Here is a 142721-nt window from a genome sequence, read left to right as displayed (position 1 = left end):
AATGTTTCTTAAATGGCATGAACAGGAACAAGAAGTAGATTAAACATGCGAGTCAATATCTCATACGCCGAACCTGACTGCTAAACAAAAGACTCTCTGGTCTGGCTTACAATGTGATTCGGGAAAAGCTACGAGCAGGAAACTGCAACATTCAATATCTGGAGGATCTTAAAAGAGAAATATAACTGAGATTAGTCATGTAGATGTGAAGAATTATAAAAATTTAGAGTAATCCCAGTAAATAGAAGTAAGTAAAAACAAAATATCAATGTACCCAACACTGACCCTTGAGGAACGCCACAAAACTAATGTGTCCTCATGAAGGATATCCTATTAAGACAGATAAGAATAAAAAAAAATCTATGCAGAGACAGAGATGACAAGAAAAACTTTCAGCTGATTTAGTAAAATGTTTCAGAATAACATAATTTGTTTGGATTCAGAACATTTTCCTATTGGAGTAACTAACGACTATTTCTATTTAACAAGAGGCTGACTTTAATGAGAGATTGCACAGCAATAAAAAACAAGATGCTCAACTGTTTTTTTAATTGACTCAAGATGTAGAGAAATTTCTTGTTAGTTTAAAAGTGTAAACACTACATGAAGTCGGCGAGGTGAGGCCACTCGTATCTATGCATCAACACTAAGTTCATTAACATCCCAACCCCCACTGTTCTTACACACCAATGCATACTGGCTGCTCCTACAGCAATGCTGCAGTCCCTCAGGAGCAGCAGCCTCTCTTCCTGCTTTCTGCCGAGCTACAAACTGTGTTTCTCCACGTCTCTCTCCACACCACCCACACGCCGAACAGCCTGGCTCGCCCTCTGTCTTCCCTGCTTAAATGTAGCAAGTACTTCCATATCCATACCATCGCCTCCGAGGGGGGTGGAAGCAGCTCTGCAATGGCAGCCCATATGTCTCCGCTCTGTGGAAGTACTTTTGGTTGCGAGGTTTGGTAAAACTCCTCCTCCACTTTTTCTATTCTTACACTTGACCCCGCGAAAGCTGAGTTTGACTCCCAGCATTTGCCTCATTAGAGGTGTTGGCGAGAGTTCCTCTTGTACTCCGAAATAAGACGGGATTTTACTTTGGTGTGCAGTAACTGGGGTCAGAGATGGGACAGATAGGCTCCGGACTTTGGCTACCTGACGCTGACAGAACCACGCCCCTCATCACAGTCCGTTACCAGCACTTTCCCTCTCAGTCTGTCCAAACCCGAAGCCGAACCTTCAGGTTATTTTTCTGTCGTCTGGCTTCTTTTACTTGGCGTGCGGATGCAGTTTGGGCCCCTCCCCAAAACGAGCCCGAGCTTTCATTAGGAGTGGCACAGTGGGTCCGGGTATTGAACTACTACAGCGAGCTGGCGTCTCGGCACATGGCCAATGATTGATGTGTGAGAAATACCCATCCCCCCCCTCCCACCCCATTGCCAAAGCTCTGTCTGTACATCTGTCTCTCCTTGCTCCCTCCCCACTTCCCCCAGTCTCTGTGCCACTGTGATGTTATCTCCGAGTCTGTGTGTCTGTAGGCAGGAGGTGACGCAGTGTCTGACTGAATCCAGACAAAGAGACAAACTCATCAGTCAACAGACACACAGAAGAGAGAGAGAAAGGGGAGTGGGTGGTGGTGGCGGCGGCAGTGGTGGGGGGGTCAGGGTGGTGGAGGGCTAGCGTGCTAAACAAAACAGACAAAAGACAGAATGCCAAAACTCTACTCAAACACCAAGCAATGGGGGTCTTTTTTTTTTTAAACTCAAAAAGCCCCTCCTTCAGCTTTCCAGCCGCCGTCCCCTCGAAAACACACACATGAAGTCACACAAGCCAGTGTCTGAATATGCAGGAAGTGTTGGGGCCCTGTCTTCCATCCACACACAGACAGAAGGGGAACAAGGATGCTGGGCCAGACATCTGATCAGTTCTCATCTGCTGACCCAATATCACACAAAAGATGAAGTGATAAAACCCTTCTAATGAAGAGGACCGCTGTCTGGCTACTTAGGCGCATGAAGCTAAGGTGAAATGTTGCTCATTAGCATAACAAAAAACAAGCACATACAAGGAATTAAGTATTAATAATTAAAGGTTAAAGACTGCATTCCCATACAGACTTGCAGAAGTTTTTTGTTTTTTTTTTTGCACCTGTTATAGGGAAGTTTTTCTGTTTGCATTCAGCATTTTTGTCTTGCACAAAATTTTTTAATTTTACTACATTGTGGTTGCATATTTCAGGATTTTACAATCTGTCACTTCTTATTTTTACCTTATTATTGTTTCTAATGTGTTTATCCATGACTATTACTCTACTGTTGTTACACTGAAATGTTCCTACTAAAAAGGGAAATATAGGGCTAATCTTATCTAGTGAAAAACAAGTTCAAATACTTCACAGAACTTTAGAATATTAAAAAATGATCAGAGTTGAAATAATGTATCATGTTAAGCATTAAACAACAACATATTCATATTTAACAGTAAACAAACTAAAAGTTAATTCAGTTAATTTCACTGCAGTTTTTCTGGATTGTAATGATCATCAGATTAAAGAACAAAGACATCTGCACACAACATACTCTTGAATCATACCGTGGAACTCCCTTTGTGTGTGTGTGTGTGTGCGCACAAGCATATACATAAAAATGTGTTTGTGTGTGTGTCTGGCTCCCTGTCTCCTTGCTGTCTAGTCTGTCAGTCAGTCTGACTGCGTTAACCTCTCAGCTCTGGGCAGCTCTCTGCAGGCCATTTAGACTTCACAGGAAAAGACAGGTGAAGCAGCCAAACCACAGGAGGGCTGAACTACAAAACTCACCGCATCTGAAGTCTGTCGATGACGAAGGAGACTGTAGTTAAATGCACTCAAACAGAACATAGAAAGTTCCCTCTTCGACTTGTTTTAGGTCATTCTTTTGGCTTCTCGCTCCGATTCTGGCGTTCAGTAACAATATATTGATTGTTGAGCTTTTCAGGGATTACTGTAGGTGCAAAAGTCAGATGCATTTCTACAGTTTAACTAAACTATATTTAGAAAGGTGAGCTGCGCAGGTCCTGACTTCAGTAGATTACACAGGGCAATCTTCTTCTTCTTTGGTGGGAGCAACTTCTTTAAGATATCTGCAGGCGGACCAACCAGGAGATCCTGGCTGGAGGACAGAAGTAATGGATATACAAGGACACCAACTGGATGTCAACACAAACCAACTTTCACCAATTCTTGATATCTTACTCATTAATTGACGTTTTCTTTTTAAAAATCCCATCACTACGCTTTAAAGTTTAAAACAGACCCAAAACCTACTCCAAGTCATATGTCTGTACAGACTGTAGCTTCTGTCTTATTAATACTCCTAAATTAAAAAGGGAAAATACAAAGATTTCCGTTTATGTGGAACAGATTAGTAAAAACACTGCTCCAAATGAATATTTTGATAAACATAAGTACTCTTGACTCCTCTCTTTTCTTAAATCTCACAATATCACCAGGAATCTTCCCAAGATTTAAGATCTCGATCAATAGGATCTATATTAGGTGGACGTCCCTACAGGAGGCTGAATATATTACTGGCAAGCAGTTACAATGCATGTTCCTGAAATCTTATAGCCTATAAAATATTGCACTGAAGCAGTCGTTTGAATTTGCTATACTGACACAAACACTGCGATGAGGACTGTGATTGAATACATCGTGCAACTTCAGCGTCTAACAGAGACTGTGTGCAAAGAGAGTGACATTTTGTAAAAATGTAATAAACACAAACAGCTGAGGCTTTGCTTGGCACCCTGCGTGATCTGTGTTGCTTTCCAGTAATTTTTATTCTAATTTGAATGGTTTAGATGAAAACAAAAAATGCATACGCACTGGCAGGGTAAAAGCTCAAACAGGGGTTCCATATGTTCTCATTTTTATAATGTGTCGGCTTTTAAAAGCAGTGCTCCTGTTAAAGTATAAAATAATCCTGCTACACTAACAAAAAATAAATAAATAAAAAAAGAACTGAAGGGGGAAGCCACCTGCGGGAAAGCATGCTCAGCTCAAGTTTCCTTTATGTTATGGCTCTGATTGCTCCTGGGTATTAAAGTCATTACATTATGACTAACAAAAACAGTTGCACATGTTAAACATGGAAAAGAACTGAAATAGTTTTGGTAACCTGGTGTGTTTTTAATCAATAAACGGAAATAATGATAAAAATGATAAGAAGAGATCAGAGAATATCGAAGTGTGATTACCATCATTCCTTATGTGCGTCCATTTAGGTTATGCTATTTAGGAAAAAAAACATACTTTAATCGAGGAACTTAAATACTTTCCATGTATGTTTTTGCATATTACGCATTTAATTTTGACTATTGAGTTTTCAAGTTCAATTTGGCACAACTTTAGATTTCATATATGACATTAGACTTGATTACATATTCTTTAGATCATTGCGAAGTAATGTAGAGTAGAAAGTACGCAGCCAACCCAAACATTTATAAGCTGTGCCATATTTAAATGCCAAATTGTAAAAGGACTTTTTTAATGAACTGACTGCTACAGCATAAACAAAGGCAAGTGAAACACTTCACGCAGGAATTATAGTTTAGTCAGAGAGGATCAGACGATGTGAAAAAGAAACTCTTAAAACAGTAAAATGTAAAACCTGCGATACCTACAGTCAACTTTGAAGGGGTTGGTCTGTTTTCGTCTGGACATAGTATCACCCTCTCACCGGAGAGGAGTTAAAGGTCTCCCCGAACCACTTAAGGTTCCCCCTGCAGTCCAGGTGAACTCCGAACCGAGCCGATGGACCCAATTACCGGACAAACTCTCTCCAAATCATCCGCTCCATCGGAAGAAGCGTAAGAGCTAACCGAGGTGTAAACAAGGAGAAATCCAACTGTGTGTCACATTCTTCCAGTTTTAGTTTGAAAAATGTTCCCTTCCAGGCGCTGAGAGGGGTTTAAAATGATGTCCAAGCCCCACGACAGACAGACTGACAGACGGACGGCGAGCCGACCCGAGCCGCTCCGATCCAGAGCCGCTGGCAGCTCGCAGGAGCGGAGCGCGAGCTCAGCTGATCCCGTATGTAAAATATCTGAACGCGCGCCGAACAGCATCATGGGACATGTAGTCAGGACGGGCAAAGAGCGTTAAAGCTGAGGATATAATTACGTATAAGACAGGAGGACAAACGGAGGTGTGTAGAGAAACATTAAGACAATATTTTCAAACCCTATTCAAATGATTCATATGAAATATTCAACATAAAAATAACAATATATTGTTTTCACGACTTTTTATTTTTGCGTTTTTATAATGTAAAGCACTTTGAACTGCCTTGTTTCTGAAATGTGCTGTACAAGCATTGATTGAATTACTGTAGACAGTAAATCACAAAGAAAATCAATATTATGTAATTATACAAGCATTATTACCCACGTTGTATTTATTGATTCAATTAAAATTCCTACTTTCTTTAAATACAATTTCAAAAATTGTCAAGTAATGATGGCACAATTTTCTTGAATCATGTTTAATCAGTAAACATGACCAAAGATGACATTGTCACTTGACGACAAAATAACACACGTACATTAGTTTACGGATTCATACCACTAGGCAGACATCAGATGCATTCTGTCAAAGACTTGAATAAATAAAATAAATAACTGATTCAATAATTAACATTTGAATAAGGAAACATATTTTCTGTGCTATAGAAAAAAAGTATAATTTCCGAATCTTAATACATAAATTAATTTATAATTCAAATTATAAATTAAGGTCAGTTGATATGCAGAGAAACATTATAGCGCTCCTTAGTGGACAAAATATGGAATTTACACAGCGAATCATTGCATATCTTGCTATATATATATATATATATATATATATATATATATATATATATATATATATTTTTTTTTTTTTTTTTTTACATCGACTCTTTTTACAATGCATCTTTTATTCTTTTAACCATTACTAGTAGTTTTCAGCATTACTTTAATCTATATTTAAGCCCCATCATTTTAATGGATTATTTGTAAACACTCAGAGGGATTGACCCCCCCTAATTAATGCCTGACTCCATTCAAATTATAAACCACCAGAAAGGTTGTGAGTCAACAATTATATTGTTATAGTAATAAGTGGTTATTACTATGGTTCCAAAACATTTAAAATCTGAGTTTTGGTCTTACAGAGCAAAGTTTTCTGGATTTCTTAGAGGGAAAGCTTTTACGTTGGTATGTTAAACTCTGAAAATGTGTCCTTATAGACGTGGACACGTGAAAACTCAAGTACAAAACATTAATTCATCATCCATTAATTGAAGACCTGACTGGGTAAAATAAAGAACGACCGTCATTTGCAAATATACCAAAGATTACACAAAAAAGAGCTCCCAATATTATTCTGTTTAAAAACACTGATTGTATCTTTACATTTGATCTACAATTGCTAAAATACTGAATAAACAAAGAACAATTTCCTGGATAGCTCAGTAACAACACTGGGTGGTGCTACACACCAATGTCATAGCAGCGCATGTAGTCGTCATCACTGAATGCCACGAGTAAACTGACCGCAGCACGACACTGACACGGTTAAAAATGTACTCATCCGCAAGGTTAGGCCAAAATATGCCATCTCAACAAAATAAGCACACCACACCATGAAATGCATGAATTTCCTTACAAGCAATAGCTGAAACGTCTCCACTCATAGCTTACAGTGACGTCAAATCCAAACCAAAAGCAGATCGACGACAGCCAGCTGGCTAACAAGCCGAATGTTAGCCCTTTATATCAATGCAACAACGATGGAACCTATGAAGCTCACAGAGCACAAAGTAAATGAGAAAAATATTCTAGGAATAACAACCCAGACGCATTTATCATGGCAATAAATAAAAACGGAACTATTACCCATGGCGTCCAGTGAACACTGGCATATCAGGTGAGAGTCTCGCTCAGAGGCAGATTGTGATGGGCTCCTCTGGTCCAAGCTAACGTTACTGTATGCTTTAACTTGGGATGAGCGTTCAATGTGGCAAGCCGTTATAGCACTTAATGAAAACATATTCACAGCGTCAAGGCTGTGAATAAAATGAGGAATTGCCCTCATGTTTTCTAAAATGATATTCCTAAAGTTAGAAAAGGGATTTTTAAAATAGGCTCATGGAACCATTTTCACATGTATTGCTTTGGAAATTATATTTAATGAATAAATCTTGTCAGTTGCATTTTTTATGCTTTTTTTGGAATCAAGTCAACATCATATGTAAAATAGAATAGGAAATTTATTTAATCACTTACATTATTTTTTAAAAAAGCTTAAAAATATAAGCATCTATCTATCTATCTATCTATCTATCTATCTATCTATCTATCTATCTATCTATCTATCTATCTATCTATCTATCTATCATTAATAATTTCTCCTAAAAGGACTGATTTTTGAGATTTCTCAAATTTTGACTGTAGTAAAGTTTTTCTAGATGTTCCTGGTGTTATTTTAGATTAGAAACAGTTATTTAATATCTCAAATTTATAGCAATCATCATTTCTTAAAGTCAAGTTAAGTTTTTTTGTGTAGCACATTTCAGCAACAAGGCAGTTCAAAGTGTTTTACATGATAAAAACACAATACAATCAACAAACAAAAAGGAAGTGACACTTTACAGTGACGAAATAAGGAAAACATAGTTAATCTATGTTCCGGTTATTAATGAAAAGCAGCTATAGCCCATTTTTTTTTAGCCTTGATCACTGTTTCGGTATTTTTGCAGTTTTATGGAAGTGGTCACTTTAAACTTTAGATACATACGTTGTTTTAATTGTCATTTATTCAATTCTAAATGGCAAAATGGGAATTTTGAAGAATTGCTGTTGATTATATGCCATATCCACCTGCCGTACTCACTTCTTTGACTAACCTCTGTCAGTGTAATCCTCCGCCTGCAGTAGATGTGCTGAGGCTAGAGTAGCCACCATTTTGCATGTCTAGTGTGTTCCTCCCTCCATTGCTAATAGAGACGATTCCAGTTCTTTTCTGGCATCATTACGGCTCGTAAGTACATTTAGAAAGTACCATGTTGTCACAAATATGTGGAAGTGTCTCTACTTGTACTTAAATACGAATGCTTTTGATCGTACTTGCGATGTCAACTGACAGTTAGGCGCTGCATAGGAAGTCGCAGCCCTCAGTGCACCGGGGTTGTGCCTGTCAGCAGCTAAGTTGCTGGGCTAGGTATGTGCACTGCTGTGGTGTGACTACTGACTAAGTCATACAAGTCGTAACAACTTGAAATGGTAGGATACAGTGATTATTCTCTTGATAAGTAAGAAAAACCTTTGGTCGTCTTTTAATTTCGACGGTAACTGGTGTATTTGACAGAGAAATGTCAGGGAGCTAGCTAACGCTAAGAAGGCCTAAGCTGCATCATGTTCAGATCAGTCGGTAATTAGAGGGGGGCTTATGTGACCCCGGTCCTGTTTTCCATTCGTCTGATGTTATGCTATCAATAGAAACATTAGTTTAAGGAGACTTTTTCAGTCACGGTGACGCTGTGATGTCAAACTGATACCTTGTCCTTTCAAGTTCCCTAATATATCAGGGTTAGCTCGCTTATAGCTACTTCTTCACAGGTGTGCTTTCCTTCTGTAACTTCAGACATTGTTCCGTGTGCTTGGGAAAGACTTTTAATACCTTTTGACGACGTGTACAATAATTCACCCCCAAGCAAACGTTTCATTTGGGGAAATCCAGGAAGCTGTCGGCAGCTTTCCTAATGTGCTGACGACGTGGACGTGGATTTACTAAAGTTTTAAGAGAGGCTTTCTTGGCGTTGACGTTGTATCGATTTAATAGACTATTATCATATAGGCTTTTACTTTACACACAGTGGTCTTGTTGGTGTAAATTGGTTCATAAAGTATGTTATTATTGAGGAAGTAGGCTGGAAGTAGGAAGTGAGCTAACCACAGTGACGTTCAGCAGGTGTACATGGGTTTTTCAGGAGTGCCTCACCTCTTTTACAGTCATTTTTATCTACTTCTATGCGTAATTTAGCTACTTGCTTGTATTTTGGTTTGGGATTTTGGTTTCACTGTTTTGCAGTTACCTTTTTCTAGTTTTCTATTCCAGTTTATTCATTTTGAAAAGATGAAATCTTGCAGCTAAGCATGCCATTTTGTTGCTTTCTGAAGCAGGTGGAGGTAAATCGTAGCATAAAGCAATTGTTTTATTCTACAGTTTGATCTACAGTGGAAAATGATGTTGGAATTATGTCACGCTTGTACACAGAGTCAAGTAAAACAACCAAATTCGTGTGCAAAAATAATTAGCCGGTGATTATGCTGTAATTAGGACATGAGCTAAAGAACTTCTTTCAATGGAGTATTGATTGTTTGTCTCTGATTTAAACATAAATGCAGCCCAAAAGTAGCGTTTCATTTTGCCTACTATACACATTGTCTGTGTTTTAACTCTACAAGCTCCTGCAACTTTAGTGTAACATTTTTTTCCTGTGATTTAATTGATGCTCTCATTGGTAATGTAGCTTTTGAACGATGCATAGCAGCCTAATTGGATTTAAAGTAGACAACCACGCCTCAATCCCCAAAAGACAAAGACACCAGACCCTATGGCAACATGCAAAATAGAGACGTAGCCTCCGTGAGGAGGAGGAGAGGCTGCTTCTTCCTCAGGTTGCAGCTACATCCAGCTTTTTCCAGTGCAAATATAACTCAGCATTAACATGTTCTAACATATTGTGTTTAAAAGACAGTTTGATTGTGACTTTTGTGAACAATTATGGGATTAAATCCTTTTCCCCTCGACACAAATGACTAGAGTTGTGACTGCTGTGGAAGCCTGTGTGTGTCTGTGTAGAAGTTCGCCAGCATTAACCACACTTCTATTGTAATTTGTGTTTTTATGTATGAATTTGTTTACATTGCACCATGCTGAGCTGATCACAAAGGCTTGATCTCGTTTTCTTCTTTAAAAAAAAAAAAAAAGTAAGATGAATCATCTGTGACGTTTCATTAATTTCATTTGGTGATTTCGTATAAAGCCGTATAAATGGTGCCTGATCTCTGAGTTTATATTTGATGTGAGTCAGTAAGTCAACTCCTCTGTAGAGTTTTTTTTTTTTTTTATTGTTGCTGTCTCTACTGTGCCAACAGGAAGGTGGATTTGTTTGCAACATAAATGCACATGTTGTAGGGTTTTGCATTTGGACCTTTGGATTGCTTTGTCCCTGATAAATTTGTGTTGGTGGATCTTTCGTAACATGATCCAAAATGCCGATTTGGGTTTTGTTTTTTTAAAGTTATGAATGAAAGCGTTTAAGAAAGACGAACCTGTAGGCTTTGACGTGTCTGTTTGTGATTTTCTTGTTTTAGTGCAAACTGCTAGAAGTCTTTTATTCTCCCTGACCACCACCTCATACATTTTTTCAGAATAAGTAAACACCTTTGTCTTTCACATCCATCTGATGTTGTTTTTCCCCCTGAACTCTACTCCCTGTTTCGGTTACATGGCAATTACAGAAAATGGCAGTAATGGGTCGTTTTTTCACACAAAAAAAGAAGAAAAAATAGATGTTGATTGTAGTAAATTATATTGTTGCACTGCAAAAACATGGTACTGTAATTCAATCAGCTCCCGGCAGTAGCTGGATTTACCTTTTGTGTTGATTATAAGCACAGCAAGAGATGCTTTATCATGATTCACAGAGCCCAACAGTGAGTCCATTCAGCTCAGGTAATTTAAATGGCGTTAGAACAGACTAGCTCTCTGGCTTTATTAAAGTGTGGCCTTGGCTGCCCACCCTCTCTGTTCCTGTTTGATCAAAGTGAATTCTTAGAATAGCAGCTGCAACACACCACTTTTTTTTTTTTTTCCCCCAACAAAGGACCTTCCCTTTCCCCCCTCGGTCCGGATCCTTCTTTCTCCGTCAGCCGTTACCATAACGAACTGACCAAATCACAACTTGCAATTTAAAAATGTTGTAAGGCCGTTTCTTTTTTTTACTTTGGGTTGCAAAGTTAAAAAGTTATCCAAATCTCACTGCTTAAGGAAATTGAAACTATCAACTTGATCTGGGTGTAACACAGAAATGCTCATATTTTAGGCTTTTATTGTGGATGAATTCCTTCTGGACTTTGCGCTTCACTGCACAGGGAAGTCAGTTAAATTTGAAATTGAGATTGAATGAAGTTATGTGCTGTTTAGCTGTACATTTAGATTACTTTGTGCAACTGATGTGATGATGGCTAAGTTTTATTTTTAGAGCAGTTCTTGTGTTTGCATGACTGATATTATGCAGAGACGGATGTTTTTATTGAAAAGTAATGTTGGCATGTTTTAAAACTAAATTTCAAGTAATTTTTCTGATTATATAAATGCAACAGGATATTATGATGAAGTAAAATCGACAGTGTCGCCTGTATCTGCTGTAAAACATCTAAATTACTGTTTGAGAGTGTTCAGGCTGAAGGGAGAGATGACAAATCAAAAACTGATCGTTGTTAACTAAACCATCTCACATCTTTAGTTTGGTTTTATGATTTTACGATTCGCTCCTCATGTTTCAGTGAAAGTGTTGGCAGGCTGTTTTAAAGTCCTTCCCAGAGTCGCATGCTGTTTTAATGAAACTACCGAAATGATTTTGTGTCAGAAGTTCATCTGGTAGTTTATAGTGATTTTCTAAAGGCCCTGCGTTGTTCGTGGAAAAGCGTTGTTCCTTTTTAACAAACATCCTCTCCATTTCATGAAAGCAAAGGTAAAATCCATGCGCTCTAAAGGTAATTACCATATTTTCTTTGTGTCTTTTCTTTCATTGTGTGACTGTACTCTTTATGATAAAAGGCTTCAGTGACAAACCAAGACAGAATGTGCAAGTCAGAGGGCTGCAGTAATGATCCTTTTAGGTTGATGACACACTACTGAAAATTCTGGTTGGAAATTAAACAGCAAAGAAATCTTTAAAAAAAAATTTTAATGACAGCATACAGAAGTTGGTCTTTTTAAAGATTGTTACCTCTGCTGTCCGGCTCTCTGTGTGTGGCTCTGTGCTGGACACATGCAGGCATGATTAGCATGCTGTTGATATTCAAACGTAAGGCCCCGCGGCTCCTTCTTTTAAAGTTACGTAGGGGTGCACTGAGCTCTGGACATGCTTTCTGCACTAATTGTTTCCAACTCTATCATAGCATTTTACGTTTTACTTTTTCCAGTTTAGCTCAAATTCAGCTGCTTTTACATCAACTACACCAGTTTTGTAATCAGCTGAAGCGTGAAGGAAGCCGAAAAGTTCCTATAAATTAATATTCTGCACAGCTTTCGTTGTGACGCGAGTAGTTAGACCTGCTGTAGTGAATCTACAGGTGTTGGTCTGCTTGTTAATCACATTGACCCGAGCTGAAGTCGGACTTTTTTTATATTTTAGTGTTGCAAGGATGTGAAATGTTGTGGTTTGGGTCTTATTGACATTTTGAAGAGGATTACCATTTATCTCTAGAGCTACGCTTCCAGACTTTGAACTGATTAGAAGATTTTGGATAAACAAAGTACAGATATCTGATTTTTGTATCGCAAGTGATTTATTTTGGAACAAAGTGATTGTGCAGCTTTCACACTTTTCTCTTTGCTTCGTTTTCCCTTTGTATCTTATTTTCATTCATTTTAATGTTCGGTATTTAGTGCAAAATTTCTTTTCACGACAAAGCATGTTGACTTCATAAATATTTTAAGCTTTGTGCTTGTGTGCTCCTAGAAGCTTCTCTGTGGAGGGAATTAAATTTCACTCGTTCTTCTCGCCTGTTTCTGCTCCTAATTCTGCTGAGGAGTTCAGCGTCCTGAAACCAACACACAGTTTATGCAAGCAAAAAGTGAACCAAACACAAAATTGTTCTCACTTTGAATGAACTTCAGGCCAAGAAGATTATTTCATTCCCAAAAAATGTATGAAATTTTTGACCATTTACAACTTTGTTTGGTAGTTTTAGTGAGTAATCTTAGTTTATGCAACTCCACTTTTAATATGTACTACACACTGGGTGTTTTAGGTAATTAATGGTGGCTGTTTGCCAATTCCTAGAGGACTGATTCCTGTTTTGAGCGTGATGTGGTCTCGTGTCGGTAGGTAACACCCTTTCCGATCTTCTGTGTTCTCCAGAGAATGCCAGCTCCGATCAGACTGCGGGAGCTGATCCGGACCATCCGGACGGCACGGACCCAGGCAGAGGAGCGAGAGATGATCCAGAAAGAGTGTGCTGCTATCCGCTCGTCTTTCAGAGAGGAAGACAACACATACCGTTGCAGAAATGTGGCAAAGTTACTTTATATGCACATGTTGGGCTACCCAGCCCACTTTGGGCAGGTGGGTGTGTCTGACTAAGGGGATTAAATCTCGTTTGATTTCCAGTGAACGTGACGTTTCAGAGATGATGACCTGAGTGTGTTGTGACTCTTTGTCTTGTCTCTAGCTGGAGTGTCTGAAGCTGATTGCATCCCAAAAGTTCACTGACAAACGGATAGGTTATTTGGGAGCTATGCTTCTTCTGGACGAGAGACAGGATGTTCATTTACTAATGACAAATTGCATTAAAAAGTAAGTGAAATTCAAACTGCACACAGCTGTGTGAAGTGGTGATTTAGATGTAAACTCGGATCTTGAGTTGTTTGCTCCTGAAACACGAAACAACATCATGAGCTGTTCTCTGTTGTAGAGATTTTGCTTCTTCCTCGCTAAATCATAATCTTCCTAATGTGCTCTAACCTCATGTGGCCATCGGTATTACAATATTTAGAACGTTTCCATTTTATTCTGCTGCGTTTCCACGGCTTATGTGACTCGTTTCTTCCACACCAGTGATTTGAATCACAGCACACAGTACGTCCAAGGCCTGGCTTTGTGCACTTTAGGCTGCATGGGGTCCTCAGAAATGTGTCGTGACCTGGCGGGGGAGGTAGAGAAGCTGCTTAAAACGTCCAACTCGTACTTGAGGAAAAAGGTAAGCTTCACTTTGTTTGGTTTTTGTGCTTTCATATGTGAAAATTAGAGGTTTGCAGATGAAACGTAAAGATGAAATGGAATAAGAAACAATGCTCAACCATCTCTTATTTCAATCTTTAACAGGCAGCGCTGTGTGCAGTCCATGTCATCAGGAAGGTCCCAGAGCTCATGGAAATGTTTCTTCCAGCCACAAAAAACCTGCTGAGTGAGAAGAACCACGGTAAGTGGAAACTGAGCGTCAGGGGCCAGCTGACGGCCCCCTGGGAAATGGAGTCGTCCCACAGAAATGCAGAATCCGTCCAGTTTCCTTCGACTCACAGTGCCACATCGAGTACAACTATCTTCTTGTTGCGTCCTTTGCAGAGGACATTGGAACCTATTGACCTGCCAAACGCTTAGGTTTGTGTGCAGTCCATTGTATGGAGCACAGGGCAAATAAGATAAAATAACTCAATGTCTCTGTTGGACAGCTTTCTTTTCAATGAAATGACCATAAAATAGGACAATGGTGCATTTAGTTATTGCCACAGCTGTTTTACTCCTGGCCCTTTGAAGAGCTGTTTTTAAATGGCCACAGGTTCTCTAATGAAGATTTTGTGGCATCAGTAAGTTGACAGAAGGGGAAGGTGTGCAGTAAATGCCCCGGGGTGGGGGGCTGAACTGAAGGCAGCTACGTTGAAAGATACAACGTCTGTACTGAGCCAAGCGGCGCTGCCCACAGTTTAAGAAGCCGTACCGTTTAGCGCTGATGTTTACGCAAAACATGACCTTGTGTTGGTTCTGTTCTGCGGGCTGGACGCAAAGGATTCTGACTTTCTGCTTGAATACTGAATCGGCGATGTCGTCTTCAGCTAATTTGGTCTTTTATTTGAAATTATCGTAGTGCCAAATCTCATTTTTCCAATTGGTATATTGGAACTGCATCTTCGTCTCAAACTGTGATGTAAGCAACTTGTGCAGCAGTAATATTTAAACCATCAGCAGGGAATCACAAACTTTTTATGTTTAAAAGTGGAATTACTCTTGAAACTTGACTAATTGCTTAAACTCTAATATGTACCACTTTATTTGCTTGTAACTGTCATAGAAATGTAATTTAATGGATCAAGTCTTCTGCTCACGTCCTCATAAATTACAGTAACAAAGAAAAATATATTTCAGTAACTCAGTTAAAGTGAAACCCCTGTATAGAAGGTGAAATTTATTTGCTTGTTTATTGCTGATAGTTTTGATGATTATGCCTTGCTGCCAATAAAAATTGAATGCAGTTTCTGAGAAGTTGGAGTATTACATAATACATATAGGTTCCTTGTACTGTACAGTATATTTTCACCCCGTGGCTCTGCAGGGGAGATGAGGCACACAAGTTAAAATCACAGGTTTTGACTCGTCTGCTCAGTTTAAAGTCTGTCGTCTTGAAGATCCTCCATCGGTTCTCTGTGAGGTTTGGGTCAGGAGAGTGACACAGTGGTCATAAAGGCTGGTATTAGTATTTCTGGCAGTGCTGGAGAGGGAAGCGCTGCAAGGCTAACATCTCCTGAATATTGGTTAGTGTTTTTTATTCTTTCCATTGTATGTAAATAGTAGCATTGTGGCGGCCTTCTACTGTTTGGTGGCCGTCTCCAACTCTTGCTGCCGTGGAGGAATTATTTTGCCTTGTAAATTCAGAGATGCAACGAGTGACCTTGTGAATTACAGCAATATTATGATGTTGCTCTTTGTGCTGCAGTGTAAAATGACAGAGACAGACTTTCACAGGTGCAGCCAATAAAGCTAGTTAGGACTATGAAAGTGATTACAACTGGTGCAACGCATTTACTGCGGTAAATGCATTTTAATCACAAATATTAATGAGCAATTTGTAGCTTTGCACGTAAATGAAAATCACCTGCCTCTCCTGTCCTCTCAGGTGTTCTGCATACATCTGTCGTCCTCCTCACCGAGATGTGTGAAAGAAGTCCTGATATGCTGGCCCACTTCAGAAAGGTACGGACTGTCTCGCACACAAAAAAAAAAAAGTCAAGCAACTACTGGCACATTTGTCTGAAACTCATGTCACATTTCATTCTCCTTCAGTTGCACATTTTATTTTTCAGCACTTAGATCGGTAGATATGTTAAACCAGATTATGATACGGGTCTTCTCCTAGTTTCAGATAATCTTTAATCTCCTCTCACTGTCTTTCCCCCCTGTTGTTTCTCGACTGCTGCTGTTCCTCTCCTATACGAGTGTAACAAACTAGGCCGCCGCGTCTCATGCTCATAATTCTGAACATTATCTGAAGCTCTCTGAAAGTGAATGATTTTTCCAGTTTCCCCTCCCTAACATCTACTTCATATTTTTTCTGTCATTTGTCTTTGTTACAATTCCTGCATTGTGTTAGAATGAGAAGGTAAGAGTACATTCTGATCTCATAGCTGGTGCATGCTGTTAATAGTCATCACTCCTCACGGTCACCTCACACGTACCCAGATTTGTGTTCAGTAATGTCATGTCTTGTTTTCAGTTAGAATTTTGGTTTCTTTATATTGTACGGTGATCATTACTATGTCAGTGTTTTTTAAATATTATACAAAACTGTCTTTGCTCCATTCGTCAGAAACATTTCCCACTATTTTTAATGTGCAACTCGTTTAATCACAGACTTGAGGGAAATTGGCGGTTTATGGTCGATAGCCACAAGTCGCATTATGTAGTGGTAGTTGCATTAACCCTGTATGCAGACATATAAATGGGATGTAATTTTATATCTGCCCAAATTGTAAAGTGTTCTTGTCAGATTTGTGCAACATTTTTATTTACATTCTATAAGCCCGGTCTGGTATTTGCTTGCACATTTTTATCTAAAAGGCTTATGTGTTTCTTTCTTTTTGGTTTAAGACTACAAAGACCTGAAATATCATTTTATCTGATTTGTTTTTTTATGCCAAACTGCTCCACTGCAAATGTTTTAGAAATTACCAACACCGAAAACCCCTTTTCATTTGTTTTCCAATGTTTAATAAGTAGTTTTTGCACATTTCTTAAAGTGTAAAAAAGCTAACTTTAATAGTCAAATACTTGAACCCAACATTTTTTTACTGTTGGAGCCTAAATTTGATATTTTGCTCCTTTGACAATTTGTATCCATTCCTTGCCATTTTTCTTCCAACCTAGTTCCATTTTGTATCCTTATTAAATATTAGCAGATTTTTCTATTTAGTTGGGCATTTTTTATTAAATCCTGGAGTTAAATAATCATTGAAAGTGCAAATCTCACTTGTAATTAAATCAGATGCATTTTATATTATGAAAACTTTCATTTCCCCTCATTGATTATGGTTCTTATGACGGTATGGATCCGTTTTCCGTTATGTGATCAAACTAAAATGACGATATCCTGCTGCTAGATATTAATGTCTAGATTCTCAACATTACATTTCCTTCAAGAACACTGAGAGTTTAGATAATTATTTTACATATTTTGGTTTTCCAAGAGGCTGCTCCCTTTGAAACGACCAGTTCCCTTTAATTTCACATCCCTACACTTTAGATTTTTGCACAAATGTTTTAATACATTTTCTTCACCATAGTTAACGGAAACTCCAACACTGTTTCACTCCCCACATTTGAATATTTGTCACTTTATTTTTAATAAGTTAGTTTATAAACATTGTTCAGGTGTAAGTCTGGGATCTGTGCATAATATTGTGACCTCTCCTCTTTTTATTTCTTCTGTTGTTGGTATTTGTTTTGTTTTGTTTTTATAGCTGGTTCCACAGTTGGTGAGAATCCTCAAGAACCTAATAATGTCTGGATATTCTCCTGAACATGATGTGTCGGGCATAAGCGACCCTTTCCTGCAGGCAAGTCTTCATTGTTAAAACCGCAGTTTGACTCAACTTTTATCTTGGTTTGAACATGTAAATAGAAATGAGTTTTCAGCACTTCTGTATTTAATTTATACACACAGAAAACACCTTTTGTTGTAATTGAATAAGCCACTAAGATCTGAACCGGTTCTGACATGTAGTTATCGAGCTCAGAGAAGTGAGTTACTGTTATTACAGGATGTGTTTTTTTTTCCTTAGGTGCGGATATTGAGACTACTGAGAATTTTAGGCAAGAGTGATGACGACTCCAGTGAAGCAATGAATGACATTCTCGCACAGGTTAGAATGCAAAGTATTAAATGCATTGATATATTTAGTCATTTTAAAGGAGCATTGCTTAAAGTGTGGCTCACCAACGGTTGTTTTGCAGGTTGCGACAAACACAGAGACAAGTAAAAATGTAGGTAATGCAATCCTGTATGAGACTGTACTGACCATAATGGACATCAAGTCTGAAAGTGGACTGAGGGTGAGGGACTTTTAAAAAATTTTGTTTTTTGCTTTAAGGCAAACCTCTAGAATTTCTTTTTGATTTCATTCTTCTAAATACTTGTTTTTTTTCTTCCTTTCAGGTTTTGGCCATTAACATACTAGGTCGCTTCCTTCTTAACAATGACAAAAATATAAGGTAATTACTTCATTTACCAATCTTGATCTTTGATGAATGGATTAAATAAAGATGGAGTTAAATCCCAGTTATTCCATTTCATTGAAAACTCCCTTGTTCCAGATATGTGGCGTTGACATCTCTACTAAAGACGGTACAAACGGATCACAATGCGGTGCAGAGGCATCGGAGCACCATTGTGGATTGTTTAAAAGATCTGGACGTCTCCATTAAGAGGTCACATCTCGCTTTTCTTCGACTTCTTTTCCGCTCGCCGCCTTGTTTTTGACACGATCCTCTGTTTCGGTGCAGACGTGCGATGGAGCTGAGTTTTGCCCTCGTGAACGGCAACAACATCAGAGGCATGATGAAGGAGCTGCTCTACTTCCTGGACTCCTGTGACCCAGAATTCAAGGCAGACTGTGCATCAGGAGTGTTTCTAGCTGCTGAGAAGTAAGGCCAAACATTCTCCATGCACTCGGATACTTTAGAATGATTTTAATGTCTCATTCCCTCCTGGGCTGGGTCATTTCAGGCATTTTTTTTTTTTTTGAAGCATTACAGAATGAAGTCACTATATGTTACCCCATCTGTAAAATTTCCACATCCTAGAAATATGGAATGCTGTATGATGATAAAATGAGTGATCCATCGTCTGACAGATTTTGCTGATACCGTTTGTTTTCTGACAGCATTTGTTTTCTTGCGTCCACAGTGTTGGATAACTTTTTTTCCATTTATTTGACAAATCTTTTCATTCTTTTGCTTCACAGATATGCTCCTTCGAAAAGATGGCACATAGACACCATTATGAGAGTACTGACAACGGTGTGTGTATGCTACAGAAACTTTCCAATCCTTAAAGTCATGGCTGCAAGCAGTCTGGTTTGAGTTTGTCTTTGCGTCACCGTTTTGTAGGCAGGGAGCTACGTGCGAGACGACTCCGTTCCCAACCTGATCCAGCTCATCACAAACTCCGTGGAGATGCACGCGTATACGGTTCAGAGACTTTACAAAGCATTGCTGGACGACATTTCACAGGTCAGAGACACTCCGGTTTGATCTACGATTAAGCGTACGCCGTGAACGTAATTGATATTTTACATTTTCAGACCATGTTAAGTATCCAGAATAAACTTTGTGGCGTTTTCCGTCTGTCTTCCAGCAACCTCTTGTGCAGGTTGCGTCGTGGTGCATAGGAGAATACGGAGACCTCCTGGTGTCAGGGCAGTGTGAGGAAGAGGAGCCCATCCAGGTATTTTTGGAGAAATCCTGACTAGACATGAAACAAGTCCTGTTTGAATCACTACACTGGTGAACCTTGTGGTTTCCTCAGGTGACTGAGGACGAAGTTCTGGATGTATTGGAAGGTCTTCTGGTGTCCAATCTGTCCACGCCCGTGACCCGCGGCTATTCCCTCACCGCCATCATGAAGCTGTCGACTCGTTTCAGCAGCGTGAAGTGAGTGAATGTTTCCCTCCTTTGTTGTTCTGCATTTATTTTCCTGACAGTATCAGTTTTTCTGAAACAGTTTTATGATATTTTATTACAGTCGGCTTCCATATTGTAATTTTATACATTATCTAAAAATATTTACTATTGGCTTTGCTGGATGGAGTCAACCATGACTCACAGGGACAGATGACTTTGTCTCACATGATTTATTTTGTCAAACAGATGTTTGAGATTAGCTGTAATATTGAAGCCATATCCACTGCAACTTTTAAGGAGCTTTTTTGATCATCTTGATTTTAGATCATTGTAAAAACAACAACAACAAAAAAACAAAACGAATAACACATGAACAAAGTTGTGGCCAGATTGCTGTAGGTCAAGAGTAGTTACTTAAACAAAATAAATTTTCCATATTAAATTTCTAAATTGGAGCTTTCTGCTTATTCATGTTGCAGTAACCAAAAACACAGCAGAATAATTTATCTTTCATAAAGATATGAACATTGTATTCATGAGAAGATGTGAAATTTTATTGGGGGAAAATGTGCAGTCTGCTAGAAATGATTTCAGTTAAAATTAAAGTCAGAATTCTTTTCTTTTTTTTTTCTTTTTTTTTGCCCTAATCTTCTTCTGTAGTTTAGACCACAAACGCTTACAGGATCATTTTTTGTTTTGCCCATATCACTTTGGAGTCATGGCTAATTAATGATTAAGTAGCACTTTAAGCTTTGGCTGCAATTTGGCTTTAATTATTACGCTTTTTTTTTTCTTTTCTTTTTTTTTTGCTTCCTTCTGTGTGACATTTTAATAATAATAAAAAAAAAACTTCTGTTTGTGTTTTTAGCCGAATCAAAAAGGTGGTTTCAATATACGGGAGTAGCATTGATGTGGAGCTTCAGCAGAGAGCCGTGGAGTACAACGCACTTTTCAAGAAATACGACCACATGAGGTGAAGCTTCCTAATGTCTAACAAAATGAAAATGTAGAACATCCATATTCAGGGTTTCTGAAGATTTGGAGTTCTGTATTTGTTCATTTCAATTTAAGGCTGTAAAATTTTACATGCTTATATATTTTTTTTATACTAGGTAGGTATTAAATTATGTTGTGTCTGAGATTTGCAGCATCATTCGTTTGCTTTGTGATTTATAGCTTTTGTTTTAAAATTGTATGTTCAGGAAAATAAAATCTAAATATATTTTTTACATCATGTCCATTACCTTTGCACTGAAAAGTATACATTTTAAAATGTTTGCCTTGAAAAGGAATGTTGTAACAAAAGTCTTATATACATGTTATTGATAATTATGAAGCTTATGAAATACTGCAGGAAAGTTTTGAAATCTGATGTAAAAACATTACAGTCAGGTGAAAATCACAAATTAAAGACGGCAAAGGTAGATTGAGCAGATATATATATTCCTTTATAGACCAGCTCTTCTTGAACGTATGCCCATCATGGAGAAGACGGCCTCTAACGGTCCCACAGAAATCGTACAGACAAACGGAGAGACTGAGCCATCTACGGTGGAGGCAAAACATCCACCGCCTGTTACCCAACCAACAAACCAAGTGAGAAAAATTTCAAAGAATATTTATTGTTAATATGCAAGTTAAACACCTAAATCATTGCTGACAGCCTTTGACTTTATAAGTTTTTTGTTTTTTTTTTACTAAAGTTTTCAACTGAAACTGTTTTAATTTGTCTCATAGTGTTATTATTTAATCTACTAAATGATTACATGTATTGAGCAAGTCTCCATGTTGTCTTTACTCTGTAGGCTAATGATTTGTTAGACCTGCTGGGTGGAAATGATGTGGTGCCGGTAATCCAGACTACGATTCCCACAAAGCCTGCCTCAGCTGGAGGAGAGCTGCTTGACCTCCTGGGTGACCTCTCCCTAAGTGGTACGACGCTCACCTTAAAGCGCTCTCTTAACCTGTTTAAAGGAAAAATCAACGACTTGGTGTAAATTTTTGGTTTAGTTATCAGTGTTAACTTGATCTTAAGATTCTTCTGGATCTGACTTAACCTCAAGCAAATTTTTTTACTCTGTATAATAAATCTCTCTGCTGTAGTGGACATTTGTAAAGATTCAACTTGGACATTGGTTAAAAAAAAAAAAGACTCATCTATGAAAGAATATTTTCTAAAACATCTAGAAAAGCATATTTGATTTTGTTACTTCCTCAGGCGGTCCGGCGCCTGCACCCGCTCCCTCAGTGCCCACTTCCCAGCCGCCTTTCCTGCTGGACGGCCTCACTTCACAACCCCTGTTCAATGACATTGCAGCTGCAGGTAGGAGTGTGTTCCTCCTCTAAGCTACACATAAGCTGTAGTTTTTCAAAGAAATCTGCTTATTATGAGGCTTTAGTTGGCATTTTCGGTGAGATTTTTACTGCATTGACAACTCTGATCTTATTGTGAAATGATTTCCACGAATCTCCTGCTTAGGTATTCCTTCCATGACTGCATACAACAAGAATGGTCTAAAAATAGACTTCACATTTGAGAGAGCTAACCCTAACCCAAACATCGCAGTCATCACCATCCACGCCACCAACTCAACAGAGGCTGAAATGACCGACTTTGTTTTTCAGGCTGCAGTACCAAAGGTAATCAAACAACAATCCTCTACATGACAGACGTCTCACTCGTTTACGGTGTTCTTTTTTTTTAATGTTTAATTTGTTCCCAAAGATAACAAGCTATTTTACACAAGTTTATGTTTTGAAATCCTAAATTTGACTGAAAATGAAGATTTATGACAAATTCTAATTGTTCGGCTGCTACATCTATGACATACAAAATAATAAAAAGTCTTATAAACAGCTTAGCAAAACTAAAAAACTATTTTTTTTTAAATTTTTTGGTGTGTTTAAAAGCATTGCCTGAATATTCTGCATGCAAATCGGGTTGGACAAAGCTGACCAATGAGTGGACATGAGCATAGTTTGCATTTGCAAAACTGTCTCAGATACACACACACACACACACACACACATCCAGTCAACAGTGAAGGAAAGCAGTTGTGACTGCTGAAAAGGTTAAAAAATAAATAAATAAAAATTATGTTTTAACTAAAATAAATGGATGTTAATTAATTATTAGTGTTAGCATTACAAGTATTGGACTTTTACCCTGGGTCTTATATCACAAGCTTTTTTTTTATGTTTTTGCAGCATTTTAATAAAACTTATATTTATATTTGTTCTTAAAATGATGAGGAAATTGTTGGGGTTCTGTGGAACATACAGTAAATGTTCCTAAATTTGCCTGCATTTTTAAAACGTAAGTCATTTGACCTCGACACCCATCTATTAGAAATGAATTAAACTTGTCATTTTAAAGCGTTTTTTTTCCCCCATGTGCGTTATTGTTTCATCTGAAATTGTTGTTTTCGTCAGACATTCCAGCTGCAGCTCCTTTCCCCCAGCAGTAACCTCGTCCCAGCTCTCAACCAGGGAACCGTCACACAGGTCATCAGAGTTCTCAACCCACAGAAGGTGAGATTCTTTTCAAATATTCTCTTTATCCTTTAGCTTCATAGCAGTACATCCATATTTACAACTTCCATGATTTTTCTTTTTTTTTGTTTTGTTTTTTTACTGTTTTTACAATCAAAACCTTAAAATTTCAGCAACAACTACGAATGAGGATCAAACTAACCTACACCCACAAAGGCTCGGCCGTGCAGGACCTGGCAGAGGTTAATAACTTCCCCCCGCAGTCGTGGCAGTGATGACCGGCTCCTGCTGCCCCCAAAAAGCCCCACCAAGGGAACTATGAAAACCTTTTTTTTTTTTTCTTTTCCCCTCCTCCCACACGTTCTTCACCTCCCACCCTTTCTTCCAACGGACCGCCCTGTGACATCACTGCAGACCGCTGCTCTCGAGTTGCGTGGGAAGCAGCAGAGCATCAGGAGGATAGAGGAGATGTTACGAAGACCCTGTTGGCATTGCAAGAGTAATTGGGGAAAAAAAAAAACATATCAATCGTTGAACTTTCTCTTTCCACTCTTAATTGATCTCTTAGTATGCTGATGTATTTTTCTCACACCCCTCCATCACCACACCCAGAAGGATTCATGCGCACCGTCCACTGTGGCACACTTTACCTCTGAAAAAGTGTTGCCCCCTTTGGGCTCTTTCTTTCTTTTTTCTTTTTTTTTCTTTTTTTTTTAATAATCCTAAAATGCAGTTTGAGGCATTTGCTCCCTTGATCGGTAGGATTGGCTTTGCTTTCATGAACCGTCATTCCTATGATGGCAGCAGGAAAAACTTTGAAAACTTTTTCTTTCTCCACACTCTCAACAATATAACTTCAGAGTTGTATTCATTCTGAATTACATTAATTTGCTAAATGCATGTGTGCTGGGGTCACAATCACATCTGGACTTTAAGCTCCGAGGTGGCGGGCGGGGGGATTTTCTGATTCTGTTTGTAAACCGCTTTGTCCAACTCTGTGGCTGGTTTCAGAACATTTCACCTCACCCAACACCTCATCCGTAGGGAATCGACAGCTTGTAGATCTGTACAGAACAGTAAGTTTGATGTACTGCAGTGAATACGTTGTCGCTCTGAAGCTTACCCGAAAACGAGCTGCGTTTGTGTTAGAGAGAGATCTGCATTTTAAACTTTTCCTGCATCTGCATCATCAGTCGGGACTGCATTTTGACTTCTGTTTCTGATTTGTTTAACCTGATTGAACTTGGTCACCATGCTCACACATGTAAATGAAGCTTGTCATGAATGTAGTAACTTGCACTGAATGCTTTTTTTTACCCCCCTCTCTTAATTCTTCTTTCCAAGTCTTTTTTTTTTTTTTTGGTCGGGGATGCTCATCTTTTCGGCACTGATTTTGTGAGAGTTTGTTTTGTTTCTGCAGTAATTATGCCTGTTATCAAAGTGATGTGCCTTTCTGACTTTAGCTGGGTAAAAAGAAAAAGAAAGTGAGCATCGTCTGTCGCTCGTGATGGATTTGAACTAAAATACCACTAAGCTGAGCAACAATTTTTGGTCCAGGAATTTGTAAGTTACATTAAAATATTTCAAATTATATCTTGGTTTTCTCAGATTTCTAATTAAAACGAGAGTCGATAATATTTAAATCCTATAATTAAAGCAAAGTTAATGGCAGCTAATGTGTGCAAACGTTGACAAGCTGGCATCGGCTATTTTCCATATCCTCCCCAAAATCCATCAAGCAACAGAGACTGAATTATTAGTCGGAGCAAAGGAAACTTTTTTCTTTTTTTTGGAAGCCATCTTCACTCGCGTCAGAAGCATGCCATCATCGGGGATAGGAACCTTAATACCTCACTCTGTTTTCTTTCTGTTAACGTTAGTGGCAGGACGTCGGCAGCTTTTGTTTAGTCGCCAAATGCAACGGAGGGTTGGGGAGCGTCTGCATGAAGAAAACTAACAGCAGTCTGTGCATCTCATTACTGAACTCACAGCCTCACTATGACCCGCCGATATAACTCCTCTCACTATGCTTCACTCATCTTTTAACTTCTGTGACCAAATCAGAGATATACTACTAGCTTTGGAAATATTTTTGAGCTCATGATATGTGTATATGGAGAAATCTTTTTTTTTTTTTTTCTGCTGAACATTTTTCTTCTGTTTGTTGATGAATGCTATATTGGCTTTTTTTCTGTACATACTGAGGGCTTTTACAGATGTTTGTCTATTGTACTATCTTTCATCCTTTTTTTAGATATCATTTTCTAAACAAAATTCCAGCTACTCACAATGTACATTGTCTAAATAGATTTAGTCGGTCTATAACGAGACAAGTATGTATCATCACTCATTCATTGTAAAAGATTTATGATCTGCCTGTACATTGTATATAGTTGTAAAACAAAAAAAAACCACTGATCAGATTAAATAAAATCCACATAAAAGATTAGTTGGAAAGTATAATTGTATGCATATATGTACAAAAGTAATCTTAAGAGGATGCAATGGAGCTTCATTTGGTTTCATGTTGAGTCCTGATTGGACGTCACCCCCTGGCGTTGTTGGGTCTCTGAAAGGTGTGATTCTAACGTGGCTTTAACACACACGCGCACACACACACACACACACACACACACACACTCTGAATGATGCACTGTACTACTGAGGAGCAGCGACTTGAGTTTTGCTCCCCGCCCCGCGAACACCTCTCGCATCCACGGCCTCTTGCAGAGCAGCTCCGTTGCCAAGACGCATCTTTCGTTTGGCCTTACGTGCTCTCTTGATCTTCTCTTCAACCTGCTGTTTGTTTTTGTGAAGCCCGTTTTTGTTTTGGTTTGTTAACTCGCTCGCTCTCTCTCTCTCTCCATCCAAAAGCAAGGACACTATGACTGCCATGCCTGCATTGTTTTTCTCCCCCTTTTTTTTTTTTTTTTAAAGTTCCCTTTATGGTAAACTGGTTTGCTTTTAACCTGCATGGTTTGACTGTCATTTACAATCCAAAATGATGCTGTAAAATCCATGTGGAAGCTCAACATTTTTATAATGTAAATCAGTACAATGTTCTATTTCTTTTAGAGCTTTTTTTTTATAGTTTTATTTAATCTGCTTCTGTTTAATGGAGGCAAACCAGATGAAGCATGTGCTGCAAGGTAGTGAACACAAGGGGGAGCTGTGCAGAATGGAAGGCTGGCAGAGTGAGAGGACGTTTCATACACCTATTCCTGTGTGTGTGTGTGTGTGTGTGTGTGTGTGTGTGTGGTCTTATTCAAGCTGTATGTTAATCACGCCTGATTAGTTCTTTCTATGAAGCTGTTGACATTTTACAAATGGAAGTGAGCCCAACATTAAAGCTATGGATACTATAACTGAGGAGGAAGGAAATGAGCACCTGTGGGTGGCGTGGTCAGATCTGTGTGTGTGAAGAAAATCATCTTTGAGAGAGCGCGACGGTGTGCTATCTGTCTTTTATCCGCATAGGACGTAATTCTTTTGGCTGCAATTTCAACTCGGCTTCTGAGCTGCATGTGAAGAACTGTAAATAAGGTCGTTTCTACTCTTGACGTGAAACCTCTTTTGCAAATGCAAGAAAAGTTTAAATGTTCAAATCTGTCACGCTCCCGTTGAGGGGCAGCACGACTGTGCAATTAGAAATCGTTCATCATGAGCTTACAACCTGGATACTGTTTTATTTTTTTGTTGTTGCTTTGTTTCATTTTAGGGGCAAAGAAAATGCAAATCCATCATCTGGATCTCTTGTGTTTTCCTTTATTTTTCCTTCCTTTGCTGGGATGAAGTCGTTTTGTAAAGGGCTTGAAAGGGCATGTAAATGCACATCCTGGTCCTTTTCTATTTGTTTTTAAAAAGAGGGGGAAAAAAACTGATTTCACTTTGCTCTGAAAACATGACCTGTGACTCCCTTCCCTCATCTCAGCGACCCGACCAGCCCGAAAACGTCTAAAAGCGAATCAGATTTAAATTAATTTTGTGTGTTTTTTGTTGGTGGGGAGGGGAGCGGCGTGAGATTCCCCGTTTTCCAGTTCCATGGCTTCGAGGAGAGTGTGAATGTCGGACTGAAAATATGAAATAATCTTTAAAGATGAGAAGTTGTAAACTATTAAATGGATTATTTTCAATTTATGCTGTGTATTCTTGTCTTTGGGTTGGAGATGATGATCAAGCGAATAAAAAAAGTGAAATAAAAATCAAGTTGAAGTATGGAAATCTGTGCCGTGTGTCTGCTCTGCCAAACAAAAGTTGAGTTTTTAACCTAAAGGGAAAAAAGTTTGTACCACTTGTGGATTTTCTTTTCCTGAGTGAAGTGCATTAATCAGTTGCTTTTGTTTCTACTCATTCAAGTCAATTTGCCAGAACAGGAAGTTTAAATTTGAATCACTGATTTTTACATGTACAAAATGCAACATGTATTAATCACCCCTGTTTAAAGGTTGATAATAAGCCTTGAAGTAAATGCATAAAATCTTTACCATTAAATGTATTGAGAACCACTGTTCTCTGCTCGCCCCTCAGGTTTTTCTGTGAGATCTACATCCAGAGATATAGATGAACATAGAAAAAGGTTGATTGTGTTTCAATCTTGTTAATTTGGCTGCCATTTAAGATTATCCAGTTTTGGGGCGTGGGAGGCGAGGAAGTCAGTTGATTTTTTTTCTTTTAAAGTGAGTTTGTGATGCAACTGGACTTGCAAAAAAAAGTAATAATAAAAAAAATACCACAAACGGTGTACACAAACTACTCGGATACGTTGGGTTTCAGTCCAAAGCCGTATCTGAAAAAAACAGTACCGTTAGACATTGAAATGCGTCTTACCGAGGGGATCCCGACTGTAAATAACTTTGTTGATGCATGTATGTAATTGATTTTTTGTTTGTTTTGTTGTTTGATGTTTTGATTTAAAGAGGGTTTTGGAGGGGTTAAGGTTGCTAGGCGATATACCCGGGCTTCTAGCGGTAACTGTCTGTTGGCTGTTTTGGAGATAGTGCAGAGAGCGAGCATACGAGTCACAGTTGAGTGGAGATAACTAAGAAATAGTTCAACTAGGGTCCAGGCAATCAATTAACTAGCGCTTGGTTGATGAGGGAACAAGGTGGGTGTTTTGACGAGAGTATTGTATTTGTTGAACGTGATGTTTGTTTCAATATGAAATGGTGTTACTATTTGATTAACTGTCGAACAGTTGAAACAGTTAGAATACATTTTAGTTAATTTGTAATATATAAATGTTAGTTAATTAAATACATGTATTGTAAATGGAATGTTATTACATAAAGTAAATCTTCTAGGTTAAGGAAAAAAGTTAGAACCACTAAGAATTACTAATGGTGTTTTATTTGTATGTTTATAGCTCTTACGGTGTGTTCATGTGTAAAGGCTGTTAAAATAAAGAAACGTGAACCATCAGTTATAGAGACCATCTTTTCGACCGGGACGCTACACCGACTGCAACAGCGGAGCGGAGGACTCCAGCAGAACCAGGCTGAGGACGGGCCGCCATCTGTCTTCACCAAATGGAAGGAGTTTGTTTTAGTGAAAATAGCATATGCGGTCATGAGGAGGAGACGTGAGCGCGGCTCGGTGATGGGAGGGATGTCCTCCAGCAAACCACGACTGCAGCAGGAATCTGTCATCCAAGACAGCCAGGCCACAACACAGGATCCAGGAACACGTTTAGTTTTTCAGGCAGATGACAAATGAATGCACATTTTTCTCTACTATTATCATTGATCAGTAAAATGAGTAACTTTTTCTCAGAGGTAGAATCTGAAATTGGTCGTTTTTTTATTTTTTTTTTTATTGATTTGAAGATCCAGAATAAATCAATAATTAGGTATTGACCTCTAATGCACTTGTACATTCATTTGTTCCACCTTTCCGATCATTTTACAGGTTGTGACATATTGTTACGACTAAATATAAATGAAATAACTTACTTTTTTAGTCATTTAGTAAACTTCTAAAAGTGGAATCTGAGTGGTCTCTCAATAATGCGTAAAAGAAGATATAACACACCAAAGTCTAATGACAAATGCTTGCCATTCAGTCTGAGCTTGTGCAAATTTTCTGAAAAAACAATGGCCAAAGACTTGCTGCTAATGATTTGCAAAGTTAGCTCTGCAAAAATGTTCATTAGGCAGGGCTGAGGACAAATGCACTCCACAATTTTCACATTTCTATTCATTAAAAAAATGGAAAACTGCATATTTTTGTAAACTTCTCAGTGATTGCATATCACATGAATCATTTTACAAAGCACTGCCGCAAATCTAAGTTACCACTTCCCCAGTACAGCATGTTTGTTTCACTTGATTTGTTTTTGTTTGCTGTCGAGTTTTGTGGTCGACATGTCATCTGTAACCATGTTTTTTATTTTTACCCCGAGGAATGTGGGCTATGAAAATAAAACTACTACAGCAGGACAGCATGAGAACACGAAGACACGCAAGCATCAGATGAGCAAAAAATAACTTAGATGTAACCTGAGTCCCAAAGAAGTTCACTATTGGTTTTTACACATAATAGGAAGTTGGCGTCCTCTGCTTTACAATAATGTTTTACATTTAAGTTAATTGTTGCCTAAATACAGTCAGAACTTAAACTGTACCTCCACTTGAACCTTTCTTTTTTTTTTTTGAGTGATAAAACTCATTATTATTCACTTGAAGCCTCTCCCCTCTGACAGGACCAGTGAGAGTTAAAGGAAAGCCTGAACCCGCCCCTGTAATGTTTATTGATCAGCTCCCCGGCAGGCGGGCAGGCCTGTGTGACAGCGGTCAGATTAGTCGGGATATGGCGTCGCAGCGCCGACACAGGATGAATTTTCCTCTCCCTGTGGGAATTTACCAGCCGTGTTCCGGGGACGCTCCTGCCTTTTGAGGCTGCTAACAGGGGGGCGGGGGACATACATGGCGATGGAGGAGGAGGATAACAGCACAGCGGTCCCTGCGATCAACATCCGAGCCGACATCAAGAAGGGAGGCGATGCCGGAGACAACGGGGCTTGTATTGACAGGCAGCCGGACACGGTGGTCCATCAGGCGGGGCTGAGCCGGACTGCGGGTCGCGGCAGCCGCAGCGGTCCCGGAGCTCACTCTGCAACCGGGATCCGAGTGCTGAAGGCAGGTCATGGTGGGAGGGTTTGTGCCCCCCCGGGTGAATCAGGCAGGACAGAGCGCTGGCGACGGGGAAAGATTTGCCTCGTAGCCCGCTGCAGCGGATCACCGAGCAGGGCAAAGTGCATGATTTCAAACGCATCCTTGCAATGTTATGTAACGCCTGTTATGATGGTTGTCATTCAGGGAGGAGCGCACCAAAACCCAATTAATACCAACAGACCTACCAAACACACTGGGGTGTTTAGATGTGTTACAGGAAGGCCTAGTCCTGCCCAGGTTTCTGATGATTTTAAAAATGATGTTTGGCAAGCATCTACAGGGAGTTAGTCCTCCTTGGTGTGTTTTTTTTTTTAATTAAATGTAGGTACCAGTTAAAATGTTCAGTAAAACGAGCCCAAATGTTAGCTGTCTTCAGTGAAAGGGTGATATCTCTTGTCAGATGTCAGACATGTCTGTTCAGTTCTAAGACTGTGTAGTAATTATGTCAAATTTAGCCATGTTTGAAAATAAATTATAGTTTAAGCAAAATGGAGACATTCAGAATTTCTAGTCTGTATCTTCATTCACCTCAAGATAGGGTTGGTATTTAGGATTACTACTCTCCATGTTGCTTTTAATTTTGACTTTCACCACATAGTTGGCTAGCAAAATAAGAATGAACAAAATGAGACTCTTTTATAAGTGGCGTTCTTTATATTTATATGTTGAATATGTTTCAAAACTCAAAGCTGTTCAGAACAATCTTTCATAATATACAGGTTTGACCTGGTTGAGCATTTCAGATTTTGAACTGGAACTAGACTTCAGATTCCTTGAAAAACAGTGAAATGGCCCTTTAGTTATACAAACTTTAACTATTAACCATCTGAAGTGCATAGTCATATTTTCCTGCAGTGTCATTACGGTGCCCAACCGCTGCTGACTGGGCATCCATTAGTCTTAGAAGATGTGATCAGGGTAATCTTTTCTATTTTTATGTTTTTGGTGCTTTTGTTTCCCATTGGTGAAAGGGCACTCTGGACAAGATGCGTATGTATAATTAGCTAATTACTTGGTCAAGACAAAAGAAGATTGCTATTCTTAAACAGCTGCAATCTCAAAAATATATATATAATAATGATTTACTCAAAGACTGTTTTTGAACTTTTAAACTTCTGTCACATTTGAATTTAAAGGTTATTGACAAAAACTGTGGTTATTTACAATGAAGTTCAAATGGGAAAGTTGTGATAATGGAGCACACAGCAACATGAAGACCTCCAAATGAACATTTAATGGAGTGGTAGCTCAGTTCCTGTCCTGCATCTTTAAGACGTTTCCTTGTTCTGATTTAAACGGTTTCATTATCTCCTCTTCCTGTTGTTAGGTCTTGAGTTCTGCTTCTCACTCATTCGGTTGGATCCCTTGTGTTGAATCAGAGAAACTTCACAACTGTGTTGGACTCCTGGCTACAGAGCTAGAAATCAATGTTCTAATGTAAATGCGACTGCATTAAAATAGCATTTGTTTGAACTGCTGGGACAATTTTGGGAGTGGAGTTGCTTTAATTTGGCAAAAAAAAAATCTGCTTCTGAGGTTTTTTTCTTTTTTTATCTGGAACTTATCTCAATTGTAAGAGAGTTATTCAATGCATTATTAAGTACGTTATTGACTAAATTAGCTCAGTTTGTGTTCTCACCCGTACAACATCATCAACATGTTTTCCTTTTGTAAGTTGTGAAAAATTAATTTTATCCTTGACAAAAGCATGGATTGTATGTTTGTTGGAAGTTTGTATTAAGAAAAGTCTAGAATATCTTGAGCTTAATCTCAGTGACACAAACATGCCTGATGGTAAGAGTATGTTAGAAACCATGACAAAGTGATTTAGTGTCTCTTGTCACGTGCAGCTGGAATTATTGGAGTTTAATTAGCTGAGCATCATATTGCTTAGCATCACATTACTGGTTTGTAGCTTAGCTTTTTTTTTGTAATGAAACTCACCTAACAAGTGTTAAGCAAAACACAACAATCAAATACACACATACATATAATGTTCTGGAGTTTTTGGTAATTTTGCTAACTAAAGATTTGAAGCGAGTCCTAACTTGTGGAGAGTGCTGCTTCAGAAAAAGCAGGGGAAGTGTTTTTACACCGACTCTCACAGCTGGTTGATGTTTTTTGCTTTTCTTTACAGCAAACACAGTTAGCAATGAAAACTGCAAAACTGTAAAAGTTTGCATCTTTATTCAGCAGAGGTGTCTTAAGTCTTGAAATAAATGTTTCTTTATGTTAGAAGCTTCATCAGAGAACTCCAGCTTTTTTTAAGTACGTTTATAAAATGGGGAGAAAAAACATGTTGGGAAATGTTTCGTTTTAACCAAATAAAACATGAATGTATGAAATGTTTGAATAGTTGATGCCCACAGATGAGGTGCTTTTCCACATTTTTATATATTTTCAAGCATAATCTCACTTAACAAAAACTCATGATTCACGTATAGCTAAAAAAGTAAAGTTTTACTGTTTGTGATGGTAGGACAGAAAAAGGTTTGCCTCCTAAACGATCAATTAGCCTATCAGCCATGTGACTCAGTGACACCACATTGACGCTCTTGTTACTGTTTTACAGTGATATTGAGAGGGGAAAAAATAACTTCAGTTTTCAATATTTCTTTGCTACAGCAATGACAGATTAATATATGTACTTTTCTTTTTCATTCGCTGCCTCTTTAATTCCATTCAAAAAGCTGTAAAACTATATTTATGAAAGTGAATCAAACAAACCGTCCAGTTGGTGAGCGGTAACTCGTGTTTCTTGTCGTTGCTGGGTTTTGAACCTCCTTCAAACTCTTTAGCAACATGTTCTGAAGAGACCTCCCTGTTTCCGCAGCGCAACATGAAGAGGAACGGGAGCCGGAGCTGCGCGACAAGGAGAACCAGATTCGGGTCACGAGAGCGTGACTGGCTGAAGGGGGACACCCAGCGAGGCTGTGTGTGTCTCTACGGCGGCGCCGTGGACCCCCAGCCGCCTGCTTCCGGCCCACAGGCCTCCTCCACCCCTCAGACAGACCTGCAGTTGGTGCTCTGCTCCACCAGCACCAGCGTGGAGGAGCTCTGTGCTCAGAGAAACGGACAGGGACTCTACGTTCAGCTGCATGGAGACCTTGTCAGGTAAATGCTCTGTGCAGTACATGAAGTTGCATGAAGAAGCCAAGCTGATGATGTAGAGTGGGGCTTTTTCTTGGAAACGTCTTGCAAACTCTGAATTAAACAATAGCAATTACTTTGCTGACATCAAGATCGAGCAGCTGCAGTCAGTCCTGCAGAAACGTCTTCTGTGGATCCGCTCCAAACCAGAATCCTCACGCGCTCCAAAAGAACCAAAACCGCTGCCTAATGTGAAATCATGTAGAAGAGAAAGAAAAACATTTCTGGAAGATCAGAAACGCCTCGCGTCTCAGCTGCGCAGCAGAACTGGAAGTGAAACGTGAGACGCTATAGCCTGTGAAGGAAGCGCGTCTCTTCCATTAGAGACACAGCTGCCATAAGTGTATTGACTTGCATTAGGATGTAGGAAATGCAGAAGAATTATTAGCTAAACAGACATAATTTTTATAGTTTAAGCAGAATGTCACGGTGAACTAGCCTGAGTGAATGCAAAACATACCGTTTGATCCCAAACTCCCACAGCACCTCACCGATTTTACCCTCAAGGTGCGTTCACCCCCTTCAGGTCCTCAGCAGGCCCTCTGCAAAACAGCAAATGACCCTCCGACTGTCTGGCTCACTGATCCGTGACCAGGAAGGAATTTGTTCTTTTGCTCTTTCTTGGAAAAACCAAAGTGGGGAATATGATATTGTAGAAAATAAGCGCTCGGCTTCAGCGCCTTATCTTGTGTGAGTGTGACGGTTCACTCAGTTTGCTCATGGACTGTGAGTGAAAGTTTTGGCTGTCATTGTGTGGTACCAACAAAACTATTTTTATGCAGTGTTCTCTGCAGTTATTAGCATACCTGCTGAATATGTGCAGAATGGATTTTAATAAAATGAAGGGATTTCACACTTTAAAAAAAAAAAAAAAAATACAAAACAACAACCCACTAATTTCTGTACATTTAGCTTGTAGAGAAAATGAACGATGTTAAAGATTGGGGTGTTTTTTTTTAGATCATTGGTGCTAAAACTAATGAGGCTTCAACTGTACTTTATAAAGCCCCATTTTGACTTTTCCTAGGTTGATTCATATAAAGAGAGAAAGAGATTTATGACCATTTGTTGTTTAGTAGGGTAGTTAGTCACAGTTTGCAGTTTTGCAATCTATAAGACAATACCAGAAGTGGATGTCTTTATAGCAGGGTGACAACTAAAGAATATTTTGCTGAGGAGCCAAAAAATGTTAGTCAAATACGAATTTGATCACTAAAGGAATATATTGGTCTTTTAAACCTGTAAGATATTTGACTTTCAACCCAAAAGTTTTGAAACAATTTGTAGATTATTTTTCTTTGAAAGAGAAGCTTTTCTTCCGTGCCTTTAGCAGTGTGTGGTGATAATGTGCAGCTTTCAGGCAATCTTTGATCCTTTATAATGACATTTTCTGTTGGCAATTCTGCTTTTACACCAGAACCTAATAAGATAACAGGTTGAGTCATGTCGATCCGTGCTTTCCATTTTTGGACCGTCTATCCCTGTCCTGGTGGGTATCCCGTTCCAAGAGGGTTACCGAGCCGGTCCAAGGCTCTGTTTTCCCAGCAGCTCGCTCCTCCTCAGGGATTCATTAGTTGCTTTTTCTGGACAGACTGGGCATGTAATCCCTCCTACACAATGCGGGTATTCCTGGAGTTTCCCCCCAGCTACAGTCATCCTTTGGAAATGTCCTGAAAGAGACTCCCAAGCCCTAACATTGGTGTTAAATGTTTTTTTTTTCCCTGGAGGAGAATGCAGTTCGATATCAGGGGCCTTTTAAATCACTTTACCTTTCAATGTAAATATAAACTTAGATGGCTCTTGAAGCTCATCCAGTCAGATATTGAAAAACAAAAAAAAACATTGCAGAGTTATGATTTTATGAGCTCACCACTGATAAGGTGAGCAGTTAGAGGAAAAGTGCCAACATACCTTTCTGTTATGCAGACATAACAGGAACCCTAACCGTCGTAAAACAGTGTGCCAAGCACTGTTCAATTCATCATCTGGAAATGGGAAGCGTATAGCGACGATATGGCCGTCTACCTAACAGGAAGAGAAAAGAGAGCATTAATCACTGAACAAGCCAAAAGGCCCATTGAAACTCTGCTATCAGTATCTATAAAGCTGATGTGCACAATGCAAATCTCTCTATGTATGAATGGAGAGAAGCAGGAAGTTCTGTTTGTAGTTTGGAGACACAGCAAACATTTGGAAGTAGGAGCTCTGATCGAATGTCATTTTCCTCAAGTCAAGCTCTGTGCGTGGCTCAAACCTAAAAGCGACATCACACTGATGTCCCGCGGTCATAGCGATGCTTTGTTTTTAGCACAAATAGGGAAGCTGGTCAGAGTACTTGGAGCTAAATACAGGAACGTTCAGCTGTTTTGCATAACCATTTTTTTCACACCATGTATATTTTCCTTCCACGTCACCGTAATGCCACATTTTGAGTTTTGTCTGTCACTGCAAGTCTGGACTGACTGCACTAAAGTTTGTGCTCTGAGTGTGGCAAAATGTCCTAGAGATGTGAATACTGTGAATCGCTGAAGAATAACAAGGAATAAATATATTTATACCAAATAGAAAGGGGTCATTCCAAAAAGATTAAACATTTATAAATCATCATGTAATAATGAAAGATGAAAAATGAATTTCTACTTTTGAAACCAATAAATTAAACAATGTTCTTATTTATTTTTTTCTTTTTAGTTTTCTTCAACTCTGGTTGCGTTGCTCTTCCAGGCAACTCAACTATCAGCAGGGCAAAAGATTTCTCTGAACATTTGTTGGTGGCTCCACAGCCCTGAAAGATCATTGCGTTTTATGAGTTTTTATTCAAATCTGTGGTCAGGTCCTCCTCTAGACATATATTTCACTCCAAAGCTGGTTGTCCTTGTTGTCACACCAAACCTGGATGCTGTCGATCCTGCAGGAGGCTGGACCCCAGCGAGCGTCCCCTCCAGATGGTTTACGACTACCTGACGTCGATGGGTTACGCAGACCCGGTGCGAGTCCAGGACGAAGCGGCCAACTCTGATCTCAGCTGCATGATCCGTTTCTACAGCGGTGAGTTCTCCGGCAGAAAGACAACTTTTCGTTCATTTCCTACTGCCTGCTTTAAGATGTGATATTTTTTTATTTTTTTTGTAAAACTGGTTTGAAACATGCTAAAAACATTCTGGAGCGGGTAAAACATTCAAAATGTGAATATGTGTGTGCCACACTGAAGTAAACTTTTAATACTGTCTTTAATGCTGGAAATATTGAAGCGTGAAACAGACCAACGCATGGCATGAGGCCATCAATCATTCCAATATTGCTATTGTTGCTTGCTTGAACTTTACTTGACTTTACTACTATAAATCAGTCACAGCTCCAGTAGGTGGTTAATCATTGTTTGTGCTTCTGCAGAGTTTTTCTGGCTTATACATACAATTAATGGGCTATTTTGATGCATATTAAATCAACTAAATAAGCTTATTTTCAGCCCTCAAGTACATTTCTAATTTGTTAGTTCTTTAACTGTGTTTTAATTTAAGTAAATTATGAAATTAGATCAAATAATTGAAAATCACCAACTTTTACTGCAGAGAATGCATAGGATTTTTCACAAGATTATCTAAAAATTCAACATTTTTGTATTCCTATTTGGGTCTCAACTGCTTTTAAAAACAGCCTATAAGTACTTTAAAAACCACCTAGCTTTTTTTTTTTGGCAATAAATTAATGTTATTCGATTGTTAAGTCACAACAGTTGACTTAACAATCAACTGTTGTTGTCTCATCATTGAGCCTCAGTGCTCAGTGATGGGCTCTGAGGCGTTACCTAGCAACCCCAACCGAAGCCAGCCTCCTTACCTAGCAACCCGAGCCGAGCCCTGGTTATCACCTAGCAACCCAAGTGGAGCTCCAGCACGTTTGGTCAGCTGGTTTTACCGCTGTATTCACTGTACAATGGCTGCTGGAAAAGATAAGTGTTTTGTTGTTGACTTACTATTCAGAAACCACTTGCTGGATTCTTGTTGGTTGTGCAGGAGGCTCTACCTCTGCTTTTGGGTCTGATTCAGGGTCAAAGATGTACGCTTGTATAACTGCGCATCTGTTTGGGGCCATTTTCAGGTGCGAGTGTAAATGTAGAGTTAGCAGCAGCTTATTTGAGTTTAAAGTGACATTAAGCACTAAAACAGCTGATTCTGAAAGGAGCTCAAAATAGGCAGAAATCTCATTATCTTAGAATGATTTTGTGCAAAAACAATGTAGTGAATATGTTTTGTTTAGCCCATAGATCTACCCTAAACTGTCCAAGGAACCATACTGGATCCCCCTTAGTAAATAGAGAATAAAAGTTTCTATGAAATCAATCCCAAAGATGATTTTTTTTCAGCATTTTCTCTTGAACTGATTTAGTTCACTGTGCCAGTCCGTCTTGGCACCCATCTGTCCAGCAGCTTCCTGTTTTTTCCCCCCCTCTTGCCAACATGAGAACTAGCCTAATTTGGCTACTATCGAACCACATTGGTCCAAGTTAAGCCAGGGCCCCTCGGAGACTTCCTGTCTTTATTTGTTATCTCATGGGAAAACGCTTCAAGGTCCAGGCATGGGATGCAATTCAGACCCTTAATGCCCAGCTGAGGCAGAGAGAAAAACTTCCTTCTGGTGTCTGTGAACGGATTAAGGAATACTTCAGTAGAGTTTGTAGTTTGTAGTTTACTGTCCTCTCATACACCTCACTCTCATTCATAGCTGTACACAGTGTACAGGATTTGTTTCAGAAAATAATAGTTCTTTCATCTGACTAACTTCACAGCATCAGCAGATCCTGTGTAAGATGAACAAGTTCTGTTCACCTAGTGATAAAGAAGACTTTCGTCCGTCTCCAAGGACATCTGTCAGAAAACAATCTAATTTGGGATACTAATATATTCATACTCATTCTGCAATTTAAAGTGTCTAATTCTAGACGTTTATTATGCTGTGTTGGATATTTATTTATTCACGTTTTCCCCCTGGGAGTCCATCTGCAGAAGTGAAACATCAGGTTTATTTAGGATACGGTCCGATTATGAATTTTGTGCAAAGATGCAAGGATAATTTTCTCTGAGATGATGTTTGTATTTGTGCAGATGTGACTTTTCAGTGGAACAGGTTTTGATTTGAGGTAAAAGTTTAGATCGTCTTCCAGATCTCAGCTTGTTTTGTCCATTTAAATTGGGGAACAGTTACCTGAAAACATGTTTGCTTTGTGGAGGTTAGTTACAGTGCCCTGTAAAAGTATTCACCCACCTAGATTTAGTTGGCCTTACATTGATTTTATATGATACAACAACACAAAGTGATGCATAATCAGTGATGTAGCAGAGCTACAGCTTAAAATAATGATAATTTTCTGTGAAAATTGGGGGAATCGTGTCTGTAAGCGGTGCTTTTAGGTTTTTCCACACATTCTCTTTTGGATTTAGTTCTGTATTTTTGGGGAACAGTTTTCCTGGGCTTAGTAAGGCTTTGTAAGTTTTTAAAGTTCACAGCTAAAAGTTGTAAACCATGTATCACTTCCCTTCTGTCTCAGAGTTAGGCGTTTTGTTGGCGTAGCAACAAAATCTCTGTATAACACATTGAAGTTCGCTGCTGCAATGTGATGGAATGGGAGGATTTCAACAGGTCTGAACACTTTTGCATGGCAACTTAAGAGGAGATGATGTCACTCATTGTTCAAACGGGGTTTTGGATTTGGATTACTGGACCATGCATTTGTCTTTCAAGAACTCTGTAAAGCAAAGATCATGTTTGTTGAGCTCTTCTTCTAAAAATCGATGCTTTTTGGAGACCAGATCATCCTCTTTTCACCAGACAACTTACATCCATCTGCTTTCTGGCCGTAACACGCGTCGGTGCACACATGTCTTCTGTTTAATTTCCGAGCACATTATTTTTCTGCCTTATTTTCTCCAGCTGTTGTGCTTCAAAGTTCAGAGCAGCAGGTGACCTGCGGAGTTTCACCGTTATATCCTATTTATCCAGGAAGGCCCTCTGACACACACACACCCACACACACGCCCTTACGCTGTGGCGCACAGATGAAATTAAAACAAACAAATGCAGGAGTAAACATTTCAGGGCTCTGACTTAATGAGGACACTCCTATAGTGAAAACAGCCAGAGTTCCGGTGGTCCTGTTTGTCAGCGCGTGCAGCTGCGGATCAGATGAAGCCGGTTGTAGGTTCTGGCGCTGGCTCCCCCCCACTCCCCCACCCCGGGCCCATATTCCACCTCTGGCTTGGTGATGTCTCAGATCTTTGAGGTCATAGACGAAGAGCGGCTGTGTGGAGATCATGAGGTCTTCTGTCAGGGTTGGATCGGAGGGAACCGCATCATCAGAAAACAGAGTGAGATCACTTTATGCTTTATGAAACTGAGAGGTGTTGATTTGTTAAGCTTTTTGAAGTCCTGCGCCGCAGTGAAAAGTTTATGCTTGTGACTCTCGTTCCAACTGTTGGATCACAATATCCAGAAATCATGTCCTCAGAGTGACTAATAACTCCCATGTTTCTTCTTCTTCTTCTTCATGTTAATATTTAAAGGAGTAAGTTTCAGTGGCAAAAAACACAAGAGGGGATTGTAAGAGTTGAGGTAAAAATTAAATTCTGTTTGGATCCGATCTCCCGCAGGATTGCCCTGGGCAACAGAGCTGTGCAGAGAGCAGGCTCTCTGTGGTTTCCTGCCTGTTCCTCGTAATGTTCTGTCTCTGCGATCAAGTTCGCTTCTCCCAAGGATTTCCTCCTACCCTCTTTTTAGACCTGCTGTCGGTTTTTCATTCGGTACCGATGCCCAGCTTTCAGGTGGCACGTTTTATTGCTGCTGCTGCTAAGAAGCCGCCATACAAATGGCCTGTTTTCATGTCATCTGTATTCAAACGCAGTAAGCAACTGTGCCTCATGAGATCGGCATGCCAGGAGTTTGATTTTTTATTTTTTATTTTTTACACAGAAATTGTCTATTTGTTTATCTTTTAAATATAGGTGTTTGAAACCCGCCAACAAGAGGCATCTGTGCTGTGGGTAGAATCAGGGTTTGCTGTGGAAAAGAGCTTTCTGTTCTGAGACAAATCAGACTGTGTTTCCGCCTCCACCGACCCCCTACTGCATGCTAATGCAATCTTGAGTAAGACAAAAAGGCTCTGGGAAACAGAGAGTATTGTATTCATCTAAGTGCTTGAGAAATGGCTTGAAGTAATCCAATATAGGAATAAAAAATGAGTTTAGAAACTATGGAAGCCCTTCTTACCAAGTGAAACTGCTCCATAAAAGAGAAGAAGGCATTCCTGTTCTGCCACTTGATTCTAAAGGAGAAAACGAACATACCAGTTTCATATTTTTGGCTCTTATTTATGTTTCTTTGTGTTCATTGTGAGGGTGTTTAACAGTGGCTCTAAAAGGCCTACACAGTCCTGCTAAGATGCCAGGTTTTTGTGATGTAACACATGTAAATAAAAGAAAAGCATTGCAGTGTTTCTCCACCTCTGTCACATGTAGCCAATTTAACTAAAAACAAAAATAACCTTCTAATGGGAAAGTGTAAGAGAAAAGAAAATATACTGTTTTTCTTACATTTTCTCATTTGCTTCTTTTACCTAAAGGTGCAAATGAGGAAATGTTGAAATGGGAGAATTTCAACAGGTCTGAACGCTTTTGTGCAGCAGCTGTAAGAGCATCTAATGGCTGCTCAGGGTTCAAACAGCGTTTGAAACTGTGAAGTTTTGAAACTTCACAGTGATCAAGGGGATCTCGTCTTTGAAAGGTATCATTCTGGAGAAGGCTGTAAAACAATTCCACAACATTATGTGTGCAGCGTCCACAGTGTGACGGTCTTCACTGATCTAAGGTGATATTTCTCTAACACCAGTCCAGACAAGATGGAGACTGTGCAGGGAAGCTGCCAAAGTAACTGCAGGAATTTCTGGCTCATATTTTATGGCTGAAAGAGAAAATGATTTTCATCCAAAGAAAATGTTAACACCTTACTAAAAATCTCCACAAATCTGGTTGGAGAATTTATTACTGTCAAATGAAACAAAATTGATCTTTATGGACTCATTTCCAGAAGGTTTTTTTTTTTTTTTTGCACAAAAATAACAGTCACCAAAAACACCATGTACTCAGTGAAACATGATGGTGGATATGTGATGCTATGGATAGTTTTTAGACATCATCAACAAAAAAGTATGGCCATATTTAATATTTTATTGTGTAACCCAAGCCAGAGTTCAAAAGTAAATCTGACAGAACGTCTGTGAGGTAACATGAAAAATATGTATGTCTACAATCTGAGATTTGGACAATATAGAGAGAACAAATATGCTGATAGACTCCTACCAAAGAAGACTAAATGCTGAAAATGAATTAACATAGTATTAGTTTGCTGCAACCAGATTTGTTTGCTTTCCATTTGAGTTGTACAGGATATATGTACATGTCACATTAAAGGTGGATGATTATGTTATTGTTATGGTGACATTTTTTAATTGCGACAGACTGACATTTTAACAGTTATGCACTTTTTATGTACACTGTATATGTTTATTAATGTTTTTTTTTTTTAAGATTTAAAGGTCCAACAAAAGAATTTTAGAATAGTTTTTGTTTTGTTGGGTTTAAAGGCCCATCAAAACCATAACTTTAGTTTTACTGCTTTTATTGTGGCATAATAAAAGTTTTATTCAACCTTTACAGTTTCAACAATGATTAGTGGCAGGATATTTTAAAGCAGTGATCCAGTTGTAGCCTAAAATCAAAATATTTTAACAGTGACGATCAAAATGTCTCTTCTCCCCCCCCCAAGTTGTTTTAACAGAAAGAGGCAGAGAAAATGCAAGCTGACATTAAAAAAGTATTTTTGTTTTGGTTTGCAAAATCCCAGCTGTGGGAAGTAGTTGTAGGTAAAAACTTTGCAAGATTAAAAAAGCAAACTCAGAGACGGCGACATTTGTCTCTGCTCTCCAAATCATCCACACTGTTATTTAGCAGTTCTTCTAAAAATGCACAAAAAAATAGTTTATTATCTCATATCGATGCATCCTGCAGTTTGCTAGTAATGCTATATTTTCATTACTGGAACCATCTTGCTTTGTTCCGAAACAGGAATCTACTTGAAACGTAAGTTATACAACATTAAAGCACATAAAAAGAATTAGTTTTAGGGATCAGTTGCGGATTCAGGTTCTCAAATCTCAGTTTACTTTTTCACATCACTCTCAGGTCTTTCTTTCCTCACCTACTTCCTCTCTCTTTGCGTCTGTTTTCCCGTTTTTTTGTTTGTTTTTTTTCTCTCTGGTTATCAGAATTCACCCCTCTGCGGCCTTGTGTCTCGTCTGCCGTGTCACGTGAAGCGAGATGTCCCAGAAATGTCCCGGTGAAGGCCACAGACACACTTGAGTGAAGAGATAAGAAGTCGCACATTCGACTGATCGGTTTCTCGCCTCCCCCGTCCCTGGGTTTTTAACAGCCTCCACTTAAACGACGTCTGACCCCAGTTGATCATTAGCTTAGTGGAAGCAGCACGGCATCTTGGGGAAACTGTGTTACACAACACGCTCTGACCGTGTCACCAAGCCCCCGTGGAGCTGCTGGGAACGGTCAACACGATTTGTCATCAGCTGGACGTAATGGATTTGGCTGACTCTCTGCAGAACTGCGAGAGGCTGCAGGAGACAGTATGGAGATTTACCAACTCAGATTGGACTTTGATTTTGTGAGCAACATGTTTCCCTGGCAACTAATAACCCTGCCGACAGTGAGGGATCGCATGTGTGTTTGCTTTAAAAGTTGGCTCCTGAAGGCTGAGGCTTTTGCGTTGGTGTTGCGTAAATGGGACTCTGGTTTTCACACAGGTAGTTGTAGTGCACAGATGCTTTATTTACTTGCAAAAGTATTTTTTACTGTAATGTTTTCAGATCCAATCACAGTTGGAATGATGGTAAATTAACAGGAAGTTATATATGCACTCATCCCCCCCCCCAAATAAAAATGTCAAAAGTATGGATTGCATTTGTATTGAACCTTTTTAAGTTGATACTCTGTAGCACCGCCTTTCAATGCTCCCGTATAGCTGCAATCGATTTGGTTCCAGCTTTCCAGAGACATAAAGTTTTGCTGATTCTTGCTTATAAAACGGCTCAAGCTCATTCAGAACGGACGGAAAGTAACTGTGAACATTATTTTTTAACCATTTGCATTTAGGTCTGAGCTTTCATTTTAGGTGATTCTTTCCATGACAAGCTTCCCCATCCCTGCTGGACAAAAGGATTCCCACAGCATAATGCAGCCACCACCGTGTTTCGTTGAGGAGAGGCTCAACGAAACACGCCTTTATTTAGAAGTTAAAGTGGCTAGATGCTAATGCACCAATTTTTTTTTTACTTTTTATTTGTAAAAAAAAAAAAAAAAATCATAAAGACAGTATGTAATTTTCTTTCCACCCCACATTTGTGCACTTCCTTATTGTTTATTGTTTGTTTTACTTTATGTTCTTTGCATAGAAAATATGTGCAAAGTTAAAAGATGTAATATCTACAAGAAGAAATTATTTACACCCACAGAAGACTCCTGTGGATCCTTCAGTTGTCCTCATCACCATTAAATATGACTGGATAATGTCTGCAATAGGTATTATCCTATTGCAGGCTAATAGTCTGCAATACGAAATGTATCATAGTTTGATACATTTCAGAAAACATGTGGATGAGGAAATATTTCCCTCTATTGTTTTCTCACTAGTCAAAGCAAACTGTACCTTTTAAGAAAGAAACAGAAAAAAAGTCCATTTTCCAGATATGAATATCACAAGCAACCCCAGGCTATTTGTTTTTAATCCATAGATTCACCATAATATTGTTATTTCAAACAGGGACAAAATCAGATAAGGCTAGTATTGCTAATAATTCAAAGATTTCTTGTTAGTTTCAGGACTGTTCAATAGTGTGATTCTTATTTATCCTGTTAGCATTCCTCTGACTAGACTCTTTAATTTTTACACTTTCCCCATTACAGTTAATTTTTGTTTTGAGTTAAATTGGCTATATGTCACAGAGGTGGAGAAATAATACAATGCATTTCTTTTATTTACATCAGAACACCATGTTGAAGAGACACCCTGGTTTAGTTAGTAAGAACACCCATTTAGCCTGGGTGAAGTTATTTAATATATTTTTTAAATATCTAACAACAAGGAAGCTATAGTTGCTCTCTTTTATTTAACTCCATTTCACTAAAATAACATATCGTGTCTCTAATTTTCAAAGAAAAAAAAACGCCCAAAAATTGCAGCCAAGCAGTTTGTTGTCAGGCACGCTTAACTTGTTCATGATCGGCTGTCTGCTGAGGAATAGCAGCAGGAACACTTCTTTGTGTTAGAATGCCCTTGCAAAGTGAAAGGGACACGGAGAAAAAGAATGAGCTGGACAAAATGTGCTGGAGTAAGCAGATTCCCTTAGAAGAGCATCTGAGTGGGAGGAAGCGTGAGTTGGTTTGAGGGGAATTTAAAAACAGAGGACAGGAGTCTGAGGTGGGCTCTTTCTCCTTTGAGCTTAATTGGCTTGTCTCTTAACTGAGTGTTCTTGAAAGCTGGCAGAGACGGCAGCTCTGCAGTCGGACGTTTCCTGCAACGGTGGCCACTGGGTTACCCGCTGTGCAAGCTGGCAGAAATAAACTGGACAGAATGACTTTAAATGTGACAAAAGCCGATTCGTTTATCCATACGTCTAGCACTCGGTGGTAGCAAACCCCCTGCCCCCACATTTTTCATATTTTTTTACTGTCCAAAATCATGTTTCATTGATGTATGCTAAGGTAAAGATCCTAAGTAGTGATGTAACACCATTTCCTGGAACAGTGCGGCGTCTAATAAACAGGTGATATCAGACTGATCATGACTGATCCACGACTTTCTATATGACTTCATTTTCTGGAAGCATCCGATCTCTGTAGAGCCTGAAGACGTGCCAGTAATTAGCTGTTTCTGTTTCTCTGAAACTGGATTGATTCTAAGAATTAGGGGGTCTTGTGTGTTAGATTAAATGCCTGTAGGCCCATATTAACCTCTGTGTGGGCTTCTTTCCTTCCAGAGAGGCCAGTGAATGCAGACCAGCAGGAGCGGACCTTGTTGAAGGGTGTGTTCAGCGTCCGGAAAGGCAAGACGCAGCTGCACAAGTGGGCAGAGCGGCAGGTTATTCTGTGCGGCACGTGTTTAATAGTGGCCTCTGTGAAAGACAGTCTGGCGGGGAAGATGCACATTCTGCCCCTGGTGGGCGGAAAGGTGAGAGTTCATGATCTGAATTTGCATTGACATCTTACTCTCCACAGGCTAGAGGCTGCAACCCAAGCTACACTTGCATGTTTGGACCAAGTAAAAACCTTAACATGCAGCTGTAAATCAAATGCTTTGGTATGATAAATACAGACTCATCTCAGTCCAAGGATTGTAAACGGAACGAGCAGGAGCTTCTTAAAGAGACAGGGACCCAATTTCAAGGCATCAGACTTCCTTTGAGTCATGTTTGACAGCATTTTTAGAACAGAAAATGGTAACATAGCTACATGACTGGGCTTTAAAATGTGCCTTGAAAATACACAATGCCACAACTTTGAAGATCATGTGTTATTAAAACAGGATTGGAGGCCATTGACTGCTAACTTATCCAGTGCTCCAACTCACATCAGAAAGAAAACTCTTGATTATTTGACCATGCATCTCTGTCACCGTGTCCTTCCTGTTAGCATTTTCAGGATCCACAAAACTACGTAGACTGGATAACGAAGCCACGACTGGTTCAGCAACTCCAGAAGGGTAAAGGTCAGGCCCATTGTTCCATGGCCAGGACAGAAGCTACATGATTCCTCTTGGATCCTTTTCAACAACCTGAAATAAACTTCCCCAAGGAAGTTGAGAAATATGATCCCTCATAGCGTGAAAACGGTTTTCATTTCATTTTCTTAAAAACTGGGACCACCATGACAGTCTTGAGTTTCTCCAGCTCCGCCTCTTCCACGGAGGAGGAAGATGCTGAGTTGATTCAAAAGATCCTCAAAGCTCTTCTTCTACTTCCTGACAGTATCCTCAGTGTGGGTCTGCAGTTTCCCCTCCTATATATATATATACATATATATTTCAGCTTTTCATTATTAAAGACGAACATTGAGCCTTTGCCTTGGTATAAATGACGTTTCTCTCCACTGATCATTTGATTTGCCATCTGGTTGCACAAACAACGCTTCATTGATCTAATTGAATTTTACTCATGATAGATGTAGATAAACAAACGGTCTAACTTATGACATGCCAAGAGTTAATTTATTTATTTATTTTTATGATTTGCTCTCGCATTTTCCCTCAGCAGATTGTGTGTAACCAAAGACGAGTTGGATCATTAAACTTCTGCTGTATGACTTCAGTCAGCATTGACTTGAAACCCTCACAATATATAAAACTGAAAACAAATCTTAGCATGTCAGGAAAGTAGGCAGTGGGAATGGCTTAAAATCGGTCGGACTGACGGCTTTATTGGTTGTTTTAACTGTTCATTGTGTGTGAAGCGCTAGAATAAGCAATATTAAAGAACCACTCGATATTTCCTGTGATCCAGCTAATATTGGTAACATCTGAACTCAGCATCTCTGTTCTGTAGGAGCAGTAATCATGTATAAAGTCTGAGATCTGTAACATAAACCTGATCATAATTTTTGCTAACTGAATGGAAATGAAGTGTCTTAACGTGTGACTTTCTCTCTTATTTCCACTGTGTCGAGGTTGAGGAGGTGAAGCGGAGGCAGCACTGTCTGATGTTCAGCTCCGCCGGATCGCAGGCGCAAACTTACTTTGTCAATTTCGACACGCTCGCCGACTACCAGCGATGGCACCGGCAGGCGTCAAAAGTAAGCAAGGAACACAGAGCGTGTGGCGGTACGGCTCCATTCTGGCTGATGTGGCTCCCAGACATCTCACTGGCTTCAGAAATGAGATGTTTATTAATTCAAGCCCACATGTCTACTTAGAATGTACTTACCTCAGTTTGTGGACACATCTGTTTTTTGTTTTTCTCCAGCGTCTCTCAGCAGGAGAGCATTTTATCTTGTGAGTCACTGTGGATTAGCAAATGCTACTTTAGCATCAATATATTTCTGTATTTGTGTCTTACCCTGTTTTTCAGAGAATGATGTCAACTGCTTGCAGCTGTTTCTCTTCTTGAAGTTCTGCTCTGCTCGGTTTGCTTTGCTTTGCGCATAATATAATAATTACTGGGTGATGTTGTTACAGCTCCTTTCTGGAGCTGAATGATGCGAGAATCTGAGCTGAGCCAGAGCCAGGAAACAGTTTGCAAAAGAAGGAGACCAGGGATAGGAAGTCATAAAAAATACGCAATTAACTACAGATTCATGGTAAATCCACAACTTCTCTCTGCCTCCTGTGGTATGGAGTATTTGCTTAGAAAAGGCCTTTTACTGCACTGTAGTTAGGCAGACATGTAGACCAAAGGGTTTTTGTAGCTACAGATCATGACTGATGAAGCTTTGTGGACAGTTTTTATGCAACACTGCATAAATCGCCTAAACCATTAAGTCAGTGTATATGTGCATGAGAGAGCGAGAAAGTCAGTGTGTGCATTTGTATCTTCACAATGATCTCCCAGGAGGAACACTGAGAATGCAAAGATGAGTAAAAAGCAGGAAACAAAGTTCCCATTAAAATGTCGAGGTTAGAGTATTAAAAATGTAGAATTAGACATAGGTTTAAATTTCCAGCTGGCTTGTCACTTTTTCACTCTTCCCTAAGTCACATGCAGCTCTGGAAAATACAAAGAGACAACTTAAAATGATCAGCTTCTCTGATTTTAGTCTCTTATATTTTAGTAAAATGAACATTGCTCTTTTATTCTATGAACTACTGACAACATGTCTCAGAAATTACAAGCAAAACTTTAGTATTTATTTGCAGAAAATGAGAAATGGTCAAAATAACAAAACGATGCAGCGCTTTCAGACCTCAAATAATGCACAGAAAACAAGTTCATATTCATTCATTAACAACAATATTAGTGTTTTAACTGAGGAAGAGTTCAGAAATCAATATTTGGTGGAAAACCCAGAAGGTTTTCAATGAGGCTCAGTGCAGTAGACTCTTAATTTTTTTCATATATATAAATATATAAATAATGATATTGTTTTATTCTGGGCATCATGTATCAGGTTCATTTTCATCAACTATTTTAAATTCATTTTGAGTTTGTGGTTTTAAATCTGTAAACTAAAGTTATTGGTACTTTCTTATGGTTTTTCCTTCTTTAAGGAAATTATTTAAGTACTGTATGTATTTACTTTTTAATTTCTAAAGTGACTTGACAATGGCCATGCAGCCCAGCCTTTGCACAGACAGCCTTCTCATCCACAAGCATTACAGAAAGGAACAAACTACCAGAAAGTCTTAAATTTTCCCCCAACCTAATAGACTTTTCTTGTAATGTCAGGAAACGGCTGGTTGAAAATCAGTAGTTTCTGCATTGGCTGCATGACTTTGTACAATGATTGCATATTGGGTATATGGAGACTTTCAATGTATGCTTTATATTAGACTGTTTTATTAAAAATGAAAACTAGCTTAAGATAAATCTGGTTCAAAGCATATTTTATTCATATCTTGCACACATTGTCCCTGTTTTGAATAAAGTGACAAAAAAACTAAGAAAAATGCTAGGAAAAAGAAGAAGAAGAAGAAACAAAGCAAGGTCAGAGATGATGCCTTTCAGAAAGCCAGGGGTATAAAAACAGGGGAGGTGATGTAAGTGACAGGGACCAGGGGAATCTGATGTGGGGAGTCTGAGCTGAGGCGCTGAGTGGAAATGGTTTGTGGAAATGAATAAGCAAAGAAAGTACAACAAACAACTGAGCAGGATGAAGATGTTAAAATGATCACCAAAATCTGCTACACAAAATAAACCCAGTATGGCACAGAACCCTAAAACCAAAGAGAAATAATTATCATAGTCTTTAGCGCCATGACAGTCAATATTTCACACAAGGCAAAAAAAATCACTTATCTTTCACCCTTTAGATTAGTTTGTGATTTATCATGGCTTGATGTAAAACGACACTCACGAGGTAGCACTAGCTGTGTAACAGATTATTCAGTGACTAACATTTATCATGTTGTCCTTGCTCCAGATTAAGGACATCCTTCTCTTAGCCTGGGAAACAGAGAATGTGTGAGAGTTTTAGTTTTATTTGTGTAGACCGGATGTGTTTCGCTTCTCTCTCGTTCAAACAAAACTCAGACCAATCACACATATGATGGCTATCCTGATTTGATACTCCTTTATTTCCCTAAATCAGGGTTTCTGCGACATGAGCAACATCCGGCTCTTTGACCTCTTTACAAAGACTCTTAAAAGAATTTGCTTATTTACAATGGAAACCAAATTTATATGTAAAGACCCTAAAAAGGAATCGCTCTAGGGGTCTTCCATTTGAAATTTTTAATTCAATTTAGATTATTTTTGAAGTGATGAATCCTCTGCTGCTTTATATCCTCATTGCAATTTTTGATGTTTTGAAATAATGTTTTTTTTTTCAGAAGTAAAAAAATAAACAGTCATAATTACTGTATCAACAAAACCTGATGAGTTTTCCAACCGTCAAGGGTTTTTGTGGCTCCAGAAAAGTCTTATTTTTTATAGGTTAGCATTGATGTGTATGTGTCACTTGGTTGTTTCTACATTTGAGTCTAGATTTAGTTTCTGCAAAAAGACTTTATGTTATAACTGAACATATGAAAAGTGAAGTACAAAATAAAGTTGGATTGACTGATTTGCATCCACTTAAGAGATCAAAAAGGTCCAAAGAAGTTTGAGACTAATTATCACTATAGCAAGTAACAAATATATCATATATTTGCTGCAATTTTCTGCTATGTGGAGAAGAATAAAGCGTAAAGAACCATGCAACTTGACCTTTGTCTAATACAGTAGCAGAGCATTAGTACATGTTGCTGGAACACAAGACACGTCAGACATTAGCTTAAGTATTTCACGTATTCCCGTCTCTCTTGTTGTGTGTGTGTTTGCGTGAGCAGGTGGTTTCTCAGACGGTGAGTGTGGTGGACCTGTCCTGCTACAGCCTGGAGACGGTGCCTGAATATCTGTTTTACTGTCAGGACCTCACCCACCTCAACCTGCGGCACAACTTCATGAGGCTGCAGGGGCCTGGAAGCCTGCTTAACCTCCCCAGGTACCTGGAGATTCACACGTTTTCTCAGGATTAGACATTAACACCTGTCAGCTGGAGAACCCAGCATAGCTGCAGCAATGAATGAAAAAAGAAAGAAAAAAAGTTATAACTAGCCTAGCCACCTGGCTAGCCTAGGTGACTAGGCTAGCACCTAGCTAGCACCTAGCTAGCCTAGGTGGCTAGGCTAGCACCTAGCTAGCCTAGGTGACTAGGCTAGCACCTAGCTAGCACCTAGCTAGCCTAGCACCTAGATCGATTGGTTGAAGAAGGTACTGTATCTAAGCTCTCTAATTTTACTTTTTAAATTTGAAAAATTAACAATGAGAGTTGCAGATTCTTCTCAACCCTGATTTTAAAATCTGATACGGCTGCCTTGCATATAACTTAGCAATACTCGTAGCAAAAAGCGGTTTATTTGCCTGTTGGATGATTTTTTTTTCATGGTCTACTGTACAATCTCATTTAGTGGCAGGGTTTTTTTTTTAAACACTTCTTCGCTGCACTGATGAAGCAAACATCATCACGAACAACTCACCTTTTTGGCTTTTAGTGCTCAGTTGCTTCACGTCACAGTCAGAAATTTTATTGACCTTGAAAATGATTGTTTTAACACACCATTAACCAGCTATTATTATCATCATTAAAAAAAAAAACAGTTTGGTTGGTTAAAATTATAGAAGTTTTAATTTGTTCTATCACAAAAATAATCTTTAATTTTACTGCGTGTAAAAATACACACAGTGTAAAACGACAAGTTGTTTCAATATGTCGTTTATTTTTTACACACTCAGCTCATATGGCATTACTCTATATAACATTTGTATGTGAACCAATATAGAGTATAAAACTACAACAGAAATGTGAAAAGATTTTTATCTGATTGCCATCCATTACCAAGGACAGGAATTCAGCTGCTGTTCATTTCTGCTCTGGTTGTTCTTAAGTGATGTGTCATTAGAGCGGCTGTAGTTAATGACTAGTATCCGTTTTAGATCCCCTTGTCTGCCTACAGCATCACTCGGCAGCCCTTTGTTTGTAGATATTACCATTGATGAGAACTTGATGAGATACTTGCTGAAAGCAACACTTGAACATTTAGATTTTACTGTTAAAAAAAAGTATTTTTTGCAAAAGAGCTCATAGTACATATAGAGAATGAAGCAATAACAAAGATGTCCTAAAGGCTAAACAAGCATTTTTTTTCCTTTCTCTTTAGGTTTTCCCAGCTGAAGAGTCTGAACATATCTCACAACCGTCTGGGTGTGTTCCCTGAGTGTGTCGGTGAGATCCTCTCTCTGACCGAGCTGAACCTCTCCTGCAACAATCTGCACACCATCCCTGTTCAGATCGGCAACCTGCAGAGGTCAGAGACACATCTGCAGCACACGTGACATACACAGAGCCTATATGCAAAACATAGCATGTGATTAGCATGGTTAGTTGTAGCACAAAAATACTGTACAGCAAATAGGATAAACTGTTCTATCCAGTTTTAAGAGCAACATGCTGCACAGCCTGCGAGAAAACACAAATATATATATATATATATATATATATATTTTCTGGAGCTGCTCTTTAGCCCCCACTTTAGGGAACGGGGCAAAATCAAACATTTTCTGGGGTAGAAATTTTACCCCAGAAACTGTCCTGATAAAGAGGGAGGCATTTTTGTTATACCTTGTAACAAAGGTGGAGTTTTGTAAAAAATTAAGTTCTCATATTCTCAATAATTTGAAATGGTTATGATTACAGATATTTGTATGTGCTTTGCCTGTTGCATGCATTGATGCTCCTACCCAGGGCACCTCTCTTTTCACCTGGACAAATAAACTATAAATATATATGTACATATATCAACTGGAGATAAATATACCTGTATTTGTCGGTTACCATGCAGTCATATTGAATACTTCTGTTCAATTACAATAATAAAAAAGTCTCCTAACCTCAAAGGAACTATTAATGAAACTCTCATAATATAATTTTTTTGGGAATTTAACCAGTAATGATTCACAGGGTTTATGTTCTGGCATCCAAATTACAATCACAACTCTCTGTATTTCCCTGTATTAGCATGTGTTCAATATTAAAGTTACATAAAAGCTGCTTCCTATGAGTGCTTGCGCTAATCTGGGACAAGCTTTCATTTTTCAAAATCTATAAATGTTGTAAATTTCTGGCCTTGGAATGACATAAATCTTGTTTCAAAGTGTGATCGCTGCTCCGTAATCAAGAGTTATGGCTCTTGAACACTGATTTGTTATCAACTCCCTCTCTCTTCTGTTCCACTCCTCTGCTTTTAAAGTGATTAAATATAGAACTATGTTCTGGTAAAATTAGTCTAAAGTTTGTTATTATTGCTTATATCCTTTTGTGAAGTATAACCACCCTGACAGGAGGATATTTTTATAATGGCTCTTATTGCCAAAAATGTACATAAATAAACTGAGTTGAATTGAATGACACATTTGGTTAAATTATGTATTATATTATTATATTACCACTATATCTGCTGAATGTTGGAAGTTGCTTAGTAACCATTTACCCCAAAGGCTGATAAACAGACAAACAATCCTTTTTTCCCCCACTCCTTAGCCTGCAGACTCTGTGTTTAGATGGGAACCACCTAAGCTCACTACCTGAAGAGCTTGGTGATCTGTCTCAGCTCAACAGCCTGGGCCTCTCCTTCAACAACTTCTCTCACGTCCCGACGGTCCTGGAGAAACTGTGTGCAGTGGACAAGCTGGCCATGGCCGGAAACCGAGTGGAGAGCTTGGAGCTGTCCACTCTGGCTCGAATGATCCACCTGAGGAACATCGATCTGCGGTGGGTTGTTTTCTACCTTCCTCCTTTCTCTTGTCAACAGAGGGAATCTCTGTGTGTTCTTCAGATAGTTGTAGTTTTTGCTTCTTTTTAACTTTCTTTTCAAATTGTGGATAGAAAAGGGAACATTCTGTCACAAACTCCAGCCAGCTGAACTTCAGCTGCTCCTGTGTTCTTCACAACTCCTCCAAGCCTCTTTTTTTAAACTAATATTTATTTATAGATGCCAGATGTGCTGTGAACAAATGCCTTTTACTGCATTGCCCTATTTCACGCCTACATTCACACCTGGGAGCTGCCAACCACAGTCATGTTTTTTTTTTTTTTTTTTGCTGCTATTCAGCATCCTGCTGTTCTGCACATAAACAGTGGGACACTAAGCACTTTGCTCACCAGGACCTCTGAGGCAGGTAATAAAGGAGATGAAAGCTGTTCTCAATGAATATCCTGCAGCTCTGGAGATTAAGCCAGCAACCTGCACTCCAGCGGCTGCCAGATAATGACCTGACCTTGGGGCTTGAGGTGTGGCTCAACCTCAGCAGGCTGCATTTATAAGGACTAAGGTGCATCTGTGGTGGATTAGTTGGCTTGCAGCTCTTATAAAAGACAGGTTATTGTTTGTGAATATGAATTATGTGATCTACCTGGAGCAGGGGGTGTCGAACTCATTTTCATTTTGGCCCGTATCAAAAATCTGAATGTTCTTAAAGGCCTGGTGTTGCCAGAATGTTTTGATAAAACCCATTAAGCTGTTAAAATGTCAGTAAATAGCTGTTTGTATCAGTTTTCAACAAGCATTTCTTAAAATTTGATAATGTTGATCAGCTTTTCACACTGATCAGTCCATCCAGGATTTTATGTTTTTTAGTTTTGTTTTTCTTTGCAATCAAAATCACACATTTTGTGGCGCTAATTTAGAAATGTCTGTAAGGAATTTTTATGATATTTTCACTAATGTATGAGGCTAAATGTAACTTTTTATTACTCGCCGTATCGACCACGGACTATAGATTAACATCAAGTAAGGAAGAGGCAGCAGTCACTTCAATGTTTTCGGCCAATTTTAAGAAACATTTGCAGGATCTGTTGATTTTGTATGAATTTTGCAGATTTGTGGAAAAGCTGGAAGGACTAGTAGTTGATGTAACTTGGAGTTGAAAGGGCCACATAAAAAGCTACAGTGGTCCAGATTTGGCCACCGAGCCTCGAGTTTGACACATGTGACCTAGAGCCCTGATCAGACCACAGGGCATCACCTGGCAGTCATGTACCCTGAAATTCTCCTACCTGTTTATCTGGACTGATAAAGTCATAACACCAAAACAGCTTTGCAGAAGTCACAGTTATGTGGTTCAGTTGCTTCTATTATTCAGCTCTGTTTTGCAAAGTTGTTGTGTTATTTTACAACAACTGCTGTGTTCCTGCAGACATGTTAAGGCTTCCCTTTGTTTTCATCATTCAGTTTGCTCTGTTATTTGCAGGTTGAACGGACTCAGGTGTGTTAAATGTGAGACTCCAGAGCCAGTGAGCCACGTGACGCAGCTGGACTTGCGCGATAATTGCTTGGACTCGCTCGACCTGAGCACCGTCTGCAACCTGGAGACTCTGCACTGCCAGCGGAACCAGCTGGGGAGTCTCACACTCAGCGGTTTCTCACTGCGCATGCTTCATGCCGGCAGCAATCGTGAGTGAAACGGAGCGTCAACTGGCTGCTATTATTACCCCCGCCCCCCTGTGTGGCCCTTTTGCTGTGATGATGCATTCAATTTACCAACCCACAAGAGACAGAAACGATGCAGATGTTTCACTGATGATGATCGGTGCCTTTGTCTTCCTGCAGGCCTCACAACAGTCAACGTCTATCCAGTCCCGAACCAGCTCACACACATGGACCTTTCACAGTGAGTTCTGCACAGGAATAAGAAGTGGATGTGGAGCCACAGAGATTTTCTTATATTCCATAAAAATAAAGTATTTTCTTATGCTTTTTGTTAATGGTGTGACCCACAGCATGTGTGGGTAAAATTATGTTGCAGACAATATTCAGTGAATATTTTTGAATTTATAGTTTCACTCCAAAAAATCAGACTGTTGAAATATTACTCAGGCTTCTTTGCTTTTTCTATTTGTTTTATTGACTGATTCTGTTTCACATGCTTTTTCTATGTTCATAAACTTTAATAATGTGTTTTGAAATCTGGGTCTATTAGAACAAGACCAGACGTAAAAGTAATTGATACCGACACAATGTTTCATCATGACTGGATGTTAGCAGTTCATAGGATCTTTAATATGAAACTATGCAACTGTTGCTCATTTTTCAAATTTCACAGTAATTTATTCTGCTAAGTACATGCAGCCCATTGGCATGAACAGCATATTATGCTTATATAGCAACGTTACAAGCATAATAAATGGTTATTCCTCTTTGGAATGACCACGGTGTGTGTTTTGTTTCAAGCAGGTTAATATTTTCAACATTTTTGTGCACTCAAAATTGATACATAGAGCAAATATCATAAATATGCACCCCAAATTATCATTATTCTTAGACTTGATGTATAATATATTATTTGTAAACTATTATTTATGGAGAACATTTCTGTTCCAGTTATTATAGAGCCATACATACTTACAGGTTTAAGTATATATGGCTAAAGGTGCCAAGTAAATAGGATTCACAAAGAAAAAAGTATTAAAAATAAAAGTGACATGTCTGAAAGCCCATTTTTGTCTCTTGAAAGAAAAAAAAATGAAGCAAGACCTCATTCTTATGAGACATAAAGTTATATATTTAATTTACTGAATGTGTGGAAGAATTAAATTTTTTGAAAGTCACATTGTTCACTTAGTGTGTCATCATTCTGACTTTCTTTACCTTCATTTCTCATGCCAGTGTAATGTACTCCTTTTGTGTTTTCAACATGTAAAGCACTTTAAATATCTTGTTTCTACAAATAAACTTAACTTGCCTTAACACAAAGCTACTAACTTTAAAGCTCATAACTATGAAAAGTGTAAATTAGATCTTTGAAACTCCTTATTATGACATATCGCGCTTCATTTGTTTTCTTTTAAATGATAGAAATGCGCTTCCAGTTTATTTCCAACTTAAGTATTTAATTAAGACAAATAAGGCAAAAAAAAATGTATCTGTAGCTTCACTTTCAACTTTGACTTTAATTTGATTCATTGAGTTAAAATGATTAATTGTATCTACATTGCTTTGTAAGATGTTGAATTATTTGTATCTGTTTTTTCCACCTCATCAATTAAGGCGGGATTTGAGATTAATTGTTTTTCTGCCGTTAAAGAATTATTGCGGTATCAGAAACGCAGTAATGCTGAATAATTGCCAGAGAGAGGAGGCTTAAGCTGTATTGGGAGAAGGGACAGTCAGATAATCCCCCAAAAAATCCAGGTGGAATAAATCAGAACACCAGCTTTGCTCAGTCTGAGTGTTTGTCTTTCTGTTTTATGTGTGTTGAGACAGGAACCTGTTGGAATACCTTCCAGCCTGGGTGTGTGACTGTCGGAAAATCGAGATACTGGACCTTCAGCACAACCTGTTGTTTGAACTGCCTTCCAGGTTTGATTTTTTTTTTTTCAAATCAGGAATCATTAACTTTTACTCCTCATATCATTTCATAAGTTTATTCATTTAGTTTTTGTACGTAATTTAACACGCAACTGGAATTTATATGCACATCAGGCGTTGCGTTGCATACATTCCTCTTTTTTTCCCCTTGTATATTTAACTTGGATAAATTTAGTGTGTTAATGTGTAACACAGTATCTTGCATAAGTATTCATCCCCTGAGACTTTGTTCACATTTTCTTCATGTTACATTCACAGACATCTGCATATGTGAAAGACCAGCATAAAGTAGTGCATAATGGTAAAGTGGATGGACATGGATACGTTAGTTTTTTAGGGTTTTTTAATCATATAAAATTCTCAAACATGTGGCATTTTAGCTTATTTTAAACTGATAACTCTTTGCAAAATAAAACCCAGTGCCTCCAGAGGTCACCTAGTTAATAAAGTCCACCTCTGTGCTGCTGAACATCAGTATAAATGCAGATGTTGTGTGAAAGCCTCAAATTTTTTTGTCAGGGAACATTAGAGAACAAACAGCATCATGAAGACACAGAAGACAGGTCATAAACTAAGATGTGACAAAGCGTTATAAATTTTGCAAGGCACTGTATTTGCTTCAATGTTCTTCATGGAGCGCCGCAATTGCAATTGTTGACCTTTGTAGCTTAGAAAAAGCCGAATCATGCCCGGCTGTGAATTCAGTGATGAACGTTCGGTGTCTGCAGCTGGATATGTATTTGTCCTGATTTCTCTCTGTAACGTCTCCAACAGGTTGCTGAACAGCTTAAGTTTGAGGAAGCTGCTGACGGGGAACAACCGTTTGCAGAGAGTGCCTGACCTACTTGACCATATTCCTCTGGAAGCCCTTGACCTGCAGCATAACAAGCTCAGCGAACTTCCAGAGGGTCTCTTTTACAAGGCCTTAAAGTTAGTCTTCTAACCTTTTAAAGAGGGTGTTTGCCCTGAACTCTTTATATGATGGCATTATGACCCTTCGCCCACAGGTTCCTCTGCTTTACTACTTCTTACTGGCAGTCTGTGTTTCTGTGAACGGTTACCGTAAAGCAGCACCGTATAGATTTGTTGGAGCAAATGTGGTCAAGATCAATGCAGCTTTCCCAACCATAACTGGAGCATCTTTTGCTTCCTTATTTCCGATGTGGTAAACCACTTAACACCCATTAGCTGTTGAGTTGCCCTGATGCTCTTTACTGTTATGGCAGTGACTTCTGAAAAGAAATTGATCTCCTGACATGCTGTCGAGAGCTGCAGAACACGCAGTGAACTGCAGCTGCAATCAGGACTGACGGCGGCATGAAATGCAACAGAAACCGAAAAGGTTATCGCCGTTTGTTTTACCTGCCTTCCTTTGTGTAGTAAAAAGCCACACAGATAGCGAGATCTTAACAGGCTTTTAGTGTTTATGAGCTTCTCCTCAGCAAAGACCGTTTAAAAAAACATGACAAGGTTCACATTTTACTGCATCAAGTTTTATTGCTGCTCTGTGTGTGATACACCACCAGTAATGACTTAATTACGCCTGTTACATAAGATCTACTGCAGTTCAAATTACTGCCGCCCTTCACTGTGCAGCTTAATGAATATTCAAATCAGTCCTCCACTTGCTAGGATGTTTACCTCTGTGATTAACTATATCTTCTGCAGCGCATTTAGGGAAATAAAAAGGAAATGATCAAACCTGGCGGCCATTTATACATCTGTCACTTTTATTTTGCTGGATTTTGTACTTGGTCATAACTTTTATTAGTTGTTAAACGATTTAATATACTGTATCGAATAAAAATATTAAAGCATATACTTCATGATATAAATCCAAAGTTGAGTCCTTATTTATTCAGAGCCATAGGAGATTTTGATTTAGAAAGATTTAATTTAACCAAGTTAGTTTCTGATATGAAATTAGAAAAAGAAATGCATAAATCAAAAGACAGTAAAACATAATAAAAAGAATATACATTTTTCAAAATTCTATAATTTTTTATGCAAAGTTTATTTTAAACATTGGTATGTCACAAAATTATGAATACCTAATAGCAAATTTTTGCTATTAGGTATTCACGTCTCACAATTGCTGATCGGTTTTTTGTTTGTTTCCCCTTGTTAATCTTTGGTAATGAACTCTGAGTCTTTCAGGTTAGAAGGCCTCCTGACCATCGCCCTAATGTTTAGCTCCATCCACAGATTCTGCATCAGACTCGAGTTTTGACTCCTGCTGAGTCACTCCAAAAATATTAATATCGCCTCCAGTCAGAAGAAAGATGGTGTGAAAACAAAAATACTGTAAATCTTTGTGAGTCAATGAAACAAATAGACACACGTACCAAAGTATTAAATTACTCTTTAGTGTAGCATCTGAATAAATGATGTTATGTTTGCAGAGCTTTTGGATTGCAGTGAAATATCAGTGGAAGAAGTAGCAGATCAGACCCAGATTAGGTTTTTCTGTTTTTCTTACTTTTGTTTTTTTTTTTTTTGTCTTCCTAGCCTGAAATACTTAAATGTGTCAGCCAACGCCTTGGAAAGCATTCCCCCCAGCAGCCAATCAGAGGAGAGCCTCAGCACCCTCCAGGAGCTCTACCTGACCGGGAACAATCTGAACGAGAACTGCGGCGCTCTGTTGGTCGGACACCAGAACCTGCGGATCCTTCACATCGCCTACAACCAGCTGCTCTCCTTCCCAGCCAGGTGTGTTTGCCGCCTATCACAGCTAACTGAGGTCACAAACGGCTGCCATTTTTGTTACTAGTACTTAAAAGTCTTCACCATTAATTGTGATCAACCAATGGTTTATATTTGATTGTGTATTTCTCCTGTTTCCAGTAAGCTGAGTAAACTGGAACTGCTGGAGGAGCTAAATTTAAGTGGGAACAAGCTGAAGACGATCCCCTCCACGGTGTCCAGCTGTAAGCGGCTGCACACTCTCATCGCACACTCGAATCAAATAACCGTCTTCCCAGAAATCCTCAACCTGCCTGAGATCAAGGTCAGACCCGTTTCCTCTGTTGCTTTTACCATTTCAGATTTCAGATGGTCGTCCTCAGTGTGCTCCAGCTCACATGTGCTTTTGAATGTTTTTTTACGCGCAGCTTGTAGATCTAAGCTGCAATGAGCTGACTGAGATCCAGCTACCCGACTCTCTGCCTGCCACACTGCAAGAGCTGGACTTGACGGGCAACAGCAGCCTGACGCTGGAACACAAAACCCTCAATCTGTTCAGGTGAGTCACGGCATCCGGAGCGGCCAGCGGCATTTTCCCCGTTTTAAAAGCCTGAAATTAAACACTTTGGATTCTGCAGCCTTGAGGCGCAAAAACGTAAAACCAAAATGGGTAACGGTTCTGGAAAATGAAAAAATGAGGAAGGGACATTTCTCAGAAATCACACATTTGAAGAGTAAAACAAAAAAGCAACACAAAGAAATAAAGCGAAACTCCAAACAAATTTTTTTATGCATTCATTACACACCTTGTTCTGCAGCGTTTCCTGTTATTTTCTCCTTTTCTCCCCCTGCAGCCACATTACCACGCTGAAATTAGACCAGAAATCTGCCGCGATGCCCGGAGACTCCCTGGGCTCCTCGACTCTCTGGAAGCACGGTTACTCCGAGATGAGAGGCCAAAGAAATAAGTGTGTTCTTCTTTTGCTTTTCCAAGATTTGTTTTATTTGCAGGGAAGGACAGGCAATTACTTTTTGTAGACTTCATTTATCATAACAGAAACTAAATAAATTATACAACTAAATCTGCTTTAGTGAAGGACGCGAGTGCAGATGCAAATATTGTTGCTCCTCATTAAGTCTGTATTTGTCGAGCTTTATCGTTTTTCTCTTGTGAAGTACCAAAATATAAATCGATTCCTGATTTGGTGCATTGGATATAATGTACGACACTGAACAAAATTTATAAAATAAGTTCTAATTTTCTTTTTATCAAGGAGTCACTCCTTTTTTTGTAATTTTTATCTTTATTGACTCGTATTTTTTCTTTTTTTGTCCAGTTTTAGAACAAGGAGAGTTACTGCCAAATGTCTGAAGTTTACGGAGTCACTGTGTCACTGTTTTGATGAGGTGAATCTGCTTGTGTGGAACAGGTTGTGTGTTTCCGTGCTTGCCGTGGACCGTTTTGGAGACGGTGGCGAAGGTTGTTACGGGATCTTCGATGGCGACCGCAACGAGGAAGTGCCGCGCCTCCTGCAGTGCACCATGGGAGACGTGCTTTGCGAAGAACTCCAGCACTCCTGTGTCGACACAGTGTACATGTGCAACACCTTTCTCACCTCACACAGGTAAGACAAGCAATCTGTTTATTGTGTTTGCTGTTTATCAGAACACTTTATTTCTAGTTTCTTTCCTGCTGAACAGGAAACTTGGCATGGCCGGACAGAAACTCGGTGCGTCTGCCTTGTTGTGCTACATTCACCGTGAGACGTCGGAGCCCGGGAGCGGCTTCAGCCTAACTGTGGCTAACGTCGGTACATGCCAGGCCATTCTGTGCCGTGATGGACGGCCTGTCCAGCTCTCTAAGGTTTTCAGCTTGGAGAACTCCACAGAAGAGATGGAGAGGGTTAAAGTCAATAAAGCCATTATAACAGAGGTAATGCTCACGCTAAAATGTGATAGACATAGATTCTATGTGTAAAGATGCTACGCAACGTTTCTTTGGCACCATCTCTTTTCTAGGACAACAAAGTGAGTGGAGTGACGTGCTGCTCTCGCCTATTGGGCTGTTCCTATCTGTCTCCTTGGGTGCTTCCAAAGCCCTGGGTGTGCACTGAGCCGCTCTGTGCCAAGGATGAGTTCCTGATCCTGGGGAACCGGGCCCTTTTCGAGCGCGTGTCCTATCAGGAGGCCGTGTACACCGTGCAGGCCGTGCGGGATCCACATGCCGCCGCCAAGAAACTGTGCTCCCTTGCCCAGAGCTACGGCTGCAAGGACAACATCGGAGCTGCGGTGGTGTCGCTGCGTGTCAGTGAGGACAGCTGCACTTGTGAGCCGCCGGTGTTGAACGATGAACTGCGGGGTCCGACCCCGGCCCCTGTGCCGGTGTCCGTGACTCCATGCCCCAGTGATCCAGGAAACATCTCGTCTAGCAGCGGCATTGGCACCGAGTTCAGCAGCGAGACGTCGGCCTCGGAGGTGGGCAGCGAGGCAGGGTCCACCGCTTCGGATGAGCACCCGTCCTCTGGCCCTGCGTCTCGCCCAGAGAGGCGCTGCAGCCTCCACCCGGCTCCTGCGCTCTGCGGGATCATGGTGCAGGGTCCAGCTCCGACGAGAACTCACCCCGGTGTTTTCCAGCGCCAGCCCTCCAGTGCCACTTTCTCAAGCAACCAGTCTGACAACGGCTTGGACAGCGATGACGAAGCTCCACTTGAGGGTGTCATCTCTAACGGTAGCAAGTTGGAGGTGGAGGTAGACATTCACTGCTGTGCTTTCCAGCTCCGGCCGGGGGCCCCCGAGAGCCCGAAGGAGCTGAATCTGGAAAATCGAAACGGTAAAATGCGCAGACAGAACAGCGTGGTGGTTTCTGCTACAAACGGCTGTCTGCTGGCCGTATGTGGTAGAGAGAACGGAGACCTCAAGAAGTCACCTTCCACCTCCAGCCTGTTCGGTAAGAAACTGTCCAATGGTTCTGTGGTGGCCCCGGAAGACAGTCATAATATCATTGAGGTTGCCCTGGAGGCGCCAAAGAAAAAATCAGGCTACTTCACGGCCCCGGCTCAGCAGGACCCGGAGGACCAGCTAATTGTGCCCCCCGGTCTTGAGCAGGAGGTCAGAGAGCAGCTGAAAGGCCAGAGCCTTCTTGTCTCAGGCATCTCCACACCGCCAACCCCGGTGAAAGATCCACCGTGGGATCAACCACACCCTCCTGCATTTGCCTCCACCTTAGTTCCAGGGCCGGGCCTCGCTCCCGTCCTGCAGCAGGAAGTCTACGATACCGCCCTCTAGGACGCTGAGACGGCCGTTTGGCTTCAGTTTGGATTGTGCCATTCTTGAGATGTAGGACTGTCTCCTACAGCTGGTTTAGTTGGAAGAAGTCGCCATTTGAAAAAAATGTTGAGAAGACAAGAAAAGCCTTTAGAACTCTGTTAAAAACTGATACTGTGCCATTAAAGAGAGATAAGCAGAACATGCTCTGAGTATCCGCCACAATAGGGCTGAACAAGATTTCCACACGTCCAACATGTCAACAGCATTTCCCTTTACTTGGAAAGTTAAGCAATCTGATGGATACAGAAAAGATTGTGGTCAGTCTCCCCACCAGGAACCCAAAGGTGTCTCAGGTCCTGCAGAGATCGATTCGTGCCGAAGCTTGAAAAAGTGCCTAAAACGGACGACACATCAGAGAGCTCAACGCATCCAGGTTAGGAGTTGGGATGAGAGTTTGTTTCAGTTATATTCAGACAGGACACGGTCTTTGTGAACACTCGATGTCCATGGACACCTTTCTTACGGCTACTGAAGCTTGGCCCGTTGTTGTCCTTATTTAGCGCAGACAAATATGTTGAAAACTTGAGTTTTTAATCCCATAATCCCATCAGAATTCAGCCTAAAAAAAAGTCCAGCTTTGCTCAACCCCAAACAACTTCCAACTACATTCAAACGTTTTCAAGTGGATGTCTTTTCACCATTAACTTTTCAACCACAAGTTCGTGACGTTTAAGCAGAAAACGATGCTATAGTTTCCACGTCTCTTCAGTGAAAGTTTTCTTGTGGGATAATGCTAGCAGATACGACTCTCCTCTCTTACGCAAAGGGAACTAGGGTTAATCTCTTTACCCAAAAGGTACGTTTTAAAGGTTTTTATTAGTATGGTGTTTTGTTTGATTTTTAAAGAGAGAGATCTCATTCCTGACCCAAAGGTCACATATCATACCTCTAGATCTGGAAGTCAACTTTAAAAAAAAAAAAGAAAAAAGAACCGAAAGAACTTAAGATGTCATCAACATGTAAAGACAAGAATAACTGCCTTTATGTTGTTCAAATTATTAATTTGGGTTTTATTTGTTTAGAATCTGACAAACTGGATGAATCATTGTAGAAAACACTCTTGAGGGAAAAGCTTTGAGTGCACTGCGGACCTCTTATGAGCCGTTTGACATGAAGATATTCAGCTCTGGTGGGCTGAAGTGGGAGTGACAGCAGAATAATCAGTGAAGATGAATCTCCATAAAAGCTGCATTTCAGAGAAGAAGAACAAATATTTTTGAGTTTTGGCATTTTGAACACATTCTGATTGATTTGAACAAATCAGTCAGATGGCAGTTGAGTATAAAATGATGTTTTATCTATCTTCTTATTTAAAGTCTCTTTTTATGTGTAGACAGATTATTCTTATTTATTAATATTTGAGGCTGCTGATATTAGTCATGTTATACAGCGATGCTGTGAACAAACTTGTCATCTCCTTGTCATTTTCTCACATTTACTCCATGCGTTGATTTTTTTTCCCCCTCTATTTTTCTGCTTGTTCTGTCAAATAGTGGACTTGGATGCTGCTTTGCCAAACTGTGGTGAGAGGAAATTTGTCAGGACAAGCTGAATGTAAGAAATCAATCATAGCTGAATGTGAAACTTGTAACTCAGACACTTGACTTTACCTGAACAACATTAATCAGAACAAATATCTTTGGTAAAGAAAATTCGAACAATGTTCAAAGTATTCATTCCAAGCTTTCAGAAATTTTTGAAGATTAAATCTTAGAAATAGAGGTTTGTCGAGATGTCATTTGAAATTGTTATTTTTTTTTTCTACATACATTTATGTGAGGTATTGTTTTTTTTTAATCATTGGTTAATGCGTCTTTAGATGTCAGAAAACACAACCAAAAAATACAAGCGTAAAAATATGCGGTACTTGACACCAGAAGGACCTTCTTATTAAGTTGGTCACTCAGAATATAGAATCATTTCTTCCCCCCTTCAAAGCTTTAGCATCATGTATCATGATAATATCGTGCACACAGAGCCCTCAGCAGTTATTGGCACCTAGTAAATGGTAACTGGTCCTTTATCGAGTCCAGAGGACCCCAAAGTACTGACTTCACACTACATTCAGTAGAAGCCTAACTTCAAAATATTATTACTTAAGAAGTAAAAGACTACTAGTTAAATCTAGTAACTCTGATCTACTTTAAAAAAAGAGCTACATATGGATTTAACAAGTCTCAGTTAGGTGTAAGAATTGCCGGGGTTGCCATTAAGTGTCGCCCTGGTAGTTTTGCATAAAGCAATTATTTCTTACGGTATTTGACTCCACAGGATAGATGCACTAAGCTGGAGGTTGGATTTCTCCATTTTCTGTTTGATATTTGCTAGTGGAATAAAAGATTTTTATTTATGATGATATTTACCTTCAGTGCCAGAAAATCCTGAGGTTGCTGTACCCATGGGTAACTGTATTTATGATACCTAAATTATTAGGGGAAACTCGGTATCGTACTGCCCTAGAAACCTCACTTTATCCAGCTCCGAATGCCTCCAACGTGTTCAGCTGGACTTCTGTGGTTAGATGTAGTCCAATGTTTGCTGTTGGCGGTTATTATTGTGTTAGTTTCACAATTTTCCTTCTACTTTGACCCCAATTTCAGTAGTTTTGGAATTTCACGTGTTTTCAGCTGGAACTATAATGTTTTTGCCTTAAATCTCCTCTAAGCACTCTTTAAAAGGAGAAGTCCTTTGAGTTGTCCGTCTCTATTCTGTTTTCCTAAGAATCATCTTTAAAGGCCAGCTCATACTATAAAACGAAAAATCTGAGAAATTAGTTTCTTTTGCATATGTAAGAAAAAAAGTCCTTGCCAGATGCTGTTTCAAGGACAAACTACAAGAACGTCGGTCCTGGGGTGATTTTTATTTTTTATTTTTTTCTGTTTTCCAGAGCATGTGTAGGCCTTAAGTGTGAGGAATCCTCAGTTTCCTGCTTGCCAAGTTGTTGTACCTTCAACTAAAGTAACTCTGCTATGAGCACTTTGTACAAAAAAAGAATTAAATCTGCTGTCACGTGTGTTACACTTAATGTTTAACAGTTTAACAACAGGTCCCTCAGTCACACACAACATTTCTTGTAAAGGAAACCACTGACAGTAAAGCGGAAGGTAGTCGAAAGTAATATCACCAAACGAACGGTAGTTTTTGTTGTGCTTGTCACATTTATTTACAAAGCTTGTTTGTGTCTGTTTCCTTGCAATCACACATCATTTTTATGCTGTCTTTAACTTATTTTTTATCATTTTCACAAATCAGACTGAACATATTCTGTTGCTTATATTCATGGCTAAGACTTGATCAAAAAATGTTGAGCTTGTTTGTTTTCTCTATATCAAAATCTCCCTAAAATATAATACAAAAAAAGTATAGCTTCAAATTGTATCATGCATATTATCAAAGCCCTTGAATTATTTTTCTAAAGTTATAAAAAGTACAGATTTTACCTACAGAGCACTTTGCTAAAGCTAATAATGAATTCTTGTCACTTTATCGACCTGTGTCTGAGCTGCCAAACACGTGGGTCTCTGTGGTTCCGACGTCCACGATGCATCTGGCGTCTGGCCCGAAGTCAGCGAGACGTTCGCGGACGCTGCAGACATTCTGAGACAGATTATGATTGTGCGAGTCAACAGAGGAGAGCTTGAACTTTCCCAGAGGTTTCACAAAATGGTGTGATCTTTTGAGTTCTCTTGTAAAATATGCAACATGTCAAGTGTAAATATAAATGTGATGAGACTGACACTTTGCCGCCCGAAACCACATTAAGTCCTGTCACTTAAAATGTCTTAATATCGAGTGCTGTGCGTGTGTATGATGTCGTCGGGGTTGTGTTTATATGTCTCACTGAGCATTTTTTTTGTGAGTCTGCCCCGTCCATTTGACCTGCTGTCTTTTGTGGTTTGTTGCCGGTCCAAAAATGAATATGACATTTCTCTGTAGTGTTCTCCAAACTAACTAAACCCATTTTTGACATCAGCTTCAAGTATGTCTTATTTTTGATGAGGCAGTTGTTGTGCACTGAAATCTGTCTGGAACTGGATGCACAGAAACAGGAAGAGGGAGCTGTTGAAGAATGTGCTTTGGTTCAAAACACTTGGCACAATACTCCTTAAACATTTCTAAGAAGAGTGAATTCACATTAAAGCAGACTGCATGGTTTTTTCTCGTGATTCGTTCATTTGGAGTAGTACTTCCTCTTTGCACATCTAAACAAGCTTGCAGAAGTATCTGTGTTTCTGTGTAGTGTGAAGTGCATGCATGCCTGTGTGACCAATGGTTTGACTGTAACTCTGTGTGAACTGTGAACGAAACCGATCAGAGGCGCTCCAACTGTATAACACGTGACCAAAGTAGCCACTGTCTAATGTCATGTTTCCTTTCTGCAGATTGTTTTTTTTTTAAATGCTTGATTTTTATTTTTATTTTCTCGATGCCAAGAAGCTTGATGTTTATTTTTGTACTTCATTGTATCATGCAAATTTCTATTACCCTCTTGCTACAGAATTGAAAACTATAGGGATTCCTCAGAAAACTGTCACTCGTTAGGGCACCATTGAGGGTGCTAACTGTAACTGTATTTCATACTGGAAGCATGTGCTAAACACAAAGTCAACTGAGAAACATGTATATACAAAATATGGTTTATTTGTATAAAATGAAGCATATCCAATATATTTTTTTCTAGCATGCTGATTGCTGCTAAAAATTTATGTTGAGTAATAAACAATAACATTGTTTAGGAATGGAGCTAACAAAGAGCACTTTTGCTGTTTTTCAGAGACTTATGCTCATATGAACCTTCTGTGAAATAAAAGATAATCATTTTTTTTTATTTCAGATGCTGCTATTATTATTTTCAGTTTTTAATGATTTTTTGGGGGGGGGGTTTCAATTAACTTTAAGCCAAGTAGCAATAAAACTTTTTACTGTGAATGGTTTTGTCCAGCTTCATTTTGATGACCATGTTTTATGATCATTTTTAGTTGCTCTACACGAGTCAGTCAAAAATGTCTATTTGAAGACAAATATCAAATGTCTAAAACATAAGGAATAAAAGGGCAGGATGGTTTGTATATGTGTATTCTTGTGCTTATATATCAATTTATAATTGAGTTTATCACCAAAACACACATTTTAGACAAAAAAAATATATATATATTTGCTGTACAAACAGTGGTTTAGCAGTTTAACCTCACACATCTAATGTATCTGTTAGCTTAAGTTAAAGGCTTTTGTCTCTACAAGCCACATGTAACTAGGCTTTAGATTTCTGCATGTTTTTATTGCTTAGGTTCATAAAGTACATGCCACCTACTGGAGAAGCTTAGAATTGCAACCTTCAGTCTACCAAAGATTTAAAGACTCACTGTTATAAATGTGAATCAAATCAACAAAGCTACACATAAAACTTCTTGTGTAAATATTTTCAAACCACCAGAGTAGCTCTTTGCATTGTTAAGATTTCAAGATGAGGTTAAAAAGGTTGTTTTATGTCAAAAGAGAAGCAATCCTAATATTCCTAAAAAGTATTTTATCCGTTTAGGGTTAGGGTGACTCTAAGTTGTTTTTCAATTACCTCTTTTTACATGCCAAAAAATGAAATTGTATGTACACTCATCTGGCTGTTTATTATGACATTTACAAAAAAAATAAGAAAAGAACATCAAGAATAAAAAAAGTATTCCAACTTATATCAAGAAATTTAGTACATAAAAAGACTTAATGGAAATCCCTTCCAATCTGTTAAACATTTTCTCTAATATGAGTAAGAAAAGCATGCTTAAAAATAATTGTCCTCGTTTGTTCTTTCATTCTTCTGCTCTCGCATTGATCTGAAGGCTCTGACTGCCAGCACCCCACCAAAGATGAAAACAAAAGACCCTGCCACTCCAAACAATCCTCCTGCGATGTCTGCACCATTAAAGCTGCACTCAAAGCCCTTGTGTCCTTTGCTCTTGTACATCTGCTCCCTCTCCTGACAGATGGGGTTTTGGTAGGTTTCCTGTATTTTAATAAAGTAGAAAGCCAACCCAGCAATGTAACCTAAACCAATCAGAAAATTCACAACGGCCTCCACAAGCAGCGCAATGGGCCAGCGGTAGGAGACCCTGAAGACCCCCAGGCCAAACATGACACAGGCGTATGCCATCAAAATCCCACCGCAGGCCATTGCATAGACATACGGAGGCCGCTTGAGCTGGTGGAAGAGGCGGTCCAGCTCCTTGACTCTGTCTGCATCGGCTCCAGTGAAGGCGCTGGCACCTCCAAAGTAATAAGCGTAGATTCCTCCGAGGCTGGCCAGGTCGCGGTAGCCCCCGTTGTTGCTGTACGGCACTCCGGCGCAGATTATGATAAGGAGATTCACAGAGATCTCCATGAGCTGGCAGATGCCTGAAAGACATGCAACAGAGAGCAGCGAGATCACAGTTTTGACTCCGACCTCCGTGTGGCTTCAAAAGTTAATACATTTACAGCAAAAATGTCAGATTTCCAGATCTTTTCTCTGACGAAAGATCTTTGCCTCACTGGAAAATCTGACTTTGTCTTAGAGAACTCTGAAATCCAATGAAAATCTAATCAGTTTTGATGCAGTTTAGGAGTCTGCATTTAAGAACATTCTGTAAATATTAAATGTAAACATACTGAAAAGTAACACAATAATGTGGGGCATCATTCATTACAGTTTTGTAATGAATGAATGAATTACTACACAGTAATATACAGAAATATTGAACTGTAACAAGCTTGAGCATCACAGAAGAACCTCAAAGGGAACATACTTACCTCTAGAGGTCAGCATGTACCTTAAATTGTACACGGCTTCTCTGTGCTGTTGTTGATAAACCTCATGGTGATACACTGATGTTTCTCTGGGCCTTCAAAGACAACACCATTTTATTTAGAGATGTACCATGACCTTCACTGCGATGTAAAACAAAAAAAAAAGTCAAGCCTTCATCAAGTTTTCTTACAGTGTTGAGGGCCTTTCATGAGCAATGTATGCAGCTGACCCCTTATGACCCGTTGTCACGTCTCTCTTTCTGTTCTCTTTGGTTCTTCTGTCACTGCTGAACCACTCCTCCACGCCTCCTGGGTTTTGGCTGCGTCTCTGGGTATCGTACAGAGAGTGCTGTCCCCTGTGTGAGTAATCCCTGCTCTTGTACTCTGCGGACACATCACTCCTCTGATGGTGTCTTCCCCTGTCTGGCATCTCCTTTTACCTGCTGAAGAAGATTATGGACATGAATCCTATTACAGACTCCAATAAACGGAGTGGATGGTCGGCTTGTGCACAAAGAAGAAGCTTGCAAGACACAACAAGCAGCAAAGCAGCGAGGTGGAATATCTACAGTCAAAGCCCTGCCACAGACTGGCGACCTGTCCAGGGTGTGCACCGCCTCTCGCCCGAAATATCTCGCTGGAGAGAGGCACCGCCCTCCCGACCCTACTAGGGACAAGTGTGTAAGAAGATGGATGGATGAATGAATCTACAGTTAAAACCAAATGTATAAAAACTTTAACATTTTTTCCTCACTAATTTACAATAAGTCTAAATGTTTTCTGGATCGGGTCAGGTAGGATTACCAAAAAAGATTTATTTGCCTGATGCCAGCATAATGACAAGAGATGTCCCTGGATTTTGTGAAGCATTGACTTTAAACTTTATAGTTTGGCTATATCCTTATGTGACCAAGGTTTGGTGGATTATTGACCTCTTCTTTCTTACAGAAATAAAGAAACCGAGTTAGTGTTGTAGGCCACTTTGCTCACTTCTTTTCTGGTCTAACACAGACGAGGTTTTGTGGTAGACGTCCCAAAAAAACTGATTTTGTTGACCTGAATCCACTTTGTCATGAATTTGCTGGTATGTTGGTCATTGCTTATTTGAAACACCAACTTGTGATGTAACTTTAACTACTTCTCTGATATCCAGAGATGTTGCTTTAATGTCATTTTTCTGAAGTGCATCGGTTTCTCCTGCAGCAAAATAGCCCCACAGGATGATACGGCCACCTCCGTACTTCACAAGTGAGATGGTATTGTCAGGCTTGGAACTTCTCCAAACGTGGTCATTATAATGAAACGACTAAATTTTACTTTCATCAAACCACAAAACGTGGCCCCAGGTTCAATGCATTTCTCTCTGAGTGCATTTTTAAAAATAGTAATCTGTTTTGTTTTTGTTTTATGTTGCTTAGAGTATTGGTGTCTTTCTCTTTGTCTACCCTGCGGGATGAAAATCATACTCGACAGCTTCAATCAATATGACGTTAGCAAATAGTGATACTGTTATTACAGCTCGTAACGCGCAGAAACGGAGGAACAATCAGGTCAGATTAATTAGCTTTTTGTTCTAAAACTGACATGGTTGTGGTTTTATCAAGAACCTAACACATAGTTTGTGTTTCCCCTAAATCCCGTCCTTAACTCACCTTGTTTTCGCTTAGAGCAAAGCAGCGCAATCCACCTGTAGCAACTTCCTGTTGGAGATCTTCTCCACTCACCTGTTCTGCGTCCACGCCCACTTGATGTGAGACGTCTTTGTGTTAGGTGTGTAACTTCATCTCCACTGACTGAATCATGAGTAGGACTCAGTCAGGGCCAGTGCCTCCACACGTGATGCATGAATGCATTCATTTGTTGATCAAGGCAGTATCACCAAAAACAGTTTGTTTGTTTGTTTGTTTTTTTTCCATCAGGTTGAATTTGACTAAATAAGGAAATTAGAGCAGAATGGAGTTAAATTACTTTTATTTTTCATTGTATTGTCTATACTTTGTTTGAAAACCGCAAGAAGACTTCTGTACACACTGGGATTGGTGATAAAACTAACTTCTTTTTGATTGAATTAACTTCAAAAGTCCAAAGATTTGCGATTCACGCCACAACCCGGACACAGAGCACGAGGTCAAGCGTCGTGCTAGTGAGTGTAATCACGTTATTCAAATCACTTCCGCATAGGAAAAGATCCCTTTCAATATAAATGTCACTATGACGTCATTTACTGTCTTATTCAAATGAACCAATTCTTAACAGATTTGTTTGCATATATTTACATGAATCAGCACCATAAAAACAGCTTGAGCTCTGTGTCTAACTGTGATGTCCTAAATCTGATAATGTGTTTTACAAATATAATTTGAGAGACCATCTTAATAATGATTTGTGGTCATTTCGAAGAGATTTTCTTAGTCTACCACACTGTCCTGGTGCCCCCTCATACCCATTCTCCACCATAATAAAGAAGTTTCCAAACAGTTTATAATATGGCCCATATAGGCAGTTGCCCAGGATGGAAAGGGGATGGTTGAGACTTAAAGACTTAAAAAAATTATTGCTCCTGATATGATAACATCAATGTCTTTGCAAGATCAGTTTTAAAACAAGATTTAAAAGAGAAATCCAGCTAATTTTTTACAAAAAAGGAGCCTGTGATTTGGTGCTAGATGCCTCGTGTACCTTACTAATTGCAGTTTTAAACCAGTAAAGAGAACACTAAGAGAATTAGATGCTCTCTCTCTCTCTCTCTCTNCTCTCTCTCTCTCTCTCTCTCTCTCTTTCTTCTAAAAAGTCTACAAAAGACTATTTATTATGTCTATGGTTTTGGTCACTCTGAAATTAAAAATGTTTGCAGGTCCTTTAGGCAAACATTGCAGACTGGGTTTGGGCAATAGCAATGGCATCATAGGAGTTATTTTAATGGTTGGATGTTGAAATGCCTATATCACAGGGGCATGTTTTAATTTTTTGATTTTTGTGGAATTTAATTACTTGAAACCATTTAAAAACTATTATGTGACAAATACCTAAATCAGACTTCAGCTCCACTCCTTTCTTTTGTTTTGGTGAATTTCAGTGACTGTGTTAAATCTCCATGTGCAGTCTCAAATAGTTACTTTAACACTTAAGGTACTGCTTTTTCTATGGATGAAGACAACATTTATAGATCTATGAATGATGCATCATTTATTGCAAATAGCTTATGTGAACAACAAGAACTAAAAACATTTAAGTTTGCATCTAACTATCAGTGTAAACAGTTTGTGTAAGAGTAAAAGACAAAAGGGTATCCAAACCGGTTTTGTCCAAGGGGCCTACATCTTCCTAAATCCAGGCCTGGTGAATGTAAAATACTGACTTGTCAACCTCTGGGTAGCATTTTCGCTTATATTTGGTGAATACAGTGAGTACACAAAGTAAAATCAGCTCTTATTTTGTTTTCAAAACTTCTTTATTGTGTTCTAAATCTAATTACACCAACCTGTGAGTTTTTCCAACTTTATGCTATCACTAATACTAGCCGTCAGTTATTGATGCCAGTGACAAAACATTAAAGCTTTTATTTTGAAAGTTGGAGTCAACCATCGCCGGAAGAATTTGGCGTTACTCTCAGGCTCACGCTGCCACTACAACCGACGGAAATGGCGGTGACGGCCAGGCGAGCAGCGTGAATTGCTGATGCATTACATGGATCAAAAAACCCCGACCGCTAGTATATTGTTGGACAACTGACAATGGCGTCGAAGTAGAGCACCGCTTGTAGTTGTCATTACAAACTCATAAAACCTCCCCGGGGAAGTTTTCATCTCGTCGGCGGAGGAGTGAAAATCTCACCGGGAGCATGGCTTCTTCCAGCACTCAGGTAGCTAAGCTAGTTAGCTCAATTTAGCCAGTGCAACAACAACAACTCCAGATGGATTTAGTGTTTACCGTTATATAGAGGCTTACAAATGTATTCCGTTTGTATTAGATTCGGAACAAATGCTTTAAGAGAGGATATTATTTTTTTAGTTAGTTTGGTGTTGTCGTTTAAAACATTAAAGTAGTCGTGTCATTGAAATTGTTAGTACAGAAAAGTGCTTGCTAATGCCCCCCAAACCCCCTGCAGCCTCATTGAAACACAGGCAGCATGGTAACGCTGGCTAACAGGCCCCATGTTCCTCCATTCAAAAGAGCCAGCGGTGGTCTTGGCTGCTACTGTAAAAGATATGACATCCATTTTTTAACCGAATGGGACACAAACGCATGTAATCTTAACACGGAGTTATTTTATTGTTAAATCGTCTAAGTGTCAGCAGTTATTTATTAGGAGAAAAGTGACCGAAAATTGCTGCGTGTTTGCATGGCCCACCTGCTCAGTAGTGACACGGGCCTTGTTCTGTGTTTTATTTTCTAATCATTCACACTTCATAAAATGTTATATATATATATTTATATATTTTTTACTTCAGTTAAACAGTCTTTTCGCATATTATGTTGCATGCCAGCGGTTGCTGTTTCTTTATCGTAAGCGTGATGAAACATTTTCGATCAGATTTAGCTGTTAGCTCGCTAACATATTTGCACAGGTGGTGTGCTGTCAGCTCCTTAGCTTAATGCTGTGCGACAGCGTGGGCTTCGCCTTCTCTGCTATTTATCCTAGAAAGAAATAAACTGAAACTAGATCAAACTTGTACGCATCTGTATGTTTTGCAAAGCAAACACTCTGCAAGTGATCTGTCTTAGTGACTTAGCAAGTTTGGAGACATTACTGTGGAAGCCAGCCGTCATGTGAGAAGGCCCATTTTGAGGAATGCAGCCAGTTACTTGCAGAGTCTGAAGTTTGTATTCCTATTGAGTATTTTGTTGTTCTGACAGCGATGTAAATTAAAAAGCTGAGTTTTTCTGTTGTATTTTCAACAATTGAGTAGCACATAAACTGAAGAAAAAAACTTCAGCGAAGGCTGAATTTGTGCATGCTTACACTTCTTTTCCTTCCCCCAAAACTAAGGCTTTCTATTGGATAACTGTTTAGTGAAGTGAAAGTTAAACTTAAAACTCTCCTTTCTGCTTTTGTGTATGTAGTTGCTCTGTAAAAGTATTTCCCAATCTTGCACACTCTGATACACACAGAATGCTAATTTTTTGCTTCATAGGAATGACATGGATTGCCTAACAGAAGTGTTTAAATGGTTAGTTTTAGACACCGAATATTAGCTATGTCATTCCCTCTAATTAATTGGCAACCACAAGTCTATAGTTTCATTGCTCTATTCAATTATTTGTATGCATAAATTAGGAGAAATATTTCTGACTAAGCGATTTGAAAACATCGCACATTTCTTTGTGAACAAATAAAAACAGTTAAAAGGTTACCTAAAACGAGATGCTGGAAGTTTGATAGTTTTAGCTTTGAAAGGGATTGTTGAGGATTTTATGGGTTTTGTGTGTGTGTGTGTGTGTGTGTGTTCTGTGAGGAAAAAGGTAAACACGTTCATTTTACAAGCAACCAAACAAGAGGCAGAACAAGATCTACTGCACCAGCAGCAAACAAGTCTCACACGCTTTTGGGATGAAACTTAGCAAACAGGTCATGCTGGAAAGTCTGAACAATAGATTTTACCTCCAGTTGGTTAAAGCAGATTTAGTTAAGCTTACTGCAATTTATGGATTGTCTTGCAAACAAGAGCTAGACAAAGGTTCAAAATCTTAATTATTCGTGACGGTCATTTAAGAGACGCTTTACAAGTTATGTTGAATAATATTTAGTTAAATTAGTTTTTGTTTTCTTTCTAAAATTGTCCCTAGTGGAAAAAGCCTAACATCTCATTACCTTTAAAGCTTATTGGTTTAGCTTTAGCTTGTAGACAGCTCAGCATTTACTCTCTCTGCAGCTGCGACATGTTGTGGTTTTGTGCTTCCTCACTTTAAAAACTATGGATTCCAAATAGGTGACATAGCTGTAGCTTATTTACATCAGCTAATCCACACATCGTAGCATTTGAATTAGTTTGTTTTTCTTTTAGATATTTTTTCCTTGATAACTCAGTGCATCATCAGTATGTTACCCAAAGCTAGTCACATTATGTGCAACACAAAATGAGCTTCAATTAATCATCTTCAACTCTGTCCTCAGATCTTTTTCAGAATAAGTTTTAAAGATTAGTTATGTTGTCTGAAAGGTAACCATTAGTTTTGTCTTAACAGATCAAAGTATTCACATTTTACACAATAGGTTTAAAAAATGTTGGGATCTTTTTAGTGTTTTTAATTTTAAAACCACAATTTTTTAAACACTTTTTCTCTAAATTAGTCTTTAAAGAAATAGTGGGCTTTTTTAATAGGTGCAAGCTTATTTAAAATCAAAGTTCTTCGTGTGTAGGTCACTTAGTTTAATCAGGAATATTTCACTGGCGAGATGAGACAATCGTGCGAAAAGCTCAGTCCGGTCAGTTCTGTAATAATTGTACTTGACAAACATTATCAGTGGTTGTGGATTAAATATTTGATACATTATTGTTCTGTTATCACTCAAGTATTGCAGGTATCTGGTTGTTGGAGGAAAACATTTCAGTTCTATTCGAAGCAAGAAATTTATTTCCTACCAAAACTCTTTTTACCATCCTTCTGTTTTTTTTTAATGCCTGAACTTTGAAAACAGTTTCACCAAGTGTCAATTCATAGGAGAACTCAATAAAGTTTTCTGTACGTTACATCCTCCGACAAACTCATCGTTATTTGTGCTGCTAAAATGATAGAGATTGACATGTTGCCACAGTTTATGGCTCACTCACAGAAAGAAGCAAAGCAACATTCTTTCTGTTGTGAGCGAATGAGCCGTCGCGAGGCCTTTGGATTACAGCTGCCTGTTTGTCACTTGGACTGCCATTTCAGCAATGTGGGCCCTCGCGTGGGGGGCGTGTTTGCAAAGAGTTACATGTGCTTGAGCTGCACTTTCTTTTCTCTGTGCCTCCCCTTTTCACGTTTCACCGTTTATTGCTGTGGGAGGATTAAGGGCCTGTTTAGTGAGTTCATTTCACCTGTTTCCCCATGTCCTCTTGGTCATTTGAATGACCACAGTGTGTTGTTTCCTCTTAAAGTTATGGGGATTATCTGTGAAGGGATTAACACAAGTTAATAAAATGATTTGATTAAAATGTTCATGTTACAATAATAGAAAATGGTATAGTCAAAGGACTCTGTTGGGTAGGCATTTTATTTTTCCTCTTAATCTGTAGCTTCCTAAAGCTTTATGCCTGAACTTTCAAAAGCTTTTTTAAATGTGTGTGTATATATATTTATTGTGCAATAATCTCAGTGCTTATCTCTCACCTTTAGTGGTTTGGATTCCATTTGCAGAAAACTGGTTGAATCTTGTGAATGTATTAACACAATTCTAAACTTATGCCAAAACTATTAAAATGTCAATCGTACTCTTCTGTTTCGTGTAGTTTGAAGTTGTTGGTCACAAAGTTTTCTCTGGTTGCACACACTAAAAAGTACTGCCCCTCCCCCACTTGTTGCTATGCACTTTCAGTCATCTGGAAGTATTTAAATTTAGAAAAATAGTCATAGTTTATAAATTAAGATGATTACCTTATCTCTTAATTAAGGTCACGCCTTTTTAAATCTGACGTTTACAAGCTGTAATTTTTTAATCATGCCAGTTACCCAAATAATGTCTGATGAATTAAGTAGCTAACATAAGCTAATATTGGAGCAAAACAGCAAAAAAAAAAAAAGTATATAATTTTAGAATTAAAACATACCTCTATATGTAAAACGGGTGTTCTGTTTTATTAATTTTAAGTAACAATATCAAAAATAGGTATTGTGCTTTTTAGTGTTTAATTTGGTTGCTTTTTACAGCAAATGGAATAATTGTTGCTTTTTTGTTTAAAAATAATTACCTCATATTATACCTTAATTATATAACCCAATTCAGTAACAACATGAAACTGAGATCATACAATGAAAATTTCACCTCAGCCTTTTCCTAATGTCATTGTTACTCAACTAGAAGAGTGGTTGTGTTGCAACATGTCCAGAGGTTAGTTTGTCTAAAGCATCAAATCTTCTTCGATTTGCTTGTTTGAACTGTTTTTCAAACAGGCACTTAAGTTGAAACATTATCTGCTTAAAGGTGCTTCACATTTCCCAATTTCACATGATTGAGAAATCCCTTGAAAATAGTCAGCAGTAAATCTGATTACCTACACCATCTTGTCTGTAATGTTATTGGTATTAAATACAGTGACAAAGTTGATATGAACCAGAATAATATGGTCACCTAAGCTTATTTTTGTATATTTGTTTATTGGTTGATCCATGCTGGGGTGACTGTCTGTATGTTATATCTTATAATATTTTTTTTGTGAGAATCTTTCTGTAGTTGGTAAAAGTTAGCACACGTTGCTAAGTACCATGCAGGTATTCTAGATGGCAAAAATCTATATTTAATTTACTGTAAATTTATGCTTTTATACACTGCATGTCCTAAAATACTGTTAAGATTCCTTTAAAGCTGAAGATTAAATGCTTAAACGCTATCACTTAATATCAGCTTATTCAACAGGACTTTATCTTGTGCATCCTGTAGTTGTGCCTGAATCATAACTGGGTTAAAGGTGCTTTCAGTATTAGGGTAACCAATCTCCCATGCAAATGCTGAAAACCAACACATAATTTTTGTTGTCCTTATCAATAGTGTCACAGCCAGTAGTTACTTTCAAGGTTCGTAAAGTAATTGGACTTGAATCTTGTGCGTTTCTGAGAATAGCACAAGTTTTTCATTTACAAGCAAGCAGCCCTGCCGTTATCTTAACTGACTGCTGATTCGTCTTGTAATTATTGACAGTGTGTTGCTGTTGTAAAGTATTTGGTGAGTTAGCCTTTGTTCAGTAGAACACATTTCGCGTCCGAAGAGATTTGTCTGAAAATTTTTCTGCCAGAAGTCAGTAAATTGACCAGGAGTCCCATCTTTCGCCTGTGTGAGAGACGAGTTTGTTCTGACTGCGGCTCATCTGGAGTCCGTTTGATGTGGGCTCATGGTTTATGTATGACTGTGACTCATCATTTTATGATTTGATTTAATGACTACAGGTTTTGCTGAATGATGACAGACTTTGTAACAATCTAATCACCTGATATTAAGCAATAACAATTCAAGTGATTCCTAGTGACTAGGGCTGAAATTATCAGATGGTTTGCAAATTATTAGCAGTTTTCCTTGAACTGATATTTTAAACATCCCTCCTGTTCTGTTTTAAGAATTTAAGAAACTTTTTTTTTTTTTTTAATTAGTCAATTTAGATTTTTGTTACAAATATGTTTAGATAGCGGGATATAAATCTCAACTAATAGTTCTGTTGATTTTTCTTCCATAGTATATCTTTGGGGAGTTCAGCCCTGATGAGATCAATCAGTTTTTTGTGACTCCTCGATTTTATGTTGAGGTAAGAACAAATAACCTGTTTTAAATTAATGTTTAAATTGTGCACAGTTTTAAAATGAATACTATTTAATTGCAATAATATTGTAATAATTGCTGATGTTTTTAATTAGCATTTTCTGATCTGCTACTAGTTTTTTTCTGTCATGTACAAAATATTCTTGAATTTCTTTGATTTCCTTTTAATTCACGTCTTTTTGTTTTACTTTTTACAGCTTCCTCCATTCAATGACAAAGTTCAGTGTGTCAGTCAGTCTTCAGGTATGTACTTTTCATGTAATACTTGATGTTTACATACATTTTTTCTTGGAAGTTGCAGGATCTAAATATTTACTCCGTAGTCAAAAGTTGTCTTTCTTTTAGCTGAAATGTATGTTTTTAAATTGTTTAAGATTGAAGCTCAGGCTTCATAATTTTTTTTTTTTCTTCCTGATTTTGTACATCCGATACTCATAGTCTGGAGTAGATTGTCAATAGTTCAATAATTTTTTAGCATAAACAGTTTATTTCTAGACGTTTTGGACCACCAAATTAAAAATGTTACAGCAGCCACCTTTATTTCAGCGCTGACCATTTGCACATAACATTTGCCTCATCTTGATTTGTATTGATTATTTAGGAAGTTACTGCACTCCTGCTGTGCCATTTATTATGGAGTCTATGGGACTGCAGGTTTGCGGTGAGTTAAAAGGGCTCACACTCTGTGGCTTGACTGGTTGTTGTACGTTGTCTGTAAGAACTAAAAGTCCAGGTTTCAAAAACTGGTGGCTTTCTAAACTGTGCATCTTTATCCTTTCTCTTGCCTGTCGGTAAACTCTGTAGAGCTTTGCATGCTCAAGATACCTAAAGTATCTTCTGTTGCATTTAATGCATTTTTGCACCACCGCAGGGCTCCAGATTAACTGAAATAAAATTGAACTTTGATATGATTTAACAATCAGCTTATTTACTAAGGGCATAGTGATGGTTTCTGGGGATGCTAACATTCGTCTCTAAAGGAATCCCTGAATTCTTACAGTTTTACAACTGAATGCAGTTTACTCTAATGAAGAATGATTCAACACTAACTGAATATCCTCTAATCCTTACAGAGAAGGTATCTGCTCTTTAATGCCCTCTTAACTCTTGCAGAAATATTAATTTATATTTAGTGACCTACAAGCTGATGAGTCACTTGAATGAGTTTCTGATTTGCTTTTACTAATTTTTCCTGTTTATATTCACCCTTGCACCTCTTGCTGCACAATGATTCTTATTTGCAGGAAAGTTGTTTGTGCATTATGTAGTTACTTAAAAACTGTTTTACATTGCTGCTTGAGTTTGTGTTTGAAAATGCTGTTTAGAAGTATTTAAAGACTCAATGTACTTTTTAAATGAGCTATTATTTAAAATATTTTTTTTTCTTTCTGCAGCCAACAAGATAGATATTGAAAGAATTACTCCAGCATAATTTCACTGTGTTTAAATTAAGCAAACGATAAGGTCATTTAGTACCCATAATAACTTTCGTACGCAATTTTACAAGGGTTGCCACTAATTGACATGACACCGGCTCCGCCCCCATGCTGACTTAGAGTAATCCTCCCCCAATCATTTCAGGGCACTTGTCAGCAACTGACCAATCAGCATTCTAATTGCAGTACTCCGACAATATTAACAGTATTTATCATAGAAAACACGCTGGAGTCAGAGAGATTTTGAGGAAAATAATAGATAATCATGGTCCCAGTTGTCAGTGGGTAATAAGCATTCCCGACAGCTTTTACCCAGAACGTGTAGAGGGCGGAATACAATTTATTATATTTCCAAAACCAAAAAGGAGTCTGGAGTAACGCAAGAAATGGATCATGGACTGCAGCCCACCTCATGTCCAGTTGAATGAAACTGATGGATGGAAACTACCAAGTTAGTCAGCACCACGAAGGTAACTGGTAGGAAACATCCCGGTTTTTGTCATAACGACACTTACTGATAGCTCCATGCTAACGACTCACGACTCCTTGCAAACGGCTCACAGCTGACGACTCACCGCTCCGTGCTGACGACTGATGGCTAAGCATCAAATAAACACAACACAGTTAAATTAAAACAACAATGCAATAATACAATAATCTACACTACATGCAAAGTGCGTCCCACTGTGTTCAAACTTGCATACAACCAGACTTTGTGTCCCTTATTTTTCCTCTGGGGCTTTATCGTTGATTTCGCTGTTATTTCCCACTGATAACCAGATAGACCTGACGTAGGACTAATTGGAGAATTCTCTTGACTACCGTATTTGCCTCAGTGTTGGTTTATAAGACAAAAATGACTCAAAAAATGTCTCGGGTAACACATTGAGGTCCGTTAGTCTGCCATAATAACAGTTGGCTTGTTGGAGGACAGCTCTACTTCCGCAAGGGGCCGGGGCCGGGGCGGGGCATCATGTCAATTGTGGAGGGTACTGTATGTATGAAACATATCAGGGATCCACACGTAGATGAACATGTTAGCCCTAAATAGTGTGTAAGTTTCCTATTAACTTGAAAGTTGTTGTGATATGAAACATTTTATAATTACTTCAGAAATTGTATGTCTTTATTATACTTTTCACTTCCTGAGGTTGACAGGTTTTTTTTTGTTTTGTTTTGTTTTTTTTACCTATCCAATGCATGCTGAGCCTTGGATGTATAGATGTATAGACGACTAGTCTATAAACAAAACACAAGAGTAGATAGAAATATCCATTTATTGTCCCACAGTAGGGAAATACCTGTAAACTCTAATGAGGGAGACCCTCCAAACCTCTGGATTTAGGCAAGCTGGTTTAAAGTTTTTATGTGTCGATATACAAGACATATCTGTTGAAACAAACAAAAATGTTTGGCTTGTGTTCCACCGTTTACTATGGTAGCTGGAGCCTGCATTAGCAAGAGCTAATGCAATATCAAAATAAACTGGAAGACAATAGATGGATGTTTAGAGTGACAGTGAAACATTTTAGTAGCAAGTCATTGTAGCACACCATTCTAATATATTTGAGATAGGGCTGGACAATATAGTTGAAAAACTTATTACGATATAAGTATTTCATATCAGTCTATCGATAATTATTATTATTTTTTTTGTTTTTACTATCTGAAATACTTCCAAACTGGTGCCACGACTTCTCCTGTTTTATCCACAGTTTTCACTCCATGCTGCCGTTTTATTTTTAAGCAGTTATGAGGCACAGTGGCAAAAATTTAAATTGCTGCTGTGTAAGTTACTCAACAAGTTGTTGCTAGGTAACCAAAGAGTGAGTGAGTTGCTAGGTAACCAAAGAGTGAGTGAGTTTGTTGATTCCACCAACCTGGATTAGCTGGTCGTGAGAGGTTGAGCAGCTAAAGACTTCAGTGAACATTTAAATATTGAATATTCTATCAGCTGTATTATTGATTGATATATTTTTAAATAGCAATATGGAAAGTATTTTTGACAAACTAATAATGGTGATTTGTATTCTTAATTGACATGTTTCCTGCAGCAGAAGACTATCAGCACATTGAGTTTGGGGTTGACGAGGTGATGGATTCCAAGCCGGTTAGAGCAAGCGACCCTTTATACAGGGTGTCGAGCAACCTCAACCCACAGGCCCCGGAGTTCATCCTGGGCTGCCAGGCGGCTCCGAAGGCTCAGCAGGCGGCCCCTCCGGTGGCTGACGTCCCTGACGGAAGCCACTTCAACTCGCTGGACGGGCCGGACTCTGAGGCGTCAGCCCTGGACAATCACCAGTCCTGCCAGGACATGGACGGACTCCCCGGCAGCCTGGGACAGCGAGAGAGAAAGAAAAAGAAAAAGCGGCCGCCTGGGTACTACAACTACCTGGACCCGTCAGCTGGTGAAAGCGCCAGCAGCGCTGTTGCAGCTGACGGTGCTCCGGTAACGGCGCTGGTGAATGGACACGCACTTGGGGGCTCACACCACAGTTCTGAGGATGTGAACAGTAAGGCATTGTCAGCAGATGAACTTTGCACCCCTGCACCTGCTTCCAATGCAACATCAACAGCATCTGTGTTTGCCCCCACATCCACTGCCAATCAGAGGACTTGTGATAGCCCTGAGGACTCTTCTTTAGACTTAACAGGTGGAGCTGCCTCTTTATCCGACGGTAACAATGCAACTTCCTCCTCTTCGTCCTCCTCTCAAAGCAGAGAGATGACGGAGGGATCAAGGACTGCAGATCAGCAGCTGGATCATTTGGCTCCACAAAGCCCTGAACTGTCAGACGCCCCACACAGCCCCCACTCCAAATCCCCTCTTCCTCCCTCAGCTGTTGCGGCCGCCCCCTCGGCCTTGACTTCCACTACGACTACTGAACTAGAGGGAACTCGGGCAGCAGACACCGGAGTGGCCAATGGGCTAGAAGAGCCCAGTACTCTTGTCAGTTCAGATGGACACAAAGAAGACTGTGACAGTGGGGAGCAGGGCCAGCCTCTCAGCCCAGACTCTGTGACCCAGCCTTTAGTAACAGAGCAGGCGAACTCTCCTGCAGTTGCTGCTGCGCCCACTGCCCATCTTCCCAAATCCTGGGCTAGCCTGTTCCACAACTCAAAGCCTCTGCCTGGCAGCCCTCAGGCCTTTGTAGAGGTGAAAAATATTGTGGAAGCTGCTTCCCCCTCCCCTGCAATGCCAGAGCAACCTGAGAAGGTTGGGGAGATTAAGGAAGGTCCTGTCCATGTATCGGAGGATCCAATGGCTCCAAAACTTGCAGGTATTTTGTGCAAGGGAAAAAAATAGAGGGAGGAAAAAAAAAACAGTTCTCATATTGTTCCATATTCTTTATCTTAATATTATGCATATTTGTTACAGTCCAGTTCTTCCCTAGCTCCTTTGAAACAATGTAAAATATGACTGTAGATGAGGATACTAACTGGTTTCTCTCAAAATCTGCGTTTTAATTTAAATCTGAGGTGAAATTACTATGCCACAACTAAAGAAACGAACACTAGATGGCAGCACTGTCAGCTACATGTTTTTTGGATAAGTCATGAGTTATATTTGTAACCCAGTTTGGACATTAGAAGTAGGTCAGGAGTGCCTTCTGGGCCTCACCCTGTGAGCATATAAGAGCTTCCACACTGCTTTGGCAAAGGTCGATAAATTCTCAGTGGTCTGGTAGCGTTTTGTCCTATTATCTCAAACACTTCTTTTTAAACCATTTGTCTCTGTGGCCTTTATTATAGCACTAAACTATAGATTAGTTTCAGGTTCTTTAAATGCAACTGGATGTGATTAATGGGTAATTAAAAATAATTTCTGAAACAATATCAACATTTCTTTATGGCCAGTGGCTGATATTTACCAATATTTATACTATTTGTATTTTCCTACCTTTTTAACACTTTAAAAATACAACCACAATGCTGAAATTGCTTCTTTGCTTCAGTTAAACTTTCCATAATCATGCATGGCTTCACTATCAGTCACACACAGGGCCAACCCCCTCCTGAAACATAAACGGCAGCAAGGTGGACGTAAAAACTCGATTACCAACATCGGCCCATATCAATAAAGATTTGTTAAAGAATAACTTAACATTGGTCAATACAGAAGCTGGTGCCAGTATTTTGTGGATCTCTTGTAGCAAAGTAATGTGGTCTGTAGTAAGCTTTATTGATCCAAATAGGAATGTTTGCTTTGCAGACAACAATCCAGTGCACTTAATAGAAACACATTTAATGACACTGTTCTTAAAATAGAAATAAATGAACTTTGAACATGAATACACTTTTACTTATAAAGGTATTTAAGGGAAACGTAACCTCGGGCCTTACACGGCCAGCTGAATCTTCACATTTTAAGAATGCTGAGCATTTGGATTGAGTTATAGTGACTCAACGGCGATTCTCTTCAAATTACAAGTGTTGCAAGTTGCACATGATTTGATTTCAGTTCCTTTTTAATTGCAGAGCTTATAAAATGGCAAATCTTCGATAAAAAGATTGTTCTTATTAGAACTGAAGTGTAAACTGTACAAATATTTCCAACTCTACCAATCTAAGGAAAAATATTTTGTACCGCTTTCAATGCCATGGACTTTTTTTTTTAATAAGATTTTCTCTAATGAAAGTCAATTATAAGTGATTGCAGTATGAAAATATCTACATTGTCTTAATTAATTCTAAACTAATAATGGGGAACTGAGCTGCCATCTAGTCATTTTTGGAACAGAGTTGATATTGTTGAAGTTTGTCCCTTGAATTTAGTTGAACAGGTATCTGGAGAAACTCACTCTAGCAGTGCAGACAAAGATCTGGTCAGTGCAAATATATTTTTGCAACACTTCTGTTAAATGTCTCTCTTGTTGAAGAACAACCAGAGTCTGGATGTTAGGTTGCAATAGGGTCTGATTAATCGCTGGAGCGACATAACTACAACAGAGATTTTGAGTGTCCAAGAGCTCCTACTTATAGTAACATGTTTAACATGGAAATGTTTTGTATTGCCATCTCATCTTTTTATTCATGCAGAGTGGGATTATCTTTGCTTTGCAGTCATCGGTCTACAGCAAAGCATTTTAAAACACTGGAGACATGTGTTGCATAAGGTCGATCATGAGTTCTTGTTGTTTTGTTTTTTGCAGGCATGTTGTTGCCGCTAATGGGATTATAGGCAGCTGGAACCCCTTGCATAAAGTTTGTTTTAGTGTGTTCGTTTTTATTACTTTGTCTTTTTGTGTTTTCTTTTTTTTTTTTTTACTCTGGGGGGAAAGCAAATCTGGTTGTAATTCACCAACATGTAACCACAGACCAGCTGTTTGTAGACTCGACACAGCTGGTTTAAATGTTACATAAATTCACAATTTAGTTTTCTCAGCACAGACTGCAACTTCAGGATGATTCAGCAGAAATTAGAAGACATGAATTACTCCACTTTAGGATATAATTAGATTCACTTTGCCAGTGTGTAGAGCTTAAGTTATAACAGATTAATTGTAGATATGCACAATATATTAGCACTGGTATCAATCCAATTTAACATGTCTGTATTTGTCCCAAAAGTACAACAGGGGTGAAATTATTAACTCATGTTTTATTTCCATCTTGTTGCTATGTGCGTTTTGGGAGGAGGAAGGGATTGTGGGGTGTCTTAATTGAAGCAGAGAAGCAAAGTCGACTTTGTGGTTTCTTGATTCTGTCAAAATGGGATGGAAATGCATTCGTGTAATATCAGGAAATGTTGGTTATCAGGTACAACAACATTTCTAGATGGTGAGATCTGCCCAAACTTTCATATCAGGGCATCCCTAATTAATGAAGCTACTTACATGGGTCAGTTTAAAATCGGTCATCTATCCCAAAATGTTTCTAATACTGTGCAGCCCTAAAGTAAATGCTTATAAAGCACAGTATCAAAGTTTTACAGTCTAGAACAGATGTCTGATATTTTAACAATCCAAAGAGAGCCGCAAATGTTAAACTCAGTTTTGAAAAGACAGCTTTCTTTTTTTTGATAATTATCTTACTACATGAAATTTCATGTAATTTTGAAAGATATAACTAAAAAAAAAACTTATGACAAAAAAATAGATTTAAAAAAGCATAACTGGTACTTTGTCATCTGTTGTAGATGTTCAATGCAATTCCATTGAAAAACTGGGGAAACTACTAAGATATGCATTTGTTAATATATTTATTTTGGAAAAACACAAATTATTTTTAGCCAGAATTTTAGAGATCCCGCTTGCAGACCCTGGTTTTAGAAAATAGTTAGTTTTTCCCTTTTTATATATGCTGTCTGATGTGTTTACTGCTAATTTCACCTAAACCGTTGCTGATTTTAGCTTGTACATTTGTTGTAAAATCCATCCACGTTACCATGGAGGCTGTGTTTTTTTTCAATGACAGTCCTCCTTCCTAGGCGTGGTACAGAAAACTCTTGCTCTTATTCAGATGGTCTCTGCTGATGCTGTCGCCAGAGCCGAGAATAAGAAAGGAAACATTTGTTTACAAATGAAAATATTATTCCAGTGAAGTATGATGTAATTCCAAGTTTACCCCATGGTCTGATAACATGACGTTGAATGTTTTAGGTTGGTTGTAGTTTTCTGAAACTGCTTGTTGAAAAATATTGTCTTTGTTTGAATCCCCAGAAATTATTGAGAATGTGAAGTTGATACATAAACCAGTGTCTTTGCAGCCGAGGGGGCTGATCAACAAGGGGAACTGGTGCTATATCAATGCCGTATCCTTTCTCTACTTTTTTTTTTTTTTTTTTTTTAATGTCCCTAGTTTTCTATTAGCAGTATTTTTTTCTGCTTCTTGCTCTTCAGTCTGTTTATCTCCCTGACTCTGAGCTCTCAGACCCTTCAGGCCCTGATCGCCTGCCCGCCCATGTATCACCTGATGAAGTCCATTCCTCTGCACAGTGAAACACAGAGAACATGCACCTCCACACCCATGATAGACAACTTGTAAGACCATCTTCTGCAAATTGAGTTTTTTTGTGGTTTGTAAATGTCATCTTCTTTGAAGTCTCATTGTTTGTTTTTTTTCTCTGACAGTGTTAGGCTGGTGAATGAGTTCAACAACATGCCTGTGCCATCGAAAACCAAACAGCAAAGTAAGATTTTAGCCAGTGCAAATGTAAAGTTTGTATCATTTTGCATTAAGTATCGCTGATGTGTTTTTTTTCCCTCTATTCGGTGTATTTACAGCTGTTGGTGATAAGGTTGTAAAAGATATTCGACCTGGTGTACCTTTTGAGCCAACGTACATCTACAAACTCCTGACTCTCATCAAGTCAAGCCTCTCTGAGAAGGTGAGATAAGATGGATTTGGCTCTGCTGCATATTTACTGCGAAGCAATGTCAAAGTTTGATTTTTAATTATTGCATTTGGTCTGGAACAGGCAGTACTTAAGGTGTTCTGTTGCAGAGACGCAGTTTCTTGTAATTGGAAAAATAGAGAGTCTTCATTACACAAGCTGACTCAAAAGCAGGGCGTCACAGATTGCTCATCTTTTGATGTTTAACGACTATGTCCACCTCCTATCCGTTTACCTCAATAAATTAGTGTGCGCACATTGTGGTTTTCATTATTTGAAATTTGTTAGCAGGTATTTTCAGTGGCTTTTTTTTTTCTTTTTAATTAATGATGGAGTCCTTCATTTCCTTTTAATTTTTAAGGGCCGACAAGAGGATGCGGAGGAGTATCTCGGTTTTACCCTCAACGGACTCCACGAGGAGATGCTGGCATTGAAAAAGCTAATCTTGCCTCAGGAAGAGAGTAAGCAACTTTTGGAGCCTAACTTTTGAAGTTGGATCACAAACTTGGAGAATTTAAACAGTTTTGGTTTATTGACCTCATTCTTGAAACGTCAGTACCAGTTTGAGTGTCCAGCTGAAAGCTGTATAACTGGTCAGTTAGTTTGATGGTGTATTTAAAAAAACAAACAAACAAACAAAAAAAGCAAAACAGGATTCAGGTAAATGATTTGTTTGTAACTTGATTGTGTTCTAGCTACAAAATACAGGGTTTCCCCCAGAAAACTTGCTAAGCCCGGTGGTCGGGGCGTCGAGTCGGTCCACCAGTGGTCAACCGTGTTTTGTATTAAAAGATGTTAAGTTGACAGGAAATGTAAAAGTATTACTGTGTAATTATGTTACAGGAAAAGATCTCGAGTGAAATGCCATTTAAACCCACAACTAGTCTAAAAACAACAAATTTGCACTTCTGTTTAATCCAAATTAAGTCAGCGGCTCCATCAGGCCCCCAAAAACTTCAGGGGCCCCATAAACGCTAATATTTTAAAACAGACCACAGATACATAAATGTAACATTTGTTTATTGAGATGATCAATGCTGTTAAATTTGATTGAATTGTTTAGGCATACATAAATTATTTTAAATTCGTTAACATTTAAATGCAAGATTTTAAGGAGCTGGCAAGTTTACTTTGTAAAAGTTCAAAGAACAATATTTATAGTTAGATTGTTTTGTTACCATAGCAACAATCTGATGCTGTGAGTTTAATCTTATAATTTACAAATCCAATTTAGTAAACTGTGATTATAACTTACTGCTTTTTAGGCTGGCCATTTAAACTACTCCCTTTTCCCATATTTCACTAAATCTAACACAGAAGCTGTTAGAGGTGCTGATATCTTTAGGAACAAAAGGGGCCCCTAAGTCAGATTCTGCTCCAGCCCTCATACAGCCTTGGACCGGCCATGCATGATGAGGCAATCTGCTGCACTACGCAGAGATGCGCAACAAACCGGAGATTTAATTCAATGCTGCTAATGTGGCTTTAGTAGCTCTTTCATTTCGTGTCTGTTGAGTTTTAATAAGCGTCACAGAAACTATTCTGGTTGGTCCAGTTTATGGGACGAGTTTCTCAGATCTCCGTGCGCCACGTGCATCAACTCTAAGTAGACAACGCATTTGATATGGTTTGATGCATCGTGTAACTGGAAAAATAATACTTAAAATAATATAAAATCTGCGTGATGCGTGACTCCGAGGAGAGCGTTAAAGCTCCTCACCGGGCTGAACCTGCATGATCAGGTTAGCGCTGCTCATTATCCACAAACGCTCCGGCCAACCGGGACCACAGACATAATCTTTACAGGGAAGACAGACACAGAGCCACACGCTGGGCAGCGTGTTGAGATGTAAACGGTGCATATAATTGCTCGTTCACAAAGATAAATTATTCTCACCGCTCCACAATGCGCATCTCTGAATTCGCTACAACTTATTCCTGCCTGCGGTTCACATTGAGCTGCGCAACCAGAGCTAACGCGGCGGGTTTTAAACTCTTACCTAGAGTTCTCCAAAGGATCATAATTCTTCACAGTAAGTTGATGTAAATATCCATACAGGTCAGCCTGCGTCCAGTTTGAGTGAAAGGAGACGGCAGCGCTCGATCCCGCTGAGGTAAAGCAGCGGCGGCGCGCGAGGCAAAGCGCAGAGGCGCCAGCTGTGTGATTGGTCCGCGCGCTGTCGGGTTTAAATGCATAAACTATAAACCTATTATAAACCTGTCCTTTAGGAATAAATCTGCTCTGCTAGTGAAATGCTAAGAGCAAAAGAGACGCTTGCAGAACCGGCTTTAAAAAACAAAAAAAATAAGATATTTTTTTTTTCCTTTCCAAGTAACGTAAACAAGCAACACTTAGCCTGGCGGCGGGGCTAATAAAACATAGCGGGCCGCCAGGCTTATAATACACTGGGGGAAACCCTGAAATATTAAATGTAAAACACATGTCTGAGTCTTTTTTTTTTTAGCAAAGAAAGGTTGTAAAGTTGCAGAAATGCTGTGCTGGATTTTCTTGCATCGTCTTGAAAAGTTGGTTAACAAATATAATTGATTTTTCAAGTTTTCCTAGTCACAATTAATATGGGGCAGGACAGAAAAATACTTGAATAGAATGTAATGTATATTTTATTGTTTGGAAATATTGTAATTTTATGAAAAATTACAAGTTGTTTTAGATTTTTAGCTTTGTTTTGCCATGTTTTATCATTTTGGGTTTTGAGTTACTGACCAAACATACGTAAAAATCCACACTAATTTAAAAATCTAATAAACGGTTTATACCTTTTTGGTGTAAACATTTTTAAAGGTTTCTGGAAGTATTGCAAATTTTAAAATGGTTCCAGTAAAAGTTTATTAAAATACCTCCACCTTCCAAAATAGAAAAAATGGTTTCTTACACCAGTCAGTAACCAACTGGAAAATTATGTAATTTATCCAGTCCCCCCTTTTTTTTTCTTGAAAGTGAGAGATTTTCTTCCAACCAAAGTTTCTGTACTTGCGCTTCATTATGCTTCTCCAACATGGAGGTTAGAAAGATGCTATGCAGATACAGCTGCAGTCTGGCAAAGCATGCTGCCTAAGTGCTCTGTTATTAGCAGTTACTAGCATTTTTACTCTGTTTATTCATTGATAATTAAGTTTCGGTGAAGTTCCAGTTATTCATCTGTGTACAATGTTTCTTGAAAAGGCTCCCCTACTTCAGCACTTTGCTTTGAACATGTTGCAGGTTCCAGCTTGTCTCTGCGTACCTCTCCTCTATCTGAGCACATGCAGGGGAGGTCACATTGTAAAATTGGTCTCTCACTTTGTCATTTAAAGGCTAAACAATGCTTGGACTGTAAAAGAAAACCCAAATTCATGAGATCAATCAAACAGTTCTGCAGGCTATAATTACTGAGGACTGGCTTTCCTAACAGGGCGTCACAGATTGCTAGGCTGGCATAATCATAGATTATAAACAAATCACAGGTATATAGGGGCTTATGTCATGGATAATTTTAAAAATACTTGATGAGGACCCAAAGTTTATGCCTGGGGTCAGATCAGAACATCCTTTTAGGAGCCGTATTCGTTTGAAAGAAAACTGAAATGAAAAAAGAAAGTAAGAATAAGAAAAAAGTGAGCTAGAGTTCTCTCATAGGGCATCCAAGCAAGATTTATGGTTTCGCCACATTAGACTTCTTAGAAACTTCTTAGAAACCCAAGTTAACGCTGGGTTGGACGTTATAAGCTTGTTTTCTTTTATTGTTAACATTTAATCAGGTGTCTGGTTTGTAATATTTAGAATTCCCCTGTGGGGTATAATAAAGCATCTCTTATTCAGTGTTTTTTGCATCGTTTTCTTCCAGAAGCCCCCACACCCAACGGCCCGGAGTCGCAGCAAGGTGGTGAGGAAGATGGAGCCGAAAAGGAGGAAGAAGGGAGCGAGGACGAGTGGGAACAAGTGGGTCCCCGAAACAAGACTTCAGTCACACGTCAGGCTGACTTCGTCCGCACACCCATCACTGATATTTTTGGTGGACACATCAGGTACACGAACATGTTAAGAAGCTTTTCTAATGTCTCAAACTTCTGATCTGTGGTCTGGATCTGTAGCATCCATGTTCTTTTTCACCTACACTCAAGGTGGTGTTACAAATTGCTTTGGCATCTCCAGCCTTTACTCTTAATCCTCCGTAGTTCTTTGTGGCGAGAAGTCTCGACAGCAAGACGTTAAGCTGCCCTCCACAAAACAAAAGTCTTAACTTTTGGACAAATTGGAAAGAGAAACTATCACTTTTGGCCACCCAAATGATATGTTCTGTGTAGTTCTGGTCTAACACATTTTTTGTGCACTGTTTTACTACGTCTGAAAAGATTATTTTCTCAGAAACGGTTGTGTGGCCAAACAGAGACAGAATTCAGGAGGGGTTTTATCAGACATACTTTGCACACCAACGCAGCTTGGCTGCAATCCACGGGTCCTTTAATGCATCAGTGGGAGTAATTGGTTTGTCTTGAGTTGCTGCAACACTTATTAAACTACTATCCACAAAATGTCTAAGCCACTATTAAAAAAAAAATGTTTTACCTTATAAATACCAGTATTACAGGAAGCGTTTGCAGTTTTAAAATGTTTTAAAGAATATCCTGCTTTTAACATTTTCTACAACTAAACTTCAGTTATTTTGATGTAATGTGTGTCTTTTGGCATTTTCTTTACAGATCCGTGGTGTATCAGCAAAACTCTAAAGAGTCGGCCACCCTGCAGCCTTTCTTCACCCTGCAGCTCGACATCCAGTCTGAGAAGATCCGCACAGTTCAGGAAGCTCTTGAAACGTTGGTGGCCCGGGAGTCGGTCCAAGGCTACACCTCCAAAACCAAGCAAGAGGTAGATCCACAATACTGTGGTTTATAAAACACTCAGTTGGACGTTGCAGTTGTACTTCAGTGACATCGAATCTCACAGTATTAGGTTGTACAGATAAAGGGCACAAAAACATGTGCTGCTGTAGTTTTGGAAAGTTATGTTTTTTCCTGCCTTGAATTTAGTGATAAATTTGTTTAAAAACATCCAACAGCATATGGTGAGTTTTTGTGCTTGGAAGTCTCATGCATTCAATGAAAATTGACATTCCCAAACTAAGAAAAAAAACTTTGTAATTTGTTGGAGGGGGGGGAAAAAAATGTATAGGTTGTCAAAAATTGTAAATAAAAAAAATTATTTCCAAAGCTACGGTATTGAGCTCAAGCTTTTGATAATAGTTCTAATAAATCAAGAAAGAACACAAAAAACTTTTCTCCTACTTCTGAGATTCTATGAAATGTGTTGCATTTATAAATTAAATGAGCTTTTATCAGGTGACTTTTCACCTGTGTATTTGTACTTAATGAGGCACTTTGAAAAGTTTTCGCCCCTAGAAGGAATTTCCTTTTACATATTTTCTAGTTGCTTTAAGCCTTTATGGACCTCACAGGTATTGCTAAAAAAACATTAGTGCTTAACTAACTGATGGAGTGAACATCTGCATCACATCTGTTCACTGCACCACAGGCATCTTTATAGGCGTTTAAAGTTGTAAGTAGCAAATGATAAACTTTTGGATCATTTTGGACTTAAATAATTTGATCCACAACTTGCCTGTATTGGTACTTAAAAAAAAACCCAACACAGTATTGAGTGATTTATGACTCCCTCCTCTTGTTCTGTACTTGAATCATTTCTCTAAAACAAAAAAAAAAAAATCCTCTTATTCTCTTAAGCTAAGTATCCTCTTATTCTCTTAAGCTAAGTATCCTAGCGTGCCTTTAAAACTCGGATATGTTTTTTGTGCTGTACATCATGTGACTCTTTCATCTCTTTCTTTGCGTTTGCGGTCAGATTGAGATCAGTCGGAGGGTAACGTTGGAAGAGCTGCCACCTGTGCTTGTGCTCCACCTCAAGCGATTTGTCTTTGAAAAGACTGGAGGCTGCCAGAAACTCACAAAGAACATTGATTACCCCGTTGACCTGGAAATCAGCAAAGGTATGAATGGACCCGCACTCTGCAAAGCTGACTTTAATGTTTCAGAGTTTAAGTTCTGCTTATTCAGAACGTTTCTATTTGGCCTCAAAGCTGCTGCTGCTGTTTTTATAGAGTTGTTTCAATTTGAGCCACGAGGATAATACTGCAGCAGAGTCTGTATTTAATTGAGGTTTATGCAATTGTTTTAGCATCTTGGTCTAATCAGTAAATATGCCTGTATCAACTTTGCTTTCAGATCTCTTGTCCTCTGGAGTGCGGAGCAAAGTTTTGAAAGGCCAAAGAACTTACAGGCTCTTTGCAGGTTTGTTGGTTTTATTGTTTCGATCACATTGTTGTATTATTTGCAAAATATGTTTCTGTAAGTCACTGCTGGAGGCGATATTTACTCCCACCCTATATTAACAACGTTTAAGTGTTTTCAGCCCCCATATAACTGTTTGGAATCCTTCAAACAACAAATCCTGACAAGCTCATCATTAAGAGACACTGATTTCTCTGTATCAGCGTGAAAATGCACAAAGAGCAGAAGCTTCTTAAAGAGACAGAGGCCTAATTTCGAGGCGTTTCATTGTGAAGTCAAATTCCTTGACATCATGTATTATTCCTACAGCTTTTTTATGCAATTTCTAGATTGTTCTGCAAAATTATAGATAGCTGGAAAACACATACTACCCCTTTAAATGAAAATTAGTGGAAGTTGAGGACTGGATATTGAAATTGATAAAAAAAAAAAGTGTTTTGAATTGTGCAGCGCTATTAAAATATATCAACTCCTTTTTATTTCTATGAAAACTAAAAAAAAATTGTCAATAGTTGATTAAACTGAAGAGGTTTAAAAATTAGCATGTTAGATAATTTCTGATCTTTGTACGACTTACAATTACATCATTCAGTAATGCAAAGTATTTGTAAACTGTAGTTAATTGATGTATTTGCGCCACATCTGCTAGCAAAACATTTTTTCCTGCTTAAAAAAAAATAAAAATAAAACAAACACTTGAACTAATCAACTGAAACTTGGATCCTGATGTTTCCCACAGTTGTTTACCACCATGGAAACAGTGCGACAGGCGGCCATTACACCACTGATGTCTTCCACATTGGTCTTAACGGCTGGCTGCGCATCGACGACCAGGCGGTGAAGGTCATCAACCAGTACCAGGTGTTGAAACAGACGGCCGAGCGCACCGCCTACCTGCTGTACTACCGCCGTGTCGACCTGCTGTAGACACCCCTTCACATCCCCCCACACACACACAATACACACACACACACACACACACACACACACACACACACACACAAACATGTTCAAAATGCACTTGCTGACAATAAAGTGCTTCTGCATACAACACAAAAACACACCAAACTAATGAACAGGAACACTGCCCGACTTGTTCTCTTGCAAGATTTTCCTCTTCTTCCCTCCTGTCCCCGCTTTCCAGAGAACCAGCTTTTCCAACGCCTTTTTCCTTGTCACCTTTTATTTTAAATTTTTTTTCAGAAGAAGAGAAGCAAGCTGCATTCACAAAGATTTCCCTGTGACTGCTCTCTCTTTTCTGTTCACCACTGTTTTTTTTTTTTTTTTTTGTCATCTTTTGTTTCACTTTTGAAGCAACAAGGAAGGACTGTTGAACAGACAGACGGGTGGGGGGTGCAGGTTGGGGACCTGAGACTCTCCTTGGACTGAGCCCACAGCTTGGCTCTGATGGCGAACAGTGAACTCACACAGGAGGAACTATCAACCAGTACGCTGCGAGTGGACTGCAGGAGAAATTGTCTTCAAATAATCTTTTTTTTTTTTTTTTTTTTTTAAAGAAAATGACCTAAAATATCAGTGTTTGCCTTTTAGCAAAGGAGAACTGTCGGCCTAATGGTTTTGCAGCAGTTTCAAAGCTTGCTGTTTGCCCCTGTGCTTTGAAAAGGCCCAGCACCAGCAGTATCACCAGTCTCATTCTGCCCCTCCCCCTCAACAACCAGATTGTGTTCTTCTTCAGCCACCACCACCTCCTCTTCCTCCTCTTCCATGTTCTCACTTTTATGATGCTTTTAAACCTAGGTACAACTTGAGCCATAAAAAGCAGAAAGGAATAAAAAAAAGAAATGAGAGAGAGAGGTGGTGCTATGGATGGAAACAGCTTCCTTGTTTATGAATGATCCTTGTTATGGGATTTGGGTTTAGATTTAGAATATTGTTGAGAAGAATTTATTAATGCGCTTTAGAATTTAATAACAAATAAGCTTCTGTGCACAGAGAATAAACTGATGAATACAATGTGACAGGCAAATGCATATTTTACAAATATTTAGATTGAGATGTATTAAAAAGAGCAAATTTAAAACGAAGGAAAAACTGATCTGGTTGACAGAAAACAGTTCAGGTTCTGGTGGACTGTTGCCAGTTTTTAAACGCAGTTCCTGTTCTGGACAAGAAGCAAAAATGATCAAGACGGATTCCACTGCAAAACCTGCCCTGTTGACTTTTTTTTATTTTTTATTCCTTATGGGTTCTTTTTTATTTGCTTGTCAGAGGCATCCACTTGTGTGCTTGGTTTATACATGTAGTTTTGAGCCACACAAATGCTACTTTCCCCCTCAACTGTGCTGTTAGTGGGGGCTCAGTGGCGTTTTTCCCTCTCCATGTACAACTCTTAACATCACATCTCTGAAGAGTCAAAGAAATCTGAGCTTTTTCTGGGGTTTTCTTTTTGGATTCTCCAGAGAATCAGCGAGTCGTGTTGGGAAATTTAGGACTACATAAATGCTAAGTTTTGAATAGAGATCTTGGTCATGCACACAAATGGAGATCGTGTTTTTTTTTTTTTTTTTTTGTTTAAATATTTTTTGGCTCTGACTCATTTAACTGTGATTTTTTTTTGGTTTTGTTTTTTTTTTGGCTTTACTAAAATGTTTTATTTTACTTTAATTTTTGTCATTAATTAGATGTTGTACTGCTCTTGCTCCCTTTAGAAAAAAAATGCTTGCATTTGGAATTGGTGTTTTCAGAGAAATTAAAGTCTAAAGCACAACAAATAAAAGAAATAATAGTTCTTTGCTTGATATTTATTTCCGTTTTTGTCTATTTTTTTTATGATCTTCACTCCAAACCCATTTCATTCCAGCCACAAGTGTCATCTTCACAGACCAACACATCAATTTTTTTTTCATGATTCTGGAATCCAAATGTTTCTTCTTTCATCTAGACTTGGGTTTGGACATCCATCAGTCTGCTCATGAAAGGTATATGGGCCAGGATGTTTTGCTGCAGGGTAGCATACATTTTCTGTCTTGCAGAGATGTGCATGTTTGAAATGAGTCACCATGCCCTTTCATCTAAAGATTACACTCTTTAGATTGACTAAATTTTAATGTTTCCAAAAGCCTTTTATTGGATTTTATTTCTGCTCTGCTCGATGTTGCGTTGTAGGTTAATGAAGTCAAACATTTCCAGGTAAACCAAAGGACAACATTATACTGCCCCTACTGCCTTCCATCAACTTTCTACTCTGACTTCCTTTCTTTTGCCTTGTCCATTCGAGGTCTTGTCTAGTCTAATTGCACACAGGAAGTGGCATGCTCTGTAAACGGTCGATCCATCTTTCACATAGTTCAGTTGTGCTGCTGGCTTTTATTTGTGCTGAAATTCAAACACTGTTTTGTGTATTAACCCTCTTTTTTTTTTTTTTAATTAAAAGAATGTGTCTCCATGGGAACGTGAATTGGACACCTTGAATTTTTTTTTGTTGTACACTTGTATCTTGGTGTCTTGTTGGCTGGTTAAGAAATGTGCTGGAGAAAAGCGTCTTTTTTTTTTCTTTCTTTTAAATGTCTGCTCTGAACACTTTAGTCTGCTGGGAACTGTTGGGATCTTCAACCAGAAACAAACACTGTTTATTTGAAGCCTTCAGCATTCTATTTTGTTTATTGTTCAATAAAAAAGCAGTAAGCTAATCAAGTGTAGTCTGAAGAGTACCTGGCTTTCTTACGACAGAAACCCTTCTGCAGCTTCTAGACCTTGGACTGGCCAACACAATGTGCACAATAAACCAAAATGTTCTAGATTCTTGGTCTACCGCACATCTTTAATTACCTTCCTCTTGTATGTCTGTGTGTAATTGTCCTTTGTTATACCTTCTCCTCCTGAAGTTGATCTGGCTGCCTCTCGGCCCGCAGTATTTGTTGAGGTTGTGGCTGAGCTCGGCTCGCTTTGCCGTAATGGGAAGCAGACCCACAACTGAAAAATTTGCAAAGTAAGGCATTTCTGTGCTACTATATTCCATAGTGGTATTACTTCCTTGCTATAGGTGTCCCCTAAAATAAAAGCACTCGTTTTCTTTCGAGTCTACAGGCTTGGGAAGAAAATTGCATGTTGGACATGTCCAAGCCTCGTTGGATGCAACGACTGTTCTTTCCTTCATATTCGTTTATTTTTTTCCCTTTATAGGTGAAACATCCACTGGGATTTTAAACAAATGCATCACTTCCGATGGTATACTTGGATTGTTCCAGTTATGAGGAAATATTAACATGCAGGTGTAGTCCAGTACGTTTGATTAGAAACTTTTTTGATAAACCATTCTATAGATGCCTAAACCAGTGTTTCCTAACCCTGGTACTCAAAGCACGCTGTCCTGAATGTTTTAGGCGTTTCCCTCCTTTATGTGCCTGATTCAGCTGACTGCACTTCGGCAAACTGTGTGTAATTGTCTGTTAATCAGCCGTCAATTGAAATCAGCTGGGCTGAAGCAAAGAAACACCTAAAACTAGCAGGGCAGTGTGCCTCCAGGACCAGGGCTGGGGAACACTGACCTAAACTCGAACGTGGCTGTGTTGAAAATTTTCCAATGAACAGCTCGTTAGCAGGCCTTTGCCAAACTTGATGGCACGCTGAAGAGGTGTTTGAGCACAGATGTATCTGAAACCTGCAGGACGGTAAATCTACAGGACTAGATCAAGCACAGTAATGATGCCTTGACATTAAAGCAAATATTGGTAGTGTGTGTAGAGTCCCAAGTCCTGCAGAGGGACACAGAAAGTAGTCTTTTTCTGGTAGAGTTCTTCTCCGTCTTTGGACTTGATAAAACTGGACATACACCAGCAGATGACATGGTACCTATAATCTGATTCTGGAAACCTTCACACTGGACTTCAGGCAAGTTGGATTATGTAGTCCTCCCCTTCTTAAGACTCCCAAGATATTTTTTGGACCACTGTTTCTCCTCTACTTGTGCCATCTCTGGTGCAAAAGTGTCTCAACATGAGTAAAGCAGTATAGCAGTAGTTATAGTCCATCTACTAGAGAACAACTGCAGTCCATGTGTTCAGTGAACCTGGCCAAAACTATTGAATGGCTTTGGTTTACAGTCCACAGTCATATTGGTAAATAAAACTACCAGAAATATCATCTTTGTAATGAAGATTCATGTCTTTTTATTGGACATCGGCTAACAGTTTAGGAAGCAGAAATATGATTTTTGTGCAATTTTAAGCTTCAATTTCAGTTATTTTGACTGAGGTTGTGTACATGTGCCATGTAAAGACTGATTTTAGTTCTTCAGTCACACTGGTCAAACGTTTTTCTCACCCTCAATGGATTTGTTTTATTTAATCTGGACTTCTTATATTGTAAGCTTTTTATATTCACTTTTTTTTACTATACACTATATGTTTATATCCTGTAGTTGAAATTATTTACATGTGGCTCTCTTTGAGGTTTTACTGATCTCTCAGTGTGGTTTTCCACTGAAAGTTAAGCGCAAACATTTGCAGATTAGGATTGTTGCGTTCAGGGTCGTTTTGAAGAGCAACTCGACCCCAAACGGCCCTTTATCACAAAACCACTCGTTCCACTCGCTGATCCAATCTCTTTCCAAAGTTTTTAAACATTTGATTGTTGCAAACCTGCATGCCAGTACTGCCTGTAAACTTCCCTAATGGAAAGCTCTTTATGGTGGAGGTTGATCTATAAAACGGAGCATTCTGGATCCCAGCTTACTATGAAGTACTAAATAAACAAGACGAAGCTTCAGTTGCGTAACCCTTCTAGTGTCTTCAGGGCAAAGTTGTGCGTTTCCATTTGGCCTGGATTGAATTATTTATCAGGTCTGATGGAGCTGAGAAATGAGTCACTGCTCTGAGGGGGGAAAAAAAGCACCATAAAATAAAGTTTTTAAACAACATTTTCAACAACTGCCAAAAACCTGCTAACTCAGGACTCTCATTTGCAAATTAAGGAATTTTAGAGCTAAACAACTAAATAGGTCTGGTTGTTAAGATATATTAACCAAATATCTAAACTGTTAACTTGTTACTGAAGTAATTTTTCTTGGACTTCTTACTTCCTCTGCATGGTCTGGTTATTTTCAATCGTGTCCTCCGTCAGTTAGAGGTATGCGCGACATTTTTCTGTCACCAGGTTCTTCGCAAGTGTTAAGCCCATCCAGCTCATATGCGTTTGGTTACTTCGGAGCATATTTTGGTTGGTATGCAGCCAGGCTGCCTTTAAAGACCAAATGTGGTTTGTTCTGACAAGAACTGGCTTTCAAAAGATGGCTTCACAAAAGTGGACAAAACATCTTCCATATTTTTTCAATTCCATTTAAGACGGCAAATAAACATTCAAAAGAAAGCTTATAAAATAGTACACATGCTCTCATTTAAAATGCTTTTATAACATCCACTGTCAGGGGTGACGAAGATGCTGGTACTCGTTTCCAGCAGCCATTGGGCAAGAGGCTGAGTACACCCTGTCTGGTCACCAGTCCATCACAAGACAACCCACATGGACAGAGACGGTTGAGGACAAATTAGATCGATCCATCAGCCAAGCTTTCGGATTGTGTTAAAAATCACACATGCATAGAGAGAACAGGCAAACTCCATGAAGCAGGAACACAACCCAGGACCATCTCGCTGCAAGACAGCAGTGCTACCAACTGCACATCTGTGCGGCCCGAGCCATGTTTAACTATATTTCTTGAAATTAACCATCTGGTTGTGGTTACTTACCCAACAAATTATGCCACTATTGCCTGCTAGCGTCTCCAAATGATGTTTAATGAAAGCTGATGCGGCGTGCGCCACAATTTTGGCAGAGTCTGCATTGAAAGAAAAGGTTAGGCTTCAGTTTGCTGGCGGTCACCAGGACCGGGGGTGCTACTATAAAAGTCTGAGATGTTTTAAAAGGAAAGCAAACAGATGGTAGAGGAAAAATTTGAACTGTTTGGGTCACACATCTAATAGCCTTATGCAGGGAGTGACACGAAACTGGGTCATCTCCTCCCTTTTTTCTTCTGTCCAACTCTCCTTCTCTGTATCTTTGATCCATGTAAAGATCCTTGTCTTGTTTTATTTTCTTGCTAAGATTCCTTTTCCTCCATGTATCCTTCCAACGAGTTTAACACTACTGGAATACAGTCAATTAAATCAGCTGCAGATATAATTTCCCCCCAATATTACTAACATTTATGAAAATAATTCAAAAGCAACATAACAAATTACTCCCTGTTTTTGTTTTTATGCAAAAACCAAACTACAGAAGTTTATTATTCTTTGGCCATTTGATTCTCGTGTGCAGCAAATTACACACAGGAATAGTAGGAAAAAATATAGGAAGAAAAAAAAAAGGTGTGAAATCCATTCATAAGTTCAGGTGTTTTACCACACAAAAATGTATCCTACAACCACTGCATCTCTTGTGTTTAATGGTAATGGCATCACTGCTTCATTTGACATGAATCCCTCAGAGGATCTATGGCGTACTGTCAAGAGGACGATGGGAGACCAGAGCCAACAAAGAAGAAGAACTGAAGCAACCTGGACTACTTCAACACAGCCACAAGCCGACTGCCGCCACAAAACGATGCAGCAATTCACACAGAGTATCTGAGTCTGTGCTCATACTTTTCAATAGGTCAATATTTCTGTATTAGAAATCCCGTTAATATTCAGCTGTAATCAAATTTTCTTGTAAACTCAATGTTACGATCATCTGTAAGCCAAAACTGGACAGCAATAAATTATTGAAAAACGTAATTCTGACTGTAGTAAATCCATTGGTTTGACTTAAAATTGAACTGAAATCAACAACTTGCTGAATCAATCTATCTATCTATCTATCTATCTATCTATCTATCTATCTATCTATCTATCTATCTATCTATCTATCTATCTATCTATCTATCTATCTATCTATNTATCTATCTATCTATCTATCTATCTATCTATCTATCTATCTATCTATCTATCTATCTATCTATCTATCTATCTATCTATCTATCTCTTTTTTCTCCCCAGCGAACGCAAAACCCGCCGTGTGCCAAGAACAAGGGGGAGGCTGGGGAGGGCGCAGAGGAGACACAGTCATATTTCTCTCTCTCTCTGCTCATCAGGGGTCTCCTTCTCTAGCTATATAAGGCGCTCAGTTTCACAGAGGTAACACAGTTTCCTTCGAGCCTCAGGAAAATCGCCAAATAGCAACAGCAGCCACAGCAGCCGGCTCCTCTAATAAGGAAACAATCCAGCTCTCAGCCGCACACTTACCGATATCTTCCAGCAGCTGCACAGAGACAGAGGTGAGACATTTTACGCACGTCATACTTTTAGCGTAAGGTCACGTTTGATGTCGTGCCTATAATGCTGTTGAATGAGAGATGTGCTCAAGTTTTGGAAACACCAACGTTTATATTTTAGGCGTGGATGCAAATGAAGCTGTTAGACACCGATGGTCGTTTTCTGCTGCAGCCAGGTGGAAATTGAATGGAGAAATTCAATTATATTTCGCTGTAGAACTTTGGGGGGGAAAAAAGTCCCTGCTGTTTGTAAACCTGTAAAATAAATTATTTTTCAAAATGATGAATGAACTTTTGTTTTTAGGAAAAACATCAAGTAGGGCTGATTTACACGTTTAAAAATGATATTAAATGAGTGAAAATGCAAAAAAAAAATAAAAAAAAATAAATAAACAGGCGTTTGTATTAAATTTCCTTGTTGGATCAGCTGTTCGTCAGGCAGACTTCCTCCTTGGATCAGCCCAGGAGTGGTTCCCATAACAGAGTTGTGCACGTTTCTCTCCCCAGTCCTCTGCTCCGTCTGTCACTGTGGTATAAAATTCATGAAAGCTATGAGAAGGGCCCAGACAGAGAAGCTGGTAGGGCTTCAGTGGGAAGAAGACATGGCACAGGCCGAGGAGAAGGGTGTGGTGCCTGGGCTGCGCATTGGCTCGGCCTCAGTGCCCCAAGCTGGCACGGCGTGTTGACACAGAGCCGGCGCCAGACCTCAAGATGCCTTTTCAGCCAGAGGGAAAAGGGTGAAGGGATTCAAGGATAAGAGCAACCAGTGCAAGCTGGAACTTAGTTTATTTATTTATTTTTGTTCTTCTCTGGTCACTGCCTTGACTGCCTCCCCTCTCTACAAAACTTTGTGATGTTTGCTTTGGTTTTTAAGTCTTTGGACGTCCTCCTGTGTGGCTGCAGGCTGGCGGGAGAATTTCATGTGCAGAATCAGCTCCACGCAAGTTTTCTGCCCCAACACGGTTCACTCAGGTTAAAACTTGTGAACCTGATCTCTGGTTGTCCTCCCCAGAGTTGGAGTATTTCTCTGTGTACTCTGATGCCACAAATCCATCCTGTCATGACCATTTTTAAAAAAAAACTTTATTAACAACAGAAAGTCATATTAGTCTGCATTAAGTGCAACTGTTGAAGGTTTTCAAACTCAGAGATAAACCAGTTCGTAAACATCAAATTTTGGAGAAATATTACATCTGATCCTGGTAAATCTCACTACAGTTTGCACATTAATACAGGCAGTCATTCATGCATGGAACTACCAGGTTTAAAACTGAGCGTGCCTCCATTTTTATGAAGGAACTATCAAGCTATATTTAAAGCATCACCAGTTTATCAAACAAAAGTTTTCACTCTGATCTTCTCTAGATGGACTAAACTTAATGCAGGTGCTTTATTAAGATTAGAATATCATATAAAATTAATTTTACTAGCTGACTCTTGTCAGGTTTTCCAACCATGCATCTAGACAGAGATTTGAAGAGGAGCAGCAGAAGCAAATGAGGCGGATTAGCAGTGCTTGACAAGAACTGATGGGTGTCATCCAATTGGCATCAACATGTTGCTGAGGAATATTGTCTCTGCTGCCTGGATATTGATCTGTTAGCTTTTCATGGCAGTCTTCAGTCGGAAGCCTCTTTAGATTTGTTGCAACACTGTCTGTTACTGGAAATCCTTCCCACAACAACTCCGCCCACAATGATTGCAGTTAATTTTGCATTTCATTTGAAAATCAACTCTGGAGGAAGAATGGAGAGGCACAGAATCAAGAGGTTTGCTTGAGGTCAAGAGAGTAAAGTTTCCCAATCAGAGATGACTTGGGAGGCCATTGCACCTGCTGGAGATGTTAAGTGTATTTGATCAAGTCTAAAGGCATTGTGGTTGTTTGTCAGCTTCACATTCTCTCTTATAGCAGAGATGCTGGTTGCATTTGCCAGCAGCACATAGGAAAAGCACAAATATCTGCTTTAATGATGGCCATTTTATCATTGCGCTTGATTTGCCGTCAACCCACAGACCTAAATCCCACAAAGAATCCATGGCTTGTCTGAATTGTATGTCTGGAGTCTCTGATCTTCTTCTTGACTAAATCCTCCAAAGCCTGCTGTCATTAAATGAATCTGAGCATCCATAACAGATCAGCAGAGCCGCAGACCGATCACCTGAATGATGCAGTAATCGATGCAAAAAGAGCATCGCTCAAGTGTTTAGTGCTTACAGTACTTCTTTTCTCTAGGCTAACATTTCTGTATTAAAAATCATTTTTATTAGTTTTCTGCACTATCATAATCTTGTGTGAAACTGAATTGTATGTTGTTGTTTTTTTATTAGCTGTAAGCCATAATAAGACCAAAAATAAATGCTTGAAATAGATTCTATGTGCTTAAATAACTAAATGGAAAAATAAAGAAGGTTTTTCTGCCTGGTAGGAGAACAGGAGGGAGTAAAAAGAAAAAAAAAAAGTCTATTATTTCCTAAATACACTCTGCTTCACACTGGCTTCGTCCACTCATGGAGAAAAGGTGATGTTAGAGAAGATTTTAGTTTTCACAGTTTATTGGTAGCAGAGTTTATGGCATGTCTGAACAAATGTTGTAACATCTACTGCTTATCTGTCAACTCTCCAGGTTATTTGGGCTCCTGAGGAGGTTTATTACCCCAGACAGCTTGCGTATCAGAATGACCCACTCTGCTTCGTCTTGCCTCCTCTTCCTCTCCCTCCTGATGCGTTGCGTCACTGACTCGTCTTCGCTCTTCCTGCCGGACTCCAAGGAACTGCGGCGCCTGCTGAGCCGCTACGAGCAGGAAGCGGACCACAGCGGCGTTAGCTCCACAGCTGGCAACAGGACAAGACGAGCCATCCTCTGGTCGGACCGGGAGGAGATCCTCCAGCTGCACAACAAGCTGAGGGGCAGCGTTTACCCCACCGCCTCAAACATGGAGTACATGGTGAGGTCTGACACGTAAACGCCAATTAAACGGGAAAAAAATAATAAAAAAAGATCAAAAGTTTAATCTGCTGGAAATTGAAGCGTCAGCAGGAACAAACGCCGTAACCGGGCTTGTAATTAGGGGGGTTTAAAAGGCTTTAAATTGTCCAGAAAGGTGGAGGTGGTGTAAAAACAATCTTTTCTCTCTGCTGGAAACATGGAGTCATAAAGGTTGACCCGCTGCCAGCCTGCTGTGCCAGTCTTTTACAGGGAGCGCTTTAATGCTGACTCCGTCCTACCTGAAAACAGCTCGGCTGTGAAGAGCGCGGGAGGGCGAGGCAGAGAGGAGGAGGCCGACGGTGAAATCCAGGGACTCGTGGAACATTTCTGGGTGAAGCAGGAGAGGGATTATTGTTCCTACATACAGAGGATTTCTCAGAAGTCGGTGATGTTTGAGGTTGGGAGAAGCAGCAGCAGCAGCCTGTGCGTCTTGGGACTGTGGTTATGGTGTGGAGGCAAGTGTCTGTAGACCCACTCTGCTCTCTCATATTCCAGGGAACAGGCAGTGTGTGTTTGCATTGGTAAAGGGGTGCGTTGGGGTTATAGTGGTGTCAGTGTATATGCATGCTTTAGTGACCACCAAAAGCCTGGAAATTTACTGAGGGGATGTCCTTTGAGGGCCTGGCAGCTGGGAGCCCTCGCTGCTTTTTCACTGTTGGAGTCAGGTGTTGTTTTTATTTCTCTCCTCCCTTTGACTAATTCAGCTGTGATTGCTGTGAATCTGTTGGGGCTGACGTCAAACATCTTTACAGGCTGACATTTAAACTGCATTCGGCTCAGCAGAGGAAGTGCATTGGTAAAGGTCTTGAACAGATTTAGGCTAATAGCTTGCAAAATTAGAACGTATTATTATGGGAAAATCTGTCCATCTGTGAACCAAATTGCACTGTGTCTGATGCACGCAGGTTTGGGACGATGAGCTGGAGAGGTCAGCCACTCACTGGGCCGAGGAGTGTCAGTGGGACCACGGACCTCAAGACCTCCTCATGTCGATTGGACAAAACCTGGCAGTTCACTGGGGGAGGTGAGGTTCAAACCTGTCATCTGGATGAATGTAATTCATTTTGGGTTATTGATCATTTTTTAAAGTGCTGTTCATGCAGGCTGTGCAACACATATCACGTAATTCTGACTTAGTTGACTTAACTCTTTTTGGTTTTTCATTTGTTGGATAATCATTCCATCCTGGTAAAAGTTTATATCAAACATTAAACTCCCTGAGTTAATGTGGTCTTCTTGGTCACAATGCATACATTTAGTCCTCTGACTGCAGCTGTGTCTAATAATAATACTAAATGATATATGTATGATGAATATATTACTCAGAAGTCAGTGATGCAGAAAATTGCAATTATGATAAAATTGTAAATAAGATGCAAATCTAGATTTATGGATTGTTTAAGGATAAAATGGTCTTTGTGGAGTTTATGTTGTATAAAAGTTGCTTTTAAAGTGTCTCAAAAGGTTTTAATATTAAGGAATAATATTTGACATAGCATGTTATTGATTATTGATCAATTCCCTGATGTTGAATTCATTACTAAGACAAAGAGAGTTGTGTGTTTAGGCATGGCGTTTCACATTTCTTTTTTTCTTCTGTATCTTAGTTCATTTTGGTTCAAGTGATTAGTCAAAAGAACATTTAACTGGGTCAGTGGTGGAAATGTAGCTTGGCTGGCCAGCGATTCTTGAGTCTTTGGCCAGACATAAATATTTTAGTAAACGTAACCTTGGTAAGGACGATACAGATTTAAAAATAAAAACTTTTTATGACCTGATGGTGGAAAAAGTGAAAATCGAAATGTCATGTTTAAAATTTATCCATGCTTCTTCTCAGTAATCACAGGCAAGCCTTTATTTTTTTCCTGCAAAGTAACCAAAACGATCTTTGTAAATACATCAGCGTTTCTACAAGTTTCCACTGGCGCTATGACTGCTACCATTTTGTGACGGTGAGCAGGTATCGAGGCTGGAAGGTCTCCTTGCCAGACGCTTGTCTTTAGTTCTCGTCACGTAACTGATTTGATTCAGGTCTAAAATTTGGCCAGAACCTCCCAAAAACTGCAAACAAGAGGAAAACGACAGTCACAAACCCAAACAATACCTACAGAGCACTCCACCTTGCCTTGATATCTATCAGGGGGAAGCGGTAGCCATGGACACCAGTCTTGGATCTATCTACCTTGCTCATATCAGGGATTGGCATTTTTCATGTGGACCTGCGTGAGGACCAAATGAATATGCCCAACCGATTTAAACATCTGCAAAAATCCTCTCTTGGTCACCTTTGGGCTCTCTAACATGGTAGTGATCTGAAACATATCGCTAAAGTGGTCTTGAAGTATTGGACAGTGAACAATAACAACATTTATGACTGGCCCAGGCTGAGTTCAGACCTGAAGTCCTTCCAAGATCTGTGGAAGACCAAAGCAATGGCAAGGAAGTGTGTCTCTGAACGGCCTGACACAGTTGGCCTCTGTGTAACAACACATGGATATCACAGCAGGTGCCCTTCCAGGAATCTGCTCTGATTCTCTCAAACCCATTTCCCCCCTTTTTTTTTCTTTCATTGCCAACAAACACTGATGTAGAGTCATTTTTTCTCTCCTCCTTGCCGCCATCAGCACTTTCCAAGAGTTGTTTATAAGAATTTAACTGATTAGTTAGGCGATGGTGCCATGTTTAAGTTTACTTCTCGTTGATTTTTTATTTTTTTTCCCCCCCAACTTGATTCAATTTCCTCTTGTTCTGTGGGACCAGTCTGCAGTTCTTTGCGCCAGGTCAAATTCGGACTCATCTTTTGAGGAGTAATGGGAGGTAGGGAGGAGAGATTTATTCAGTGTTTCTCAAGTCTGAGCCAAAGCACCTGGCAGCTCTCTCAGATATTTCCCTTTTGCCCCAGGAAGCTGGACCGGCTGTGACTAAGCCTACTGTTTTTCTGAATGTGTGTGTGTCTAAATGTGTGTGTGTGTGTGTGTGTGCATTGGCCCTACAGATACCGCTCACCTGCCTTCCATGTCCAGGCGTGGTACGACGAAGTAAAGGACTACACCTACCCCTACCCTCAGGAGTGCAACCCGTGGTGCCCTGACCGCTGCTCAGGGCCAATGTGCACCCACTACACCCAGGTAGAACGGCAGGCCCCTTTAGATGAGTAATTTGTCTCTTTAACAAATAACTTATTGCCTTGACGGGATGGTATGAGCTGGCTTTCCGGCTCGAGGGTGTGATGAACTAATTACAAAGAGTCTGTGATTTACAGGAAAACAACACTAAAACTGGGATGGATCTGTTTGTCACTAGTTTCTTCAGTTGTGGTTATGCTAGAAAACATAATAAAACTAATAGGACCTAGAGCACGACTGACGATTCTTTCTAAACCTGAGAATATGCCAATTACTTTTAACTACTTTTAGCTACTTTTTCTTGGAAAACAAACTCCACAGGTTTAAAAAAAAATTGAATGGTGTTTTAAAGAATCTTTGTCTATATAGAATTACTTAGTCCTCAATTTACCAGTCTACATATTGTGGTATTCACTCTCATTTCAGGCTACAACAATGTTTTCCACAAATCACTAAAAAACACCTCAGTGTATCTATTTAAGTTCTCCAGGCATTTTAGGTTTTTAAACCGCAGATTATCGAAGGTCTTAAAACTTTGCAGCAGTTCCCAACTTTAGCATCATCAGCAAGGTGCAGTGGGACAGATGGCACCTCAAAGAGGGCACACCTGCTCCCTAATGAGCATAAACAATAAAAGCAAGCGATAACAACTCGTTCGGGGCAGAGAATAAATAATGCCACGCCTTGTCACAGTGGTGCCGTGAGCGAAGACTCGTGTCGCCAGTGTTTCCTGTGAACGCAACTGTTTCATGGGAAATCTCTTAGCAGCAAAGAATGACTGCATGCTTATCTGGATCAGCATTTCCTGATTAAAACTGAACAAAACGTGAGACCTTAAAGAAGAAAAATAAATAAATAAATTGCCCAAATGAGCAAATTAAAAACTAAATTAGGATCCGCAGACAGAAGAGCTGGCCTACAGTCAACCTCAAAGCCGTTGGGTTGGCTTTACGGAAACGGTCTCAGTCTCTCTTCTTTGCTTTCACCCTGAAACTTGATCACTTTCATCTGGCAGTCATTTCCAAACCCAGCAGACATCCTGCACTGCCTGACCTGGGCTCCTTTGAAGATGCTGCTGACGGAAGCGGGAGGAGCTGAGCCGTCACCTGACTGTCTGCTGTTGGTTTGACGTGTCTGCCGTCCAGGCCGTCGCGCTCCATCGCTGCCTTTCGATCGCGTTGTGCTGCGTTAGAGACACATGGCAGTCCGTGTGCTAGCTCACTGTTTCCAGCGGCCCCTAAGCATACAAGAAAAAAAAAAAGACCAACATTCCTGAGGAGGGGGAGCACGTGTTTGAGAGGGAAGTTTTGGGAGAAGTTTTAGAATATGCAGCTTTTTATTTCCCTCAAACGGGACATGATTTATCCGTAACACCTCTACAGCTGCTCTTTTCATACATCCTGTGAAATCGAAACTTCGGCAGACCGTTTTACAACCATATTTGCGATATTAAAAATATACATTTGTTTCCTTTTTCACGGCCTAATGAAAACATCACACCAGACTAAGGCAGAATCAGAGGCCCTAGCGGGTCCCTGTGGCCCCGTTAATTAAAACAGTCAATTTAAGTGTTTCCTCTTGAATTAATGAGTGTGAGAAGTGTCAGTCTAGAAATATAGTCTTTTCATTCAGAGAATGCCAGCGCTAACTTTGGCCGTGTATTTATTTTCCCTCATTTCAGCTGGTCTGGGCAACCACGAGCCGAGTGGGCTGTGCTGTGCACGTGTGTCCAAGGATGAACGTGTGGGGAGAAACATGGGAGAACGCTGTTTACCTTGTTTGCAACTATTCCCCAAAGTAAGATCAGTATTCCTCCACGGTCAGCTGTTCGTCAACAACCTCCAGACTTGTTTGCATTGCCCTGTACACGGTCAGCAAATGTTAACCATGCAGTGTTTTGACATCGGCGTGGATTAAAAAGTATCTAAATTTAGGAGTAAAATTACTAGAGTAGTTGTCTTTGTTGGGTTCTGGGAGTTTCCTGGAGTAATGACAAAGCTGCCATAGTTTGGTAATTCATTTTCTGGTTCTGTCCAGGGGAAACTGGATCGGAGAGGCCCCGTATCAACATGGCCGTCCTTGTTCTCAGTGTCCTCCGAGTTTTGGAGGAGGATGCAGAGACAATCTGTGCTACAAAGGTGAGACATTTCTCTACAATTTTGGAAAACGAGGAAAATGGTCTCATGAGCCACTTGGTTGGTGTTCTGCCAAGTAAACTTAAAGTCCACACCAAAGATGTTTTCGCTGCAGGAGTTGTGAAGACCTAAATTTAATTGAAAATCTTTTGTAAGTACTTCAAAATAAATGTCTACAGGTGCTATACCAACATCAGTCTAATTTGGCTCCAGATGATTAAATCTGTTAGAGACGAGCCCAAATTGTTTTTCATCGGTCATGTCCAATAATTCCTATTGTTCTAAAAGGCACCGACTGGAAGTAAAGACCTCTTTGTGCATAATTTTTAAAATTGTCGTTCATAAAATAGTTTTTGAAACCATGTATCATTTCCCTTCCCCTTCACAACTCTGTACTAAATTGCATTTGATAGATACAGATAGATATTTGACATAATAAAAAGAGCAGTCAGAAAAACACTGAGCAATTAAAACCCAAACGAGGAGAACTCTTAAATTTAATTACCAGCGTATTTTCTCTTCAATGAATGCCTCAACCTAACGTCAACATGTTTGAACGCTGCCAGACTCTCAGCGCTCGGAGACGGAGGACATGAACGAGGTGGAAAAGCCTCAGGTGCCACTGTCACCTCGGACCACCTCCAAACCGAGCCCCAGACCTCCCAGGAAACCTGCAACCAAACCCAAAACCGCCACCCCGAGGACATCCTCCCCAAAGACTCCCGACAATCCATACCTCGGTAGATGCGGGAATTATTAACGCAACAATGTATTTTAATGACCACCTTGTGTTTGGTACTTAATTTCAATGTGTTGTCTCATTATCGCAGCTCACAACATCAAGTGTGAGACTAGACTGCGGGATAAGTGTAAAGGAGCAACTTGCAACAGGTCAGGATGTTGTGAGGATTTTCAGTCGATAATTACTTATTTATTCACTCGTCACACGCTTCCTCTCTGATGTGAGCCTGTGTTCTTCTTCTGCAGACACAACTGTCCAGCAAATTGTTTAAATACAAAAGGGAAAGTTTGGGGGACTGTTTCTTACGATGTGGTGAGTCTCTCAAAACTGGAAACATCTTGCATTTCTAAACAGTTGCTAACAGTAAGGCATTTCTTAAAGTTCGCTTCTCACCGTTGCAGCAATCAAGTATTTGCCGAGCTGCTATCCATTCTGGGGTCATCGACAACAACGGAGGGCTGGTTGACGTAACGAGGACAGACAAGTTGCCGTTCTTTGTCAGATCCACAAAAAATGGAGTCGAGTCTCTCAGGTAGACACGCCTGCTCTTTCCAGTTAAATTAAAATTGGGCTGTGATTAAAACTGTAAATGCAGCTCTGGAACATGTGTAATTGAAAGAAAAATAAATGAGGAGTAAAATTTAAAATGTGAAGCCTCATTACATGAGTAGGACCGACAAGATAAGATGCAACATTTAGCATTGATGAGCTTGAGAGAAGCACTCAAGTAGCTACTGGGAAAACAATTAATTGTGCAGAATTGTCTTGCTAACTTAATTTTTTCATTGTTTTTGTACTTCATCATGCTGAAAGTGTTTTAATGCATCTCTCTTTTTTTGTTATGCAGCAAATATAAACCCGGCAACTCCTTCACGGTGGTCAAAGTGGAAGGTGAGTAAATCCATATTTTTTAGGAACGAACTGTGTAGAGTCAGAACAACTGATCATGCAAGGTGCGTATTATGGAGCATATTAATACTGTATTATAATTGTTCATCTTTTCTCTCTGGTTGACAGAATATAATGCCGATTGCTACACCACAGTGAGGGAAATCTGCCCTTACAGACGGCCATCCTCACACTGTCCCAGGTGCCTCCATTCGCTGGCTTTAGCTGCTTTACTGAATAGATTTTTTTTTTAAATGTCTATCACCCCTTAACAGATATTTTGAAAACCTATTTTGTCGCAAATATTTACAAATTATAAGTCTAAGTAATAAAAAGTTTTCTTTATGTCACTGAATGTGTGATGTGATCGTAAATCCTTATTTCTCTTAAATGCAACATGATCCATAACTTTTATGTACTTCTGTGGTTCTCAGAATCATCTGTCCAGCCAGCTGTAAGACTCAGCCATCCTATTGGTCGCCTGTAGTTGGAAACAACATCTATGCAGATGTGAGTATTAATAAATATTTACAAAGTGTGGTCATAAATCCAGCTGAAAGATCTCCAGAGCTCTGCTAGTTTTTTTTTGTTTTTTTTTTTACTGTGGGTTGTTTGCACATTCGAGGTCCTTCTGGAACTTAGTAAGAGCTCCAGGTCAAAACTAAAGCTTCCTTTCAACAAAGGGTTAAAGTGTGTTTTGCAAAGTAGGCCACTCAAAAGATATGTTTCTGCAGTGGTGAGGAGGCTAACTGTTGGTTAAACATGGAATATAAAACCTCTGGTTAGAATCATTGCATGAGTGTAGAGTGTGATCTGTGTTTAGATTGGAAGTGAGTGATTGTACTCCCCCGATAAGAACTTATGGTTTGTTACGGTAGAGCCAGACTTCTACACACCTCCTTCTTGTTTTCTTTTAAGAGTGTAAAGGTTTTTCACTTTCTTCCTGTTCTTCACAGAGCTCTAGCATTTGCAAATCGGCCATCCATGCAGGGGTAATCAAAGCAGACGGAGGTTTTGTTGACGTTCTGCCACTGGAAAGAAGAAAGAGTTACGCTGGAGTCCTAAAAAATGGCATCCAGTCTGAAAGGTAACCTCACTGTTTTGGTGTTTACTAGACTAACTGTAGTTATATTTCCCCATTGAGGTTCATTATTCATTTATAAAAGATACAAAGGTTTAAAAAAATGTTGCATCTTTTTTGATTAGTTGCAATTTATATCAGACAATAATGAATTTAGTTTGAATTTAAAAAAAAAAAAAACAAGCATGCATACTGAGAACTGATAAGCCCTCCTGGGCTGTGAAAACATTCGGAGAATTTTTAAACTAAGGTTAATTTATTAAAAATAACTCCCGTGTTCTCATTAAAATCCAAAATCCCTACTTCTGAATCCCTCTTCAACTCTTTGTTCGTCTGTCAATCCATCTTTCAGACTTGCTCAGTTCTTGAAGGGTTACAAGGCTGGTTTGTTCCCGTCTCCACCGGATGAAAGGCTACCAATCCACCACAGAGCAACACAATAATTCAATCACACACTCACACTAATGAGTGATCAGGAATGTCAGTTTTTCTAACATGAATGTCTTTGAACTGTGGGAGGAAGCCGACATACCCAGAGAGAACATCCAAACTAAACACTGGAAACGTCCTGGCTGGGTTTTGAACCCAGGACTTCCTTGCTGCAAAGCAAAACTGCAAATGCTTCACTATGCAACTCCTTCTAGAAAATAAATATAGTCACGATCCTAGAGAATTTTTTTTTTTCCCAAAATGATTTTTGGAAAAAAAAAAAAGAAAAAAAATCAACTCTTTTTGCTGAAAGACGTAGCCAGTGCTTTAGGAAGGTGACAATATTTTGCATGATATCTACAGAATTGTTAATAGTCAAGCAAAGATTTTGCCCCCACTTTGGACATGTCAGCTCGTCCCTCATAAATGAGATTAAACACTTTGAAATTGCATTAGTAGATGAATAAACTATTCCAGGGTCTAGTTCAATGTTTAGCGAGATTTGCTGATTTGAAATTTAATTTCATTCGCTTAGGTTTTCCGTTTGATGATTGAAACCGACAAGCACGTTTGACGAGACAAAGCAGACTATGTCAGAGGAAGTTGCGTGATTGATGTCCGCTGTAATAGCCCATGTAGTGGGTTCTCTGCTTGCACGCTATGCTTCACAAATCACTTTCATGTCTCTGGTTAGCTCCACTGGACTAACTCAGGTAAAGTCCTCGTGGTCAGCTCTGCTGGCACATGGGGGGATGCAAGACTGATGGTGTGGTTTGGTGTGTGGGAAGGCCACACACTGCCTCTTTGCTTACTTTACCCATAGATTTCAACTGACTGAGCAAAGTGCTGAATTGGTACTAACAACCCGAGTCTGACTGTTTGAAACCCGATGCAGAGCCGCTAAGGCCGCACTCGGGGCATTGGGACAGGAGGTCAGTAAGTGCCTGAGAAGGAGTTAACGCCTTGTGCCTCGTTGGCACAAGGCGTTGTGGCAGCGTGGGCAGTTTAGATTGCTCTGTGCTGCTGTGAATGTAATTACAGCCTATCCAATTACTTCAGAATGGAGATGCTGTCAGCCAATCTGCCGGCTTCCCTACACGAACAATTATCTGCCACAGGACGCCAGCAGTTCTAGCCTGTCGTGGTTATTGATCGTGGCACAGCTTCAAGGTTTTCTGCTAATGAACTAATTAATATCAATGAGCTGAGCACATGTGGGAACCACAAAAAAGCCCTCATATTTAGAAATACTGGGGCAGTGAGTCATTCTGGAAACAGCAGGTTTTCATGGCGGTTTCAACCTAAAATATCAACTCTTGATTTATTTTTTGATGGGTTTTGCTGTTGAGATAATTTGAACCATGAGGGGAAAATCCACTTCACCTCTGATTGTTGTAATCATGCCTGAAGTTGGATTAAAATACAATACATGCATTAATAATGGCTTCAACTCAATGAGTCAACAGCATTCATCAGAACCACACAGCATACAGCCAGATGGAAAGGTTGAGATCAAATCAGTCTCATGTTTTAATAAGACCTAAGCTCAACACCTGTGGCTGATTTATCAGTCTGTGGTGAGACTGAAAATTAATATTCGCAGCTTCTCGCCATCTAATTTGACTGAACTTGGGGTAATTTTGTAAAAGAATTTGGCAAAATTTCCAGACTCTAACTATGCAAAGCTGTTAAAAAAAACAAAACAAAACTTGAGAAACTACTCCACTGGCAGCCAAAAGACGTTTCTACAAAGTAAGGAAGCATGTAGACTGAATATGTGACTGAAAACATATCTAATTTAATCTCGGTGAAAAACAAGTTGGTGGGTATAAACCTTTGCTCGCTAAAGAATGTTTGCATCTCTAACAGTAAAGGTAACACATTACTTTTTGTCTATTTTCAGCCAAAGCAACACAGACGGAGGCTCCTTTAGAATGTTTGCCGTGAAGGTGTGACACTTTTGAAGTCTGAGGACCAACAGCGTTTGCTCAGCTGGTCTGGAAAAGCAGGAAGTGCCCGCAGGTTGGATCCCACGACTCCTGCGCAGAAGAGTCCGAAAATATACATTTCCTCCGTCCCACCATTTATCACTGTAACCTCCAGTAGAAGTGCTTCATTATCATCCGGGCATATTGTATTTCGACGGTCCTTATTTTTTATTTTTTTTTACATAATCTGTGAATACAGAAGATTTTATTATGAACTGAACAGCTGGTGCTGAAATATTGTAGGTACACAGAAATAATTATGTTTACAATAATGTTCATATTAAATATATATGTTGGGTTTTCATACACAAGAATGTATACTGATCACACTATATATATTTAATCTTGTCCAGAATACATGATGATTTTTTTGTTTTTGTTTTTGACAGTTATTACAATATATCAATTTGTTAACGCTTTAATAGTTGTTGTTTTTTTGTGGTTAACTGGGTTATAATTTTCTACTGTTGAACATTTAGGCCACAAGCTGCCAAACATTTTAGTTTCTGACCTACAAATAACAGCAGAGACGGAAACTTTTGACTCACAAGATTTTCTTTTTATGTTGTTTTTTTTTCCAAGTTAGATTAAATATTTTATTAAAATTTTTAAGGCCCAAGCTGTACCCCATTGTCCGGGATAGGGTATCTTAAAACTCCTGCTGTTGAGTCACGTCCAAGTGTAAATGAGAGCTTCTGAAGAATAAAGTAGTTAGAATATATCAAACGCCAGATACATGTTTTATAAGATGAGCTCCAATATCTCCGTCTTTTTTTAGTGCTTGCTTATTTCTCTGATTATTTCTTGATGCCTTTTTTGGCCCTGTTGTGTATATGAAAATGTAACGTTGTCCCTGCCCCCCACTTAGACAGTTGAATGTGTTGCACGGTTCAGGTACAGAGATGTTTGTATTTTAATGGTGTGAGAATGTGTAACGGTTTGCGACGTTGAACTGCAGTTTGTGCGTTTTGGAACAACTGGCGCTGTGCAGCACAATTAGAGAAGATACCTACTTTGCTGATTTGCTTTATTCTACAAAAGAACATGCTTCTTTTGTTCAAATGACTGATCAAACAAATACATTTTGTTTTGTAGGCCTTTTGCGTCCTGAAGCACAGCAGATATGTTGAAGCACTTTTAAGCTTTGTTGTGTCTCCTGTTTTTGTTATTACTAAAGATGAAAAACATTTGTATTTATAGTCAGAGTGATAGTCTGGAAAAGCTGCAGCCATGTACACCATGTCTTTCTGTCTCTGTATTCTACCTCAGTCCTATTGCTTTGCTCAGCAGTTGTTTTTTTTGGGAGGGAGATTTTGTTTTAATGAAAGTTTTGTAAAATACGGCAACTGTAAATAATAGGATCTTTGTTTTTAAATTTCATTCTCTAAAAGTATGATTAAAACATGTATATTTGTTTGTTTTCTGTGCTGTTTTTTAACAGATGTGGTGGTGTATGTCCTATACATTTTTTTTGCACAATATGAAAATAAAGTATGTTTTACAAATACAAATGGAGCAGTGTGTTTTTATTAAAGATCTTTTAAGTTACAATTTTAAAACTGAAATTGATTTATTATTTCTTATTATTGATTTATTTCCTCCAAGTTTCCAGGACTTAATGGGAATTAATGTTTCCGATATTTTTTCTCACCTTATAACTGAAAACCTTTATAAAGATACAATTTTTGTGCTGAAACAGTTGCACATGTGTATTTGTTTTACTGTATTGTAGGCGTAGTTTTCACTTGCATGGTGCTCTAGCCAAAGACTGGAGCGTCTCATTCATAAGTGTATTAAATGTACTTTGTCCGGAGTATTTCGCCAATTTCTGTTTAACATGAAATCTGAATGAAATTGAGATGAAGGCCACCCAGGATCTGATTGTTGTCTTTGGAGCCGTATCACTGACCACATTCGTGTCATGGCTCTGGTTCTTGTGGGCACACACAGATCCAAGAGGACGGGATCAACAAGCTGCAGCGATCACTTTTCAGAAACCACATGCAGTACACAATCTGCCAGCAGATGTTTCAGTCAGTTTAAAAGGAGTGGAGGCAGAAAGAATCATCTTTATTTTCACTTTCATATGCCAATGTACAGTTTGTATTAATCAGTGAACTATAGCTTAAACTCACCATACATGCTGTTCCTTCATTTACAGCTTACTGAGAACGAGTCGGCTTAGACTCTAGTATCCCCTCTTGCTCCAGGGCTTTTGACAGAGGCAGATGTTCAGATTCAGTTAAGCCCTGGTTGGACAGGACCCTTGACATGTTGCTGATAAACAGCTGTGGAATGACTGTTTTACTCCCATTGTCAAAGAAAATAAAGATTTGTATTCCCATGTTAATCCCCAAATAGCTTTCATGAAAAAATGTGAAGATTTTTCCAACCTTAGGTTCCTTCTGTCTCAAAATGTGCTTTTCATTACAGAGTGTTTTCGTTGAGGCAAAAGCTGCGAAATATTGGACTTTTGTTTATGTAATCTGTTGTGATCTGTGTTTCTCTGTGGAGTTATTTTGAGATTTTCTGCGTTTAGTCCTGTTTTCCTGTGAGTCTTTGTCCTGTCCTCCCTGTTGATTGATCCCAGCTGTGTCTAGTTTCCTGATTACCCTCCCTGTGTATTTAGTCCCACCTGTTGTCTTTGTCTGTTGTCAGATCCTCGTCGTTCGTTGTACGTCTTCGGCCAAGCTCTCCAGTCGCACTGTTTAAAGTCCTGGTTAGCCTTAGCTCCTGAATTCAGTCACCTAGTTGTCAGTTGCTACCGGCTATTAGCTGTGTGCTATTGTTCCTGCCGTGCTGCCTGACTGGACTGTTTTTGAGCAACATTCATCATTAAATTCATCATCATCACCCTCATCTGGGTCTCCACGTTCATTCTCACCACCACCAACCACACTCCATGACATAATCTTTTGTTTACATATTTGAATATTGTTTTGTCTTAGTTTATGCTGTTTGAAGTGTATTAGAGGGGTTTTTTTCAGTGTCTTTTGTATTGTTTTTGAATACACACATTGCCAAATAAGGCTTGTGTTCATTGTTGGAAAGTCGCTGAACAACACAACTGTCCAAATGCCAATTGAAACTTAAGAAAGATTTAGTCACTACTCTTGACCTTATGAATCATTCATGTATGAAATACTCACATGAAACTCGGTAAGCTGGTTTGGTCATTGAAATTTCCAATAAATTGATTTCATCATCAAATCTGACCTTTTAGTTGTGTCTACCTACTTCGAAAAAGCTCTGACTGGATTCTTGTGTCTAGCCAAAACAATTTGTAACTCCAAGACTCATGAAATCCCCGTTTCTTCATAATGCAGGAGTAATACTTTGACTCTGGAATGTTTTGTTCAAAGCATATACTTTTTACTACCACATAAATTAATGAACATTTTTCTGAAATAATCCATGATTAGTTGATGGGCTGCACAGTAGAGAAGTTGTTGATAGCGTTGACTTGCACTAAGAAGGGGTTAAGCATGGAAAGACCCCTTCGAACAGTTTTTGATTCTGGAATGATCTAGAGTGGAAAATCACCCAACACTGAATAAACGGGCCATGTAAACCAGCCACTCCCTTCTGACTGACTACAGAATGGGTTTCAAGCCAGAATAGCAGCTTTCATGCTTGGATTTCTTCATCCTTGAGAGAGACCTGCAGCGGTTCAAACTGGGAGACGGTGAGATCTGAGCCACAGTGAAGTTTTCTGATTCTGAACTGAGGAACTGACCCATTCAAATGTCAAATTTGGAAACTTTTTTTCTTCTCCCAAACTTTACTCCTTAAACTAGCATAAGATATCAGACCTCAAGACAAGGTCAAAAACTTTTGATAAAAGTTAGACTTTAGAGAATATCTTGATTGACCATTTGTTATTTGTTTTGACAGAAGGATATTGTTGACTTTTTATCTTGACTGACACTATGAAGTCAATTTTAGTTTAAATGGTAATATCGTTTTGAGTTTGCAGAAAACATTTATTTCAACCCGAATAGTTTTTGTTAAGATATTGTGTTGATCTTGGGAGTTCCTCCACAGAACTTAGGAGGTGAAAACGTTGTGGTGGATCCATGTTTGAAAATACTGATTCATGCTCTCTGATCCTTGTAGGACAGTCTGAGATAGACAAGTCCTGTTTTTGTCATTTACTGTGTAATTATTCTGCAGACAAACATTTCACAGAGGTACAACAAATAACAAGAATAATCTGTTACCTGCTAAAACCTTTCCAAACAGAAACCAATGTTTGTTAAGCCAAATTCAGACTTTGATGTCAAACTTTTTCCATGTTTTTATGTTTTTGTTTTTGAATCACAGTTTAAGTCTGATTGATTAGTTGGAAACAATTTCTCTACAGCAGTTTATGATCATATTAGGTTTAATGGGCCTCAGGCCGTTAGAAAGCTGACTAATGGTCTTCACGCATATTGACGCGGCTTAGCACAAATTAAAATCCCAAGAAAAGAAGACAGGGGAAAAAAAAATGAGGATTTATAGTAATTTAATCTCGCTGTGTTTTACAATAACTTCATTTTCAACACAAACAGCTTTTCTGTGGCTGAAATGGATTTGCATGAAGACTAAATAAATCAAGTCTAAATTCTTCTCTGCTGAGCTTTGATGTAGAGTTTTCCATTGTTATTGCGGAAGAGCCATGTGGTGTTTGTGTGCAGTTTGCAAACGAGATCTACAGCCAAGATCTGGGTCACTTGTAAGACATAAGGAGCAGAATTCAAGCGATAAGAAAGTGATGAAAATAAAAAAATAAAAAAATAGAAGAGCATGTTCAGGAAAGACAGGTAAGGCAGAGGAATTTCAGATTTTTTAAATGAAATTGACCATGGTCTAAGATAAACAGAGCAAAAATTTTGTTGATATTAACACAACAGACATTTGAGCTGCTCATTAATCAAATAATTGCTGTAAAAATAGAATGAAACCAACTTTTCAAAATGCTGTTTGTCCGATGACAACATTTACAGTACTGTTCACATTTATTTTCATAGTAAGGATTGTTTCTTGACCAAGTTTTGCCAACAGATTTCATCCAGGCAAAGCTTGTGGCACAAAACCAAAGGATCAACACAGCCAGCCATCCCAACACGGAAAAGGAAAGTGAGTGTATCTCATGAGGTGGTTGATTATTGTGGGGGTTTTTATCATCTCCAGCTCCCTTGAACAAAATTTCCATGCCAAAAGGTTGTTGACACAACAGTCTTCCCTTCTATAGAAACATCTTTTGTGTCTAGTTTAAAAAGGTACGGCTGAAAATCCATTTTCTGATCTAACATAACCACAAAACAACTCCCAGATCAACCAGTCTTTGCTTCTTTTACAAATGTTCTGACTGATGAATACTGTTCCCATTAAGCACAAAAGGAGAAATCTTCCTTTGGCAGCTAAAAAATCTCTGCAAAGCCATTGAACAGACAATTAAACGAGACAGTCATGCTCTGAATGAGCCAAAGCATTTGTGGACATTTTTATGACAATCCCCCGTGAAGCAATTCATCCCCAATGATGTTTTAATTTTTTAATTTTGATTGATAATCTGCGTATTGTCGTCAGTCTTAGATCTCCCGGCGTATGTCGCAGGCTGTGTTCCTCCTTGGGAATTAGTTTTATTCCTGGCTCAAGACAAAGAAACCACACAAGGAAAGCACAGGAGTCTTCTTCTTCAGGGAAATGATGAGTAATCTTTGCTGATGGAGCGTATTCAGCCAAGTGGCACACAGAAACGCTTACTGACACTGGAAATATAAACGTGTCATATAGCAGTTGAAGGTATGGTCCCACAGAAAGTTTTTCTTTTTTTACTTGCGATGCACTATATGGAAAAGCCATTTCAAGATCCACATGTTGAAACTTGCAGATTTATTTGATCAAAACCTTACACCGTGGTATAAAACTGTCCTCTTAGTTTAGACGACATTCTCTTCTCCATATCCAAATATAATTAAATTTGTGCTAATGTGAAAAAAGTAACAAAAGGCTGCAAGTCCTGTGGTCTATTGTGATTTTCAACATTGATCCTCACAGAGGGTCACAATAATTTAGCACATTCCTAACACAAAACCAAGTATTTGAAGGATAAGGGACAGTTTTGAGGATAAAGTTGGCAATTTGGAAAAAGGAACTGTTAATTATATAAACACTAGAGTTGCACTAAAACAATTTGATTGTGAAATTAATCATACATTTGATACAGGTTACATTGTTCTTGTTCTTTCTTTTCCTTCATCCTATCAATCACACAACATATTTTAAACATTTTCAATGCTTAAAATACATCAATGTTTATCTGACCACCAGATATTGGAGATATTACTCTCTACTAACATATGTGGTACATAATGTAAATCAACATCATCTTGGAATACAATTATGATGAGATTGATTGAACTGTCTACTTTAAACTGTCATAAGGTTGACTTTGTTTTTTATTGACCACACAGAAACGCTCAACCACAGGTAGCGATTCTCCAGTCTCTACTTTTTTTCTTTTCTTTTTTTTTTACAGCCAGCTAAACTTTTCCACTGAATGCTTTGGGATTCCTTAAAGTCAGAAATAGCTCTCTTTTGCAAAGCCGCCTCATTAGCCTAGTATTTGTCTGGGGATAAGTTCATAAAATGCTGCACGGCTACATTAACCGGGTGTCAGAAACAAAGTGTAAAGACGGAGAACCTCGTTATAGATGCTGTAACAAAGGCCTCACTCATAGCCCAGTTTGGGAATCTGTCATCACACGGTGAAGATGACACAAAATCACACGCCAGTAATGGATGGCTGCTTCCTTTGTGCCTTTTCTGTCCTCCATGATGAACAGATGAGTCCAATAAGTAGCACAAGAGTTTGTCGGCACTTTGTTCCAAGTGGAACAGCAAGAGAAGCGGAAAGTTCAGAAGAAGTAAACAAAGCCTGAGTGCCAGTGGGATTGTCTGTTTAAAAAGCTCTGCCCTCAGACGGCTTGTGCAAGAGCTAAAGGAGTACTACAGAAACTCTGGAGCCACTGGAGAACATTTGATGTATTAAGGTTACAAGACAAATGTGTACTTCCTTTTCACAACAACTGTACAGTAAAAAAAAAAACAAAAAAAAACAACAACCCAACATTAATTAATATGATTTATTACTGCAGAGGTTTCCTTTGCAGAACTTCACTGGAATTTGTCTGTTCTTGCTACTTGCATTTTTGACAAAGCTGTGCACAAATAGTGAATAGTTGGTCTTCTAACTCATTTCCATCTCCTATGTTGAACTTTTCCTCTGAGGAATACTTGATGAAGAAAAAAACAATAACACTAAAATATGTTTTAGATGGAGTTTTATCAGCAATCCCAAAGTCGTGCTGGACACTGTCAAGGAAAAAAAAGAAAGAAAAAAAATAAGAAAATGCTATCATTTGCTTTTAATAATTTTACATTATGATTAAGCAATTCTGATTGACCTGGTTTGACTTTTGTGCATTTTGCCATCTTCTGCCAGATGTTATGTGAGCTCTAGTGACAGTGAATGCATATTTGCAAGACAACTCCGGTGTAGTAAACAGACAGGGAAAAAAGAAATAAAAAAAGCTTCTTACTACTAGCTTCTTCTCCCCCTTTTTGAGGGTGGAACGTAAACATTGAAGAGCTCAAGAGTTTCTGTTTCCAGCGAATACTCTCTTCAGATTATCTTGACAATTCTTGTTTCTGAGAAAAAGAGATTCCCTTTCCCATAACTACTGACCTCAACTTTGTGTGGCAGCCATTTATTATAAAGAACTCAAAACAGTATGCAGTGCAGATGTGAAGCATCGGTCTAACTTGATGAAAGAGAATTAAAACAGAATTAATTCTCAGTATATTTTCAGAGAAAAAGTAAGACATTTAGTATTTGGTGTATTTATTTCTCTAATGCTGAAGGGTTTTGACCAGCTGACTCTAAGAAGGTACTTTGGAAATATTTTTATTTGATTCATGCCATGTTTGCGATTGTATGAAAACATTTACCTCTCCTTTTAGTCTTCAATCGGTGTCATTTCTCTTCAGTTTTCGAACACATAAATTATTTCTGGTTTAACAGTTCAATAAGGGGCTGTAAATGCAGACAATTAATTGTTAACACTTGTGGTTCTATTGTAATCCTTACACCATTCTCTAATTATGTCACTGTTTATTATTGTTAGAATCTATGGTTACAATGGTCTTGGAGTTGTAAGATAGCAAGATTCGCGGTTTCTGCACAACTGGGCAATTTTGATTTAGATTTTGTAGGTTTTCTTCTTCTTTTTCATTTTTTAATGGCGGTTGGCAAACAACTTTTAGGTGCATTAACACCACCTTCCAGATTGCAGTATGGATCTTTTCAATTTTGAGCTAACCTGTTGGAACCATTTTCAACCAATCAATGCCCCCTGACCTGTATCCACCATCACTGATTGGCTATTGTCACCTGCAGGGCGTTGACAACGGAGAACTTGTGGACACCGGAATAATGCTAGTTTTAGTAGCAACTTTGTGAAACTGCAGCGATAAACCTAGAGTTAAAATGCTGAAGTGGGCAAAAATATAAGACTGCTTTCGGAATTTAGTACTTGGTGCTATCAAACTGCGCAACTTTTCTGCAGCTAATGCGCCAATTGAAAGAGCTTCTTCCGTAGCTACTCTTTTCAAAGATGGCTCCATAAACTCCGTTGGCCTGCCGCTCCTGTCAAGTTCGATGGCTATCCGTTCAGGACCAACACGGAACAGATGGACATCAGCAACATGGCGTCCTCTTTGACAGTTATTGGAGAAATTTGACTCAACCATGCACTGATCACAGGAAGGTGTTTTAGCTCAGGAGAGGACTAAAGTTGTGCTTTCCAGCCTACAGTCTACTCTGCATCAAGGTAAGCACCAAAATTCAAACGTTGTAGAAGCAGCTTCTCATATGTGTGTGCCCTTTGACTGTGAAAAAATAGAGTACGTGGTTGTTATGGAGCCTGTCTGAATGTTTGGGGAGGCTGTCATCACCTTTACTGGCTCCAATCTTCCTGTAGTTGCTGGTTGTTGGTTTGTAGATTTTGTTTTTTAAAGGTAATATTAAATTTCTTGAAATATAGTCCTGTTGTGCTTCATGCTCCATATAGCACTATTGAACGGGTTTTTGCGTGTTGTGGCGGTTTTTAAATGATTTTTGGGCTGGAAATGATGATCTGGAATTGCTGCTTGCCATATTCAGTTATTATTGCTATTAAAGTTTTATATTTTGGATCAATTTTCTCATGCTCGTTTCGGGTTTGCTTGGAAGCTCATTTTGTGTTAATTAATCTCCCTTGCTAAGTTCTCATTCTGCCACAAGTCTTCCACATCTCCTCTGATTAGTTCATCTGGGTCATTTGTCATTTTCCACCCCTGTCTCCTCAGTATTTAAGCTCTTGGTTGTCATTGTTTCTTGCTGGATTCTTCCATTACACTGCCTATGCTCTCCATGACTTGCTCCTCCTGTCATTTTTCTGAACCTCAAAGCTCTCCATATTGGTCATTATCAAAGAACTCTTTATTATTATTATTATTTTTTATGCCAGTGTTGGTTTCTGCACTTTGGTCCCTCACGAACCACTTCATGGCCATCCTTTGCTATTTCTGTGTTGCCAATTCAAATTCCTAATACCCCAAGACTCCCTTTCCCATGCTTTTAATGTCATCTGCTCTCATGCTGGCACTGACTCCTCCTGCCAAGACAAATGTCAGACTGAGCATCATAGCCCAAGTTCAAGCTGGTGATGGTGGTGAGTTTGTTGTAGTAGGGCCTGGAAACTCCCTCTGAGCTTCTTCTCACACAGTGGGACTGAATGGGGTCTGGGAAAGGTTTGCTTCTCAGATAAGTTGAGTGTTGGTGCCCTCTTCCCTTTAAATGCTCTGGTATGTTTTGCAAAGAAAATATACTTTTAACTAGATTTATTTCCTCATTAAACAGTTTCTTTATTTGAACACAAGGCCATACTTTGTCGGCCATTGTTAAACACCTAATATTATTTCTATTTTTGGCTCATACTGGCATTGTTTTTATGTGGAGACATTACATCTAGACAGCTGTGATAAATGTATATTTGCTTTTTCTATGTAATTGTGCTAAAAATGTTTTCACTCCATAGGAATGTTTCTCTTTGTGTATCTGGACTTTATTTAACATGGCCTGTTTCTCGTCAAGACGGTCCATTAATTTGTTATCATAGCATAAAACGCAAGCCAGAAATATAGTTTACCGACAATAGTAGTAAAGGTTTAAAGGATAGTTGTGTTTGTAATAAAACCTATATTTAAAGCTAGGTTTAGTCTCCGCTCAAAAAGGGGAATAGCAAAACCAAACTAAAAACAAAACAAAACAAAAAAAAAAACCCTGTCTCTCCACAAACCATAATTCATATTTTGGGAGTGGTGGCTGAAGCTTGACGTCTTAGCAAACTGTCTCAGTTACTCAGTGTGGTGTTTTCCTGTTGTAGGGAGTAACGGGAGATAAAACTGCTGACCAACAGGCTGTCCTAACAGGCCTGCTGACGCAATCCATCTTCAAGTTGACCTGAAAATGCTGCTTTAGCTGGGATGCTTTCCTGGAACCAGTGAGCTGTGTTGAGTGAGAAACAAGTCTCTAGGTGCTGTCAGTGTGAGAGTGTTGTGCACTTTTTCTCAATGGAAAGAAAGTTGTGGTGTTTTCAGATATTTGTGAGATTTCTCTTTCTTGGAAACCAGCTAAAACACAATTCCTAAATGTTTTTTTCAATGGCAGAGAATGCGATTAATATACTTTATCTATAAGCTGCAATAAATATGAAAAAGTCGATGAATTTTAAGTTTAAAGCACATTATGTATCACTGTCTGCTCCTGACAGTCTTTCTGTTGCTCCCAGCTGTGGTATCTTCCAGGAAAAAGAGCGAAAGTTGCTTTGTGATGACAGCTATGGTGCTTTTGTGGGTTTTTCTGTTCCGATGTGCCCTGATGCAGACCATGTCTGTCACCTGCTTTCAGTTTCTTGCCTAGCACAGCAGTATAGCTGTAACAACTTCAGCTTGACGGTCAGCTATTTAACATGTTTCTGCTTTTCTTTCTTTTTTTTTTTTTGCAGTGGTCCTCGAAAGCAAATATTTGAATAATAAGCATAACAGACGTCCATTAAAGACACAAGAGTCATGGATTTGTTGAAGGAGACGCATGGCTGTTTCTACAAGTTGATACAAAAGTAAACCTCTTGACCACAAACTTTTAAAATGTATTATTTATTTACTCCCTACACTTTCTTATGGATGCAGTTTCACACGCAGTCCATCTTATACCGACACAGCTGTGTCATCAGTCGTGAAACTGGTGCTTGGAGAAATGATTAAAAAGTCCAAACATGAGAGGCAGGTGATTAATGGATTCAAGAGGCTTTTATACACACAGAAGAACTGAATGTGCTGCAGAGCCCAGACTGACAACAGAAAAAATTCAAAGAACCGAAGAAACTTTTTAAAGCGGGCAAAATAACATCACTTGAGACTAGACTGAAAGACAAAGTGTATAGACGGAAAAAGAGAGAGGGGGAGCGACAACGTTATGTATACACTGTCCGGATGACGAGACCCAGGTGGAAACAACGAATACAAGAACCGAAAAGCACAGGTACTAAAATAGGAGAAAAGAAACACTGATAAAATAAAAGATGAATTGAAGTGACTAATACTCAGTACAAGAAGAACCAAGGAGAATAAACTGAACACCCAGCAGAAAAATGATTTGAACACATGCATTTCAGTCAGACGATGTGATATGGAAGACTCATGTTGACAACAAAAGCTCTGAGATGCTCCCTGTAGCTTTGAGGCTCTAGTGGAAAAAATGTCTAATTGACAAAGATTCAAGTTTGTGGAAAGTTTTTATTTTTATTTTTTTCTTCTCTCCACGCTGGAGACTAAGTGTCCAATCAGTTTACATACAAGACAGATGCTGCCCTGAGTGCAGTTTTACCATCTGCAATGCATCCTCTGGTAGATCCTACAATCTAATGCTGATGTTACAATGTTAGATGTGCTAAATATATCGAAGGGACATTTTTTAAAAATTACAGCTGAGTGTCATGGAAAAACTTGCGCTCTCTGTCAGACGCATGTTCAGACTGAAGGTCAGACATGTTTGTCTTTTTTTTTTTTTTTGGAGAATTTTTAAGAATTTTTGGAAGAACTTGTTTTGTTCTTCCAAGCCTGGGTTTTCTTTTCATTTTCTTGGTGGGTGTCCAAAACACCCACCAAGATGCCAATGTAGTCATCTAACATTGGCATCTGTAAGTGTTGAAACAGGGCTGGCCGTCAAAAGTACGCTGTGCATGTTTGCTTAAGGACAGTATTATCAGAGGAAAGCCAGGTTCAACTGAAGTTGCTCTGTGTCTTTATCTTGCATCAGGCAGAAGTTTTAAGTGAGAACAAAAATGATTCAATCCTGTAAAAATTCTGCTTAGCTGTGAGACAAACTGAGACACTGCTGATGCTCCGTTCCTCTCCACAGGATCAGTCATCTTCCATGTGAGTGGTTGGAGGGGGGTGGGGAACTTTATGCCTGTTTTCCCATCTGTTTTCCCATGGAACCCAGTCTGTAACAGGAAATTTACCATTAGCAACCAAACTGAGAAACTGTTTGAATAATTGTTATGAGGACACACTACTGTGCATTTTGGAAGATATCATTTGCCGCAGAATTGAATAATTACTAGTTAATTATTTGGCATTTGTTGCGCATCTTTGTGTTTTTCATCCTGCTTGTCTGAAATGGTAAAACTCAGAACGGTGGTCGGGTTTCAGTTTTGTCCCAGTGGAGAGTCTTTGGGTTCGTGTGCACAGGTGCTGTCCGTCCTTTCACTCTTTGCTGACACCTGTCACACAACTGCATAGCTTTCTAGTGCAGATATGTAATTATGTTGCTCTAAAACACTATAACTGCTCATTATATTGTTTTGATTTTGACCCGAATTCTGCATTGTGGAACTCTCAGAAGGTCACAGCAGAGAAAATCAACACACACACATCTCTGCCTTGTCTCAGCAAACGCAGCCGTTTCATCATGCCCACATCACTCCTCTCTGTCTGAACTCTCTTGGTCAAACAAACCCAAGTAGGTCAGTGCAGTGGTGGGTTTATGTTAAACTCTGCAATCCAAGCACTGATTTGGAGCTCAAAGATCGCTCTGGTCAGGGTTGCCGTCTGTGAACTCCAATGTTGATGTATTTTAATCAGAGTTCCCTGCCTGTGAAAATGTCAGCTGAAGTTTACAAGTGTGTAAACTGTGGCTGCAATCATTCCTCACTATAGCCAACTGGAAAATACCCTAATATAATTATTCCACAGAGATGAGTTTACAGCTGGCATAAATCTAAACTAATTGAGTGGAGTTTGTGCTCCCGTATTCTTCCAATTTAACAGCTGCAAACGTCTGTGTTTATGCAATTGTAATCTTGTAAAGAAGAAAGTCTAAAATTATTGACCACCAGATGGGGCTGTCGCCTAAATATGACTTTCAATAGCTGGAGAAGAATGTCATGCTGACGAAAACCTTTGAGGCAAACCAGCACAGACGGAACACAAACTATTCGCAGAGTTTTTGTTGTGGTGGGGTAACGTCGAGGCGCTTTGCTGACCTTGGTGACCTAAAGATGAACTTGCATTAATCTTTTTATATGTCAGCACTGTAACAAGTGGTCATGCTTGTTGGAGTGCATGACCACCATAACATTTTAAATAAGAAATGTGGTGCACTGTACTATAAAACTGAAATCAGGTCCTCATTGGGTGTTTTACAAGAACAACAATCTAAAAGATTTAGTCGAATCAAATTTTTTATAACAAGAAGGGAGAGGGGGAGGAGTCATCTTGTATGTTTCTTCAAAAGAAAAGCCATACTTCTTCAGATAGTTTTGCTTTAAGAGATGAATCAGCAAGCCTAAACCTCAAACGGGAACCTGGCCAGTTTGCACACACCTTGCAGTAATGCCATTTAAACCCCCCAAAAGGATGAAATGACCCTAAATGGGACGATGTTTATGTCTTCACTTTATAACTAGTTTGAACTTGTAGTGACATCTCGGTTCTTTTCTGTCTTCATTAGTTGAGTGGTACAACATTTATTTGAGAGCAAAGGACTCCACTCCTAAAATAAACATTTGGTATGTTGTTCTGCTATTAAAGCGTGCCTCGTCTTTTAAAGCTCAAACGGCTCCAGTGCCTGCTCTTTTGCATTACTGCTGAATGATCACAGATCTTATCTGGTCGTATTTTTTCTGTCACAGTGCAATTTATGTGAACTTGAAAAGGCTTTTTACTTCTAGAATAATGACTACAAACAAAAATGCTAGTGCCCTGAGCTCAAACTCTCAAATCATGTATTATGCAAACTACAGATGTTTATTCCTCTTTAAAATTGACTTTTTTTTTAGCTTCATTTTATGCTATTAAGTTATTCCCTCATCAAAAACATACCGGGAGTGTTGCTTTGATTCTTTCGTGCATATTTGACAAATTCTTGAATGTCCTGTGGAAGCCATTCAAGGGTGCCTAAATGCTTGTTCTCATCATCCCATTTCCGCCTAGCTCCCACCTCACAGAGGACCCCATCCCACTCTGCTCCTCCAGACTAGCGGTAGCAGCAATTGGCAAACATCTGGTGGAGCTCCAAGTCTGTTGAGCTCATCATGCAAACTACTTCTTAGTACAGCGATCCTAAGAATGGTCATAAACAGTATTATGAAAAGCATTGTTGTGATTATGTGCTGAAGGTGGAGTGTCAGAGTGAGACTTTAACCCCTATTTATTGATTATTAATATTTTAATCTGCAGAAATGCAACCAACATCATATTCTGTCAAGGTGAAAAAAGAACTTGGCCTAAAAGTGAAGGTTAAATTTTAAACAGCCAACCTTTACCCAAAGTTATATCATGACTTTTTGAAAAACTAAAGCTGGGGCTTTCTGAGCTTCTCATCAGAACGAGAATCTCAGTTACATGAGAGTCGCTGCTCCTCTGGGCTCTGAGGAGTCAACTGAGGCTGTCCGGCTTCAGGACGTCTCATGGGTTTCTTCCTTTGGAGGTTGTCCAGGCACAGCACCCCACTGGGATGGGGTGTAGAACTTGCTGAAGGGACACCATATTTATCCACTGTGGCCTTGGAGCTTCAAGTTGATCGAGAATGAGCCGGAAAGTAGGCCTAGGGTAGAAGTGCATCCTGTTTTCTCTCTTTGAAAGTGTTACCTCTTTGAAACAATGCAGAAGACAATGGATGTATAAATAGATGGATTTTATTCAGGGATTAGGTCTGCGATGTACATTATTTCTATTATGTTTTAATTGCCATTAATTTCACACATGGGTACTAGGCTGGGCTTACTCTTAATATTTGACCACAGAACATTAGACTCTTTTGCTAGCATTTTTGTCTGAAGACTCAGAATTTGGTAAAAAAAACAACAACAAAAAAACCAAAACATAAATTCTCAATTTCTGGACCAAGAGAAATATCTTTTGATATAGAGAAGTTGTGTTGTCAGTTTTGTGTGTATAAAGACGCAGCTAAGGAAGATTAAAAGTAAACTATTTCTTTCCTGGTGTTAATTTATAAAATCAGTCTTTTGAAAATGTCAAATAATAGCATTGTAGTGCCCTCTGCTGGACAACACTGTTCAGTTCAGTGCTCCAATATCAGAAATCAGTTTTCCTCTTTTTTTTTTCTAGTTGATATTCTAAATATTATCAGTTCAGTTGTTTGATTCCTGCCCGTATTTGAAACTTCACTTTTAAAATTTATATATATATATAAAAGCAATATATAGATTTAAAAACATTAGTTAAATAACTGCCAGCAACTTGTTTATTTCTGGGTGTTTTTTTGTTTGTTTTCATTATTGAGTTTGTGGTTGAGTCTCTATATGCCTGCTTGTGATCCTCTGAAGTCCTGGTAGGACTCCACTCGTCCTTCAGCTGAATTGTTGCTCCTTTAGGTGTTTACTTGTAGAGGACATGGACCTCTGGTTCAATGTGGGCGCATTGGCAGCCTCTCCATGTCTGTACACCTCAGTGCCAGTCTGTGTGGGCAGCAGGACGACTGCAAGACCTGACAGAAAAATCATCTATCATTGCTTTTAGTGTGGACTTCAGTGTTGAGTAACCATAAAATATAGAGAAAGGCATATTTGTGTTACGTTGATATTTAAACATTGAATTTTACTAGACTATTGGCCAAAATAAAATCATCTGGTGAAATATTGTTTCCATTTAATTGCTTTAATTACTTACTAGTGGAAGCATGGGAGCTCAGAGGTGAAGGTGGCAGGCGAAGGTCGGAGGTCATTCTGACGCTCACAGTTCAGGATACTGCCTAAAAGACGTAGGACACATTCGTAACAAATCCAACTATAAATGAAGACCACCATTCATTTAAGTTATTTCAATATTGATTTTGTAATTACAGTGCAGCGTTTCCTACCGGCACACTGCCCTTGGGTCGTTGCCGTTCCCTCTCCAAGCAGCATCTCCTGCAGCAGGCTGTCCAGTCTGGCTTCGCCGAGCAGCTTTGCCAAATGGAGCGTTTCCACCATCTGCCAGGAAATGCTCTGCAGAGCAGGAAGAATCAGCAGAAGTTCTCCTAACCTTCCTCTCTGATCACACGTCGCTTCCTCCAGTAGAACGTGGGACTGGAGACGCAAATATCGGATCAGCTGAGGGTGCTCCAGGCCTGGACAGTCTGCTGGAGAAAATGCAAGGAAAGTTAAACTTAGATGCAATTAGAGACTCAAGCAAAAAAGGAAAAATGATTTTCATAAAACTACTTTAAAAGCTGAACTTGCTACGGGTCACACAAACATGTAATTTGAGAATTTCAACTTTTTCTACAGGTCTTCTTAAAATGTCAGACCAGTCAAAATAGCATCTTGATCCAGCTGATTCCATCGAATCTCCAAGTGTTAAAATTATCTTATTGCCTTGACTAATTGAGAATATCAGAAAGTTTTGAATTAATCCACAATTGTCTCGGTTGCAATTTTATTTTTGTCAACTCTTGAGTGTAAGATTTTATTCAGTAGAAAGTGATAACAGACCCAGTTTGAACTGTACTAAGATACTTAAGACCAAACAAGAAACAAGCGATCTCTTAAAAGACGATGAAACAATCTTAAAGGAGCAGGAATTTGATAGAGCAGTTTTTATTTGCATTTTATTAAAATGTCATGCCCGATTTTTAACACCTTCTCAATAATCAACATAAGAACGTTGGAATTTCAGCAATCGCTCCTGTTGCATTTGCTGACCATCTTTTGCATGTTTCCACTGGTATTTTGATGAATTAGTCTTGTTGATGATCTCCAAGGTTTTGAAGCTTCTTCACACCGAGTTTGAACTCCCTCCATAGATTCTCTACCTAGGTTTTTGTCAGGACTCTGGTGTCGCCGAAATCGAATATAAGCCTAAATCTTATCCAGAGCTATGACTGGTTAGTCAGACTTTCCAGAGACTGATACAGATCGTAATTCAAGTAATATTATTGTTTCATTATCTGGTCGTTAAAACTTCCCCTTTTGGTATCAATTTATGGAGTAGAATTGATGTTATCTGTGTTAGATGTTTGTGTATTTCATTGACTGTTTTAGTGGTGGATAGATCTCACCTTTTTTATGAGTCACTATTTCCTGCTAAATGTTCTAATTATCTCTAAAGTGTTCATAGTACAGAAATAAATCAAAATCCTGAGGAATACACAAAAGTGTCCTTTGCTTTGATATAAATGGCAAAGATTGTTCAAGAGAAAGATCAAAACTATCTCCAGGTGCAAATCAGTGGAATATATTTTATATTTGTAAGCAATCTGAAAGGATTTTCCAAATGCTTATCAGTAAATCCACCCATACAGTTTAGCGTTATCCTGCTGTGTGGTTTATGAATTAAGGTATGATATGTTTAAATCACTGTCACAGACTGACTTTGTTGAACAAAGAGAAATCATTGTGGCAGTTCGTTTGTCGTTCTTTGGGTCTTCGCTCTACTTCTACTCCAGGGACCTCAGATCAGCATGTCATTAATCTCAGCAGGCGGCCAAATCTACCTGAAAGTCAAGAACTTCAACATATCCAAATGTTTTACTCCTAAAATCCAGTTTAGCCACACCACTCAGAAGGATATCCGGGGGTGGAAGGGATGGCAAGAATATAAATGGACCTAAACTGAAAATGAATTCTGTTCTTGTGATGCCACAGAAAGTTTTGTTAGATAAATTATAACACATAGATTTAGAGAGGTGTGGGCTGACCTGGGGCAAAGAAAACTATGGCTCTCAGGCAAGCAAACTCTTTGTCTGTAATGTCCAGTTCCCTGAGAGGCTTGACGAGCTCCTCCTGGATTCTGGTAGCCACTCTGGACACTTCCAACTCCGCTCCTCTCAGGGGGATCACAAAGTCGTTGCCTGCTCAAGAAACAAAACATACATAATCGGAACAATTTCTGCAGAAATGGATGGTGTTCAAACTGCTTATTTTACCTAAAAGAATGACGTCATTATAGGGTAGCGAACGTCTTGCTGCCCCCAGAATCAGATGTTCAGCAGAATGGGTTCGCAGAAGGGTTACCTACAAACGGACATGGATGTAGGTTTCATAATTTAAATGGAAGCTGCTGCAACAAACAATCATTCGTTGTTTATTGATTCTGCTTCGTATGTATGTAGAGCATCTTTCAGTGTCAAAGCACTTTGCATAAATGAAAGCTCCTCTCACCCTGTCATCTATGTGAAGGCTGCAAAACTCTGGGATATGTTTGGCCCATTCCACCAGCAGGAGGAGCTGTTGCTTCATTGATTCAAACACGTCTCCCACACGGGCTGTTTTCTTGGCGCTGATCTCACGACTCTGAGGTGAGAACAGAACGAAAAGCAACCCTGAATAATGCACCGGTGGTCAAGGGGTCCAACAGTTATGCAGGTAAATCAGTTTTCTTTTAAGTGTAATTTTATTTCGATCTTTTCAAAACTGGGTTTTAAACGGCAGCATCAAAATCTACTTTCTTGCTTAGGTAGAAAATACAAACGGACTCCAGCTGATGCCAACTTCCTTTAAACTTTTTCTCATCAAAAACACGGCAAAATCCGCATAGTTTTTCCAATTGAACACGTTGTACAATACAATCTTGTAAATTGCCAACTAATGCCTAACAAATTGTTCTTATTAAATTAAATCAATTTAAATTTAATTAATGTTTGCTTGATTCAGTGCCATTTATTTCCACCCGTTCCCTATTTGGATTGAGTGGAGCGTTGATTTAATTGGTTTGAGTAGGAGAACTGTGAAGGCAGGAGATTTAAGGATATAAAAATTGTCAAATGCAGGCTTTACCTTTGGGACTAGCTACCATTTGTAAGTGCTTCAATTCCAAGGGTAAATATGAATTTAGAGTAACCTACATTGCAAGTTATCTAATTAAAATGAGCTTTTATTGAGTTGATAGAAATATTTCAGTAATTTCATTTTTTTTGTTCTGTCAGTTGGCAAACAACCCTGCAGCAGAATCAGTTTAACCTGATCTAAGTGGGAAGAAGTTTGACCTTGAGCTGACTGGTGTTTCTCTTAGCATGTGATGCTACAGTGGCATCTTCCTACAGTAACCCAGGGCAGACAGACAGAAAACAAAGGTCGTCTTTCACAATTTCCTCGGCAGCCACACCATACACACATACATCAATAATAATAATAATAAAGGAAAGTACTCGCTTTTTATATAGATTTTTGTTAAAAATGTTGCATTCCTCAAATTTAAGAAAACTGCTTCTCTTTTTCAAAATCAACTCTGAGGGCTTCTAGTTGTTGTTTTTTTTCCCCTGTGCATTCCTTTTGAATGTTAAAAACGCATATCTGGTTGTTATTACGTACTTGAAGGCAAAAGACCTCAATGCCAGACCTCTTGGTACATCAAATGGGCCATGATTAGAAGAGGTCCCTGTGCAATTTTGTCCTTTAGTTCAATTAGGAGTAACTAAATCCAACCCAAGGAGAGTCTGTCTAAAATGTAATCCAAGATTTTTTTTTTTTCATCTCTGACCTTCACCTAAGTTATTCTCAGTAACAGAAAGGGATCATTTAGCAGTCACGAATAGGGAAGTATCAGTATTCATCACAGATAATCTGAGATCCTAAGCAGTGTGTTACCTGTTGCACGCTGTTCTCTGCCTGCAGCAACACGTTGATGGACAGAGTTCCTACCGGTTGTCCCTTGGCTCTGTGGGGGTTGATGCAGTCTCTCTCATTCTGAACAGCTGGATACCAAAACAAGGAGAGTTTCTTAAGAAAAGTTCATTAGTTCCTTCATATATAGCCTCTGTCTTCTACACCCTGTAAAAGAAGCTTCTTTATTGAACTTTGTCTATCCTCAGGTTTCACTGAGATGCTGTTGATTTTGGGTAACAACTTAAACCACAAAAGTGAAGTTCTTCCTTTTATAAAACTACTCATTTTTGAAGTACTGATTTTTTTCCCCCTTCTTCTAGCAGTTCATATCTACACTGTTATGTATTGTTACAGCCTGTCAGGTTTGTGTGAGACAGCTGTCTATCTTGTCATTATTTTGAACAAAATGGGTATTACTACTGTGTGTGAACTCAGCCGGCTGCATGGCTTGCAGCAAGAAGGTCATGGGTTCAAATCCAGACCTGCAGTCAAGTCTGCATGTTCTCCCAGTGCAGTACTCTGGCTTTTCCTCAGTTCAGAAATATGCATGTTGGGCTAACTTCTCTATATTAGGATTAGTGACTGTGGGTGTGCATTGTCGTTTGTAGTGTGTTTTTATTTTTGCTCTGAAATGAACTGGCAGCATGTCCTCTACCTCTCACCCAATAACCACTAACGATGGACACCATCCCAACCCTGCCATTGTAAGCCGGTGTAAACAATGATGAATAGGCAGTAGCTATTCACTTCCAGAAAGTTGATGGAAATTTATAACTGCAATATCACCCAGTTGCCATTTTCATGTAGTGATAATGAACAGAGAAGACTGGAATAATGTCGAGAGAAAGGCAAAACTTCTGATTTGTTCAGCCTACGTCATTTAGTCATTGTCCTTTCTGTGTGTGACTCAAAAATACATGAAGTCTGAATCAAAACCCAAAATCAAAAGTGGGTTGTGACTGTAAAACCTAAAAGGCTCTGCTCAACGCGTCTTTATGCACTTCATTCAAAGAGGTGAATCTCTCCTGCTTTTCAGTTTGTCGATCATTGGGACACATTCACTGGACTCAAGTGATTTCTAGACTCTTGGGATCAATTGGCCAGACTTCTGTTGAATTAGATCGGTCACTTTAAAGGTGGTGAATGTACATGCAATTACTTAGTTTTTGTTTTATTATTTTGTAGAATTAGATTTCACTTTGACGTCTTTTCAAAGGTCAATTTTGCTGATCACAATTGATTTGTAAAGGGAGTAAAACACCTAAGGGGGTGAATACTTTTTGTAGAAACTGTAGTAGCGGATAGTGTTTGAATCACTGTCTGATGTATAATTGTCTTAAACATGTCGTCTTCAACAGCTAATTACATAAGCTTCTGACAATGAAATTAGAGCATCGTCTGCTGCTCTCAAAGCAATATCATATTTCTTGATTAATTTTATGTACGGCTCATTATGAACAGCACTCAGACTGATTTCAGTAAGCCTACAAAGTCAAACGCACGCCGCCGCCGCACAGTAATCATTCATCAGAAGCTTAGAAAACACATTAATCAAGATACATGTGAAAGTAAATGAGCTGTTGGCCACCTTTTGAGCTTTACTGACATTTTCTATTTAATTCTAAAGGATTTTTTGTGGGTCAGCAGTTAAGTCCAGATTTTGAGCAAACGGTTACAACATGCTCAGAGGTCAAGTATGAAACTCCAGCATGGTGGAGACTTGTGCATTGCTTCACCACGGCTGTGCTTCAAGCTCAACTCAGAAGTGATGTTGCAGCATGTTATGGAAATCAGGCAAATTAGTGAAGTACAGATTTAAATTTTTTGCCTCTGGCCTTCACTTCAGAGTGTTGGGAGAAACATTATTCCAGGAAAATGCGAACCAAATATTAGTCCATGCTAAGGAATTTTAATTATTCATGTGTGGAGAATAGACCCTTTCTCTCTGCATATGCGTCAGTCAGTGAAAGATGAGGCTAATGACATGCATTGCACACAAGCACACTTAGAAAAATGAACAATAACATGTTAAAGATCAAAACGTTTTCCTTTTGTTCAGTTGAAACAAGTCTTAATTGATTTAAACACACACATTTAGACAAGGGAGTTATAATAGGAAACAATTATGCAAGCTTTTGTGGTTTAATTAAAATGTGCTGTCTGAATACTGAAGGCAGTTTGTCTATTTTTTCAAAAGAGGCTCTGACCTTCCTTTCTCATTCCAGCCTTGAAACATTTCTGCAGTCTGCAGTAACGACACTGGTTCCTTTTGTCTTTGTCCACAACACATTGCCGGTTGAACCTGAAAATGTGCACCATGTTGAAGCATGCGTACATATTTACAGTTGCTACAAGTGAAGACAACATCATTCTGACTTGGACTGTGATTACAATTCAGTTAATTTATATAGAGCAGATTCATTTTACAAGACACTTTATAATTTAATCAAGGTAACGATGGTGGCATCAATTGGGGTAAAAAAAACAAAAACAAAGTTTGATTTAAGGAAATCACACAGTTTTTATTGAGCTGCTAACTTCCAATACTTTCCACTTTCCACAACAGACAGAAATGTTAATTATTTTACTGTATATAAATATTGTGACAAGTGAAAGAGAAAAACTTCACTTTAGCAGGAAGAAACATCCAACAGATCCCGGCTCAGTGTGAGCGCCCTTCAGCTTTATGCTCAGCTGACTTTGTGCTGTACTACAGGTAGGATCACAAAGGAAAACAGTAACTGTTTCTAAATGATGACCATATCAACTACACTGAAAAGATATAAAAGGGTTAACATTTCACTAAATCATATATAATACGTTGAGATGAAATCTATTTTTGTGTTTTTGAGCTACGCAAATAAACCCTTTTTTCGTCTGTGTGTGTGAACACGTGTACATATATTTACATGTATGTACACATATGGATGGGTCAAACATTGTGTCTCCCATTTCTCAAAGTCTTATATAAAAGGAGCTTTTATCATGGAGAGTATGAGTTTATTTGGTTTTATGGGTTTATATTTTCAATTATTCACAATTTCTCCAGGGTTCACATATGCCTCTGTTCTTTCAGGGCTACTTATGTAATCAGCTCCATTAAAAATATAGAGATCGCTTGACACTTTAGGTTTTACTTTGAAAGTCTGCAACACTGACTCCAGTGACATCAGCTTTGACACTTTATTAAACTTAACTAGTTTCCTCCTGGAGCCACTAAAGCCTTTATGAAACTTTTATAGCATATGAAGCGGGGCTCCCCGGCACCTCTAATCAGGGTTTAACATCGTTTCATATTGGGATATTCAGGCTTTTCTGTGCCAAAGCAAACATTTTGGTATGATGAAACTTAACCTGCAGTTGTATGTTTGGTTGCTGCGAATGCTCCTCCTGAAGAATCCCTTGCAGCCATCACAGCTGGACGCGCCGTAGTGTTTACCCGTGGCTCTGTCTGCACATATGAAGCAACGACTCCCACCTCCATAGGTCTGGGAAGCCGACGACTTGGATACTGGCTCTGGTGCATCTGCAGATTGTAAGATGGAAGAGATGAACAATCCCAGGCTAATGATTGAGCTACTTGTCGTAAACACACCTAAGGGAGAAAAACAACTTTGCTCCAGAGGCATTTCTGTCACGACCTCCTGAGAACATCAGCTGTGTTAAAATCAAACGGACTCCAGGATGGAGATTATATCTCTTGATCCCTCTCATCAATTAGGGCACATTAAATCTAATCTCCCCTCTGTGGAAACCAACACCTGTATGCAGGGGTACGGCTTCAGAACGCCAGAATCATCTGGCCGTCGTTTTATCGTCCAGTTTGGTTGAGTGCGACGATATTAAAAGCAGGGTTATACAGTCTGAAGACTTATCACTGCTTTGAGTGTGAATGCCAAGGGCCCTCTGAGGAGCTCTGCCAGTTATTACTCAGGAGGAGAAGGAAACTCCCCATTTAATTAAAACAGCTAGAGGTCAATGTGAAGCAAAGTCCAGCACTCTCCTTTGGCTAATTTTTACTACGGGCAGGCGGGCCTCCCTTCCATGTTGCTCTAAAGCGCCCGCTGCCAGTGTTTGACTGCTGCTGTGGAGACTGTACAGACCCCAGGCAATAATGTCTGCAAATTGCACACTTCGTTTAAGCAGATGAGGCAGCTGGGGATTACGATTTAACAAGGAAAAGGCTTTCTGTGGTCAAAGATCAGTTAGATTGAATTAAGAGATTAGAATACGTTCGCCTCGCAGTTATATGGATTTGAGGAGCAGCCTGGTGATAAAAGCGCTCTCCACTTAAGACAGAGGAGAAAGAGCCTGATTCGCCTCCGCAGAGGCTTAATTGGAAGAAGGATTTTCAGATCATTGAAGATTTATGAAATGTAAACTAATATTGACTTGAAATGATGTGTTGATGTTGTGATGTATTTTGCCTCGCAAAAGATTCATAGACCTGAAACTTTTTGCCACGTCTCTCAAACACAAACTTAGTTGTTATTATTTTATGTGATGGACAAACGCAAATTAGCACATAATTGTAGTGGGGGAAATTTTTTTATATATTTCTTTCACAGCTAAAAAGTGTAGTGAGCATATGAAATTAGCCACTCAACTAAATGCCTCCATACATCACCTAATTAGTTAATAAAATCCACATTTGTGTGCAATCTTATTAGACCATTCACAGCTTCCCTGGGAAAACTCCACGAAGACTAAAGAAGCATAGCAAACAGGCCACGTCAGATGAAATGAAAAGGGCGTGCTCATACATGCAAGAATGCAGCAGTGAAGAAAACAACACGTCACACTGTGAACGCACCATCCCCACCGTGAAACATGGCGATGGTCAGCATCCACTTGCGGAAATACTATTCAGCAGCAGGACAGAGAAACGGCTTTGAGATGCTAGGGCGATTACACGTGGCAATAGTCGAAGAGAACCTGTTAAATGTTTGATAAATGCTTTAAACATACATCCAAAGCTTCAGCGGGATAGACTGAGTCATATTCGTGGATTAGAATAACCCAAAGACCAGACACAAAATTCAAAAGGAGAATATCTGAAAAGATTTGAAAGTTAAAGTCTCGGTCATCTATTTTGCAAAGGTTTTATTGGCAAAAATGTGCATTTTCTAGTTGTGCAAAGCTGGTGCAGTCCTTCCTACAGACAGTTTCATGTGTTCTTGCATCAAAGTACAGATGAAACTGTTTTGACTCAGGAGTCTTAAATCTGAATGCATCCCACACCTGCAACATTTTTTTTGAGCAACGTATTCTTTTTGCCTCAAATTTGTAATCGTAAATTACATTACATTGGTCCGTCATACAAATTTCTGACAAAATGCATTGTTTGTGGCTGTAATATGAGGAAAATTTGAAAAGAAGTTAAAATATTTTGTCAACTGATTTGTAAGAAGACTGCAAGAGCACAAACTAGGTTTGACCTGTGAGTAGAAATGTTCTAAGGCTCGATTGTCTACTGCGGCGAAGAAGATTGATAGTAAACATGGTTGTGTGTAGAAAGTCCAAGTGAGAAAACTCAGAAAGCTTACACGTTTGTTTAGATAAAAACAGAACGATCATACCTGTTGCACTTCCTGGTAGTGGAAACAGCAGGAAACTGTCAAAGTCTTCAGTGGCTGCTGCAAGAATGATTGTCCCAGGAAGCTTCATGGTTCAGATGGTTTGATGGGTTTTCAAGCCTGATCTGCAAAACTCGACCGGTGTCAGTGAGGTTTTTCACTCAGTTCAGTGGCTCTTTCTCACAGGCCTTAATGATCAGTTCAGGCTCTTTCCTTTATTTATTTATTTTTTAATCTTCTGAGGGAGCATCTAGTCCTGTAGTGCGACTCCAAATGTTCTTTTGGTGAGTTGAGAAGCTTCCTCTGCGATGTCCCACTTTCATTGACCTTAGTGCTGAAATTCGGTCCACTGTTTGTTTACTCTTTTCACATCAGTTACACAAATAAAGGGGAAAGTTCGGCGACAGATAAGAGTTTCCGTGAGGACAACGAGCAGATAAACATGTGTGACAAAGACTTGTCGGTGGTATGAAACAACTCGACGATACTTGGTCTTTTTTTTTGTTGTTGTTTTTTTATTGTAGAGATTTTAAAACGTCAATAAAGTCAAACAAGCATCCAAAGGTTGCCTGCTGGGATGTTTTCTTTTATTGAA

The 142721-nt window shown here is 39.2% G+C and overlaps 7 protein-coding genes across 18 annotated transcripts in view; 4 read left to right on the top strand and 3 right to left on the bottom strand.

The window, feature by feature from the left end:
• The window catches only part of LOC103150733 (zinc finger protein 821), a 16351-nt gene extending 9341 nt beyond the window's left edge, over positions 1-7010 (bottom strand). Inside the window, exon 1 of one of the 2 annotated variants that reach the window (XM_007570461.2) lies at positions 6909-7010. In XM_007570461.2, coding sequence (XP_007570523.1) covers positions 6909-6912 — 4 coding nt within the window. In that variant the 5' untranslated portion in view covers positions 6913-7010. Of the gene's footprint in view, positions 1-4655; positions 5281-6908 lie in introns of those variants that run through there. The other variant, XM_007570460.2, reaches the window with a different exon arrangement.
• Positions 7011-7943: 933 nt separating this feature from the next.
• Positions 7944-27616, top strand: ap1g1 (adaptor related protein complex 1 subunit gamma 1). Of its 3 annotated transcripts, none has more exons than XM_007570457.2 (24): positions 7944-8052; positions 13169-13372; positions 13479-13603; positions 13865-14006; positions 14132-14228; positions 15918-15994; positions 16392-16400; positions 17758-17853; positions 18079-18159; positions 18251-18349; positions 18453-18508; positions 18611-18724; positions 18800-18940; positions 19261-19315; positions 19406-19528; positions 19653-19742; positions 19824-19948; positions 20787-20891; positions 21373-21514; positions 21724-21850; positions 22137-22241; positions 22398-22558; positions 23351-23449; positions 23584-27616. In XM_007570457.2, the coding sequence occupies exons 2-24, from the start codon at positions 13172-13174 to the stop codon at positions 23683-23685; spliced, it is 2472 nt and encodes an 823-aa protein (XP_007570519.1). In that variant the 5' UTR covers positions 7944-8052; positions 13169-13171; the 3' UTR covers positions 23686-27616. The 3 variants fall into 3 exon arrangements, with proteins under 3 accessions (XP_007570519.1, XP_016536379.1, XP_016536380.1); XM_016680893.1 differs by lacking the exon at positions 7944-8052 and having other exon boundaries at positions 23584-26651; positions 26818-27616; XM_016680894.1 differs by lacking the exons at positions 7944-8052; positions 16392-16400.
• A 2533-nt stretch (positions 27617-30149) lies between these two features.
• phlpp2 (PH domain and leucine rich repeat protein phosphatase 2) lies at positions 30150-65913 on the top strand. Its single transcript, XM_016680892.1, has 19 exons — positions 30150-30543; positions 33413-33693; positions 36644-36777; positions 45827-46017; positions 47508-47633; positions 50824-50978; positions 52195-52341; positions 53574-53804; positions 55283-55485; positions 55642-55702; positions 57295-57390; positions 58174-58329; positions 59908-60108; positions 60244-60406; positions 60510-60640; positions 60936-61049; positions 61512-61706; positions 61783-62014; positions 62101-65913. The coding sequence occupies exons 1-19, from the start codon at positions 30331-30333 to the stop codon at positions 63364-63366; spliced, it is 4296 nt and encodes a 1431-aa protein (XP_016536378.1). The 5' UTR covers positions 30150-30330; the 3' UTR covers positions 63367-65913.
• Positions 65914-67378: 1465 nt separating this feature from the next.
• marveld3 (MARVEL domain containing 3) lies at positions 67379-72316 on the bottom strand. 3 transcript variants are annotated; one of them, XM_007570453.2, is made up of 4 exons: positions 71838-72316; positions 70377-70628; positions 70189-70280; positions 67379-69795 (listed from the first exon to the last, which is right to left on the bottom strand). In XM_007570453.2, the coding sequence occupies exons 2-4, from the start codon at positions 70613-70615 to the stop codon at positions 69185-69187; spliced, it is 942 nt and encodes a 313-aa protein (XP_007570515.1). In that variant the 5' UTR covers positions 70616-70628; positions 71838-72316; the 3' UTR covers positions 67379-69184. The 3 variants fall into 3 exon arrangements, with proteins under 3 accessions (XP_007570515.1, XP_016536381.1, XP_007570517.1); XM_016680895.1 differs by having other exon boundaries at positions 70377-70625; positions 71910-72316; XM_007570455.2 differs by having other exon boundaries at positions 70377-70625; positions 71838-71911.
• A 1475-nt stretch (positions 72317-73791) lies between these two features.
• Positions 73792-98468, top strand: usp10 (ubiquitin specific peptidase 10). 4 transcript variants are annotated; one of them, XM_007570449.2, is made up of 15 exons: positions 73792-74047; positions 79551-79619; positions 79831-79876; positions 80235-80294; positions 83127-84350; positions 87732-87823; positions 87943-88052; positions 88143-88201; positions 88296-88399; positions 88767-88866; positions 92251-92431; positions 93107-93272; positions 94263-94407; positions 94643-94708; positions 95448-98468. In XM_007570449.2, exons 1-15 carry the CDS (start codon positions 74027-74029, stop codon positions 95633-95635), a joined length of 2631 nt encoding a protein of 876 aa, XP_007570511.1. In that variant the 5' UTR covers positions 73792-74026; the 3' UTR covers positions 95636-98468. The 4 variants fall into 4 exon arrangements, with proteins under 4 accessions (XP_007570511.1, XP_007570510.1, XP_007570514.1 ...); XM_007570448.2 differs by having other exon boundaries at positions 83124-84350; XM_007570452.2 differs by lacking the exon at positions 80235-80294.
• Positions 98469-102719: 4251 nt separating this feature from the next.
• crispld2 (cysteine-rich secretory protein LCCL domain containing 2) lies at positions 102720-117863 on the top strand. The gene is made up of 15 exons (XM_007570471.2): positions 102720-102980; positions 105602-105923; positions 106870-106988; positions 108960-109092; positions 110771-110886; positions 111127-111227; positions 111791-111964; positions 112055-112115; positions 112212-112278; positions 112368-112498; positions 112814-112857; positions 112984-113056; positions 113289-113364; positions 113811-113941; positions 116268-117863. Exons 2-15 carry the CDS (start codon positions 105654-105656, stop codon positions 116317-116319), a joined length of 1548 nt encoding a protein of 515 aa, XP_007570533.2. The 5' UTR covers positions 102720-102980; positions 105602-105653; the 3' UTR covers positions 116320-117863.
• A 13765-nt stretch (positions 117864-131628) lies between these two features.
• On the bottom strand, positions 131629-142427 carry hnf4b (hepatic nuclear factor 4, beta). 4 transcript variants are annotated; one of them, XM_016680887.1, is made up of 10 exons: positions 142130-142427; positions 139905-140076; positions 138758-138852; positions 136533-136639; positions 135108-135239; positions 134873-134960; positions 134645-134797; positions 132827-133087; positions 132637-132718; positions 131629-132470 (listed from the first exon to the last, which is right to left on the bottom strand). In XM_016680887.1, coding segments are annotated over exons 1-10 (1179 nt in total). In that variant the 5' UTR covers positions 142218-142427; the 3' UTR covers positions 131629-132469. The 4 variants fall into 4 exon arrangements, with proteins under 4 accessions (XP_016536373.1, XP_007570508.1, XP_007570509.1 ...); XM_007570446.2 differs by having other exon boundaries at positions 131629-132454; XM_007570447.2 differs by having other exon boundaries at positions 131629-132454; positions 132827-133084.
• Positions 142428-142721: the final 294 nt, after the last annotated feature.

The sequence above is a fragment of the Poecilia formosa genome, unplaced genomic scaffold (genome assembly GCF_000485575.1).
Source record: "Poecilia formosa unplaced genomic scaffold, Poecilia_formosa-5.1.2 Scaffold261, whole genome shotgun sequence".
In the NCBI taxonomy this organism is placed as follows: domain Eukaryota; kingdom Metazoa; phylum Chordata; class Actinopteri; order Cyprinodontiformes; family Poeciliidae; genus Poecilia; species Poecilia formosa.
Note: the sequence above shows the minus strand (reverse complement) of the source record. Positions and strands in the feature narration are given on the sequence as shown.

Coding starts and splice junctions, on each gene's coding strand:
- ap1g1 (XM_007570457.2), top strand. CDS start 13,172: ATGCCAGCTCCGATCAGACTGCGGGAGCTGATCCGGACCATCCGGACG. Junction 20,892..21,372: donor AAGAAATACGACCACATGAG/GTGAAGCTTCCT, acceptor ATTCCTTTATAG/ACCAGCTCTTCTTGAACGTA. Junction 21,515..21,723: donor TTACCCAACCAACAAACCAA/GTGAGAAAAATT, acceptor TTTACTCTGTAG/GCTAATGATTTGTTAGACCT.
- phlpp2 (XM_016680892.1), top strand. CDS start 30,331: ATGGCGATGGAGGAGGAGGATAACAGCACAGCGGTCCCTGCGATCAAC. Junction 36,778..45,826: donor CATGATCCGTTTCTACAGCG/GTGAGTTCTCCG, acceptor CTTTCCTTCCAG/AGAGGCCAGTGAATGCAGAC. Junction 61,707..61,782: donor ACCTTTCTCACCTCACACAG/GTAAGACAAGCA, acceptor CCTGCTGAACAG/GAAACTTGGCATGGCCGGAC.
- marveld3 (XM_007570453.2), bottom strand. CDS start 70,615: ATGCCAGACAGGGGAAGACACCATCAGAGGAGTGATGTGTCCGCAGAG. Junction 70,281..70,376: donor CATGAAAGGCCCTCAACACT/GTAAGAAAACTT, acceptor TTGTCTTTGAAG/GCCCAGAGAAACATCAGTGT. Junction 69,796..70,188: donor GTACATGCTGACCTCTAGAG/GTAAGTATGTTC, acceptor CATGTCTTTCAG/GCATCTGCCAGCTCATGGAG.
- usp10 (XM_007570448.2), top strand. CDS start 74,027: ATGGCTTCTTCCAGCACTCAG. Junction 74,048..79,550: donor TGGCTTCTTCCAGCACTCAG/GTAGCTAAGCTA, acceptor TTTCTTCCATAG/TATATCTTTGGGGAGTTCAG. Junction 79,620..79,830: donor CTCCTCGATTTTATGTTGAG/GTAAGAACAAAT, acceptor TACTTTTTACAG/CTTCCTCCATTCAATGACAA.
- crispld2 (XM_007570471.2), top strand. CDS start 105,654: ATGACCCACTCTGCTTCGTCTTGCCTCCTCTTCCTCTCCCTCCTGATG. Junction 111,228..111,790: donor AGACAATCTGTGCTACAAAG/GTGAGACATTTC, acceptor GAACGCTGCCAG/ACTCTCAGCGCTCGGAGACG. Junction 112,499..112,813: donor AATGGAGTCGAGTCTCTCAG/GTAGACACGCCT, acceptor TTTGTTATGCAG/CAAATATAAACCCGGCAACT.
- hnf4b (XM_016680887.1), bottom strand. CDS start 142,217: ATGAAGCTTCCTGGGACAATCATTCTTGCAGCAGCCACTGAAGACTTT. Junction 138,853..139,904: donor AACCAAACATACAACTGCAG/GTTAAGTTTCAT, acceptor GCACATTTTCAG/GTTCAACCGGCAATGTGTTG. Junction 134,798..134,872: donor TAATGACGTCATTCTTTTAG/GTAAAATAAGCA, acceptor TTTCTTGAGCAG/GCAACGACTTTGTGATCCCC.